Genomic DNA, 144,179 nt, shown 5'->3' with positions numbered 1-144,179 from the left:
CAACTCCCGATTCGGCGTGCACCCAAGAATCACGAACAGAATACAACACCTTGATGTAACGACATGAGGTAGTTTAATGGCAGAGCTCCGGGTTGAAACGTATCTCACACAGGAGACAGTGGATTCGACCGCGAGGCTTGGAAGCTAGGGGTTTTTATAGAAAAGGAGTGGGGCTAGGGGAGGAATTGGCTCTGTTTCACATGATTGGTCCATTTAAACATTAACAGCCTGTTAACATTTAACTTAGGTCAGAAGGGTGGGAGATAGGGAGGTGCTGAGCCAGTCTGGACATGTGACAACGGGCCTGCCCGGGCATGTCCTGGCCTGTTCTGCTATGTTCTCAGCCCCAGGTTTCAAAGCTCACAAACAACTCTTTGGGCTATTTGACATAAATTACATGAATCACAGGTCTCAAGTTTTATTTCCTTTTAGTCTCAAAATACATATTAATACCCACAGAGAACAAAGAAATTGCTGCTGTCACACTGTTAACTAAGGGTGCCTATTGATTATCATCAAGGATATGCTTTCAGCAGGACAGAGGAGATTTTAATGAAACCATTAGAAAAAAAAGATTCATAAATAACAAATATATGTCTATATCACAATCAGTAACTTAGTAGTTGTAATGCAAACTTTAAAGAAAATAACTAACATAGCCCATATGTGGCAAGTCTCCCAGGAACTTGGTAGAGAGGAAAATTAGAAGAATGGACAAAAACTCGATTCAGGGAGAAAAATCTCAGGGAAGATGGGATCCTTTTCTAGAAGTCAAGAAAAATACCTTGAGCTCCAGCAGAGAAGGGCCGAGTGCAGAAGTGAACTTGCGAAGGAGGTGGGCGGGTTCATTCCAGTAGAGGCTTCTGAAAGCATAGCTGCCAAACGTGGGGAGCAACATCACAGCAATACATTTGGGGTGATTTTTTTGCCAAGATCCCAAAGTAATTATTCATTAAGATAACAATGAAAACCCTTTCTAGTAATTTTGTCATGCAATTTTATGTCTGGTGGGGTTTATTCTCTTTATTTTTAGTGTCATCTCCTCTCCTAAACTGATAATTTGGAAAATCAAACTCTGGGCTAATAATATTCTTATTAATCTTTGTGTGACAGGCTATATAATAGCTTGCAAAGTTGTTTCGAGCTGAATGTCTGCAACCTGTGAACATTTTACCTTACCCCAAAAAATACAAGTTTGAAGATGATCTTAAAATGAGGAGAAAGCCTAGTTTATCCGGAGAAATCTATGTCATCAGAAGAAGCTGGTAAGACAGTCATGGGGATGGGAAATAGGAGGAGAAGAAAGGAATTCAGAGAATTAAACCAAAAAATGGGATCTATGACACAAGGAAGCAAGCCATGTGAGAAGCCTCTGAAAGGTAGGAATGGTGAAGATCATATTCTCTGCAGCCTCTAGAAAAGTCCATATCTGCCGACACCTTGATTTTATCCCTATAAAACTGACTTCAGACCTCTGAAGTCTAGAAATGTAACATTACACTCATGTTGTTTGAATCCACTAACCTTATGGTGAGTTGTTGCAACTGTAACACAAAGTGAGAGCACTAAGGGGGATCTATCTATTTATTCTTATATTACAATGAGTAACACTGTCCCTAGTAAACAGGACAGAGTTCTATCTGTGCTCAGGAAGTTAAAACGTAAACTCAGTTTTCACTCCAAGTTGTTCTCTTCATGTTAGGAGTCAAAAACCTTCTGTTTTGTTTTTTTGTTTTTTTTTTGTTTTGTTTTGTTTTGTTTTTTTTTCCATTTAAAAGCATAAGCGACTCTCAAAGAAGCAACCAATTTTACAGTGGGCCCAGTAGGTCAAAATGAGGTTAGAATAGCTTTGTAGTGCCAGAAAACAAAATAACCAAGAAATAAAGCATAGGGTATGCCAAACTGATAGGCAAGCCAACCTTAATATGTGCCTCACTAATCAAAACTGAACAACAAAATACAATATCTGATCATACCATTTCTTTGTTATTTTTGCATCCCTGTGAGCAGATTTCTGACAGAACCAATATAAGGGGCACATTACTTATTATAGATCCTAGTGTCAGGAAGCTCAATGCATGACCACTTGATTCCCTGCTTCTAAGTCCATGGAGAAGCAAAAAATCATATGAGTGGGAACATGTACCAGAGGCTGATTGTCTCACAGTAAACAAGAAATAGAGAGCTACAACAAAAAGAGGCTGAGGCAAGAAAATAGCCTCTCAGAATGTACACCAGGAGCCTACTCTTTTCAAGAGGTACCCCCCCACACACACCTCTAAAAGTTTCCACCACTTCTGAATAATGCCACCAAATGGATTAGTGCCACCCCTGGACAAAACATGGGTGAAGGCAGAGGATAAGCCAGTCATGTCTCCCAAATTCAACCATCTGTCAACCAAGTACATGATCTTGTGAGGGGTTTTCATATTTAAACTAAATCACAACTCAAAGTATAAGACATATGTATTGATCGTTATATAATATTTAGATTACCCCCTTCTCCAAAACTTGGAGCTTAATCTTCTCACCCAGCATGGACGAAGTTTATTGACTTGCTGTAATGAACAAAGTATGGTAAGAGAAAACTGGTAACTTTTCCATGGATAAACCTGGCAAACAGCACCTTTTTCTAGTTATTATGTGGATATCAGATGTCTCCTGGTGTGATGTGATTAAGGCATTTCACTTCATTGTGGTTTTATCCCTCCAAAACCTCCAAGTCTAAGAAAAAAATGAGAAAGTATAGGAAAAAGGAAATTAGGGGGCATTCTATATAATACATGGCCACTTGTCCTCAAAATATTTAAGATCAAGGAAAGTCTGAAAAAGTGTCAGAGATCACAGAGTCCAGGAGACACAGTGACTAATGGAGCAAGGTATACTGGCCTAGAAAGTGATATTATTGCAAAAACTGGTAGCAGGGTGTTATTGAATTGGGGCTTCATGACAACAGTGATGACTTAATGATTTTTTTTCCAGTTTTCTCTCAAACCATTTTCATACATCAGAACATCCCAAGTGGTAAAGTCACACTCATTTTATTCTCCTCATTATCTACTGGGCACAGTCCCATATAAATTGGATATAATGTCACATAGCTCAAAGAATCATCACAGCAACTCAGTCTAGTAATTACTTTTATGTCTACTTTCCAAGGGAGAACACCAAATCACAAGGTACTGTAACAGTTAATGAAGTAGCTTTGAGTCTGAGCACAGGTAGTTGGATCTAGTGCTTGTCTAGAACTACTAAGTTACAATGCCATAGAGGCTATGTGATTGGCTGAAAGTCATAGAGTTGACTGATTCCGACTAGTACTGAAGTTTGCTGCTTCCCATTTGGGGCTTTTCCCTCTCTTTCCTGGAATCACCACCACCACCACCACCCCACCCTGTCGCCTTTCTTTTTTCTTTTTTTTAAATTTTCCAATGTACAGTGACTTTCCTTTAATTTCAGTAGTCTGATCATTCATAATGGTTAAAATGGAAGCAATTAGAGTAACAAAATAAATAAAATAGGATTAAATTACAGCTCAAAACATTAGTAAATAGGCATAACCCATGCTGCTGAAACTAAGTGATTAAATAAATAACCAAACAGAAAAAAAGGCATCCCTGCGATTCCAGTCCCTGACCTGACTTAACAATCTCAAAATGGTGAAGAAATCTCCATGACATATGCTCTAGGTTCCAGGTTGAAAGATGAGCAGATTTCTTTTCTTTGAAACTGTCACTGGTCTAGTCTTCTGACAAGATTCTGATCCTAATAGGTTGTCTCAGGGACTGAGGACAATTCAAAAGTTATTCTGCTTTATGGAGATTGTTTTGACAGCTCCTGGCCTTTTTTAATCATTGAGAATTAGCTTTGTGTATAGTTGCTTTATATTTAATATCTTCTGGCACCCTTTGGAGTTTGACTTTTATTTATATGTTCTCCGCAGTTAGACAGTAGTGTTGACACCAGTTATTGTCCTTCTCCAAAACACTTCTCTCCCAAAGAGAAGAATAACACAAGAATTTTAGGATTGGTGAATGTGTTGATGAGTTTTTGAAGTCTTCAATCTCCCTTTTTCTATAAAGAGTATTCAAATTGATCACATTGTTTTTAGAATCATGTGTCAATAGCTTGGTGCTTGATGGGGTTTCATGGAGAGTGGATTGGGAACTCTTGAGCGAAAGCTTCGGAATTCAGATGAATGATTCAGTTGTGTGTGGTTCAAAAACAATAACAAGGAGAGAAGCATTTCCTAATTTAGTCACAACTGCAATAGCACACATGTAGCAGAAATGTAAAGGACATTTCTGCTTACAGTGACTCTTGGCCTGTTTTGTTTCCCCCAACTTCTCATGAAACCTAGTGAAATTGGAACTATTATCTCTTTTATAAACAGAGGTGTAAGTTAGACCAAAGTTTGCTAGGTTAATTGTGGAGCATCGTCATTTCATGTTGCCTTGACATCTTAAAAAGGAATTATTATAATAAGAAAAATTCTGCTACTATGCTAATAATCATCACTTGATAAGGACATCATATTGGCTCTTAGATATGCCATCAGAGACTGCCCCACCTGTGGATCCATCCCATATACAGTCACCAAACCCAGACACTGTTGTGGATGCCAAAAAGTGCTTGCTGATAGGAGCCTGATATAGCTGTCTCCTGAGAGGCACTGCCAGAGCCTGACATATGCAGAGGTGGATGCTCGCAGCTAACCATTGAACAGAGCACAGGGTCCCCAATGGAGGAGTTAAAGAATGAAGGAGCTGAAAGAGTTTGCAACCCTATAGGAAGGACAACAATATCAACTAACCAGAGCTCCCAGGGTCTAAATCACCAACCAAGGAGTACACATGGAGGGACCCATGGCTCCAGCCAGATATGTAACAGAGGATGTCCTTCTCAGGCATCAATGGGAGCAGAGGCCCTTGGTCCTGGGAAGGCTTGATATGTAGGGGAATGTGAGGGCAGGGAGATAGGAGTGAGTGGGTGGTTTGAGGTACACTTTCATAGAAGCAGGAAGAGGGGTGGGATGGGGGCTTCTGGGGGGAGGAATCAGGAAAGGGGATAATATTTGAAATGCAAATAAATAAAATATCCAATAAAAATTTCATCAAGACATATTTACTAGTTCATTAGGTATGATAGTAGATCAGGCAAAATCGAGGCTAACAGTAGCCATTCTTCTGGTTTCCACCTATATTTCACAAGAAAGAAAAAATCATGTGCAAATAGCTACTAAGGCATGGGAGATAACACATTAACTCAGTCTATGATTGTCTTAGTCAGGGTTTCTATTCCTGCACAAACATCATGACCAAAGAACAAGTTGGGGAGGAAAGGGTTTATTCAGCTTACACTTCCATGCTGCTGTTCATCACCAAAGGAAGTCAGGACTGGAACTCAAGCAGGTCAGGAAGCAGAGGCCATGGAGGGATGTTACTGGCTTGCTTCCCCTGGCTTGCTCAGCCTGCTCTCTTATAGAACCAAGACTACCAGCCCAGAGATGGTCTCACCCACAAGGGGCCTTTCCCCCTTGATCACTAATTGAGAAAATGCCTTACAGTTGGATCTCATGGAGGCATTTCCTCAACTGAAGCTCCTTTCTCTGTGATAACTCCAGCTGTGTCAAGTTGACACAAAACTAGCCAGTACAATGATAAACCTTTAAAAGAATGTCTGAGTGCCTTTAAAAGTAACAAAAATGTTAATTGGTAATTATTTTTAAAAGCAAGTAACAAGTGTTGCAACAGGGAGGATTTTAGACTTGGGTTTGGGACTCTGGCACTTAGTTGGGTTGTTTAATTGAGATGATAAAATCTTTATGAAGCTGTTGTATTGTAAGTGAAAAATTTATGTCTTTTGCATAATGTACTTACATTTAAGAGTTATTATAGTTGCTGTTTATGGTTTTATTAAAGACTGTCCAGTTGCCTGCTTTAGAGACTCTTCAGATAAATGCCTTCTTGTCCCCAGACTAGAATATGCCAGCCTTGAAATTTGTTCTTTCTTTGTACTCACTGCCACTGGATGCTTTAAAAATTAATGTAGTGAAGAATTACTTGTTTAATGCTCATAAAACCACTTCTTAGGCTATTTACTTGAAAATGAATTTCATGGGGAGGAAAACATCAAGCAGTAGGGCAGGAGAATTTCTTCTAAGTATGATATCAAGGCAGTTTACAAGTATTGAAGCAGCAGGTACTTCAGATGAAGAAGTACATGCCTTTCAAATAATGACGAAAGCCATCTGAAGCAGAACACTGAAGACAAGTCCAATTTGTTAAATGCTCTTAAGATGTAGAGGTATGAATAACACTTCAAACATGTTCAGCCCCTGCCTTCACACATGAAAGGAGTTTTATTTCAGTAACCATGGTTACCGTATGTTCTATAAATACTCGTTAAGTGGAAGAGAGCAATGAAAAGTAAAGTTAAACCCTATTGAGATGTATAATGCAGGCACTGGTCAAATAATAAAATTTCCTATTGCTTTAAAATTTTAGATTTACTTGGACAGTGATGTAGATATTTTCTATCAATGTATTTTTCCCATGTCAGGACATCACCTTGACTCAGGATGTAGTAATAGCTTATAATCTAAAATGGCAACTCCTCATATAAAAATATACTGACTGGCAGGAATTATAAGAGCAAAATGACCATTAATTGTACCACACAAAGCTTAAGAAGTAATACAAACCACAGTGTCTATGAGGTTACAAGATTATAACTAGAGATAAAAAAAATCAGAACAAGTACCACTCCTCAGAAGAAAATAATAAAAAGTATTCAACAGTTAACCCGTAGTTTTCTGTGGTTGATGAAACTCAATGTACGGCTGTGTAACTAATTGTTAACAGGTCTCAGGAGGCTGCTATGAGATCCAAATCCATATCCAGCATTTCTATGGTTCAACACTACACAGTGGCATATGTCTGCTCTATTTTAAATACAGATGGGACTACAACATAGGTGAACTCGATAGATACTTCTGATTCACTCTCTGTGAGATACCTCCCTCTTCATCAACCCCATAAAGAAAGGCTTGTTCTAGAGAATTGCCACGTCAAAAAGGGCACACCTGGGAAGAGGAGAAAAACTTGCCTGAGTGATGTCCTAAGTGCATCTGTGTACAAAGGATATAGTCACCATAGCCTCAGGCTCAGAGAAATGGCAAAGTCTTCCTGGGGAGGGAGGAGTGAAAAGATTGACAGCGTGTGCAGAGAGTGTCCACAATAACTTTCTTTGCCAGGGTACTCATGTCCTGAAGCCTGCCCTCCTACAGAGACTGCTCCTACTGAGATTAAGTAAACCTGTTTCCTTGCTTCAGCTGTGTGCCCTAAATCCCGCATCCTTTCTTACCTGTATGTTGTAACCATGCCTTCCTGTTCAACTGTATATATAAGACACACTCCATGCTTTCCAGAGTGCTGTGACTTCTCCACAAGGGATCCCAGTTCACCTTATTCCAGCTTTTCTGTGTAGCTGTCAGTCTGTTGTTTCTTTGTTTCCTGGAGAGCATCGTCAGGTTGTCAGGTCTGTTCTTAGAGCTGGACTGGGTATGGCTTGTATATCATTTACTACCACTCCCCATGGAAGAGTTCCCTCCTGCTCTTCTAGAAGAGAATTCTAGGTAAAAAAAAATGCTAATATTTGTTAGAGAATTAATTTTCATAATCTATACAATATCTACTCTTCATGTACGAATTACCCCCTCAATGACTTTTTTTTACTTGTAATTATGTGTCTAGATTTATGTTTCTGTGCGTGTATGTGCATGAGTGCAAATGTCTAAGGAAACAGGAAGAGGGAGCCTGCTAACCCTGGAGCTGGAGTTGCAGGCAGTGGTGAGCTCCTCAGTTGGAGTGCTGAGAAATGAACTCAGACCCTCTGCAAGCACATATGTACCCTTACCCTCTCAGCCATGGCTTAAGGATTAGTGAATGAATGAGTTTACATTGTAGGAAGGAAAGGAATACAAAAGGGTTTATGAATAAGAATAATCCTTTGTTTCACACCTCATAACCATCCAGTGTTACTCTATAGTTGAACACTGTTTGTATTTTAATGATGGCATTTACCGGTATGTGTATGTACAGCCTGGAATGTCTATGACTCTTTTGCCACCAAGAGAAAAATATGTTTGAGAGGGATGCTCATTCTTGGAGAAGGGGTTGTGGTGACAGAATGACAAAAGAAACAGAACCAGAGTCCTCCCTCAATCACACCTAAGGCCCCCTCTCTCTGCTACAAGCTCGCCAGATCATTTCTTCGTGAATTTCAAAGAAGCTAAAATGTTTACAAAGTTAAAATGTTTAAAAGGAAATTTCTTCTCTTCTAAGCCCCATGTTCTGAATACCAGGCCCCTTTCCACTAGTATTTAAACTTCCTTAAGCTCTACTCATTCATCTACGTTTTCAGTCAACTTGATGTCCACTTTTCTTCTCTCTATCATCACCCTGATTTTAAAAATGATGCTCAATAATGTCTGTCTCCTCACTTCACCCACTTCACAATATAGTTTGATTCCTTTCTTAGGATCAAAATTGTTTAGACCAGCCAGACGTAATGACGCATGCCTTTAATCCCAGCCCTCAGGAGGCAGAGGCAGGCAGAATTCTGAGTTCAAGGCCAGCCTGGTCTATAAAAGTGAGTTCCAGGACAGCCAGGACTACACAGAGAAACCCTGTCTCAAAAAAACCAAACCAAAACAAACAAACAAAAAATTCAAACAAGTCACCATCTACCTTCAAAATTGTTGTCTTCTCTTTCTGTAGGTATTCTTTGCCTCTATGGTATGTGTGTTTGTGTGTGTGTGTGTGTGTGTGTGTGTGTATGGCCAAAGAGTACATACATACATATACATATATAATTTATTTATGTATATTATTTATATTATATTATTTATTTAGTGTGTGGGTGGTAAAGGAGTACATATACCACAGTGCAACTGAAGTTGTCCAAGGACAACTTGAGGGGTTCAGTTCTCTCTCTTTATCCTGTAAATAAATAAAGGTTCTTAAAACTGATTCTTTTTTCTGTCTTTCAAAGAAGTTCTTTTGTGTCATGGTTATTTTAAACTAGTTCTAGCTAAGCTTGAGCTCACCAGACTGAGTTCCTAAGTAGGAGCTTCTTTCAGTATTTGCTACTTTAATAGTTGTCTTCCACAATCCCCTCAAATGTTGACGATGGAAATCTACATAGTAATGGGATTAAATCTCTCACCCATCTACCTTCTGCCAAGTCCTGTCACTGAAGAAAGGGGGTGAAAGACTCATTGCATAAGATGTTGTAGACTGATACAAGGTCATCAGAATCCAAATTGTAAAGGTAGAAAAGATAATACAAATGACACTGGATGCAAAGGGCACTAGAGTGAGAGAGTGAAGGCAACTAGGGACCTAACAGATGAAAAGCTACACATCTGTAACAGGAAAAGCTAAAGAACTTTATCTATGAATATTCAAACAATAAACATTTCTTCTTCTTAATCTTCCTTTTTTGCAAAAACTTTACAGGGAACAAGTGGACATATATCCCTAAATGATTTCCAGCATACAACCAAATCTTAAGACAAAGAGTAACATTTTATACCATTTGGTATCAAACTGCATTTTTTTTTCAATTAGGAACATATGATTATTTCCTTCTCACTTTGCCTTTGATAGTAGAACTAAGGTAAAGCTCTGGTTTCTAAACAACTATAGATGATCCATACATTTTGTGGGGATAGTTGGTATACATTTCTGAAACAATTTGAAGTTGCTATCTAAGCTCCAGAACATATTTTGAAAATGCACTTTAATATCATATATTCTAATAGAGAGAATTTTATTTCAGTACTCACAGACTTAATGACAATAGAAATCTAGTCAATATTTCTGGATTGCCCACTGTTATTTAGCTGTAATAGTAAAAGTAAGGTTTGCTTGATTTCATTCAAGGATCTACATTCTAACTTACCCTTCTTTGTTTTTCTCCATAACATTTTAGTGAATTGTAATTTGTTTAATGCTATATTCTATTAGGCACTATATTGGTTGATGTATAAACATGTCCTGCATAAGGACCTACTCTCCTGTTCAGGATTCCAGTTCTAAATTCATTAACCCAAGTAACCCTTACCAACAAAAACCTTGTCCCATACATGGTTATATATTTCAGTAGTAGAGAGCTGTCAAAAATGTCTCCAGTAAGTTGTTGGTAGGAAATTTAGTCTGGGCCAAATGGTTTTGTTTTGTTTTGTTTTTTCATTTTACCAGGTCAGGAATACAAATTCACGTAATTGCTTTCAACATACATCAGTGAGAGGAAGGTGAAAAGTTCTCAAGTTTGATTTTTGTGTTTACCCCGTAGGCTCCAAAACTTAGTCAGAGGCTTTCAAAATTATTGCATTTGATTTCTTTATATTCTTCCAAATAACAAATGTTATAAGTGCTTGGTCAGTAGTTTAAGAAAATTAATTGAAACATCTTACAGGCAATGTAGGAAAAAGCATAAAGGATGAGAAATAAAAGTCAAGCAATCTTCGAACAGGCTTGGGGACATATTTCAAACCTGAGAAAAGAATTCGTTCTCAAATACAGTTTCTGCAGATGTTAGAGGCATCTGGGACCCTTTCTAGCCCTGGGCTGTCTTGAGTCACATACTTTTTTCCTTCAACTTGAGCTAGAACATTTCCCAATCATACTCCATGTTGAGAACTAACTGAATAAATGAGGTGTAATTCTGATGGTTGGCTGTTGTAGTCATTGTCATGGTTGGTATTATTGTTGTTGCTCTCTTTTATCTTACTTGGGCTAAATAATGGAACATCTATAGCAGAGGCCCAGTATAATGGCTCATCTTCATATCCAACATGATAGGATTGAGAGTCACCTAGGAAAAACACCTCTAGGCATGTCAGTGTAGGTGTTTCCAGAGAGGAGGGAAGACCCTACCCTGAATGTGTCTAGCACCATCCTATGGACTGTTGTCTCAGACTGAATCAAAAGGAACAAAACAGCTGAGCGTGAGCATTCATTTCTCTCTGCTTCCTGACTATGGACACGATGTAATCAGCTGCCACACTCTTCCCATGAGGACAGCTTCCCTGATGTGAGAGGCTGGATCCTTTAAATTATGAGTCAAAACAAACCCTTCATTCCTTATGTTGCTTTTAAGGTGTTTTGTTTCTCTTTTTGTTTTCTTGGTTGCTTACTTTTCCAGAGGAATGAGGGAAAAGAAGTAATATACCCAGGAATGCTCTAGGTGCTCATTTGTGCTATAAATTCATATTTCTGAAACAGCACTACTAAGATCTAGTTCATTAATATATCATCTTGTGATGAAACACACAGACATACTGCATAACTATCTAATTTAACAGATTATGGGAAAACAGCATTGTGTCTTCCCACCTTGTGATGATAGAATGATAACTGGCCCCAAGAAGTCCTTCATCTGTGTTTTCCCTAGTGTAATCCTAAACCAACCCCTGCCTAAACTGACTATCTTGACATTGATGATGAATAACATCTACTTCATGGGACCTGTATTTGAAATTTGTATCACTCAGATAATTTGTTATATATCCTAGCTTGTTTAACTCAGTCTTCCATTTGTATTTAATATGAATCCGTGTTGTATGGAGGCTAACTTTATCCATTCTCTAGGTGAATGGCATGCTATCATATCTCTTGCCATTTGTTTATCATTGTAACTGCTGAATTGTTCCTGTTGAGAGGGTTGTAAAACATTGCTGTAGGAAATATGCTATGGTGTATTTCCTGGTTACAGATAAGCACGTATTTCTGTGGGACAAAGACCCAGAGATGGAATTGCTGTCTTACAGGCTGTACACATTTTCAGCTTAACTCTCAAATATTTTATGTATTCACCATTGCTGTCTTCAGACAAACTAGAAGAAGGCATCAGACCCCATTGCAGATGGTTGTGAGCCACCATGTGGTTTCTAGGAATTGAACTCCAGACCCCTGGAAGAGCATTCAGTGCTTTTTCCAGCTGAGCCATCTCTGCAGCCCCTTTACTCTCAAATATTATACAAATTGATTTTATAACGTATACTCCCACTTATGGTTCATGAGAATACTCATTGTTATACCTGCTCATTAAAGCTTAACAATTATATGTACATATATAATAAATTGCCATTCTGATATATATATATGTATATAATATATATATTTCATGCATTTTACTTTTCTGTGCTTATTTATTTATAGTGTGAGACTAGAACCATAGGCTTGTATATACTAGAAAACTGCTTTACCACTGAATCACATCTGCAGTCCAGATGTTTTATTTGAACATTCTAATCCATATGCACTGGTACCCCATTGTGCTTAGTAATTTGCAAAAGGCCTTTATATATGTACAGTAGAAATGCTGGTATTTTTCAACTAGTGTATCCTCACTAGCAGCTGTGAGGATCTATATTACCCCATGGTCTCAATTTCCTTAGTGACTCATAGTGATTGGCTTACCCGTAAAATTGAAAAGATTAAAGCAATTCACTAGAATCTATTTAATTTTCGGCATACCTGTAATTTTAATTTCTATGATGGTCTCCTTTGAACATTTTCTTCCCTTTTTCATTACTTGTAATGAAATTACTTAGCAACCATTTATTACTTGGAAGTCTCTGCCAATCAGTCCATCTTATCTCTCCCAAGTACAAGGACAAGCTAAATTATATTTTTCTCTGAAACCACGTGGAACATTAAATTAAAAAGGACAGCACACTAGATTAAGTAACACACCAGAATTGATTGATATTACTTATTAAGCCCTTTAAAAACCAGCATAATATTACTTCTTGCATCTTATTTTATATGTGTAGATAATCTATGTCTTGTTACAGTACAAAAACCTGAAACCTTCTTTAAACAAAGGATTTTACTTTGTGTAAAATATTGAATAACTGTACTCTTATTAAAAGTCTGGGAGAGAAAGGCAAAACCATGTGACGTAGGGGCTGGAGCGTGTGGGCCCCGTAATGATTGGAGCAGGAGCTGTCTCTGACTCTGTTGTCTGCCCTTAGATCCCCTCCCATTACCTGGACTGCCTGATTGGGCCTCAGTCAGGAAAAGGAGAGGCTTACTTCTGCTGCGACTTGATGTCCCAGAGTGAGGTGGCACCCAAGGGGGTCATCCCCTTCTCTGGGGAAAAGGGGAGGTGATAATTCAGGGGGGAGAGGAATTTGTAAAGGTGGGACTTAGGAGGAGAGGAGAGAGGGGGCTGCGATTAGAATGGAACATGAATACAAAATAAATTATTTTTAAAAAGTGATGTAGCCTTCTAGTGGAGCAAGGCCCCCAATTCCATTTTTAACACTGGTAAAAAGTCTCCACTGGGAGAAATACTTCCATAGTCTTTGATATTTGATGTATAAAAGGTCATTTTGATGCACTTTTCACTACTCTTTGTCTTTACAACCTTCTTATTTTTTCAAATTTTCTGTCTTGGGAATTCTATTAGAAGAGGGAGCATTTACCTGTACCATTGAAAGGATAAAGGATGACATAAACCCTATTTGTCTCCATTTAAGGGCCAGGCTAGATTTCAAAAAGGCCATAAGGCACCAGCTCCAGGAACAGATCATAAAATCCAGAAACAAGGTCATAAAACCCCCTCCCAAAGAACAGCCTGGGGCTAACCACAAAATGGGGAAATACCTTATCTCAGAATGGGCCATCTCTGCTGGGTGGCATTATTTCATCCTATGGTTAAACATTCATGACATAGGAATGCAGACCACTGACCACCTGTGAACCCCTAGCACTTACCAGTGAAATTTTAGATCACCTAGTCTGTTAAGAGAATTCACCTCATCCCTTTAAGAAGGCCTGCATGCCTTTTTCTGGTGTCACCATTTCAAAGAATGTTTGACCCTTGAATGCTGGTGTTTCTGCAGAATAAACACTCTTTATCTTTGCATAGTATCTGAGTCTGAGGCCTTCCTTCAGCAACTTTGGGATCCTTACACCAACAGTCCTCTAGAGGACTTGTTCTAATATGGAGTCCTGTCTCCTGTGACCACATACCAACTTCAAAAACATAATCATGTAAATGAAAACATAACTGAAATTTCAATAAGTTACACATCTTTCTGATCATTTGGTTGGGCTAAAACCTTTGAAACTAAATTAAAATACTAATATTTAGCCAGAGGAAACTATTTCTAACAACTATTTGCAAAGCTAAAAGATATGTAATAAGATTATTTCTTCTGGTCCTTCCTGGAGGGGGTCTGTTTACTTTCGAAAACACTTAAAACGAGGCACCAAGGATTACAATTAGTGATATATCAATAACATCACTTAAAACTGCAATGGAGGCAACTTCTAGATTCAAGAACCGCCTTCTGTAGTAATGATGGTCTTCATTCCCCTCTCAGCTATTTCACAAAATGTAAATGTTGGCTTTGATGTGCATCATTAGTCTTACAGCAGTACAGGATCCTTTCATCACAAATAGTCTTTGAAACTCAAAGGTTCACCATGTTCAATGAAAATGCCTGTGAGACTCACATGTGAAGGGCTTCAGTCACTTTTTCTAACTTAACACTGCGTAGCTCAAAGGCATCAGAAATTTCATTTCTCATTCTTTGCAGTGGGTAAACTTGGTAATGGATTGAAATGTTATGTCTTCATACAAATTTAGTATGACAAAAAGTATATAGAGACATGTAGAGAAGTGTAGAACCTAGTCGAATCTATTCATCAACCATGCAGAATTGGATGCTAGAAGTAAAATCTGTATTTCTGCTTGAAGCAGGAATATATATATATATATATATATATATATATATATATACACACACACACACACACACACACACACACACACACACATTCATCTAGGGAGGGAGAGAGGAGAAAAAAGGGAGAGGGAATTGGGGGGAGTGAGTAAAGATATGGATTGAGCAAATATTTCCTAAGACACAGGCAATCTCATCATCCAAGAGCTTCCTCCTGTAGCAGATAGGAATAAACACAACCCCCCCCCAGTCAGGCATTATACAGAGAGTAAGAGACCTTGGAGCATTTGGCCCAAAATGAGCTATCTCCATCAAATGCCACCTCTCACAGCTCAAGGAACTTCACAGGAGAGAAGGCAGGAAAAGTGTAGGAGCCAGAGGGAATGGAGGACACCAGGAGAACAAGGCCCTCTAAATCAACATGATCAAAGCTCATATGGACTCAGAGCCTGAAGCAGCATGGGGCTTGCACTGATCTGTACCAGGTCTTTGGCTTATATAGTATAGCTTCTAATTTAATGTTTTTATGGAATTCCTGAGTGTGTGAAGGAGTGAGTTTCTTATGCCTTCTCTTGGGCTCTTTTCTTTCTGTTTGTTTTGTACAACTACGATGTGTTAGTTTTCGTTTTATCTTATTATATTATATATAAAATCCCTTAGAGGCCTATTTGTTTCTTAATGATAGACATGATGGGATCAGGATGGAGGAGGAGGAAGAGAAGAACTGGGTGGGGAGAGAAGAGAAACTAATCAGGGTATATTATGTGATGAAAAAAATCTATTTTCAATAAAAGGGAAAAAAGACAGAGGCAATCTATTAAAAGTAACTGAATTGGAAGTGAGAAAAATAACTATGCTGAATTTACATTACTATTTTAAGTTTAGATATGGTAAGGTTTTTTTTTTTCATGAAAAGAAAATGCAATGACCCCAATACGTTCTATCAATAGCATTCATGAAGATGGTAATGGAATATCATAATATTACTAATTGAAGGCTCAGATTACAGCTGAGTTGAGTACTTGCCTAGCATGTAAAATGCCCTGGGTTCAAAGTCTACTATTAACTTAAATGGTACTGTTTTCTCTTTTAAAGGAAAACCACACAAAATTACATAATACTATGTAGCATGTTAACTCACATGTATTTGACCATGTAAAGGCACATACCTTTCACTAATGAGTTAAAACTTGCTGCTTGCAAAACCTGCCCAGAAGTGGGAATGCATCTTTTCACAAAAGGAGAGAGAATTACAATGATGTAATGCATACAAGTTATGACCCCTTAAAAGATAACCCAAGGTGTAATAAGATGCTAAATAATTTATGTGAACAAATGCCTACTCACAGCCCTTAACCAGAAGTGTTCCAGGGATGCATCAAGGGAACACAAGAGAAGGGCCTTAGAAGACAGGAAAGGCATTGCAAAGTGGCCTACCTAGAAAATGCCAGAATTAGAAGGCCAAGACAAGGAAAATTAGGAAAAACACTCCAATCTTCTTTAAAAATATATATATTAGACATTTTCTTTATTTACATTTCAAACGTTATCCCCTTTCCTAGTTTCCCCTCCGAAAATCCCCTATCCCCTCCCCACCTCCCCCTGCTGCCCAACCCACCCACTCCTGCTTCCTGGCCCTGGCATTCCTCTACACTGGGGCATAGATCCTTCACAGGACCAAGGGCCTCCCCTCCCATTGATGAGCGACTAGGCAACCGATCCATCCCATAAACAACCACCAAACCCAGACACTATTGCAGATGCCAACAAGAGCTTGCTGACAGGAGCCTGATATAGCTGTCTCCTGAGAGGCTCTGCCAGTGCCTAACATATACAGAAGTGGATTCTCACAGTCATCCATTGGACTGTACACTCCAATCTTGTAAGCAAGAAGAATCTCTCTCTCTCCCTCCTCCCTCTTTCCTTTTTTTGTTTCCTCTTGTCTTTATCCCATAATTCTTTTGTCCCTGTACTTCTATGCTTTCCATTTCCTCACCATTTCCCTTTTTATGATTGTGTTTACTCTAGTAGTATTTACATTCTTAGTGTAGTCTAAGTATTACTTGGAGGTTTTTTTTCTGATTGGTTCTTTAATGGGAATTCTCTCGTTGTTACCCAGATTATCATGAATTTTTCTATGCAGGCCAAGCTTCTCTGAAATCCCCAACAATCCTCATCCATCTTCCCAAGTGCTAGGATTATAGGCATGAGTCACCATACCAAGACTCAGTAGGTTATCCTTTCTAAGTTTTGTTCCTTTCTTTTCTAGCATCAGCATCATCATTACTATGTAAGTTGTTTTAATTTATTTACTATAGTTACACATTTAGTTTAGTTTTGTGCTATTGCTAATGTAGTAGCCTATTATGGAAACATTAGTGACGATAAGATGATAGAAAAAATGAAAGTAGAGGGGAAGGAAGAAAGCTCGGGACAGAAAATATTAAACAGAGATGGGATTTGGGAGTATCAGGATGAAGCAACAGAGAGGAAGGTTAAATGAAATAGGAGATCTATAAAGCAGGATTCCTGACTTAGTTGGGTTTCTATTGTTGTGCTAAACAGCATGACCAAAGGCAACTGGGAGAATCTTTCACTTTTAGATACAGTTTATCACTGAGTAAAGTCAAGGCAGAAACCTGGAGGCAGGAACTAAAGTAGGAACTATGACGTGATGCTGTTTACTAGCTTGCAAAACAAAGTCCCCAGTGCCAGGTTTTGGATAACTGCGTATGAATTGTGGATCAGGGAGGTTGAGAGGCCCCATAAACAATATGAGTTCTGGCCATTACTCTTTGTTGCTTGCCATAACTAGATGATAAGACCCTATTGCTGAAGGAGCCTCAGACTTCAGTTTCAAGATATAAAGCAAGTTGGAACTAAGTCAGAAATTTCATCATTGATGAATAACATTCAAAGTCCTTGAAGATATGATGGAGGTGTCTAAGGGGGAAAGGGCATTAATGGTCTTACTCAACTGGGTACCTCATGAACTACAAAATATACCTGCCAGACAAGATGCATCCATCTATGCAATAGTGACACAATTGTTTTGGTGGAAACCAAACACTTCCTAATGTGACTTGAGATCAACTTCACTATATTAAATGTATATCTGTTATAGTAAGCCTCATCAATAATTGATGTTTTGGGGGATCATAGATCCAAGGGGGAAAGTTACTACTGATATTTTACTAGACTGACATATCAAACAACCTCCTAAATATCTAGGTTTATACTCATAAGCAAAGGCTACTTTTAGCCTTATTAGAAAGTCTCTTTTGTTGCAAATGAAAGTAAATGCAGAGACGTGTGGCTGTCTAAAGTGCTGAGAACAAGTGTAAAAGGGCCCATACCCTGGGATATTTATTCCACCTTCTTTAAATGAACACTGCAGAAAGGTGGGAGGGAAGAATGTAAGAGGTGAATATAGGAAGCAGACTGTGAAATCTATCCTCTGGGCATGACACAACCATTGCAAAACCATGAATTCTCAGCAGCTGTGGCTATTTTCAGTGGCCTTGCACAAGACTGCTTCTGATAACAATCAGTTACAGATTAGGGAGGAGCTTAAATTCATCCTTCCCTGCTGAACTTCAAGCTACTGACACAGACAGATTCTTGGCAAGGGACAGTCAGTTGTCTTCAGCTCTCATGCACAGGTTAGCCTACCAGGTTCCAATGGATTTTTGTTTTTTAATTCATGACCATACAGATAACCCTGGTTAAATTCAGTGGTCACAAAACAAAATAAACAGACACGTGAAAAAGATTTGTGAGAAGGCAGTGTAGATAGAAGTGAGAAGAAATTAAGTTAGTAGGCACTGTGTGTATCTCAAAATTTCAAAGAAGAAATTTAATTACTTTTTAAAAGAGAAAATCCACAAACATTTAAAAAGAAAGAAAACATGAGTTTTTATAAAATATCAAAGCAGATGAGATGCTGGTATAGGGTATACTGGATCAAATAGAATAATGTCAGAAAAGAAAAATAAAGATAGAATATCAGGTCTTGATGGTAAAATTGAGGAATTATTACATTCAGAAAGCAATTTAAGAAAAGGAACTGATGAACACAACACTAAAGAGCCCTGTGGTGTGACTGAAAGAGCAAAGGTATGGATTTTGAATGTTGAAGAAGGTACCAAAATTTAGACTAATGGTTTAGAAAACAGGTGAAAATACAGCGAGTTTTTTTTTTTCAAAATCTAGGGAATGATACAGATATCCCAGTATAGTACTTAGAAACACAAGTAAACATTCGTAAAAGAACTTCTCTGCACACCCTAAGTTAGAATTGTAAAGAATATGAAACAAAGACAGATTATTGAAAAGTGTAAGAGAAAATTGTTGAAGTTGCTTATGAAGGAGAATACAGTGCAACTCCTAATGAAATCCTGAAGGTCTGGAGAATATGAAACGATATACTTCAAGTGCTAAATGAAAATAACTCACAGCCTATGACCATCTCTTAATAAAAACCTTTTCATCTTTTAAGTTGATTACCTCAAGTACTTTGTTATAGTTAATTGTGAAGCTGATTTACGCATGCACAGTTATCAGAAGTTGCAATTGGTTCATTGTGAGCACTTGTGTAAAGAACTATTGTAGTATTGTTTAATTGTATTCTAACCATGTCATCTCATCATATCATACTCATCTTTAACTAATAAAAAATATATTTGGGGTATTATGTGGACCTTGCTCAGCTAAATAGCACCAAATCATATCATGTTAGAACCTATTTTTTCCATAAAAGTCTTGGCCTTATAACAATAACACTACGTGTGTGTCCCTGAAGACATGGCACCATCATTACCTCCTAAGAGATTGGCACAGACATGGCTGGAATTAGGAGTTTCGAATGAGTTTATTTTTTTAAATCACTTCCCTTCTTAATTTTTAGAAATTCATATTTCAATGTTTAATTATATATAGCAATATTTAAATTTGAGCATTTCTTCTATATTACAAAATGCCCTGATAATACTGTTATTTGAGATGGTCTTGAGGTGGCCTATGATGAGATGTTCCAATTCTTCATGTCAAACACATGCTCTCAAGTTTAAGAAATGCTGGTTTATAGGTAAGAGCTCTCATCAAGGGAGAAAAATGACCATGTTCTGCCACGTTCATTCTCTGTGACTGTGTCATGAGCATTCCTTGTCAGAAACAAATATAGACATGTTTGTGTCCTTCCACAGTGTCAGAATTTATTGGATAGCAGTAAGTTCACAAGGTACAGAGGTTTCCACAATATCATTTTCCAAATATCTCCACTTCCTTTGATATCCCTGGCCAAAGAAAACACAGATTATTTTATGGCAATCTTAATCATTGATACTTAGATCAAACATTATATATTATCAGTGATTAAGATTGTCATAAAAGAATATGATATATTTATATAATATATATGTATATGTACATGATATATATATGATATATAATATATATTAGCATTGTATGAGTGTGTGTTTGTGTGTGTGTGTGTGTGTAGTATACAGAGTTATTACAAAGGTTTAAAGAGGCAAATTGTGTAAAGAAGTTGGAGTATCAAAAGCTGGGAAATAAATAAGGATGTGAGAGTGGCTTTGTTGAGAAGATAATGAACTCCAAGGGAATCAAGGACAAAGCTGCTGCTATGGGTCAGGGAGCTGTGGGTCACACATTTGAGAAGGGCTGAATGGTTGAGTGAAGCTGTGGAGGCAAAGGGAAAATGAACTCTAGATGAGGAAACATTATGGACAGCTGGTCCGTATGGGACATCATGAGGACAGAGAGTCATTGAGTAGACTATATCAACAACAAAATCAGATCTAACTAAAGCCCCAGAGTTGATAAGGGAGTTCAGTCTATGAGCCCTTTACTCACACAGCAGATGGTTAGATGGCAGGTAGGGGCCATTGCCAACACAGCCTTAGATATCTTCCTGTTTACCAGATCCAAGTAAAAGAGTTGCATCCTTGCCCAAACCTAGTCTGTTCAGCAAGTTCATGAACTTGGTTTCTCTGATTTGATTTTAATATACTCATGTGTTCTCACAGCCCCAGTTTACATTCATTAATTTGTGAGCTAGCACCCTTTTTACTCACAGGAACAAGTCTTTTATCACTCTGTCCCACGTGGCGTAATGCCAGACAGCTGGTGCTGGTTGCTTGTCTGTACAGGCACACAGTCATTCTCTAGCTTCAAAATGCAATCAAGAGGAGCTAAAATGAAATCTCTCAGGGTAGGACTCAGTCTGAAAACAAAAACCACTGTTTTTCACTACATGTTTTTCACTATTACTTAGAATAGGCTACTCCCTGGTTTTAACTGTAAGCAAGTACTACAGACTCAGTAGCTTAGTCTTTGAAGAGCAAGCAATGTCACCACTGAATATAGTGTTCTAATATCTTGATTATTTAACAACAAAAGCCCTTGAAGATCAGAAGATTCTAGGAGAACCTTACTCAAATGACTCCTTTTAATCTTAAGCCTTACTAAAGAGTTATTAGCAATTGTTTTCTGTTCCTCCCCTGAAGGTAGAATGTATCCACACCTGAGTAGACTTTGTCTCAAGATAACGTCTGTCCCTCTAGGCTCTTCTAAATTAGAAAGGGAGTAATTTACAAGGTAATTTCTCTCCTGGGTTCATTCATCTCCCCCCAGATCATCTACTGCACCTTAAAATTACGTTCCCCAATCTCCCTAGTCCCTATAAAGAAGCATCAGAACTTTACTGGGCTATTGAGTAATCATTCTCCTGTGATTTTCCCTATGCACATTAAAGTTAAATACATCTGAGTGCCTTTTCTCCCTGTTGTTTCAGCAGACTCTATTACTGAGCCTTCAGAGAGGAAGTTTAAACATCCTTCAGTTTCTTGCCTGTGTTCTATTGAGCACATCTCAGCTGTCAGTGGAACAGTCTTCCATGCTAGAGATGCAAACAAGGAATGGAAGTGGCAGTCAGGAAAAACAGGATTACTAACTGGGATCAAAATAAGTGTGTGGTTGACTTTCTCTTCAAGGATCCAAGTATTCTGAGGAATGGAGCAGGGAAAGCAACAGAGAACCTGACCATGCAGGATACAGGATGGTTCTGGAAGATAAGCTAGCTTCTGATTCTGGAAGTGGAAATGTCAAACCTAGGTCATCCCTACCCAACTGCAATGCCAAAAAGCACTTCATTCATCACATCAAAACTCTGGGTTCTTACCCAGAAGATGGAAAGATACACCAAGATAATTTCTAAGATACTTTCTGCTACAACCAACAACAGGAAAGGCGGGGGGGGGATCCCTGTTCTCCATTGTTCTCTGTTCTTTGGCTGGATTATGAATGAAAAGGTACGTAATAGATTAATAAGAAGAAACGTACTTATTATTTACATCTATTTTCATGGGAATGCAGTACAGATATGCAATTCATGAAAGGAGGCCAGGGGTATAGGCCAGAGGAGGATTCCATCCCTGCTATGTGTGAGGCAGCTCAACTCCCAGCCTCCTCCTCACCACACAGAGTGACAGAGGGTTCAGGAGTCTCATATAACAGTTTGAGCTACAGAAAGATATGGGGCTTGAGACTTCTAGAGGTTGAAAATGACAAGATCTAAAAGGCTGAGGGGGAATGTATGATGAATGTGTGGAATTGTATGGCCATCTTCTCTAGTAAGTGACTTACTTTATCCATCTCGCACCACCTCCTAAAGTCTTTCAAACTCCTCCAAATAGTGGGAACTACGGAGACATTACATCTTCAAATCAAAACTTTATGATACATGTGCCCAAAGGCTTATGGCTAGCTCATAATTTAAAAAATGCATTTAGTTCATCTCTGGAGTCCCTTAAGTCAACATTTCTACCACTGTTAAAAACTTAAAGTTTAGACTAAAGGGATGGCCTGTCAGGTAAAGGCACTGCACGTACCACCTTTGAAACCCATGAGGCAAAAGAAGAGAACAGATTCCTGTAAACTGTCCTCTGACTTCCACAAGTGCATTGTAGTACATGCATGTTATCTCCCATCATATATGTGTACATACAGACACACATTAAATATGCGTAAATAAATGTAAGAAATAGAATCCAAGTTCAAAATCTTCTATGAAAATTGAATCAAACTTTGAGGTAGGAATCAAAACAAAACAAAAAAACTTTAAGTTACCCACTTCCAACACAAGATGGTAAAAGAAGCATTTCTGTTACAAAGGGAATAATTAGAGCACATAAAGTTGTAATGGGACCCAAACAATACTGAAACTCTGTAAGGAAAATATTAAATGCTATAGTGCCATGTTTGGAATGTGACACATAAGTGGTGTGATGAGATCTCCAACAGGCTTAGGCAACTCTTCCCTTGTTGCCTTGTTATTTGCAGCCCATATGCTTCTTGTTAGCATTTTGTCTAAGCTCTGCCCCACAGTTACCTGGCAACAGCCTGGTATGCCTGACTCACTATCAAAGGGACTGCTTGTACCCTCTGCTCTCCCTTGCCCTTGCTCTTGCCTTCTTGCTCTATTCTGTCCCCTCGCCCCTTCCCACCTACCTCTCTCCACGTGCTCATGAGTGGCCTCTACTCCTCTACTCTTCTACTTCTCTACTCTCTCCTTCTCTGTCTTTCTCTGTGTCTACTACCCTCTTGACTCCCCTCTCCGTGTCCTGAATAAACTCTTTTCTATACTATACTGTTGTGTGGCTGGTCCCGCAGGGGGAAGGGATGCCTCAGCATGGGCCTGTGGAAGCACCCCCTTCCCCCATATCCACCAAAACATATCTTTATCTTTTTATAAACACACAACTTCCCTCTTTGGTGGGCTCTATTTATTATTATTACCACAGCCTTTCTTCAGCAAGTGAACTATGTTTCTGGTATTCTCAACATACTGGAATCTACACCAAATTTTGGTCAACACTGTTACATCTTCATACATTACCCAGTGGTTTGTCTATGGAAGAACCAGAACATTAAGAGTTCATATCAACGTGAAAAATTGATCAAGTTCTGCTATGTTCTTTCTCTGTGACTTTGTGTCATGAGCATACTGGGTCAGAAACAAGCATCAAACACAAACAGGTTCTTGTCTTTTGACAATGACAGAATATATTTGACTGTCAATCAATTCACAAGGTAGGACAGTTTCAATGGTAGCAATTTGCTAAATTGTCCCACTTTCTTTGATATCCTGGCCAAAGCAAACAGGTTCTTTTATGCCAGTATCAATCACTGATACTAACTCTCGAATCACACATTATACTTTACACAATAAATACATCCTCTGCCTGTCTATCTCCGTCTCTCTGTCCATCTGTCTCCTAGCTCATGTGTGTGTGTTAGAGAGAGAGAGGCAGACAGACAGACAGACAGACAGAGATGTGTATATGTATATGTATATGTATATGTATATGTATATGTATATGTATATGTATATGTATATGTATATGTATATGTATATGTATATGGGATATAGTGGCAAGGCCTCCAGCCAAAACTACTCCCTACTTCCAGGCTCTATCTACATGTGCCAGTGGGAGGCAATTCATCTTTAAACTATAATACTTTGTTATGCAGATGAGTATCTTTCAAGTGATGAAGGTGATCTAGTTTCTGGTTTTGAAACAGATATCTTTATTAATGAAAATTTACTTAATAGATGGAAATGTATTTTTATTAGTACACGATAATTGAACATATTAATGAGATAGAAATTTCTTTTAAAAAGAGCAGCTTTTTGTAGTTACACCTGTGTCATACAAATTCTCAAAATCAATATGCTAAAGGGAAGTAATTCCCCCTAAAGGGGGACTAATGTGTATTATGTCTCTATGTAACTAAGGAATCAAATATATTAAAAATCATGAAAATATATAGACATGCTTATAGATCAAGAGTATCAAAATGCAATACAGGTATGGAATCTAATCCTAGTAGTGGACAAGGAAATCACAAGTTCAAGATGAGCCTTAGCTATATATGTACACTCTACATACCCCTCATTTGACTTGTAATGATCATAAGTCTAATGCTTTTATGACATTTGTGCCTCTAGGGGTTATTCCAGTGCATTATAAAACCTGAGAAATTAATGGAAAATTCCTAAAGCTGTAATGTGAGTGAATGTAATAAGTTCACCTTTTGATGCATACAGAACCAATAACCCCAGTCAGGGGATGAAAATAGTGAAGAGAGATTTCTTACTTGCAGCTACTAAGGGCTATACTAGAGGTAATTCTCAAATCAGCAGAGTTTGTGTGTGTGTGTGTGTGTGTGTGTGTGTGTGTGTGCGTGCATGCGCACACGCACATGTGTGTGCAGGTTATGGGGTGAGAGACATCATGCCCATGACAGTCAGCGTGGTCCTCTGACCAAAGAAAGGAGAGAGAGACATCAGGCTCATGACAGTCAGCGTGGTCCTCTGACCAAAGAAAGGAGAGTCTATTGAGAAATTTATTTATATTTGTATAGGAAACACATTACAGGTAGCCTGAACACATTCCTGAGGATGCTCATGCATCTGAGTAAATAATTTAATATATAATTTTTAAAGAATGTATCAGTGCGACGTAGCAATGGGAGCCAGTTGGTTTTTGCTAGTCTTCTGAAGTCCTTTAGCACGAACAGAAACAAATAACTTTGAAGTCATACTACCATTCTTTTAAAGAGTCAGCAGCATTTCCTGTACACAGAGGAGCTGACCCTCAAAATGTGCCTGTCTATTACCAGAGTCTTAGTCCAGAGGCCTGACCTTAAAGGCCCCAATAAATCAGCTCCAATCACTCAACCAAATGAAAAATGAAAATAGCAATGTACAAAAACAGGAAAGGGACTTCAGTTAGTAGAGTTATAATACCAGGAAAACAAGAGGACAGATGGCCTTCACCCTGAGTTTGGAGGCACTGACATCATAGGGAGGAAACAGACATCATGGGACTGGGCAATAGTATGCATAGTTATCTTGGTCAAACTGGGATCTGCTGATCTCTATCTTTGTGATTGACAGTTGTGTTCTTATCCCTTGTGATTAGCAAACCGTTGCTGCCTGTGAGGTAAGTCCCACTCTTATCACAAGAGATTCTATTATCAGATCTATTGTGCTAGACAGTCGAGGGAAATGACTCAGCAAAGTAGGCAAGTGCAAAATTGAGGCAGAAATTAGACATTTGCATGCCAAATGAAGACTCAGCGATCCTAGCGAAAGTTATCTGTAAGTTCATGTTATATGCCTATAAATTAATAGTAGTAGCCCATCAGAATTCCATGTGTGCTGACGAATGTCACATTTGTATGTGGCTTATGTAGTTAAGGCCAGTTTTGATGTGTGAATGCCTTTAACCTGTGGAGTCTACATTAACTCAGATGGCTAGCATCAGAACTGCCTATGGGACTGTAGAAACAAAAGTAACTATATCCTCACTGGTGGAAGGAAGTGAATGAACCTCCAAGGGACACAATTTATGAGTCTATAGACAAGGATTGTTTTGCTGGGGCCAGAAAGATTGCTCAGTGGTTGAGAGCAACCATTGCTCTTATAGGAGATCTGGTTTTGGTTCCCAGCACCCACATGGTAGCTCACAACCATCCCCAATTCCAGTTCCAGGGATTTCAACTCACTCATCTGGCCTGAGGGTACCAGTTACACACAGGATGCGAATACATTCATGTGCATGAAACATTCATACACATAAAATCTCAAAGACAAACTTTCAAGAACGTTCTTGCTTATGCTTGTCAGCATTCAAAGTTGTGGAATAGCTTTTATAGACCCCAAATGGGATACTAGGTCAGAATAAACTGAAGATAGTTTCCCATGAAACTCAAATTTTTATGGATATATTTGCTTTACATAAAGAATAAATGGAACCTGAGAGGGCTTTAAATCCATCTTCCAGCACCTGAGGAGAATCTACCTGGAGCCAATACTGGCTGGCCAGGAAAATTTCACGCAAGTTCCAAACGTAAGTATTCAGAAAAGCTGACCTTCACCTCCACTGGCACATATCCTGCCATCACAGGCCTCCCAACTAGGAAATTCCTTCAGATGTGCAACTCAGCACAACCTCCCGCACCCTGTGGACATTAATAATCATGAAATTAGTAAATAAATAAACAAACCCTCCTGTTTGTTTTCTCAAGGCTGGCCTGTCTTCTATCTGAAACATGAACATCTCATCCACAAACTAGTATTTTCCTATCTTCCCAGTCTCCCCATTGACCTGCTCTGCTTTCTGTATTTTGGGTTTGATAGTTCCCTTATGGTCCTAGTTTTCATTTAGATGCTGCTTTGTGTCTAAAACCAAAAGCTCCTGTCACACAAGGCACATAAGGACTACCGAAAGGCAGTGAGCACTGACTTTAAATCCCACACTAACTTAACATATTAGACATCCAAACATCTACCAAAAAAAGTTACATGGGAATAAGTCCCCAGGATTATATGCAAAACTTTGTATAGATAAATATAAGGCACTCATAAATTAGCAGTATAATTTCTAAGGTATCCTCTCAGCAGTGGCTCTCTGAGGGTGATTCCCTGAACCATCAACTTCCACATCTTCTGGGAAGTTTTGGAGATCCAAATTCTCAAACCCTTCCCCCCTACTCCAGACTTCTAGAACCAGACACAGTGGGGTGTGTTTCTAAAGACTGTTGTATAAATTTTTAATTTTCCTTGCATCCAAGACCCAAATGGTCAGTAGAAGCCAGTATGCATAATGAAATGCAAGTGCTTTCTCATCTCTGTCTCTAGTCATGACCTGGTTATATATATATAAATCTCCAGAGCTTTGAAGGCAAGCCATCCTGCTGCTCTGTGCTAGTGACTTAGTTACCTCTTGTCATTCTCTTCCTTATAGAGGAAAAGAAGAATACAAATCCAATGGGAAGTTTAGAAATGTTAACATTCATCCTAATCCATGTTTATGTTCCAACTACACATCTTCATCTGCTTGTGGAGAAACTTTCCAATAGGCTCAGCTGTACAAACCCATCACTGAATCTTCCAAATGTTTAAACGTTTGCTTCCACAATACTTGGCCCAAGAAAATCTGGGGCAACAACATTTTGACAAATTTGTTTGCCTGAATTTTTAGCCAGAGTTCAGAGGACCTCTGTTACATGCCATTAATATCCCACTCTCCTTGCTAGTATGACTCATATTTTGGCATTTTTCTTTTTTGGCAAGAGATGAAATATTTAGTCATAGTGCAAAGCATGGGATTCTTTCTCATCCAATTCATTGCTGCCAGAGGTGCCAACTCTTCTCCAATGCTCATCTGAAGAGTCGTCTGAATGGAAGTTTGGGAGAATATCTTCCCACATTATAGAATCTGGAAGGGAAGGTAGACAAAAGTTTCCAAAATGGGGCTGTGGAATTATGCACTATGCACCTCAGATGAAAAGAGCAGTCTGCAGGTGGCAGACTTTGGAGGTGTGATCACAAACACAAGCCTCCTTGGGAAATGAGGTAAAGACAGTGCTTAAATTGGTTTATCTTTAATTTGCATTTGATGTTGGCCCACCAGGTGATGAGTTGAGAGTCTCTGTTTTGCAGAAGAGCTGCTCTCCCTTCAGCACATCTGGAAACTCAGTGTGCCTGTGAACTCTGCTTAGCTCACACAAGAGACTCTGATGCACAAGAGACAGACTCCTAATTGTACCAGACAAAACTTTGAATTTGGGATCTGGTGTCCCCAGTCATGACGCCTCTATAAACATTGTCTTCTGCACTTCCAAATGCTTCACTGTGTGCAGCAAGTACCTCATTTGAATATTATGCATATTTTATAGAATTATTTTTTTCTATTTGTTAACTTGTTAAGATTTTCATGCACTTAAGTCAGTTTGGATTCCAGCACCTGTGTCAGGAAGCTCAGAAATGCCTATCTGTAACTCTAATCTTGGTCCATCTGACACTGCCAGCTTCCAGGGGCTTTCTGACACTTGCCCTCACATGGTGATAATCATTCCCCTTCGTGCTCACGCGCGTGCGCACGTACACACACACACACACACACACTTACCCACACAGTTAAAATAAAATGAATCTTTTTAAAAAAGGAAGCATATACATTTCTGAATCTCATTCGGTTATTAGATACTCTCTTGTGATGTCTCCATGCACAGAAAACTTACACATATGCCCTTTCCCCTGTTAATCTGTCTATTGTCAGTTTGTCCTCATTTCACAAATAATGGACCTGAAGGAAGAAAAAGGAACATTCTTTCATACTTATACCTAGGGACTTACATCACAATAAGTAGGGGTGTGACAGAAGAAAGAATACTATATTTAAAAGACTTCCAAGCCATTCTAGTGTTCAAAAGAAAACAGTAGAAGAGAGAACTATTACTTGGACAATTATACGACAAGTAGTTAAGGGATACCAAGGGCACAGGATAGACATTGCTATTTGTTTTTTAAGGAAAATAAGACACTGTGCTATGCATCAGAAATGGGATAAGGAAAATGGGTTTCTAAGTATTATAACTATTAGAATAGTCAGTAAAATTACAGAAATAAGATACCTAACTCACTCTCAATTTTTCTAACTGTTAAAGCATTCAAGTTAGCATCTCTTGGGGCATCTGAGCTGGAGAGTAGTTAGCTCAGAACAAGCAAATCATTAGCAATGTGTATATGTTGCACTCTTACTACAGTATAAAATACAAATATGTATTTACAATACAGAATATCAAAGTACCTGTCCCCATATCCATCCCTCAGGCCCTTTATCATTTATGGGCCTTCAAAAACTCCCATAACTTGGCAACAAAGTCACAATTATTTGAGTTCTGCGTTGGATATTCGAAAAATAAAATAAAAACACACCCCCAGGTAGTTTCAACTTGCCAATAAGTTTGAGAGCCAGTGGTCTGAAACAGTGCTTCTCAAGTTTGGTTGCACATTAGAATTCCCCCCTTGGAAGTGGGGCATCTTTAAAAAAATCATTCCCTATCATTTACACAAGTGACCTGAGAATATTTAAGGCGTATCTCATTTCTATACATTTTACATCCTCTCCAGATAAGTTCCATGCGCAGACCGATCTGCAAACTCATCATCTGACAGATGAGATGGAAGCTAATGGAGAAAGAAAAGAGGATAAAGAGCAAGGCATCACTAGTAATTCTGTCTACTTGGTCAACTGCTCAAATTCTGTTCTTATATATGATTTTATTCCAGTGTTGGAGTAAATCCAGTGAATCCAAACAGCTTGCTCTCTGGCTCGACACTATGTTGAGGTATAATTCGTAACCAGAAAAGGCTACATCCATTCTCTTATTTTATATATTGAAGGTGAAAATCACCCTTACTCAGAAAGCCCCACATCAGCAGTTTCCCTCACCTGCCTTCAGGCTCTATTTTATAAATTCCTATTATAGGATACACTTTATCCAGGGAGAGGCATGCTTTAACCTGAGCTGCATGTTAAAATCACAAGTGTTCACTGCTCAGGTCTTCAGGTCAGTTAAAGCACAGTCTGGAGAAGGAGGAGAGAGGTGGAGTTCATAATAACAAATTGTGTGTGTGTGTGTGTGTGTGTGTGTGTGTGTGTGTGAGAGAGAGAGAGAGAGAGAGAGAGAGAGAGAGAGAGAGAGAGAGAGAACTTTGGTGCTGGGAACAGGGCCTATGGCCTACCTATATACTAAGTGAGTGCTCCTCCAATGAGTTTCACCACCACCCCCAGTGGTTTTTTTTAAACTGGAGAAAGTGAATTCAGATAAGTTTAGATTCTCATGCAGACGTTTTGATGTCTACTGAATGATATCCAGCATCTTCTCACATACTTATTTGCTGGCCACAAATCCTCTTTGGTGAGCTATTTTTTTGCATCTGTTTAGCCCATGTACTAATTAAATTCTTCATAGCTTTGCTGTTGAGCTTGAGGGTTCTGTAAATCTTCTTGATACTTTGTCAGATATTGTGTTGGTTATTATTGTCACCTTGACAGCATCTAGAATCACCATGGAAACAAGCTTCTGAGCATGTGTGTGAAGGATTTTTTACATTGGACTAACTGAAGTGGACAGACCTGCTCTAGATGTATGGTCTACCATTCTCTGGGCTGAGATCCCAAACTGCATACCATGTAAAGGAAAAGAGTATGTGACCACAGCATTCATTTCTCTCTGTGCACAAACATTAGTCTCTGCATCCTGCCTATGGAAAAATGGGACCGGATGTCTCTGCCCTTCCCCACTGTGATAGATGGGATCTTTGGCAATATGATCCCTAACATAAATAAATAAATAAATAAATAAATAAATCTACCTTCTTTAAGCTGCTTCGTACTGGGTTCTTTGTCATAGCAATGAGAAAAGTGAGACAAATATGTTTTCCCACACAGTGACTTGTCTTTTTACCCTTTGTACATGGGCTTCCACAGAACACCAGTTTTCACTCTTGCTGAAGGCAAGCTTACCAATATTTCTTTTAATGGATAATGCTATTGGTATAAGGTCTAAAAAAAATCAGCCTGTAATCCTGAAGCTCCTCTTGTCTGTTTGCCTTTCAGTAAGTGGCTCCATACCCATATGCATGTATACAGGCAGCAGTCATTGGAGTCAGGAAGCTATAAAGAGAAAAACAATAAAAGGAGGAAGTTGGTCAGGGGGGCATGGGAGTAGATATGATTGAAATTCATACTATACATGTATGAAATTCTAAAAAAAATATTTACAAGCTTTATAATTTACATATTTCTTTTTTGATAAAATAATGTACATTTAGAATTAGTCCACTGGCCTCAGTAGAGATAATCTCAGTTATGTTGAGATCCAAAGCATGACAAGCACTAGCCAGCTGAACAGATGTCTTCTCACCAGCAGACCACAGATCACAGTATTGACCTTGACTACATCCATTACAGGGTTTCCCAGCCTGTTCGTTCTGGTGTCTGATGGTGGTTGTTTTTGACATGCTCAGTGAACTCAGACTCAGGGATCACAGGGCACTGGTCAAACCTATTTCTCCTGGAGCAGCTCTCTTCCTAAGACATTTAGGTTGTGTCCAGACTTAGTAATGTTGACCAGAAGAAGATGAGAGACATTTGTTTTCTTGCTAGAGGTTAGGGGTAGCATGGCCATAACGGCTCTGAAAACCATGGCTTTGGCTTTCTTTAGAAACAGAACTTTTCTTCATTTTTAGTGTACCATCTTCCTAGCAAGAAACAGTCACATATAAGCATATCTGTTTTAAGCATATCTATTTCATATATATATATATATATATATATATATATATATATATATATATGTGTGTGTGTGTGTGTGTGTCTCTGTGTGTGTGTCTGTGTGTGTCTGTGTGTGTCTGTGGATGTCCACAAATTGCTATTTTTAAATTTATTTTCATTTTATGTGCATGAGTGTTTTATTTGCATGCATGGATGTATACTATACTTGCCTGGAGCCCAAGGAGGTCAAAAGAGGACTCAGATCCCCTGGAACTGAAGTTACAGATGATTGTGAACTATCATGTGGGTTCTGGAAACCAAACCTAGGTCCTCTGCAATAGCAACAGATGTTCTTAACCATTAAGTCATCTCTCTATCCTTGCATTAGTGTTTTTAAAGAAAGTTCTCCAGATATGGTGAGATGTCTCTCTAGATAAAGGCACATGCCACCACCAAACATGACAATTTGAGTTCAATCCCTTTGACCCACACAGTGGAAAGACTCAACTCCTGCAAAGTGTCCTCTGACCTGTGAACATTCACCATGTTGTACTTCTGTATGCATGTGTATACACATATACACTCACATACAATAAATAAATACATAGATAAATGAATGTTTGTTATTAATAAATAAAATCAAAGTTTTCTAACAGCATTGGTGTAGCCAAGGCTGAAGTACTGAAGTGCTGAATATAGTTTTCCATGAGAAAGTGCATCACAGTGATCTTTTTAAAATGATAGAGGAAGGGGGTTGGGGATTTAGCTCAGTGGTAGAGTACTTGCCTAGCAAGTGCAAGGCCCTGGGTGCAGTACTCAGCTCTGGAAAAAAAAAGAGAAAACAATAAAATGATAGAGAAGCTGGAGAGGTGGCTCAGCAATTAAAAGCAAATACTGTTCTTGCAAAGGACCTGCGAGCAGATCCTAGCATCCACAACAGGGGGCTCACAACTAATGCCAGTTCCAGGGGCATCTTAGCGACCCCTTTTAGCCTTCATGGGAATCTTACACTTACCCACAAACATATCCATATAATATTTTAAAAAAATGCATGTTTTCAAAATGACAAAAATTAAATCAGCATTAATCAAGAGAAGTGTAAATAAAGTAAAATATAAATTTTAACTATCTAGTAGGCTCATTAAGAAAAGATGAGGCTAGAGGGAAGACTCAGCAGATAAGAGCATTCATACCCATAAAATAAAAGCAAATAAAAATTTAACAAAAGATAGGGGTCTGCCCGGCCCGGGAGCGCTTTGCCTGAGCATCAGCAGCAGACATCTTGGTTCCAGGACCCCATGGAGTGTATTCTGCACAGGTGAGAGTACAGAATACAGAAGCTAAAAGCTTCTGGGACAGGCAGGAGCCACAGAGCTTCTAAGGCAGCCCCCTTTTCAGGCCCCAGACATCCGGCCACTTTCCTGGCCAGAGGATAGGGTCCGCCCGGGACAGGAGCACTTGGCCTGAGCAACAGCTGCAGACATCTTGGTTCCAGGACTCCTCCGAGAGTATTCTGCACAGGTGAGAGTGTAGAATACAGAAGCTAACAGCTTCTGGGACAGACCAAAGCAACTCAGCTTCGGGACAGGTCCTGTTTTGGGCCTTCGTCTTCAGCCAGGAGGGAGGTCCTAAGGCCAGATATCTGTGCACCTTTCCTGTAAGAGGAAAGCTTGCCAGCAGAGAGTGCTCTGACCACTGAAACTCAGAGGAGAGAGCTAGTCTCCCAGGTCTGCTGATAGAGGCTAACAGAATCACCTGAGGAACAAGCTCTAACCAGAGACAACTATAAAAAATAGCTCCAGAGATTACCAGATGGCAAAAGGCAAACGTAAGAATCCTACTAACAGAAATCAAGACCACTCACCATCATCAGAACGCAGCACTCCCACCCCACCTAGTCCTGGGCACCCCAACACAAACGAAAAGCTAGACCCGGATTTAAAAGCATATCTCATGATGATGAGATCATCAAGAAGGACTTTAATAACTCAAAGAAATACAGGAGAACACTGCTAAAGAGTTACAAGTCCTTAAAGAAAAACAGGAAAATACAACCAAACAGGTAGAAGTCCTTAAAGAAAAACAGGAAAACACATCCAAACAGGGGATGGAAATAAGCAAAACTATACTAGACCTAAAAAGGGAAGTAGACACAATGAAGAAAACCCAAAGTGAGGCAACGCTGGAGATAGAAACCCTAGGAAAGAAATCTGGAACCATAGATGTGAGCATCAGCAACAGAATACAAGAGATGGAAGAGAGAATCTGAGGTGCAGAAGATTCCATAGAGAACATCGGCACAACAATCAAAGAAAATACAAAATGCAAAAGGATCCTAACTCAAAACATCCAGGAAATACAGGACACAATGAGAAGACCAAACCAACAGCAATAGGAGTTGATGAGAATGAAGATTTTCAACTTAAAGGGCCAGCAAATATCTTCAACAAAATTATAGAAGAAAACTTCCCAAACCTAAAGAAACAGATGCCCATGAAAATACAAGAAGCATACAGAACTCCAAATTCACACATTATCTTTCCACGAATCCAGCCCTTCAAAGGATAATAACAAAAAAAAAAAAACCAATACAAGGACAGAAATCACGCTCTAGAAAAAGCAAGAAAGTAATCCCTCAACAAACCAAAAAGAAGACAGCCACAAGAACAGAATGCCAACTCTAACAACAAAAATAAAAGGAAAAAATTACTTTTCCTTAATATCTCTTAATATCAATGGACTCAATTCCCCAATAAAAAGACATAGACTAACAGACTGGCTACACAAACAGGACCCAACATTTTGCTGCTTACAGGAAACCCATCTCAGGGAAAAAGACAGACACTACCTCAGAGTGAAAGGCTGGAAAACAATCTTCCAAGCAAATGGTCTGAAGAAACAAGCTGGAGTAGCCATTCTAATATCGAAAAAAATCGACTTGCAACCCAAAGTTATCAAAAAGGGCAAGGAGGGACACTTCATACTCATCAAAGGTAAAATCCCCCAAGAGGAACTCTCAATTCTGAATATCTATGCTCTAAATGCAAGGGTAGCCACATTCATTAAAGACACTTTAGTAAAGCTCAAAGCACACATTGCACCTCACACAATAATAGTGGGAGACTTCAACACACCACTTTCATCAATGGACAGATTGTGGAAACAGAAACTAAACAGGGACACAGTGAAACTAACAGAAGTTATGAAACAAATGGGCTTAACAGATATCTACAGAACATTTTATCCTAAAACAAAAGGATATACCTTCTTCTCAGCACCTCACGGTTCCTTCTCCAAAACTGACCATATAATTGTTCACAAAACAGGCCTCAACAGATACAAAAATATTGAAATTGTCCCATGCATCCTATCAGACCACCATGGACTAAGGCTGATCTTCAATAACAACATAAATAATGGAAAGCCAACATTCACGTGGAAACTGAACAACACTCTTCTCAATGATACCTTGGTCAAGGAAGGAATAAAGAAAGAAATTAAAGACTTCTTAGAGTTTAATGAAAATGAAGCCACAACATACCCAAACCTATGGGACACAATGAAAGCATTTCTAAGAGGGAAACTCATAGCTCTGAGTGCCTCCAAGAAGAAACTGGAGAGAGCACACACTAGAAGTTTGACAACACATCTAAAAGCTCTAGAAAAAAAGAAGCAAATTCACCCAAGAGAAGTAGACGGCAGGAAATAATCAAACTCAGGGGTGAAATCAACCAAGTGGAAACAAGAAGAACTATTCAAAGAATTAACCAAACGATGAGTTGGTTCTTTGAGAAAATCAACAAGATAGATAAACCCTTAGCTAGACTCACTAGAGGGCACAGGGACAACATCCTAACTAACAAAATCAGAAATGAAAAGGGAGACATAACAACAGATCCTGAAGAAATCCAAAACACCATCAGATCCTTCTACAAAAGGCTATACTGAACAAAACTACAAAACCTGGAAGAAATGGACCAATTTCTAGACAGATACCAGGTAGCAAAGTTAAATCAGGATCAAGTTAACGAGCTAAACAGTCCCATATCCCCTAAAGAAATAGAAGCAGTCATTAATAGTCTCCCAGCCAAAAAAAGCCCAGGACCAGATGGGTTTAGTGCAGAGTTCTACCAGACCTTCAAAGAAGATCTAATTCCAGTTCTGCACAAACTATTCCACAAAATAGAAGTAGAGGGAACTCTACCCAACTCATTCTATGAAGCCACAATTACTCTGATACCTAAACCACAGAAAGATCCAACAAAGATAGAGAACTTCAGACCAATTTCCATTATGAATATAGATGCAAAAATCCTCAATAAAATTCTTGCTAACCTAATCCAAGAACACATTAAAGCAATCATCCATCCTGACCAAGTAGGTTTTATTCCAGGGATGCAGGGATGGTTTAATAGACAGAAATCCATCAATGTAATCCATTATATAAACAAACTCAAAGACAAAAACCACATGATCATCTCGTTAGATGCGGAAAAAGCATTCGACAAAATCCAACACCCATTCATGATAAAAGTCTTGGAAAGATCAGGAATTCCAGGCCCATACATAAACATGATAAAAGCAATCTACAGCAAACCAGTAGCCAACATCAAAGTAAATGGTGAGAAGCTTGAAGCAATCCCTCTAAAATCAGGAACTAGACGAGGCTTCCCACTTTCTCCCTACCTATTCAACATAGTACTTGAAGTCCTAGCCAGAGCAATTCGACAACAAAAGGAGATCAAGGGGATACAAATTGGAAAACATGAAGTCAAAATATCACTTTATGCAGATGATATGATAGTATATATAAGTGACCCTATAAATTCCACCAGAGAACTCCTAAACCTGATAAACAGCTTCGGTGAAGTAGCTGTATATAAAATTAACTCAAACAAGTCAATGGCCTTTCTCTGCACAAAGAATAAACAGGGTGAGAAAGAAATTAGGGAAGCAACACCCTTCTCAATAATCACAAATAATATAAAATATCTTGGCATGACTCTAACTAAGGAAGTGAAAGATCTGTATGATAAGAACTTCAAGTCTCTGAAGAAAGAAATTAAAGAAGATATTCGAAAATGGAAAGATCTCCCATGCTCATGGATTGGCAGGATCAACATTGTAAAAATGGCTGTCTTGCCAAAAGCAATCTACAGATTCAATGCAATCCCCATCAAAATTCCAACTCAATTCTTCAATGAAATAGAAAGAGCAATCTGCAAATTCATCTAGAATAACAAAAAACCTAGGATAGCAAAAACTCTTCTGAAGGATAAAAGTACCTCTGGTGGAATCACCTTGCCTGACCTAAAGCTGTACTACAGAGCAATTGTGATAAAAACTGCATGGTACTGGTATAATGACAGACAAGTAGACCAATGGAATAGAATTGAAGACCCAGAAATGAACCCACACACCTATGGTCACTTGATCTTCGACAAGGGAGCTAAAACCATCCAGTGGAAGAAAGACAGCATTTTCAACAAATGGTGCTGGCACAAGTGGTTGTTATCATGTAAAAGAATGCGAATCGATCCATTCCTATCTCCTTGTACTAAGGTCAAATCTAAGTGGATCAAGGAACTTCACATAAAACCAGAGACACTGAAACTTATAGAGGATAAAGTGGGGAAAACCCTCAAAGATATGGGTACAGGGGAAAAATTCCTGAATAGAACAGCAATGGCTTGTGCTGTAAGATCAAGGATTGACAAGTGGGACCTCATGAAACTTCAAAGCTTCTGCAAGGCAAAAGACACCATCAAAAAGACAAAAAGGCCACCAACAGATTGGGAAAGGATCTTTACCTATCTTAAATCAGATAGGGGACTAATATCCAATATATATAAAGAACTCAAGAGGGTGGACTCCAGAAAATCAAATAACCTCATTAAAAAATGGGGCTCAGAGGTAAACAAAGAATTCTCACCTGAGCAATACTGAATGGCTGAGAAGCACCTGAAAAAATGTTCAACATCCTTAATCATCAGAGAAATGTAAATCAAAACAACCCTGAGATTTCATCTCACACCAGTCAGAATGGCTAAGATCAAAAATTCAGGTGACAGCAGATGCTGGTGAGGATGTGGAGAAAAAGGAACACTCCTCCATTGTTGGTGGGATTGCAAGCTTGTTCAACCACTCTGGAAATCAGTCTGGCGGTTCCTCAGAAAATTGGACATAGTACTACCCGAGGATCCTGCAATACCTCTTCTGGGCATATATTCAGAAGATGTCCCAACTGGTAAGAAGGACACACGCTCCACTATGTTCATAGCAGCCTTATTTATAATAGCCAGAAGCTGGAAAGAACCCAGATGCCCCTTAAGGGAGGAATGTATACAAAAAATGTGGTACATTTACACAATGGAGTACTATTCAGCTATTAAAAAGAATAAATTTATGAAATTCCTAGGCAAATGTTTGGACCTGGAGGGCATCATCCTGAGTGAGGTAACCCAATCACCAAAGAACTCAAATGATATGTACTCACTGATAAGTGGGTATTAGCCCAGAAACTTAGTATACCCGAGATATAAGATGCAATATCAAAACACATGAAACTGAAGAAGAACGTAGACCAAAGTGTGGACATTTGCCCCTTCTTAGAATTGGAAACAATCACCCATTGGAGGAGTTACAGAGACAAAGTTTGGAGCTGAGACAAAAGGATGGACCATCTAGAGACTGCCATATCCAGGGATCCATCCCACAATTAGCCTCCAAATGATGACACCATTGCATACACTAGCAAACGTTGGCTGAAAGGACCCTGATAATTGTCACTTGTGAGACTAGGCCGAGGCCTAGCAAACACATAAGTGGATGCTCAGAGCCAGCTATTGGATGGATCACAGAGCCCCCAATAGAGGAGCTAGAGAAAGTATCCAAGGAGCTAAAGAGATCTGCAACCCTGTAGGTACAACATTATGAACTAACCAGTACCCCGGAGCTCTTTATTCCAGCTGCATATGTATCAAAAGATGGCCTAGTCGGCCATCACTGAAAAGAGAGGCCCATTGGACATGCAAACTTTATATGCCCCAGTACAGGGGAACGCCAGGGCCAAAAAGTGGGAGTGGGTGGATAGGGGAGTGGGAAGGGACTTTTGGGATAGCATTGGAAATGTAAATGAGGAAAATACCTAATAAAAAGTAAAAAAAAAAAAAATTAACAAAAGATATCAGGCATGGGGACACTCAGGAGGTGGAGGCAGGAAGATGAGCTTGAGAATAGCTTAGGCTGCATAGTAAAATCCTGCCTTTAAAAAAATTACAGCATCAGAGTTGAAATTAATTTTGACAATAAAGTTTGTTTAATCTAACATATCTAGATATTATCACTTCCATGGCAAACAACGTAGAAATATTAAGGCACTTTATATCCTTTTTTATTAGATATTTGCTTTATTTACATTTCAAATGCTATTCTTAAAGTTCCCTATACCCTCACCCCACCCTGCTCCCCTACCCACCCACTCCCACTTCTTGGCCCTGGCATTCCCCTGTACTGGAGCATATAAAGTTTGCAAGACCAAGGGCCCTCTCTTCCCAATGATGGCCGACTAGGCCATCTTCTGCTACATATGCAGCTAGAGACACAAGCTCTGGGGGGTACTGGTTATTCATATTGTTGTTCCACCTATAGGGTTGCAGACCCCTTCAGCTCTTTGGGTACTTTCTCTAGCTCCTCCATTAGGTGCCCTGTGTTCCATCCTATAGATGACTGTGAGCATCCACTTCTGTATTTGCCAGGCACTGGCAAACATCACTCAAGACAGGTATATCAGGGTCCTTTCAGCAAAATCCTTTCTTATGAAGTGTTTAAAACTCAGTTTGAGGCCAGTGAAATGGCCCAGTGGGCAAAGGCACTGGTCACCAAGTCTAACAACTTGATTTCAATTCCTGGAATCTTCGTTGTGGAAGGAGGGACTGACTCCTGTAAGTTGTCTTCTGACCTCCACACATGTATGTGCTTCTCCCCCAAATAATTAAAGTATAATAAAAATTAAAAACCTGTGTGTATTTGACATTTATTTCCTATCATAATTTGCACTACCATATTTCAAATGTTCATTAAACACAAGCGATTACCACCTAATGTTTCAGGAAATACAGTTTCAAGCAAGGAAAAACTCTTTTTCTTCATCCTTGTCTTTCTCATGTTGGTCAACTGAATATGAAAGTCTTGCACTGTTTCTACTAGAAACCAATGTAGGACCTACTCGCTTCAAAGAATAGTGGCTGTATTTAGAAAGCCTCGCTTCTGCTTGTAACAGCATGGCACAATCTTGTTCTAGACAAATGCATTTGTGGTGGAATGTGCTGCCATAAATATTTATATCAGACTGACAGTGATGGGCTCCACAGCCTTTGAGCTATGATGTCCTCTCCACATGCTCAGATCTTATCTTAGTTCCCCTCAACTAAGGTTATGAAATTCACATGAGTTTGCACAGTGTTCTAAATGCATGAGAGCCTTGTTTATAGATGGAGTGGCTCAGCAGTGAAGGTAGGACAAGGTAAATCTTCCCTGTCATCACTTACACTGTCTAAGGAACAAAATGCTGAGCCGAACTGATTTCCATGCTACAGATGAATGCACTCTAACTTCAATAAATGCATCCTTCCCCACCCAGCATGGACTAGGATGATTTCTCAGCCTCAGTGCTGCCAACATTTGTGATTTTTAATTACAACAATTTTTCCCTTGTTGTGAGGGGCTGACCTGCACACTGTTAGGACATGGGACATCATCTGTGATGTCCATGTCAAATATTATCTCCAGACATTGCTGAATGACCTCTAGAGATCACACTAAACCACTAAACAGAAACTCACTGCACCACATTGAAATGAATTTCTAATGTATGCACAGTTGCTTCTCCTTTACCACTTTCCCTTTTCTTACTTTCTCTCTCTCTTGTTTTTTAGACAGGACCTCCTGTTATTTCAGGCCCTAAGTTTTTGATCCTCTTACCTCTACCACCCAGTGCTAGGATTATAAACCTATGCACCATGCTGGGTTTATGTGTTCTGGGACATCAAACTTAGGGTTTCATTGCATGCTAGGCAAGCCCTTAATTAACTGAGCACTCTTCCTTCCTTCCTCCTTTGTTTTTGAATTCTTTGCAAAATTTGAAGCTTTACATGGCTAATAGAACTCCTTTAATATTTTGGACTCTCTGATTTATTTTTGTCTTTGGAGAGAAGTAGTGCCTTCTAAAAGTTCTTGTGAGATTTGTTAGTCATTGAGAAATTGTTATCTGATTTTCACGTCATAGTGCTATCAGCACATTAACATAGAGAAACAGGATAGAATTTTATACTGATGCAATATACAGCTCTTACCTCAAAAGAAACAAGAACATTTATTCTGAACCAAGCACTAGTGACCATGGCCTAGGAACACAGACTCAGGTGGCCCTAAATAACACTTTCCACTGTGGATCTTTTATAGTCACAGAACAAGAGAAAGTAATAAATTAAGGTATTTACCAACCTCAATGATGGATTCTGTAGATAGGCATTCCATAGCATTGTGAGGAATCTCTGACATGCATCTCAGATATTAGCAGATACCATTCTGAGCTTTGTAGTTGGTGACAACTAGTAAATACATTCCAAATGTTTTATCTGATTCAAAACAAACAAACAAACAAAAAGCATGTTAGGTAAGAGACCTAATGGTGAATGTCATTAAGAGGACCTAAAGATAGTCCAAAAGCCAGGCATAATAGATAACACCTGATATCTTAGAATTCTGGAAGCAGAGAAAGGAAGATTACCATAAGTTTGAGGCCAGCCTGGTCTACATAGTACATTCCAGGGCAGCTTGAGCTACAGTGTAAGTCTTTGTTTCAATGATAGCAACAACAATAAAAAATAATACTAATAAAGGTAGCTCTTAGTAATTTTGCTCTAGATTTGCAATATTCCCACTACCCTCCATCACAAAGTTCTTTGAGTGTGCATATGTGTATGATTATGTGTGGGTATGGATAAACTTATTTGGGTACATGGAGAGTATTGTTACTCAGGAGTCATCTACATTATTTTTAGACAGGGTTTCTCATTGACCTGGAGCTTGTCAATTAAGGTGAGCCTGGCAGGCCAATGAGCCACAGGAGTCTACCTGGAACTGTGTCCTCATCACTGAAATTACATATGCAGGCAGCTTGTCTCAGGCAAGCAATTGCCACCAGTGCCCCAATTGGGCTTGTTGACAGTTTGTAACCCCCCACAGAGGGGTGGGGAGTGTCAGAAGACCCTCACCTGAGTATCCAGCTGCTCCTTACTACTGATTGGATGCAACTCTGCCTTAATTGTACATGGTCCCCAAGGATGAGCTATGGGCTTGGGAAAAATCAGGGAAGTGGGAGTTCTCTATGTGGCCTTCAGCCCTTCTGGGTAAGGCTTTTCTGATGATACAGCCTGTTGCACTAACAGGCTTCACCTATGCTCTGTATTGAAGTCCAATAAATTCATTGCTTCCTCAGAATAAACATTGGCAGAATCATGACCCAGTTTGCTTTTGGTGGTTTGCCATTGGAAGTTTAGGAGAAGAGAAAGACCAGTAGACATTGCTTATGTCTTCCCCTGGGAAGGAGTTTAAGAAATGATTCATCATGCCTGATTTTTAAATGTAGGTTCTGAGGATCAAACTCAGATTTTTACCTATTGAGCCATCTCACCACCCTAGAGTTCTAAGCTTTCTGTAGACTCTTCAACATAGATGTGTGGGATATTTTTTTTTCTTGCCAATTTCAACATTATTCACTGCCCAATTATTTTTCTCCTCAACCTGGAAAGACAGCTTGAATTCCCACACATCTGGAAAGAGTTTGCCTGTTTCTCAAGGGAAGAAGATAACACTGGAATCAGAAGTCTTCCTCTTCTTTGGCAGAGCTCCCCAGAGAGAGTCTATTCATTATTTTGACTGTTCGGGCACAGTGCATGAATGAAGAAATACAGGATTGCAAGTGACATTACAGGTGGAAACTGGGGGTTGAGACAAAGGACTAAAGCAAGAAAGGTGAGGCTGGCAGGCCAATGAAATTACTGTCTACAAAGTCAATGGACAGAACAAAAAGGATCATTTTCAGACAGTATGCTTAGAGCAGAGCTTAAATCCATCAGAAACATTTAGAAATTAAGAAGGATCAACAGAATCAATGTTTTTAGTATACACCCCCATTTCTTCTGAAAGGGGTACCTGTGACTCCTCATCCTAGTGATGAACAGTAAGACAGATCCAGATTAGGGGATTTAATCTACCTTGAACTTTTACCCCACCCCGGCCAAGGAAATGGACTCCCTAAGGAAATGGAAATAGTAAAAGGTCCCATAGCACAGATGTGTGACATTGGCTTATGGGAGGCTATCAGGAGTTACAGACAAATGACAAACCACAACAATTTAGTTTAGCAATCTTAATTGACTTTTCTCACAAAACTGGGCCATCTTTCAGTCAGTGTGCTAGGATAAATGTTCTGATGGGCCAAGAAGCAGTGAGTTAATAGCTGTGGCAGAACAGAAGAAAGCAAGGTCGAGACAACCAAAGTAGAATGGCCGTTTCAAAGTTACTTTGCCTATAAGGTAGAAACAGCCAGTTACTGATGGGGTTGAGCGTGCAGCTCAATGGTGTATACCCTGAGATTGGGGCTCTGACATTTAAGTAAACTCGAATTAATGTGAAAGACTCACTTTTAGGGGTGGTTGTAGGGAGAGAAGAGAATTAAACACAGAGCCAAGTGCATGCTAATTATGACCTCTGTAACTGAGCTGCATCCCTAGGCACTATGTAATAGCAGCTTTTCTTGTCGTTCTGATGAAATACCTGCCTAAAGCAACTGGAAGAAGGACAGGTTTATTTTGGCTCACAGTTTAAGGGAACAGAGGCCATTAGGGTAGGGAAAATGTGGTAGCAGAAGCTGGGCAAATCACAAGATAGAGCAAGGTAATTCAGGAGCATTTCCTCTTTCACTTAAGGACATCAACTCATAGCATGGTGTCACACACCCTCAGGACAGAACTTCCCCTCTTAGCTAATCTGATCTGGAAACAAGTTCACAGAAACACCCAACGTGTACCTCATTAAGGTCATATTTTGGTTTTCTGTGTGTTCGGTATATGTGTATGCACATGGATACATTCACGTATGTGACTTTGGGAAACAGAGGTTGGTGTTGAAAATCTTTCTCAGTCATCTTATTCTTTAATCATGGAGCTCAGTGATTAGCTAGGCTGCCTGAACAATGAGCTCTGGGGATTTGTTTGTCTCTGTCTCCCTCCAACAGCAGCATGGCCATCAATTATATGCATCCTAGGGATGGGTTTCAGGTTTTCAGGATTGCATAGCAAGCACTTTACCCACGGGACCCGGTGTTTCTTAATCCAATCCTTTTGACCATGAAAACTATCCCATCCAACAAATATTTTGTTTAGCAGATCTAAACTTATTTTTTTTTTCAAATATCTTGAGTGCTAACCTCAAGATCAGCAAGAAAAGAGTTTTCACTCTATCCCGATGAAGATGGTTGAATGAATGCCCAGGGCAGAATAGTATTTGTAATGGGAATTCCTCAACATTGCTTCCAAATTCGTGCTGACCTCCCTTCTAAATATGAGCCTTGGAAATAAAAATAAAAGCTTCAGAGGACAGAGGAAGTGGATGACGGAGGAAAACAACGTGGAGTGGTGAAATCATCACCCTGGGCTCTCTTTCTGCTTCTTTGTGAAGAAACCAAGGGGGTCAGGAACAGAAAGGTCTTATCAGACCTAAGCATGAAAACATATCAGTGTGTGGCTTTATGTGTGTGGTTCTAATGGGAAGAAGCAACTTATCAGCTGAAGATAATCAAGGCAGGGAGGGTAGGAGGGAGGGAGGGAGGGAAGGGTTGGAGAGACTAGGGGAGCGGGGAGAGTTGGCTCCAAACTAGTTTTAACTTTCTGAGCTCAGATAAATCTCCCTCAGTCTTAGACTACTGACCTTTGACAGTGGACAGCCTTTGTTTGAGGAACTGCTCTGTTCATTGTGTGGTATCTCACAGTATCAGTGCCCTTTTCCAGACATGTGGCCCATACCTTCCCAGTTAAGAATATCAAAATGTCCCCAGCCATTGCCAACTGACTACCAGGTACAAGCAACTCCCCCTCAAAATACCAACTGACCACCGATGCTTCAGATGATCTGGTCCAGATTAGAAGATTTAGAACAAAATGTTTAAAATTATCAGTAGAGAAAACCAGCTTATGTGTGATTATGTAGGTGCTGTATGTTTGTATATGTTTCTGCATTTGAAAATGGGTAGAATGTTCTGGTTGTCCTATGGAAGTCAGAGGACAAGCTTAAGGGTCAGTCCTTGCTTTTATCTTATTTGAGATGTGCCTCTTTATTGTTGGCTGCTGGTTGGGTGAGGCTTCTGAGGAGCCTCTTATCTCTGCACCCCATCTCTTCATAAGAGCACTAGGTTTGCCTCTTCCGGTCAGAAAAGCACCTGGGCAGCTGGGGCGCAGGGTCCGCTGACACTCGCCAGCTACCCACAACACCCGCCACAGGATCTTAAGACTTCTGCTGAGTGGAACACAGCTTCTGCTCCAATCCAAGTGCTCGGGACCTGAGACTGCATTAGTTAGGGAAGCAGAAACCGGCCTGAGTAGGGCCACAGGCCTCATCCGGCTGGATCAGCGCCGGGATAGCGGGAGCACAGGGTTGCCTGACACCCGCCAGCTACCCACGACCCCCGCTGCAGGATTTTGGGACTGCTGGTGAGTGGAACACAGCTTCTGCTCCAGTCCAATCACGCGGGACCTGAGACTGCTCTGGTTGGGGAGAGAGAAATCCGGCCTACATAGGGCCACAACCCTCTTCCGGTCAGAAAAGCACCAGGGCAGCTGGGGCGCAGGGTCCGCTGACACTCACCAGCTACCCACAACACCCGCCACAGGATCTTAAGACTTCTGGTGAGTGGAGCACAGCTTCTGCTCCAATCCAATTGCCCGGGACCTGAGACTGCATTAGTTAGGGAAGAAGAAACCGGCCTGAGTAGGGCCACAGGCCTCATCCGGCCGGATCAGCGCCGGGGTAGCAGGAGAGCAGGGTTGCCTGACACCCGCCAGCTACCCACGACCCCCGCCGCAGGATTTTGAGACTGCTGGTGAGTGGAACACAGCTTCTGCTCCAATCTTTAAACAGTGACAACGATAACAACTAACCCCAGAGATTACCAGATGGCGAAAGGTAAACGTAATAATCTTACTAACAGAAACCAAGACCACTCACCATCATCAGAACCCAGCACCCCCACTTCGCCCAGTCCAGGGCACCCCAACACACCGGAAAAGCTAGACACGGATTTAAAAGCATATCTCCTGATGATGATAGAGGACTTCAAGAAGGACTTTAATAACACACTTAAAGAAATGCAGGAGAACACTGCTAAACAGGCAGAAGACAATAAAGAGGAAGCACAAAAATCCCTTAAAGAATTGCAGGAGAACACTGCTAAAGAGTTACAAATCCTTAAAGAAAAACAGGATAACATAATCAAACAGGTAGAAGTCCTTACAGAAAAACAGGAAAACACATCCAAACAGATGATGGAAATGAACAAAACCATACTAGACCTAAAAAGGGAAGTAGACACAATAAAGAAAACCCAAAAGGAGGCAACACTGGAGATAGAAACCCTAGGAAAGAAATCTGGAACCATAGATACGAGCATCAGCAACAGAATACAAGAGATGGAAGAGAGAATCTCAGGTGCAGAAGATTCCATAGAGAACATCGGCACAACAATCAAGGAAAATGTAAAATGCAAAAAGATCCTAACTCAAAACATCCAAGAAATACAGGACACAATGAGAAGACCAAACCTACGGATAATAGGAGTGGATGAGAATGAAGATTTTCAACTCAAAGGACCAGCAAACATCTTCAACAAAATTATAGAAGAAAACTTCCCAAATCTAAAGAAAGAGATGCCCATGAACATACAAGAAGCCTACAGAACTCCAAATAGACTGGACCAGAAAAGAAATACCTCCCGACACATTATAATCAGAACAACAAATGCTCTAAATAACGATAGAATACTAAAAGCAGTAAGAGAAAAAGGCCAAGTAACATATAAAGGCAAGCCTATCAGAATTACACAAGATTTTTCACCAGAGACTATGAAGGCCAGAAGATCCTGGACGGATGTTATACAGACACTAAAAGAACACAAATTCCAGCCCAGGCTACTATACCCAGCCAAACTCTCAATTAACATAGATGGAGAAACCAAAGTATTCCACGACAAAACCAAATTCACACATTATCTCTCCACGAATCCAGCCCTTCAAAGGATAATAACAGAAAAAAACCAATACAAGGACAGGAACCACGCCCTAGAAACAACAAGAAGGTAATCCCTCAACAAACCTAAAAGAAGACAGCCACAAGAACAAAATGCCAACTTTAACAACAAAAATAACAGGAAACAACAATTACTTTTCCTTAATATCTCTTAATATCAATGGACTCAACTCCCCGATAAAAAGACATAGACTAACAAACTGGCTACACAAACAAGACCCAACATTTTGCTGCTTACAGGAAACTCATCTCAGAGAAAAGGATAGACACTACCTCAGAATGAAAGGCTGGAAAACAATTTTCCAAGCAAATGGCATGAAGAAACAAGCTGGAGTAGCCATTCTAATATCTGATAAGATTGACTTCCAACCCAAAGTCATTAAAAAAGACAGGGAGGGACACTTCATACTCATCAAAGGTAAAATCCTCCAAGAGGAACTATCAATCCTGAATATCTATGCTCCAAATACAAAGGCAGCCACATTCATTAAAGAAACTTTAGTAAATCTCAAAGCACACATTGCACCTCATACAATAATAGTGGGAGACTTCAACACACCACTTTCACCAATGGACAGATCATGGAAACAGAAACTAAACAGGGACACAGTGAAACTAACAGAAATTATGAATCAAATGGATCTGGCAGATATCTACAGAACATTCTATCCTAAAACAAAAGGATATACCTTCTTCTCAGCACCTCATGGTACCTTCTCCAAAATTGATCACATAATTGGTCACAAAGCAGGCCTCAACAGATACAAAAATATTGAAATTGTCCCATGCATCCTATCAGATCACCATGGACTAAGGCTGATCTTCAATAACAAAATAAATAATAGAAAGCCAACCTTCACGTGGAAACTGAACAACACTCTTCTCAATGATACCTTGGTCAAGGAAGGAATAAAGAAAGAAATTAAGGACTTTTTAGAGTTCAATGAAAATGAAGCCACAACATACCCAAACTTATGGGACGCAATGAAAGCATTTCTAAGAGGAAAACTCATAGCTCTGAGTGCCTCCAAAAGGAAACTAGAGAGAGCACACATTAGCAGCTTGACAACTCACCTAAAAGCACTAGAACAAAAGGAAGCAAATTCACCCAAGAGGAGTAGACGGCAGGAAATAATCAAACTCAGGGGTGAAATCAACCAAGTGGAAACAAGAAAAACTATTCAAAGAATCAACCAATCAAGGAGCTGGTTCTTTGAGAAAATCAACAAGATAGATAAACCCTTAGCCAGACTCACTAGAGGGCACAGGGAAAGCATCCTAATTAACAAAATCAGAAATGAAAAAGGAGACATAACAACAGATCCTGAAGACATCCAAAACACCATCAGATCCTTCTACCAAAGGCTATACTCAACAAAACTGGAGAACCTGGATGAAATGGAGAAGTTCCTAGACAGATACCAGGTACCAAAGTTGAATCAAGATCAGGTTAATGATCTAAACAGCCCTATATCCCCCAAATAAATAGAAGCAGTCATTAATAGTCTCCCAACTAAAAAAAGCCCAGGACCAGATGGGTTTAGTGCAGAGTTCTATCAGACCTTCAAAGAAGATCTAATCCCAGTTCTTCACAAACTATTCCACAAAATAGAAACAGAAGGTACTCTACCCAACTCATTCTATGAAGCCACAATTACTCTGATACCTAAACCACAAAAAGACCCAACAAAGATAGAAAACTTCAGACCAATATCCCTTATGAATATTGATGCAAAAATCCTCAATAAAGTTCTTGCTAACCGAATCCAAGAACACATCAAAACAATCATCCATCCTGACCAAGTAGGTTTCATCCCAGGGATGCAGGGATGGTTCAATATACGGAAATCCATCAACGTAATCCAGTATATAAACAAACTCAAAGACAAAAACCACATGGTCATCTCGTTAGATGCGGAAAAAGCATTTGACAAGATCCAACACCCATTCATGATAAAAGTCTTGGAAAGATCAGGAATTCAAGGCCCATACCTAAACATGATAAAAGCAATCTACAGCAAACCAGTAGCCAACATCAAAGTAAATGGTGAGAAGCTTGAAGCAATCCCTCTAAAATCAGGGACTAAACAAGGCTGTCCACTTTCTCCATACCTATTCAACATTGTACTTGAAGTCCTAGCCAGAGCAATTCGACAACAAAAGGAGATCAAAGGGATACAAATTGGAAAAGATGAAGTCAAAATATCAGTCTTTGCAGATGATATGATAGTATATATAAGTGACCCTAAAAATTCCACCAGAGAACTCCTAAGCCTGATAAACAGCTTCGGTGAAGTAGCTGGATATAAAATTAACTCAAACAAATCAATGGCCTTTCTCTACACAAAGAATAAACAGGCTGAGAAAGAAATTAGGGAAACAACACCCTTCTCAATAGTCACAAATAATATAAAATATCTTGGCGTGACTCTAACTAAGGAAGTGAAAGATCTGTATAATAAAAACTTCAAGTCTCTGAAGAAAGAAATTCTAGAAGATCTCAGAAGATGGAAAGATCTCCCATGCTCATGGATTGGCAGGATCAACATTGTAAAAATGGCTATCTTGCCAAAAGCAATCTACAGATTCAATGCAATCCCCATCAAAATTCCAAATCAATTCTTCAACGAATTAGAAAGTGCAATCTGCAAATTCATCTGGAATAACAAAAAACCTAGGATAGGAAAAACTCTTCTCAAGGATAAAAGAACCTCTGGTGGAATCACCATGCCGGACCTAAAGCTCTACTACAGAGCAATTGTGATAAAAACTGCATGGTACTGGTATAGTGACAGACAAATAGACCAATGGAATAGAATTGAAGACCCAGAAATGAACCCACACACCTATGGTCACTTGATCTTCGACAAGGGAGCTAAAAACATCCAGTGGAAGAAAGACAGCATTTTCAACAAATGGTGCTGGCACAACTGGTTGTTAACATGTAGAAGAATGCGAATCGATCCATTCCTATCTCCTTGTACTAAGGTCAAGTCTAAGTGGATCAAGGAACTTCACATAAAACCAGAGACACTGAAACTTATAGAGGAGAAAGTGGGGAAAAGCCTTGAAGATATGGGCACAGGGGAAAAATTCCTGAATAGAACAGTAATGGCTTGTGCTGTAAGATCGAGAATTGACAAGTGGGACCTCATGAAACTACAAAGCTTCTGCAAGGCTAAAGACACCATCAATAAGACAAAAAAACCACCAACAGATTGGGAAAGGATCTTCACCTATCCTAAATCAGATAAGGGACTAATATCCAATATATATAAAGAACTCAAGAAGGTGGACTCCAGAAAGTCAAATAACCCCATTAAAAAATGGGGCTCAGAACTGAACAAAGAATTCTCACCTGAGGAATACCGAATGGCAGAGAAACACCTGAAAAAATGTTCAACATCCTTAATCATCAGGGAAATGCAAATCAAAACAACCCTGAGATTCCACCTCACACCAGTCAGAATGGCTAAGATCAAAAATTCAGGTGACAGCAGATGCTGGCGAGGATGTGGAGAAAGAGGAACACTCCTCCATTGTTGGTGGGATTGCAAGCTTGTACAACCACTCTGGAAATCAGTCTGGCGGTTCCTCAGAAAATTGGACATAGTACTACCGGAGGATCCAGCAATACCTCTCCTGGGCATATATCCAGAAGATGTCCCAACCGGTAAAAAGGACACATGCTCCACTATGTTCATAGCAGCCCTATTTATAATAGCCAGAAGCTGGAAAGAACCCAGATGTCCCTCAACAGAGGAATGGATACAGAAATTATGGTACATTTACACAATGGAGTACTACTCAGCTATTAAAAAGAATGAATTTATGAAATTCCTAGCCAAATGGATGGACCTGGAGGGCATCATCTTGAGTGAAGTAACACAATCACAAAAGAACTCACACAATATGTATTCACTGATAAGTGGATATTAGCCCAAAACTTAGGATACCCAAGATATAAGATACAATTTGCTAAACGGATGAAACTCAAGAAGAATGAAGACCAAAGTGTGGACACTGTGCACCTTCTTAGAATTGGGAACAAAACACCCAGGGAAGGAGTTACAGAGACAAAGTTCGTAGCTGTGATGAAAGGATGGACCATTTAGAGACTGCCGTATCCAGGGATCCATCCCATAATCAGCTTCTAAACGCTGACACCATTGCATACACTAGCAAGATTTTGCTGAAAGGACCCAAATATAGCTGTCTCTTGTGAGACGATGCCGGGGCCTAGCAAACACAGGAGTGGATGTTCACAGTCAGCTATTGGATGTATCACAGGGCTCCCAATGGAGAAGCTAGAGAAAGTACCCAAGGAGCTAAAGGGATCTGCAACCCTATTGTTGGAACAACATGATGTACTAACCAGAACCCCGGAGCTCTTGTCTCTAGCTGCATATGTATCGAAAGATGGCCTAGTTGGCCATCAATGGGAAGAGAGGCCCATTGGACTTGCAAACTTTATATGCCCCAATATAGGGGAATGCCAGGGCCAAAAGAATGGGAATGGGTGGGTAGGGAAGTGGGGGGCGCTATGGGGGACTTTTGGGATAGCATTGGAAATGTAATTGAGGAAAATATGTAATAAAAATATTAAAAATCAAAAAAAAAAAAAAAGAGCACTAGGTTTTCAGACACTCCTGCTTCGGCACCCAAGACTCTGGAGATTCTTGGTAGTCAAACTCAGTTTGCCCACCCACTGAGCCATCCCATCAGCCCTCAAAATCAATTTTGTAAAGATTTTCTAATCTACTATGAACCCGAGTATGCTTAAAACATAATAAAATTGTGTCAGTGTGTAATAAAATTCCTGCATAGTAAACTTGAACTTTAAATATACATTGTTATTTAAAAGTAGCATAAGTCAGGGGCCCAGTTGCTGCCCTAGTTGGAACAAGGCTTTGCAAGCTTGTACCTAGTAAATAGAGTTTGCTCAGTTGATGGTCCTGCATCTTCAGAGTTTATATATAAGTACATATTCCTTAAGTGTGTACAGCATAGGAACAGAAATTTTTCTCATTAGATAAAGTGCTAGAACTAACAGGAAAATGACAGCACAGTAGAGCAGTTCAGGAAAAATAATGGGGCATTGTCAGGTTATATCAACTGTGGCTATTTTGTCCCATTAAGATCTTTGGGTGGTGGTAACACACACCTTTAATCCTAGCACTCAGGAGACAGAGTTCCAGGCCAGCCTGGTTAACATAATGAGTTTCAGGACAGTCAGGGCTACACAAGGAAACCCTGTTGTGGTAAATCTCCAACCCAAATATACCCTGGCAATGAAAACACAATTAATATGAATACATGCTGTGTACCTAGATTGGACAGATCTACCGCTACACTATCATCTTCCACATCTATGAGGCTCCTTAGAACTTGCTGTTTCTCCAGGCCATGTGCTTCTGCTCTACTTTTCTCCCTCTTCCATTTTCTAGTTCTTCCCTCTCTCCACCTTCAGCTCTACCATCCCTTTTATCTGCCTAATCATCAGATCTCCTTTATTTTACAAATTAAGGTGGGAAGCAGGTTTACAGGAAATCACCTGAGTGCTGACTCCTTCCTTGTTCACAACCACTCACAGGAGAACAGGATTAACATCAAATGTAACTAGCCCCAGGGCTATCACAACAAAACCCTGTCTCAAAACACCAAAAAACCAAACCAAACCAAACAAAAAGATCTTCAGATATGACCCTGACATTCATAGTGTTGGTGATGAACTAGCACTGGATACAGGATGCTTATTTTCTTTATTATCACAGCATGTTTTTGTAACATGGTGATTGAGCGGAACACAATGGAAGCATGAGAGCAACTGACTTCCCCTTCTTCCTGGATGAGCAGGCTGCTGATTCGGAAGTCAGAATCCTTAAACACATCCACGTAAGCAATATTTGGTGACTACTTTTGCTCAAAACAATGTACTTTGCAGCTTTAAAGCCCCATTTGGCATGACCCCCCTTTTTTGGAGTAAGACAGACTCACTAAAATCCTATCTAGAGCGGGTCTTGCTGGCCCCCATTCGGTCACCTTTGTATGAAAGAGATGGTTGTGTTTTATTGTTACTGTTTGTTTTGGGGTCTGGTTGTCTGGTTGTTTGGTTGATTTTTGTTTTTTGTTTTTCCCCAGGAAGGTTTCTCTAGTTTGTTTTTGTATAAACAACTTCTTCCTGATATTCAAGTAGAGAGTGATGAACAGCTCCTCCCGTGAAAGGAAAGTCTGTTTAAGAAAGTGCATTTCTTTAAAGAGCTGTGTCATACTATCCTTTAGGTCCTATGCTGAAAAAGTAAATTGAGTCTCAAATGATCCCTTTAAATTATGTTCTTTAGTATCATAAAGGTGGTGAAAGACCCCCGGAGGGAGACCCTCACTCAAGCCTCGGGACAGCCGCGAACCCAAGAAGACACTGAGACCAAACTCAGAATATAGGAAGGAAGATTTAATAAAGCCACAACAAGAAAGCACATGGACCAGAGCTCTGGGGTCGAAACTCATATACCAAGCATGGTGTAGAGGAGGATCGACTATGGCTCAAAATTTTTACAGGCTTATATAGGAAAATACCAAGGGGGGAAGCAGGGCAGGGAAAGTACAAGTTTGCGTAACTGAGGGTTTTTGCCAAGGGAGTTTTACGTAACCATGGGGTCGTATCCTATATTTGGCAATGTACCCGATCTATTGGAACATTCTGAGGTTTGTTCCAGGAAACCCTTATCTCAAAAATGTTCCTGGCACAGTCCTCAGTTGGGAGGGGTTGGACTCTGGGTTGAAGAGTTCAGGTAGACTCTGGGGTGAAGAGTTCAGGTGGCCAGTAATTTTCCACTTTCATTCCCCACTCCTTTTAGTAAGTAGCTCTAATCTTAGAGCGAGTTTTCGGCCTCTTGGAGGACCCGATATTGTTGCCTTAGTATCATAACTTGTACTGCATTTATTCTTTCTCTAATAAAGGCTACTAACTTATTGAGGATGCAGGGGCCAAAAGTAAGCAAAAGCATAAGTGTAATTAAGGGTCCTGCTATGGTGGAGAGGAGAGTGGTGAGCCAAGGGGACTTATTAAACCAGCTTTCGAACCATCCTTGTTTGCTTTCTCTTTCTCTTTTACGTATATCTAGGCGTTCTCTAAGTTTGGCCATAGAATCTTTGATTACCCCTGAATGGTCAACATAAAAACAACATTCTTCTTTTAGGGCAGCACAGAGTCCTCCTTCTTTAAGGAATAATAAGTCTAATCCCCTCCTATTTTGCAGCACTACTTCAGACAGGGAAGTTAAAGATTCTTCTAATTTGGTTATAGACTGTTCTATAGTTTTAAGATCAACATCCATAGCTGCACGTAGTTCTTCATAGTATTGGGGGGTCTTAATTAAGGCAGCGGTTCCTGTACCTACTCCAGCCGCTACTCCCAATCCTAAAAGTACTGCCAAAGTTAAAGTAACGGGTTCTCTTTTCCAGCGGACCCGGTGATCAAATTTGTCTAAAAAAGGAGCTATCATCATGATACAGGAGTCTAGGAATAAGTTGAACCAAAATGCAGAAATCTTTGGAGCTATTAAAAACAGACATAGACACACAAGGAGTGAGACCTGTATTGCAAGCCCATACTGTGTCTATGGGGGGCACTAGATACTGACCACCTTTGTTAGACTGGATGTTCTGGGTCTGATTACAGAGGTGCTGTTTATCCTGAGGCGCCTGGCCTAAACAAAGCCCACTCCCTGAAACTGCTGCCAGAGTCAGCTTTCTGTTTTCTCCCCAAAGGCATTGAGAATGATCTGAAGTAGTATTATAAGTCCTGATCTGAGCAATTCCTTCATAATAAGGGGGCCTAGAGGCATAGCATAACCAACATGATTGAGTCATATTAGGATTAGTCCTATTTAAAACTAAAAAAGCTCCTTGGACTAGACTGACCAGACGGCTCTCTGTATCTAGGGGCGGTGGGGAAGCTAAGGTTGGCTTTATGAGGGGAGTATTAGTCCCTAGGGAGGGTCCCACTGTGTTGGGCTGTGGAGTTGGTGGAGCTGGTACGGCCGGGACTTTTGGGGGAGCCGGTGCGACTGGGGGGCCCTGTTCCATAAGGACTTTGTTGGGCCCTATGGGTGTTACCGTCAGGTCTTTCACTGTCAGTCTGATCGTAAAAATGAACCCAGGGTCTCTTGGTGGAATGTATACTCGCCAACCCCACCTATTTCCTTTAAGCCAACTCAAACGATTTTGTTTTCCTTTTTCGGTGAATTTTATAAGTAGGGGGTTGCAGTATTTACCTTTGCATGGTCCTGGGGGGCTGTTTTTAAGAGCGCACCCACTCTCTGGATATTTATAGGGGTTTCTTTCTCCTTGGTTTGACTTGTCATAACCACTACCTCGTTTTACCGTGATTAGGTCCCAGTCAGAGGAAGGCTTCCAGTAGGCTTCCCCTGTCGTTTCACATGTCCATTTACCACAAAAGTAATCTGATGCCCCTCCACATTCTTGTTGAAGCCTTCCGCTCCGACCCTGACCGGGGCAAACATAAAAATGTGCAGCTCTAAGATTAGCTCGGTAGAACTGCCCCGAACATCCATACGTGTTCCCTATTCCACTCGGAACACACCGCTGTTCAGGGGGTGGGTTACGAAGATCAGTATGATCGGGGAGGTCCCAATTAGGAGATCCTGCTGCTAACTTACAGATGTCAGGTGTGAGATCAGGCCACCAAGTCCAAGGGGGGTGGACTGCAGTGACTGCCCATACAATGTTTCCCTCTTCATTAAGTACTTCCCAAGACTGTTGAATTGGAGCATGAGGGTTGTGGTTCCCTAGGCTTAGGGTGACACCCGTGACACAAGCGAAGTTTAAGAGGATTTTCAGTAGCTGCCACCGTCCAGTTGTCTTCATGGTTGCCTCTACCCTGGCTAGGAGCCTTCTTGACGTGGGAGGCGTGGATCCAGGCGGCGATTCCGTCTACCTTTACTGCCGTGGGAGTTGTTAACAGCACCAGATATGGTCCTTTCCACCGAGGCTCAAGAGTGCCAGCGCGATGTCGTCTGACAAGGACCGAATCTCCAACCTGGAACCCGTGGGGCACTGCTGTAGTCCCCGGTGCATAAGCTTCTTTGATCTGGTTCCAGATCTGTGTTCTGACAACTTCTAAGGCCTTTAAATGGGTAAACAGAGCAGAGGGTGAGGAAGAGTCAACACAGGGATCCAATATCCCGCCAGACTCGGTCAAGGGGGGCGGTCCCCCATGTAGAATTTCATAAGGGGTAAGACCGAAACGTCCAGGTGTGTTTCGGACTCTAAGAAGCGCAAAGGGAAGGAGGGTCACCCAGTCTTTACCGCCGGTCTCAATAGCTAATTTAGTTAGGGTCTCTTTTAGAGTCCTGTTCATTCTTTCTACCTGCCCTGAGCTCTGGGGTCTATAAGCACAATGTAACTTCCAATCAGTCCCCAATTGTGAGGCTAATCCCTGACTTACCTGGGCAACAAATGCGGGCCCGTTGTCTGAGCCAATTACCTTGGGGATACCAAACCGGGGTAGGATTTCTTCAAGGATCTTCTTGGTTACCACCTGAGCAGTTTCAGACTTAGTGGGAAAAGCCTCTACCCATCCGGAAAAGGTGTCTATAAATACCAGCAGGTACTTGTTGCCATACATTCCTGGTTTAATTTCAGTGAAGTCCACTTCCCAGTAAACTCCGGGGCGATCTCCTCGTTGTCTCTTTCCTTGTTCTTTGTAAGGTCGGGCAGCATTGGTGAGAGCACAAGCCTGACAGGAGTCAATCACCTGTTGTACTACCGAGTTAAGTTTTAAAATATAATAATCGGAACTCTTGATCAGCTGTAGGAGTTTATCAGATCCCAGGTGAGTCAGTTGATGTAATTTTTGGACATAGTCTCTTCCTTCTTTTGTAGGTAAAATAATACGCCCATCTACAGTCCGTGCTAGCCCCCTAAAATTGAATTCCTGCGCCTGTTTGCAACAAACCATGGAATCTAATAGTTTAAAATCTTCATCAGAGTAAGTATAATTAGGACCAGTTGCCGGTGAGGGCTCTGGCAGGGGCCTGCCTTTTTCTACCATGATTGTTACCCCCTGAGCTGCCTGCTTTGCTGCTACATCAGCCATCTGGTTTCCTCGGGCCACAGGATCCTGTCCTTTTTGGTGGCCCGGACAGTGGATAATAGCCACTTTTTTTGGCATATGTATAGCCTCTAGGAGAGCCAGAATTTCTTCTTTGTTTTTAATGTCTTTACCTGCCGATGTAAGTAGCCCCCTCTGTTGGTAAATGGCCCCATGGATATGGGCTGTAGCGAAAGCATAGCGGCTATCAGTGTAAATGTTGACCGCCTTACCTTCAGCCAACTGCAGGGCTTGGGTTAGCGCCAGAAGTTCAGCCCTCTGAGCCGAAGTTCCTTCTGGAAGACTGCTCGCCCAAATTACCTGTTTTCCATCTACCACTGCCGCTCCTGCTCTCCTTCTTCCCTCCACCACAAAGCTGCTACCATCTGTGTACCAGGCAGGCACACCTGGCCAAGGCTGATCAGTCAGATCCCTCCTCGTTCCAGTCTCTTCAGCCAGGACATCAGCACATTGATGTACAGGAGTGGAGTCATCCGCCAAGGGGAGGAGGGTGGCAGGATTGAGGATGGCAGGTGGAGCAAAAGTTACTCGATCATTTAGCAACAAACTCTGGTAGTGGGTCATCCGGGCATTAGTCATCCACCGGTCAGGGGGCTGTCGTACAATACTCTCCAGAGCGTGGGGAGCGATTATAGTCACATGCTGACCCAGAGTAAGCTTGTCAGCGTCTTTAACAAGCAGGGCTACTGCAGCAATGGCTTTCAGGCAGGAGGGCCAACCGCTGGCGACTGGGTCGAGCTTTTTAGATAAGTAGGCCACTGGCCGCTTCCAGGGCCCCAGAGTCTGAGTCAAGACCCCGCGGGCTACTCCAGCCCGCTCATCAACATATAGGGTAAAAGGCTTAGTCAAATCTGGCAAGGCCAGAGCGGGGGCTGCAAGCAGGGCTGCCTTTATGCTGTCAAAGGCTTTTTGGTGTTCCTCAGTCCAGGTGAATGGGACTTTTTCTTTAGTAAGTGGATATAGAGGGGCCGCCAGTGTTGCGAACCCTGGTATCCAGAGTCTGCAAAAACCTGCCGTCCCCAGAAACTCACGTACTTGGCGCGGGGTGGTAGGGGTTGGGATCAGCATCACAGTCTTTTTTCTGGCCTCGGTGAGCCACCGCTTTCCTTCTCGGAGGGTGTATCCTAGGTAGGTCACCTCGGTACGACATAGCTGAGCTTTCTTGGCCGATACCCGGTACCCCAACTCACCCAGTTCATCCAGGAGCTTCTTGGTTCCTTCAAGGCACAGTTCCTGAGTTGAGGCTGCAACCAGTAAGTCATCTACATACTGTAAGAGAGAAATCTGAGGGTTTTGCGCTCTAAAAGGCGCAAGGTCACGGTGGAGCGCTTCGTCGAAAAGAGTAGGGGAGTTCTTGAATCCTTGGGGCAACCTCGTCCAGGTTAGCTGGCCCGTGTGTCCTCCTTCTGGGTCCCTCCACTCAAAAGCGAACAGTGGCTGGCTATTAGGGTGTAATCGAAGGCAGAAAAAGGCATCTTTTAAGTCTAGAACAGTGTACCAAGTCCGCTCTGGTGGGAGGGAACTTAGTAGGTTGTAAGGATTTGGAACGGTAGGGTGAATGTCCTGCACCCTCTTGTTAACTTCTCTCAAATCTTGCACTGGTTGATAATCATTAGTCCCAGTCTTCCGTACTGGCAGGAGAGGTGTGTTCCAAGGGGATTGGCAGGGCACTAGAATTCTTTGCTTTAACAGTCTCTGAATATGTGGTCGGATGCCTTCTTTAGCTTCCCTACTCATAGGGTATTGTCTGACTGAGACGGGGGAGGCACCAGCTTTTAATTCTACCACTACCGGTGGTACTTGTTTGGCTAATCCCATCCCTGCCTGCTCAGCCCAGACTCCAGAAAAAGCAGACAGCCATTCAGGGTCTGGCAATTGCTTGGGACCCTTCTCATGGAGGCGATACTCTTCTTCTAAATTTAGAACCAAACACGCTATAGGGGTCTCTCCCCAGGTAACTTCTGGTCCCTTTGAGGTGAACTGAACTTGAGCCTTAAGTTTGGTTAACAAGTCTCGTCCCAGAAGGGGCGCAGGGCACTCAGGAATTACAAGAAAAGAGTGAGTTACTTGACTTTTTCCTATTTCTAAAACTCGCTTAGTGGTCCAGGGGTAAAATTTACTGCCAGTGGCTCCCATCACCATAGTCTTCTTGTTTCCTAATCGTCCTAACGGTTTAGTCGAGACTGAATGCTCTGCTCCTGTGTCTATTAAAAAATTAACAGGAGTCCCCTCCACAGAAAGTGTTACCCTAGGCTCGGGGAGGGGGTCCGAGCCCCGACTCCCCTAGTCTTCTTCCATAGTCAACACCTTGGGTCCTCTTGGCTTCTTTTTGGGGCAATTTCTGGCCCAATGTCCTTTCTCTTTACAGTATGCACACTGGTCTTTTTCAAGTGGAAGTCTCTGTTCTCCTGGAGGTCTTCTTGCCCTGTTGCCCAGGTACCCTGACTGTCCTTTTTCTGACCTTTTTTCACCTACTACTGTGGCCAAAATTCTAGTTAAGTTTCTCTCCTGGCGGCGATCACGCCGATTCTCTCTCTCTTCGATCTCTTTCTTTTCTCTCTCTTGCTTCTCTTCCTCTGTCTCCCTCTTGTGATACACTTTCTCAGCTTCCTTCACTAAATCCTGTAAGGTATAATCTTGGAGCCCCTCTAGTCTCTGTAACCTTTTCTTGATATCAGGGGCGGACTGACCAATGAAAGCCATAGCCACGGCTGCTTTTTGACCCTCTGAGGAGGGATCAAACGGTGTATACCTCCTGTAAGCCTCCATTAGTCGTTCTAAGAAAACAGAGGGCGGCTCCACTGGACCCTGAAGGACTTCTCTTACCTTGGCCAAATTAGTAGGTCGCCGTGTGGCCCCTTTGAGCCCCGCCACTAGAGTCCGGCAGTAGACCGTGAGATGCTCCCTACCTTCCGCAGTGTTGTAGTCCCAATTAGGACGAGTCAAGGGGAAGGATTCATTTATAAGATTGGGGAGATTAGTGGGGGTCCCATCTTGTCCTAGGACATTCTTCCTGGCTTCCAGCAGGATCCTTTATCTCTCCTCCGTGGTGAAGAGGACCTGCAAGAGTTGCTGGCAATCATCCCAAGTGGGTTGATGGGAGAACATAAGTGATTCAAGGAGCCCAATAAGCCCAGAGGGGTTTTCTGAGAAAGGAGGGTGGTTAGTTTTCCAATTATATAAATCAGAAGAGGAAAAAGGCCAGTACTGTAAAGGAATGAGATCATTGGGTTCTGGCGCTGGCCCTCCCACATGTGCTCTAAGTGGCAAGGCGACTGTTGAATCCGGCCCCCCTTCCTCCCCAGGGCTTCGGCCTCGGCGGCTCCTAGTCCCCCCTGCCGGTCCCTGAGCCCCTCTCATTATTGGTCCCTGTGGCGGGGCGGCCGCAGGCGGCTGCTGGGGCAGGGGGTAAGGGGGAGGTTGGGAGTCCATCCAGAGGAGGTCGTCAACCTCTGGATAAATCTTGGGGGGTGCTGAGGGACCGGATTTTCTGGCTGCATTGGACTGGACAATCGCGACCGTCAGTTTCGAAGGATTTGGAATCCAAGGATTAACCCACGGAGGTGGGAACTGAACAAGATTCTGCCAAGTCACAATGTAGGGGATCTGATCAGGGTGACCTCCTTCTTCCTGGAAAACAATTTGCCTGACGGCGGCAATTAGTGACAAGTCAAAAGCACCTTCTGGTGGCCAGCCCACTCCAAATGTCGGCCACTCGGAGGTGCAGAAGGTCTGCCAAGGACCTTTTCTAACCTCCACCGACTGGTTGTGGGCTCTGACCCTCACCTCTCCCCAATGCTCCAGAGTTAGAGACAGGGGAGAGGAGGCAGATTGTCCCATTTCTAGAATAATAGCAGACACAACGAGAGTAGACACGAGACTGAGACAAAAAAGAAACGAAAAACGGCAGCGACTTCGCGTCGACCTCAGGCAACTCAAAGAATCAGATGGCCTCTCCAAGGCCGGCCGATTGAGACCTTCCACCAAGGTGATGGTCTCTTGGCCTTCAGAGGGGTCCACCAGGCATCCCTGGTCCTCCCCTGTTCCGCCTGGGACGTCTCCCAGGGTGAACGGACGGTGGACACCTGGACACGTCTATCCTTATCCACCCTGCGTTCCCTCTCGGAGCGCGGTCTCACTGAGCGTCTGCAAAACCGAAACTGCGATCGCACCAGATGTGGAAACAGAACACAGACACCAGACCAAAACAGAACAGAAAATCTTACCTTTTAATGGGTCTAGGACTTCTGGGTGGTCGCGCAAATCCCGGACGAGCCCCCAAATGAAAGACCCCCCGGAGGGAGACCCTCACTCAAGCCTCGGGACAGCAGCGAACCCAAGAAGACACTGAGACCAAACTCAGAATATAGGAAGGAAGATTTAATAAAGCCACAACAAGAAAGCACATGGACCAGAGCTCTGGGGTCGAAACTCATATACCAAGCATGGTGTAGAGGAGGATCGACTATGGCTCAAAATTTTTACAGGCTTATATAGGAAAATACCAAGGGGGGAAGCAGGGCAGGGAAAGTACAAGTTTGCGTAACTGAGGGTTTTTGCCAAGGGAGTTTTACGTAACCATGGGGTCGTATCCTATATTTGGCAATGTACCCGATCTATTGGAACATTCTGAGGTTTGTTCCAGGAAACCCTTATCTCAAAAATGTTCCTGGCACAGTCCTCAGTTGGGAGGCATTGGACTCTGGGTTGAAGAGTTCAGGTAGACTCTGGGGTGAAGAGTTCAGGTGGCCAGTAATTTTCCACTTTCAGTGGGGTAGCACCATGTCATAAGACTGCATATTTTCAACCTATGTTATGACTTGCAGAAGTAACCAGACTTAATCAGAGCTCATTTTTTGATACAGTGTCTCATGTAGCCCAGGCAAGCCCCAAACTCTCTATGTACATAATGTTGTAAGGTTGTGGTTGGCACTAATGTGGTCAAAGGACAACTTGGAGGGAGTTGTTCTCTTTCTACCATGTGAGACCCAGAAGATCAAACTTAGATCATCAGGCTTGGAGGAAAATGCCTTTACCCACTGAGACATCTCCTTAAGGGACTAAATTAGTTACATGAGAATGGGTTGCTCTAACTCAAGGCTGTCCTTTATATTTGACACCTTATATATACACCCACTTTTCTACTTTCCATCACATTATTACCTCTCAAGGGCCTTCTTCAAGTACAGCTTCCTGATTTTGGATTTCCAGTTCCCAGAACCCACGATCAGAATCAGCTTCCTTCCTTTATGAATTGCCCATTTGAGGTATCCTATTATAGTAATGAAAACATACTGGGGTAACCAACATAGTGCAGCATCAGCTCTATCTGGGTGCTTTTTGAAAGTACATAATCTTAAACCTCACTTCAGACACACTGAGTCATAATCTGCATTTTCACAAGAGCTCCAGGGAATTCATTGGTTTAGTAGGAGCTGAAAGCATTACTCCTAAGATAATAGAGAGATGGAATTCTTTATTATTTTTCCAGAATGATATTGTGATAATGACATTTCCTGTTACTGTTATCAAATGTGCTGACAAAATCAAGGAACATGGGATTCATTTGGGCTCAAAATTCAAGGGTACAGTCTATGATGAAGGAGAAGTCATAATAGAAGGAGTTTAAAGTGGCTGATTGTATTTTATCCACGGTCAGGAAGCACAAAATGATGAATACTGATGCTTAGCTCTCTCTCTCTCTCTCCTTTTTATTCAGTCTAGAACCTGAACCCATAGAATGGTAGTATGCATATTTAGGGTAGATCTTCTCACCTCAATTAAACCAGTGCATAGACTACCTCATAGACATGTACAGGTATGTTTCCATGGTAATTCTGAATCCACATTATGTTGACTATCAATCAATATAAACTATCACAGATATAGGTAACTGTTATAAGGTGTTCGAGCACTGAAAGTTGGCTAAACCATGAATGTCTCTACCTGATCTCATATGCTTTATAGACTAGGTGGTGTTGGATAAAATGGGAACTGTCCTAAGTCTTTGAGGGGGGAAAAAGGGATAAATTCCATCAAGTTGTGTGCATAAAGTGGGATGCATTGAAGACAGACACTAAGGCTGTAGACAGAGCAAACATCACACCTCTAAATTCCTAAGCAATTTCTAGGTTAGTGTCTCACAAAGCAAGTTGCCATGGTGCTGTTTTGGGGAGAACAAAGGCTATAATTATTCATGGCCCACCAGGCACACAAATTAAAAGAACTCTGGTTTTGAAATCTTGACTTTGAGGAATGAGCCTGGATATCTCCTTGAAAAGGGAAGAGAGCAGAGGCAGCGACATGGAATGTCTGACATGAAAGACACCATGAGAGAAAAAAGCTTTTTTTCCTGTTGCATTCAGTGACAGTGATTCATAACTTTGTTTTTGATACTGGTTTAAAACAATCTGGATGTACCAAAGGAAATTTGGTAACTGATATAAGTGATAATTCAATTTGTTTTTATAATTTAGTTTTAATGTCTTTCATCAAATTTTAATTATAAAAAGCAGAGGTATCATAAGCTCATTTAAAAAAATAAGGAAAGGGAAAAATGGATAAAACCATATTTTACCATGAAGACAATTGCTGTTAATTAAGTATGTTTTCAGAGTGTGGCATCACTCACAAAAGTTTAAACATTTTTTGAATTATATTTTCTGAGTAATTATGGATACACACACACACACACACTCACACACACACACACACACACACACACACACATATATATGTATATATATATATATATATATATATATATATATATATATATATACAATGTCTGATTTCTTCATATAAATTTTGTCACAAACTATTTTGAGATATTCTGAGATTTTGTTTTAGGGGCTGTAGAGATGAATTAGTAGTCAAAATCACTTGCTGCTTTTGCGGAGGGCTCAGGTTTGGGTCCCAGCACTCATATGACGGCTCACAATCACCTGTAATGCTAGTTTCATGAGATCCAATGTCCTCTTCTGACTTCTCTGAGCACTGTCTTCACATAGTAGACTCACATACATGTAGACAAATATTCACATAAGTGAAATAAAAATTTTAAAATGTAAAGATTTTGTTTTTATTTTTGTTCATTTTTCTGTGTGGTTATGAGCATACATGTGTGAGTGCCCATGGAGGTCAGAAAAGGCAGCAAAAGCTAGGAACTGGAGTTAAACATAGTGTTGGTGACTAGACTGATGAGGGAGCTGGGCACTGGATGTGGGTCCTCTGGAAGAGCACAGGGTGCTATTAACCACTAAGCAATCTCTCTAACCCATCTCCTAATAATTTTTGTCATTTTATGATTGTTGAATCTTTTGGATATAAAGTCATTTTAACGATTTGTGAAAGGGGGTTGAATTTGCAAATCTGTGAATTCGACAAGTCTCATATTTCATAATTGTTCAGGTAAATCCCTCCTAGAATGTTCTGAGGACACTACCACCTATTCAAAGATGTGTTCAATCCAAGAGCCCTCTCTTAGATAAGCCCACTTATCTCACTTGGGAGCCAAAAAAATCTAATCTCTCCATTGGCAACAAAGCCCAGAAGAGTTACTGATTTAATTCGGTGGCTATTTGTAGATGCAAACTTGCCCTTTTATTCTCACCTTAAGAGTGGCAGGCAAGATGCTGTGCCAAAGAAACAAACCAAAAAGCTCTCTGCTTTTCTCATCTGCATTTCAGTGACATTTCTTTGGAAACAATCATCATCTAGAAACATACCCTTCTCTCCTATCCCGAGGATGTTTGGTCCCTAGCCTTACTGGGGAGAATCATTTTCTCCATAAGATGAAAATAAATGGAGACAAGTTGGTAGATACATTATCTAGAGGAGCTAAGCAACAAATGGATTGATTTCACATGTCTACTAAAGCAAAATTGTGTGCTATTTAATGAGCACACAAATGAAATCTATTTGCTTAAAAATGGTGGTTTCCTGGAGAGATTTTTGGGAAGTATTTCTTCTTTCCAAGGACCATCTTATGTGTAGGGATAGAAACCACACTGTAATATTGTGATGGTTTGTATATCCTTGGACCAGGGAGTGGCACCATCTGAAGGTGTGGCCTTGTTGGAATAGGTGTGACCTGGTTGGAATGGGTGTGTCACTGTGGGTGTGGGTATAAGATCCTCACCCTATTTGCCTGGAAGTCAGTCTTCCACTAGCAGCCTTTGGATGAAGACATAGAACTCTCAGCTCCTCCTGCACCATGCCTGCCTGGATGCTGCCATGCTCCCACCTTGATGATAGTGGACTGAACATCTGAACCTGTAAGCCAGCCCCAATTAAATGTTGTTTTTTATAAGACTTGCCTTGGTCATCGTGTCTGTTCACAGCAGTAAAACCCTAAGACAAATATGTATAAAGAAATGGTGCATAATACCTTTTCAGGCCTCTCTGTCTCTGTCTCTCCCTGTGTCTCTGTCTTTGCCTCTCTTGTCTTTCTCTGACTCTCTCTCTGACTCTCTCTCTCTCTCTCTCTCTCTCTCTCTCTCTCTCTCTCTCTCTCTCTCTCTCTCTCTCTCTCTCTCTCTGGAGAAATTTCCAATATCAAATAATTGGTCTCTGGAATAATTTGTTTGGATCATGGGTATAAAAGATTAAATCATTCTACTGATTTGCATTAAACATCTGAATTAAGTTTTCAGAGCTGAATGCCAAAGTGTCATTTTCATTTTCTACTAGTGATTAGACACACAGTCCTAACAGCTAGACCCCACCAAATACAGGTCACTGTGTGCCCTCTTTTTTTTTTAAATGCTAAGTTAATGTGCTTAGTAGTATGTCTCCCAAACCACAACATGACACAACACAGAGTGTATTATGCATCAGCTAGTCTTCCAAATAATAAAGCTGAAACCATTGACATTTTCATTTGTGATGGTTAAATCTTCATTGCCAACTTGATGGGATTTAGATCCCATCGTGGGGAGAACCTATGGGTATATCTCTGAAGGATTTTTTTTTTTTTCCATTAAGTTAATGCAGGTAAGAAAACACAGATTAACTGTGGTTGACACCATTCTATGGCTTGAGGCCTTTGACTGAATAAAAAAAAGAGAAGGCTGGTTGAGTACTACCACTCTTTGATTCCTAATGGGAAGCTATGTGGCCTGCCACCTCCCTTTCCTACTTTCATGCTTCTACACGAGGATAGTTTCTATACCCTGGAACTATAAATTTCAGTCAACCCTGTCTTCCATAGTTGTCTTTGTCAGAACAACCAGACAAGTAATGGCTACATTATATAGTCCTCATCTACTGAGTTCCTTCCTACATTATTTTGGATTCTTCATTTACAGGACACATTTCTGAGACAAAGGTAAGCTATTTTCCACTCAGGTACCCTTTTCTTTTTTCCTACTCCCTTCTGGAGATCCATTTTTGAAACTGTGCATATCATCAGCTAGCCCCTCTGCAAGTAGAAAGGGAAGGTTGAAACCTGGTTTGTAGTAGGAGAAATGGCTCTATCAGCTCTTCTAGATTTGCTAATTGAGCTACCTGCTGGGATTTCCTCAATGGGAGTCCTTACCTACTAAATGCCCTTGTTATGATATACCAAGTATGATCCCTGTTGGTATACTGTCTGGACTCCACCCCCACAGTTACCTGGCAACACTCAGGTATGCTTCTCCCCACAGTTACCTGACAATAGCCAGGTAGGCCTGGCCCACTATGAAAGGGGCTGCTTGCCCCTTCCTCCCCCTCTTATTCTCTTACTCTTGCCTCTCTTCTCTTGCCTCTTGCCCTCTTGCTCCCCCTCTCTCCACGTTCCCTTCTCCCCTCTCTCCATGTAGCCATGGACAGCCTCTACTTCTCTCTCTCTCTCTCTCTCTCTCTCTCTCTCTCTCTCTCTCTCTCTCTCCCTATCTCTGCCTCTATTACTCTCTTACCTACCTTCCCCATGCCCTTCCCCATTGCCAGGTAACTGTGGGAGTGGAGTCCAGACAGAATACCAACAACCTCTATTAGGTATGTTAATCCCACCAGGAATCTGTACATTTCTGGAGCATGTGCAGCTGGAAAATACTACACTTCAGTTACCCAAATGTAAAATGAACAGGTTTCATGACAAAAAATAGTTTGTTTCTTGATATCCTTTCTACATATCCAAACAATAATTTGGTATTTTATATGTTAAATCTGGTCTAGAATCAATCACCCTACTTGAATTCAATGATTTCCTGAGAGTAGGGGCCATATCCCTGAGATCAATTGATTTTTTTCCCTTTATCTCTCCTTCCATCTGTGTGTGCATGTGTTGAGAGAGAGAGAGAGAGAGAGAGAGAGAGAGAGAGAGAGAGAGAGAGAGAGAGAGAGAGAAAACACACCCATGTGTGTGAATGTAGGCATATACCTTAATGCCCTTTTGGAACTGAAAGGACTACCTAACGTGTTGGTCCTTATTATTGATCTTGTTTACTGCTATGGATGCCAGAAATTCTCCTGGCTCCATCTTTCCTATGGCCACAGGAGTACTAGGATTACATCCCATCCATTACAATGTTCAGTTTTGTGTGGGCTCTGGGGACCCGGACTCAGATCTTCACGCTTGTTCAGCAAGTGCTTTCCTCATTGAGACCAGCCCAGCTGTTGCTTAGTCACCAGCTAGTCTTTTCCAGCATCTCTGCAGTCTTTGTCCTCAAAGGATAGCTCACGTACTCTGACATGAGCATGCCTGGTACCTTAAAAATTCAGAACCTTCAGCCCAGTCTCAACTCTTCTTAGTCACACTCTGGCTTCTAGTTCAATGAGTCCTTCTAACACACTCCTGGAATAGGTCTAAGGATTCCTTATTGATCTGTCTTCAAGGTCATCTGACCCTGCTTAAGAAGTGATTTTTTTTTGATGCTTCTATATCCCCATTATGATTGATTGGCTTTCTTGGGCTTATAGCTAAGAGAGGAAAACCCGGTTTTCTATCTCTCATAGTTTTCTGACCCTACAAAATGTCGAACTTTCAGTCCATTTGATTCAATCCCTGCTTGTTTAGGGACTGCCTTGCAAACAGTCTAATGCTATTATGCATGCTGTTTACTGTAGGGCAGGAAAATGCAATATTGAATAATGAGTCCCATGGGCAAGAAAAGAGATGTGGAAATTTCACCTATAATCGAGTTAAAGAACACTAGATTCAATAAGTAGCAAAAAGATGTGCCTGGGGTAAATAAAATGCATTTATATATAGCCAGTTGACAGAACCTTTTCTTTTCCCCGAGCCTTTAATAAAAATGTATATTGATTTTAAGCCATAAAATAGAAGGGTTAATAGGAACAATTAGCCAAAGATCAGTGTCAGAATCATTGAAATTTAAAATGTCAGTAGAATGTAGAAAAGAGCTCAGGGGAACATAAAATAGCAAGAAGGCTCCTAAAGAAATGTCACAAACACATGAAGAAGCAAGGTGTCCTGAAACTATGTGCAGTTTAATCTAGAGAACAGCACAAACTTGAAACAAGAGTTTTGTGAATACTTACTTGCATGCTGTATTTGTAATGAGGTCCCCTACGGTAAGGATTTGATAATGCCTCTGGGAGCTTTACCTGCTTTACCCTGAGTGACTTTTTGCTGCTAATAACTGCCCAACAGGCAGGGGTTTAGATCCCAAGCTCTGTGAGGGTTGGCCAGAGCCCCAAAGGTAGTAAGCAGACAATAGTGGCATTCATGATGACCTTGGATCCCTGTGAGCCTCAGATACCCTTTCTATATTCAACCAATCTACAGAGAGATAACGAACAAAAAGGTGATTGAGAAAGCACAGAATAGGAAGGGAGAGACACACAGATGTTACTCTGGCCATGACTAAACTATAGACGGCTTTAGGGAGGTAGGAATGAAAAACAGAAAGGAAATCCACTGAAAGGTCTTAGAGACTCCATGGGGATTTTGCTGTTGTCCTTGTTGGTAAAACCCATATTTTAGCACAACTTATTAATTTTCCCAATGACAGTCAGAAAGCAAGAAAAGATGAACTGTTTCTCCCCTCCTGTATTTACAAGTGCCATGGCATTTTGACTTTGACCTAGTTAAGTCTGAGTGAATGGGGTTGACTTTCCAGAGAAATGCTTGAATAAAGAAGAAACAAAAGAAAAACTTCCATGTATTTTGGTTTTGTCTGAGACTGAGTCTTGTTATGTTGCCAAGGCTAGCTTTCTCCAGCCTTACTGGCATGGTTACCTAGAACAACAGGTGTATAGTAGAGCCAGGAGGAATGATCATTTTGAATTTACTTTGCTGCTAAGGTGGGAAAAGGTGGCAGAACAGCAGGAGGCAACTGATCAGTTAACATCAAGCTATTTCATTTTTATTTTTTTATTTTATTATTATTATTATTTTTTTTTTTGGTTTTTTCGAGACAGGGTTTCTCTTTATAGCTCTGGCTGTCCTGGAGCTCACTTTGTAGACCAGGCTGGCCTCGAACTCAGAAATCCGCCTGCCTCTGCCTCCCGAGTGCTGGGATTAAAGGCGTGCGCCACCACACCCGGCTTCATTTTTATTTTTGTCTACAGTTCCAGGCAGAAGGAACATTATCTCTACATATGAAAGACCCCCGTGGGGAGTCCCTCCTCGGGAAGGCGTGCGCACCCAGTAGGACGCTGAGACCGAACTCGCTGTAACTACACAAGGCTTTAATGGCACACAAACACACAAACAACAAAGGGGCTCTCAAGCCAGCATGCTGGGGTCGAAACTCATGCACTACGCAGGGGGCAAGGGAGTTCGACCCCCAGCCCAAACATTTTACAGGCTTATAAAGGCAAAAACCACAAACCAAAACGGGGGTGGGGGGTGGGGGTGGGGGGTGGGGGGAGCGGAAAGAATTTGTGCAGTTACACATGATTGGCTTATTTAAATGTCGGTGGGGTGATTACAAATTAACAGGGCAGTACATGCCGGCTAAGGTGTAGGGAGGCACAAGGGCTTAGGACCTCTCGAGGTCAGCAGGACATCTGGTCAATGTATGATTTATGGTGGGCTATAGGGAGGCGCCGCCCGGGAGGCTCCATCCTGCCAGATGGCCATTTGCACTCTTTTTTTTTTTTTTTTAATCTTTTATGGCTGGACATTCTTAGCTACAGGGTGGGTCAGACTGTGCTTGGACCCGCTTGGGTCTATTCTTCAGCCCTGAATTTCTTGAACTTATATACCACAATGCTATGAGACCCAAAATTATAAGTTTTCGCTCTTCACATACAAGTAGTCTACTTGAGAATTTTCAGTGGCATATTTCTTTTTTTAACTTTTTAAATTTTACTTATTTACTTTACATCCCTCTCATTGCTTCTCTCCCGGTCACCCACTCCCACTATCCTTCCCCCATCCGACCTTCTCTTCTCCTCTCAGCATATGGGGTCCCCCTGACTATTGTCTCACCATGGTATTTCAAGTCTCTGCAAGACTAAGGACTTCCTCTCCCACTGAGACCAGACAAGGCATCCCAGCTTGAAGAACATATTCCATACACAGACAACAGCTTTTATAGCCCATTCCAGTTGTTTGGGATCCACATGAAGATCAAGCTGCACATCTGTTACATATGTGCGGGAAGGCTTAGGTCCAGCTATGTACACTCATTGGTTGGTTATTCAGACTCTAAGAGCTATAAGAGTCCTGGCTAGTTGACTCTGTTGATCTTCCCTCGGAGTCCCTATCCCTTTCTGTACCTTCAATCCTTTCTCCGGTTCTTCCCTAAGAATCCCCAAGCTCCATCCACTGGCTGTGGGTGTTTGTATCTGTCTGAGTCACATGTTGGGTGGAGCCTCTCAAAGGACAGCCATGCTAGACTCCTTTCTGAAAGCATAACAGAGTACCACTAATAATGTCAGGGACTTGTGCTTGCCCATGGGATGGGTTTCAAGTTGGGCCGATTATTGTTTAGCTATTCCCTCAGACTCTGCTCCATCCTCCATGCCTGCATTTCTTGTAGACAGGATAAATTTTGGATTGCAAGTTTTTGTAGCCAGAGAGGAACCCCAATGCAGCAACACAGACAGTGGTATATTTCTAATCCTTATTTCTCTTAGTGTCAGCTTGGTAAAATGTTATTTTAGCACAAATGATTCCATCTTTTTTTTTTTTTTTTTAGATTGGTCTATTGGGGTATAACATCAGAAATTAGTTCATTTGAGTTGTATTCATAGGGCAATTGACCAGCATGTAACAGGCCCTGGATTCCATCCCTAGCACCACACCAAAACAGAAAGAGATTCTGAGAAATCCTATGGAAGAGAGAATTGGTGTAACCATTGCCACAGTTCTTAACATTATATGAAATGGCAACTTTTTGTCCAAGTGTGAACTATGAAGTCATGTTGGGAGGGATCCACTTCAGAAAATGATGATCTGCAGAGCTAAGAAACAGCACATAGAGATGTAATCTGATGCTATATTACATGGGTCATAGTTTTCCCTGCTAAGATATGAGCAAGGTCGAAAAAGTTCCCTGCTCCCCAAAGATTTGGGGAAGCCCCAGCAGTGTTACACTCTATTGAAGCCATGATAGAAGAAACATTTTTGCATTTTCTAAAAATACAATGGTCCTATTTAACTCCACTTACCAGTCAGGCCCCTGACCAATTATTCTGGGTTCTATTAACACTATTATATGCTTTGCCTAAAGCTAAGCTAATGGGTGCAAAGTTATGTACATGGGGAGGAAATTCAGAAATGAATAGGAAGAATGCAAGTGCAGAACTTAAGGATGTTCTAGTTTTAAAATTCTAGCCATCGCCATGCTGGGGGCCCATACTGGACATCTTCACCTCCCTTGGGTAGTTTAGAATCCAATAGGGAGAGAGGTGTTAGTAAAAATATTATACAGATATTTTTAATACAAAGTATATTTTAATTACTGCTTTTGTTTCACTAGGTGTTATAAGTCTATTCAAATTGAAATGTAAGCACTAACCCAGACACAAATGCTTTGACCTACAATCTGTTCTGCCTGCAAGATATGCTAGGGCAATGGTGGCACAGAACTTGTGGGAGTAGCAAATGAATGTCTTATTTGACCTAAGGCCCACTCCAAAAGACAGACCCCAAGCTTGACACTGAGTGACCAAGAATCAGAGACTAGATAGCTCAGAGACCTAGGTAAAACCAAATACTACTGATACCCTGTTATACTCATAGAGCACTGCCTTATTCAGCTATCTTCAGAGAGGCTTCCTTCTGCAGCAGATGGGAACAAATATAGAGAACTAAAGACAGACATTTTATACACACACACACATACACACACACACAGAGCGAGCGAGAGAGACAGAGACAGACAGAGAGATTTTCTTAATTCACTTAATTGGGGTGGAGACTTTTGAGTGTGCTTAGCACCATTCCTTGGGCTGGTCCCTGTACTGATAAAAAGAAAAAAATGCAGCTGAACACTAATATGTATCTATTGCTCTCTTCTTTTGATAACGGTTGCAGTGTGGTCAGTTCTCTCCAGCTCCTTCAGCAGTGATTACCCTGGATGATGGATTATAATTTGGAATTCTGAACTAAAATAAAGCCCCTCCTTTCATGTTGCTTTTGTCAGTAACATGAAACAAAACTAAGACAAATGGCTAGTCTACCCCCTCATTTCCTTTGTGACTCTTAAAGCAAGAGACTCTTTCCAATATCTAGTTTTATTTATTTATTTACACGCCAGATTTTATTGCCCTGCCCGGTCCACCCTCTGACTGTTACACATCCCATACCTCCTCCCCACACCTTTGTCTACACTAGGATGTCCCCACCTCCAAACCCACCTGACCTCTAAACTCCCTGGGGCCTCCAGTCTCTTGAGAGTTAGGTGCATCATCTCTGAGTGAACACAGACCCAGCAGTCCTCTACTGTATGTGTGTTGGAGGCCTCATATCAGCTGGTATATGCTGCCTGTTTGGTGGTCCAGTGTTTGAGAGATTTCGGGGGTCCAGGTTAATTGAGACTGCTGGTCCTCCTACAGGGTTGCTCTTCTCCTCAGCTTCTCTCAGCCTTCCCTAATTGAACAACAGGGGTCAACTGCTTCTGTCCATTGGTTAGGTGCAAATAACTACATCTGACTCTTTCAGCTGTTTGTTTGGTCTTTGGGAGGGCAGTCATGATAGATCCCTTTTTGTGAGTGCTCCATAGCCTCAGTAATAGTGTCAGGCCTTGGGACCTCCCCTTGAGCTGGATCCCACTTTGGGCCTGTTGCTGGATCTTCTTTTCCTCAGGCTCCTTTCCATTTCCATCCCTGTAATTCTTTTAGACAGGAACATTTATGGGTCAGAGTTGTGACTGTGGGATGGCAACCCCTTCCCTCATTTGATGCCCTGTCTTCCTGCTGGAGGTGGGCTCTACAAGTTCCCTCTCCCTACTGTCAGGTATTTCATCTAAGGTCCCTCCCTTTGATTCCTGAGTCTCTTACCTCCCAGGTCTCTGGCATATGCTGGAGGGTCCCCCCAACCTCCTATCTCCTGAGGTTTCCTGTTTCCATTCTTTCTGCTGGCCCTCAGGACTTCAGTCCTTTTCCCTCACCCAATACCAGATCAGATTTCCCTTTCCCCCCTCCTGTACCCCCCCTCCACTTTCCCTCCCAGGTCCCTCTCTCCCTCCCAACTTGTGATAGCTTTCTTCTCCCTCCCAAATGGGACTGAGACATCCTCACTTGGGCACTTCAGCTTGTTGCTCTTTTTGAGTTCTGTGGACTATTTCTGTAGTTTTGTGTGTGTGTGTGTGTGTGTGTGTGTGTCTGTGTGTGTGTGTGTCTAATATCCACTTATTAGTGAGTACATACTATGCATGTACTTTTTGGGTCTGAGTTACCTCCCTCAGGATGATATTTTCTAGCTCCATCCATTTGCCTACAACACAGGATGTCCTTATTCTTAATAGCTGAGTAGTATTCCATTGTGTAAATGAACCACATTCCCTGTATCCATTCTTTTGTTGTGGGACATCTAGGTTGTTTCCAGCTTCTGGCTATCACAAATCAGGCTGTTATGAACATGGTGGAACACGTGCCCCTGTGGCATGGTGGGGCATCTTTTGGGTATATTCCCAAGAATGGTATTTTTGGATCTTCAGGTAGATCTATTTCCAATTTTCTGAGGAACCTCCAGGCTGATTTCCAGAATGGTTGTACCCCAGTTTGCAATCCCACCAGCAATGGAGGAGTGTTCTTTCTCCACATCCTCGCCAACATGTGCTGTAACCTGAGGTTTTGATCTTAGCCATTCTGATTGGTGTAAGGGGGAAACTAAGGGTTGTTTTGATTTGCATTTCTCTGATCACTAAGGAGTTTGAACATTTCTCTTTTTTTCAAAAACAATTTTTTATTATATATTTTCTTCATTTACGTTTTAAATGCTATCCCGAAAGTACCCTATACCCTCCCCCCACCCTGCCCCCAACCTGCCCACTCCCACATCCTGGCCCTGGCATTTCCCTGTACTGGAGCATATGATCTTTGCAAGACCAAGGGGCCTCTCTTCCCAATGATGGCAGACTAGGCCATCTTCTAATACATATGCAGCTAGAGACACGAGCTCCGGGGGTACTGGTTAGTTCATATTGTTGTTCCACCTATAGAGTTGCAGACCCCTTTAGCTCCTTGGGTACTTTCTCTAGCTCCTCCATTGGGGGCCCTGTGTGTCCATCCAATAGCTGACTGTGAGCATCCACTTCTGTGTTTGCCAGACCCTGGCATAGCCTCACAAGAGACAGCTATATCAGTGTCCTTTCAGCAAAATCTGACTTCTATTCCCTCGTGCAATATGGGCCTGTTTAGATAGTTTACCTGGTCTTGATTTAACTTTGGTATGTGGTATCTTTCTTGAAAAATCCATCCACTTCATCTAGATTTTCCAGTTTTATTGAAAATAGGCTTTTATAGTAGGATCTGATGATTTTTTTAAAAATTTCCTCCATTTCTGTTGTTATGTCTCCATTTTCATTTCTGATTTTGCTAATTTGGATATAGCCTCTGGGTCCTTTAGTTAGTTTGAGTAGGGGTTTATCTATCTTGATTCTCTCAAAGAAGCAGCTTTTGTTTTTTTGTTGTTGGTGGGTTTTGGTTTTTTGTTTGTTTGTTTGTTTTTGTTTTTGTTTTTTTTTTTGACCCTTTGTATTGTTCTCTTGGTTTGTGTTTGGTTGATTTTGGCCCTCAGTGTGACTATTTCCTGCCTTCTACTCCTCTTGGGTGAGTTTGCTTCTTTTTGCTCTTGAGCTCTCAGGTGTGCTGTTAAGTTGTTAGTGTAAGATCTCTCCAGTTTCTTTACCAGTGCACTATGAATTTTCCTCTTTGCATGGCTTTCATTGTGTCCCATAAGTTTGGGTATGATGTGTCAACATTTTCATTAAAGTACAGGAAGTCTTTAATTTCTACTTTTTTATTTCTTCCCTGACCAAGTTATCATTGAGTAGAGTGTTATTCAGTTTCCATGTATATGTGGCTTTTCTGTTATTTTTGCTGTTATTAAAGACCAGCCTTAGGCCATAGTGATCTGATAGAATGCATGGGATTATTTCAATCTTCTTGTATAGGTAGGGGGGTAGTTTTGTGACCAAATATGGTTGATTTTGGAGAAGGTACCATGAGGTGCTGAGAAGAAGGTGTATTCTTTTGTTTTAGGGTAAAATGTTCTGTAGATATCTGTTAAATCCATTTGGTTCATAACCTCTCTTAGTTTCATTGTGTCTTTGTTTAGTTTCTATTTCAATGACCTGTTCATTGGTGAAAGTGGAGTGTTGAAGTCTCCCACTATTATTCTGTGTGGTTCAATGTGTGCTTTGATCTTTAGTAAAGTTTCTTTTATGAATTTGGCTGCTCTTGCACTTGGGGCATAGATGTTCAGAATTGAAACTTTCTCTTTGTGGATTTTCCCCTTGATGAATATGAAGTGTCCTTTCTCATCACACTTGATAACTTTTGGTTGAAAGTCTATATTATTGGATATTAGGATGGCAACTCCAGCTTGTTTCCTGGGACCGTTTGCTTGAAAGACTTTTTCCATCATTTCCCTTCGAGTTAGTGACTGTCTTTGTTATTGAGGTGTCTTTCTTGTAAGCAGCAAAATGATGGATCTTGTTTACATATCCAGTCTGTTAGCTTATGTCTTTTTATAGGTGAGTTGAGTCCATAAATATTGAGAGATACTAAAGAGAGATGACTGTTGGTTTCTGATATGTTTGTTTTTGTAGGCAGCTTTATGTGCTTCTGGTTCTCTCTTTTGGCTTTGTTGTGCGATGCTTAATATCTTGTCCTTTCTTTGGTGCAGGTACCTTCCTTTTGTTGGAGTTTTCCTTCTAGGATCCTCTGTAGGGCTGTATTGGTAGATAGATACTGTTTGAATTTGGTTTTGTCCTGGAATATTTTGGTTTTTCCATCTATGTTGATTGAGAGTTTTGCTGGGTATAGTAACCTAGCCTGGCATTTGTGTTCTCTTAGCGTCTGCATGACCTCTGACCAGGCTCTTCTGGCTTTCATAGTCTCTGTTGAGAAGTCTGGTGAAATTCTGAAAGGCCTACCTTTGTATGTTACTTGGCCATTTTCCCTTGCAGCTTTTAATATTTTCTTTGTTCTGTGCATTTAGTGTTTTGATTATTATGGGACAAGAGGATTTTCTTTTCTGGTCCCATTTATTTGGAGTTCTGTAGGCTTCTTATACCTTTATGGCCATCTCTTTCTTTAGGTTGGGGAAGTTTTCTTCTATTATTTTGTTGAAGACAGTTTCGGGTCATTTGAGCTAGGAATCTTTGTTCTTCTCTATTCTTATTACTCTTAGTTTTGTTTTTTCCATTGTGTACTGAATTTCCTGGATGTTTTGGGTTAGGAGATTTTTATGTTTGGAATTTTCCTTGACAGTTGTGCCAATCTGTTCTATAGTATCTTCTACACCTGATAGTCTCTTTTATCTTTTGTATTCTGTTGGTGATACTTACATCTGTAATTCATGACCTCTTTCCTAGGTTTTCCATTTCCAGGTTTGCTCCATTTGTGTTTTCTTTATTGTTTTTACTTCCACTTTTAGGTCTTGGATCACTTTATTAAATTCCTTCAGCTGTTTACCTGTGTTTTCCTGTCTTTTTTTTTTTTTTTCAGTGAGTTATTGATATCCTCTTTAAAGGGCTCTATTATCCTCCTGAAATGGGATTTTAGGACAGACTCCTGATTTTTAGGTGGGTTGGTATATTCAGGGCTTGCTGCTGTAGGAGAACTGGGTTCTGATGATACCCACATATATTGGCTTATGTTGCTTATGGTCTTGCAATTGCTTTTCTCCATTTGGATATCTCTGGTGTTAGTTGGTCTGTCTGGAGCCTGCCTCTATTGTCCCTGGTTTGGTTTAGGTCTTCTGGTAGGCATGTGGCCCTGACTGTATCAGACCACCTGTGGGGCCTTCCAACTGTGGCCTCTTCAGAGGGGCAGAGAAGCTGCTGATTTGTCACCCTGGCTACAGTAAATCTCCTGGGAGGCCTTCAGACTGTTGGGTCTTCAGAGGAGCAGACAAGCTGTTGTCCTGTATGAAGATGTTCTTCAGGGGAGCCTACCGACTGTTGTTTCTATTTCCCTGTGGGCAGCAGAACTCCAGGAAGGCTTTTAGTCTGTCAGGTCAGTTGCCCTGCATGCCTTCAAGCTGTGGTGTCAACTGCTCTGAGTGGAGGAGGTCCTCTAGGATGGGTCAGGTTATGGCCTTCAAGGGAACAGACAAGCTAGGAGTTTGTCTCAGCAGAAAGGACTGGGCAGAAGTTGCAAAAGGGGGTTGGTATTCAAGAAGGCAGAAGTGGGGGGTGGGAGATGGGTCCCAAGTCCACTGGGCTTCCAGTGGTAGCCCTGGGACTTCCGGGGGCTGCCGGTATTCTTACCAACTGCTCTGAGTACAGTGGCTCCTCTAGGATGCGTCAGGATATGGTGTCTTCACGAGAGCAGACCGGCTAGGAGTCTTCCCCAGCACAAAGGACAAAGTAGAAGGCTTGGTTTTTTTTTTTTTTTAATTTAAAGATTTATTTATTTGTATTTATGTGTACTTTTTGCCTGCATGTATGTATATGTGTTCTAGTTAGATGCAGTGACCACAGAGGCCAGAAGAGGGGAGTCAGATCATCATGAACTGAAATTACAGACAGTTGGGAGTTGTTATGGAGGTGCTGGGAATCCTACTTGTGTCCTCTGGAAGAGCAACCAGTGCTATTAACTGCTGAGCCATCTCTCTAGGGCCCTGGCATGTTGTTTTAAGGATATACTAGTCTGCTAGAGGTGTCCTTATGGGTAGAGTGCTTGTGTAGCACACATGAAGCTGTGGGTTTTAATCTTGGCATGGAATAAATAAGAAAGAAATATATATTTATTATGATACATGACCTCTGTCTTTTCACTAAAACAGTAAAAATAAAATAAATGCTTTATTTGCTATTAAAGTGAAAGTTCACACTCATCATGTTGGAGTTTCTATGCCTGTCTCTGTCATGATAATTTCCTTACTGTTTAAGGAAGACTATAATAGATTCTGCCCTAAGCAGTGACTTAAAAATGTCACTTATGTGAAATGGACCTTTGCCTTTAATGCCTATGGTCTTAAGTGTTTTCAGAAATCTCAGAGAAGTTCTGGACTTGTAAAAAAAAGATTTGCTTTTTATATCTCCATTTCCTTCCAACTTTCTCTTTCAACTACCTATCAGGTCAGCCACATTAAAAAAAAAAGTACATTTTCCAGACTGTGCCGTACTATTTTTATGGCCTCCTAATAATAACCTCCTGTAGTCTGCAGCACCAGTGAAAGGAAGTAGCTGGAGTCACAGGATTCGAATAGTGAAAGCACTTTTGTTTTGACATTTAGTTGTCAGCTGTCAACAATCTTTGGATTTCTGACTCATGTTGCTCTATCTCATCTGCATGTTCCTGGTTTAGAGCATTTCAGTGCGAATTTAAGTGCAAGCAAGTTCTACTCAATGAATCTGTGTGGTAGTATGAGAGAGCCTGGTCCATAAGTGATTTCTGGTCTTATGTTAATCACATCCAGTTCTCCATCCCCAGCTGAACAGAATCACATATTCTTAATATAACATATCATACAAACCATTCCATGTCATAGTCCGATACATCACAAGTTACGCTTCCATTGTTTGTGTTGCTAGTACACCAGGGAAAGACAACTTATTTCATAGTTTGTTGTAACCCAGCTCCAGCTAGGAAAGGGACACTATCACATCTGGAAATTTTATCATAGTCAGAAAATTGCACACATACAAATTCTAGAATTATGAAATCAGTGTGATTTTAACATGCACACACAGCTTGAGAACTACTTGAAAATGCACAGAGGATTTGTGTGTGTGTGTGTGGGGGGGAGCTTTAAGGTATTAGAATTTGTTTCAAAAGAAATCGGATAGCTTTAACAATGTGAGAAATTGCATGCAGGTCCTGGGAAAGAGGCTATGTGCTCTCCTTTTCTTCCTTTTCTCCCCTTTTATAGTTTTAACAGTCATTTAGTTTTTTTCACAAATAATCCTTATATCTAAGAAAACTAACTTTAAAGAAACCTATTGAAGTGGACAGATATTTCTAAAAGGAAAGAAACATTTTTACAAGGTGAGTTGGTTTTACCAGCATGTCATTTAGCAAAGTATACAATTACTGGAAGTGCCTTTTGTCCTAGCAAAATAACTCATTATCAGAATCTATTTTTGGGGGGAGGGGAGTTGTTATGACAGAATTAATATTCAAGGTGGGGGCTGTGCTTTTTCTTAAGCTTTGTAGTCACGGAAAGTTCATGTGTGTGAACTGAAGCTAGGCCAGAGACAGACTATCCCAGAGCCTGCCACTTGATGATTATCTGTTGTTCTCTAGTTGATGTTCTTTCAAGTGGGGAACATCTGTGAACTCCAGCCATCACAGAAGGCAAGGTCGAGCTCTGATCCTATTTCCTATGGTACAGAATTGGGGAAAGTTTTAGGTCCCACCCTACACAGTCTTTTCTGAACTGTCTACTTGCCTGTGGGGGTGGAGCTTGAGAATGTAAAGTTACATCACTCTCCTAATTAAGTTAAGCTATATGACATAGTTTGCCGACTTAATTAAGGTTCCAAAAGAATTATTTTTGAGTTACTACTGAAGGAGATTGCCCTGGGTAGGTATGACCTAATTAGACAGACCTTTAAAAGGGAACTGGTTCATTTTGGGAGGAAGAGATTTCAAGAGAGGGCAACTCCACTGTGAATGGCTTGTGTTGGCCTATAGAACGAAGACCTGAGCAGAGTAACTTCTAGGGGCTGACAGTAAAGCCCTCTGCCACCAACAAATCAAACTAAAGCATTCTGGCACTCTCCTCTACACAGGCACTGATGAAGGGACGGCAGCCTGAAAAAATTTGACATCTTTAAAATATCACTCGTTTGGATCCCTCTTCCACTTTCGTGGGTTTTTCTATATTATAAGAAGAAATACCTTGAAAAGGAGCTTCAGTCCATCATAATAGAAGAGGATGCCACGTAGTTAAAAATATTTATATGAATCCCTTTAAAATTCACACTGCACAACCCACTGAGCAGCTCCCTGCCCTGGGGCAGCTCACTTGACTATCTCTTTGGAGTGTTTGCTTTGCTTAGCTTTATTAAATATATGCTTAAATTGTCTATGACTTTTGATTGAACTCAATAAGATAAGTCTGTCTGTACTTTAGACAACTAAAAACCTCACTGTGTGTGTGTGTGGTATATGTGCACAAGTGGAGTACGCTGGGAGATGTTGTGTGTTGTCCTCTGTTACTCTTGGCCTTACTCCTTGAAAGAGAGTTAACTAAGGGAATGTAAAGCTATACTGGTTGCCAGCAAGCCCCAGCAATCCTCCCACTGGTCCTCATAGTTACTCAGCAAGTGCTCTTACCCACAAAGTTCCTTCTCCAGTCTCACGAAACCAGTTTTTCAGCTATTCTATCACCTGATTTTCTTTGCGCCGTTTGTGTTCATTCTTTTTCTTCTCGCACTGTTTAGTGAAGGCAATGCTGTGTTGGAGTTACCCATTCATTGTACAGTTTAACCAGTTTCTCAGATGAGCCAGCCTTGGCTATGTTTGTTTGTTTGTTTTAATAGGAATTACAAGAGGGAAGGAGTCTCAACTTGGTTCTGAAGTTGCATAGTCATGTAATCTTGGGAGAAAAGAATGCCTTGTAAGATCTGCATTTTCCTTACCCATAAACCCCATGATTTTATGATATACTGAGGCAGGCTGTTAGGAGAAAGGAGCATGAAAATCCTGTTGAGTTTCAAGGGCCAAATTGTTGCCTTGTAATGTGCATATGCTTTGGTCAATTAAACTATCTTGTCATTTTGGGGGATTTGTATGTGTGTATGGGATCCAGAGGACAATCTCACATGCTTTTGTTCAAGCCCTAGCCATCATTTTTATTTTTTGAGCTTTGGCATTCTCTTATCTGCCTTCCCAGTGCCTGAATTACAAGTGTGTAGCCATATGCCCAGCCCCTCTCCTTTCTTTTGCCTCTTTCTTAATGTGTACTTTGGGGATGGATCAAATTCAGATCCTCACGTTTAAAAAGCAAGCAATTGTTCAGACTGAGCTAAGTTCCCAGTCCTATGACCTAGAGTGAGGTCAGGAAGGTAGATTTTGGACATTAAAAGCCAATACTGTTTATTCAAAGGAAGGAAACCATCAGTATGCAAATGGCAAAGATATGATTTGGTGATTTTATTGGGGTACCAGGGCAACGATACGAATACTGAATAGGGAAGTTTACAGGATTGACATTTGGTTTTCAGTGAGGTGCAATATTCAGGAAATTAAACTGTGGACAGTTCTCTACAAAGGTAAAGGGAGGCCAGCATCAGTAGACAGGTTAACTGTGTTACTTCTCACTCTCAAACCTATCAAGTGTAAGGTATCAATCACTCAATAGAGAAACGATATACCCGGGCTACTTTTCCCCAGATACAAAGAACAGGGAGGTGACAAGGACACAGGCAATCTGTGTACCCCCTGTCTTACTTGGAACAAACAGAAAGAATTCCAGCCAGTTTCTTTAGGCTCTTGATGGAGGAGATATCCTGTGTGTCTGGGATAGCTCATGGGACCAGTGACGTCAGGAACCCTCCAATACATAATGAAAATTGCAGGGAGAAAGGGCAGCTTTCTGTAACCAACCCTTCCCTAAGCAGAGATTTCCCCCAAGTAACTCGATGCCTATAAAAGCCTTCCTTTAGGAAAGATCACCTAGTCTCAGGTTGGCACTTTATTCTGTTAACGGTCTGCCATTGTGAGTGTCTTTTTTTCTTTTACCACATGTATTGGATTTGTTTCCTACTTGGTCTTGCTTGTATCTCTGTTTTTCAATGTAGGGGAACCAATTATTCATTTTATTTATTTATTTTTCTGAAGAGAGTGCTGCTTTGTTGGGCAGTTATGTCTTCTAATAGTGAAGGGACAAATGTTATCAGCTTCAAAGGCCTTTTCTGTCACCAGCATGATCTGCCTTTGTGCTCCTCCATCACCCATCGGTCTAAGGCTACACTTCACTGTGGAAACAATCGACATTGCACTGCTATCTTCCAAGTCCCCTGGATGTGGCAGTCCATCAGGTACAAAGGTGTGTGGATACAAAGACTCAAGGTACATGGGTACCATGTGGTTCCAGGCAGGGCTGAAGAGCCTCAAGCCACGGCAGCGAGTTTAATGCTAAGAACTGTATTGGTGTGCACTCTAAGCTAGACACAGGGACGAGAAGAAACAGAACAAACTGGAGGACAGGGTCTCTTGACATAGAGAAGTCTAAAGTGCTGTCCTTATAAAAATGCAAAGCAGATCCAAACAGAATTACAATGATCTTTAAAAGAGCAGAGTTGGTCTGAACACTGATTTAAAAAAATGCTTTATCAATTAGAGACAAAAGATTTTTTTCCTGATGATATTTATTTCATAAATGTAATTATTTTCTAAAACATATTAAAATAGAAAACATGTTCTTTTGATCAATTTATACAAAGAAAATACCAATATAGTAATAAAAATACTGAAAATATATGAAAAGCACCAGAACATTAGAGAAATTACACTGGCAACAATTCTAGGAATATATTTTTTATAATTGTACAATAAAGTGCTATTAAATCCAGTCAAAATTAGTGGCAAGATATAAAAGTTATGGTTTTATGAAATTTGAGAATAGGTTAACCAGCATTTGTATTTTAGGCTACTTGCAGATCAAGCTAATGATCTTTTATTAATGTTTTCATGGAAAATGTATTAATTTTCATTCCCAAGTGAAAATAAAAATCAAAATGAAAATCTCTGGTAATTTGATCATGAAAAAGCAATGACATGATTAAAGAGAAAATTATTGATCAGAATACTTAAAATAATCATGCACGTATGATTAGATTAAACCAAATAAAGACAGGATAAAATCAAATGTAACTCTATAGTTAATCAAGATTAGCAGAAGAGTTCAGTTACTGTTGACATTATGTTAATTTCCCAAAGTCCTTTTTAGTCACATTCACCACACAGAAATGTTAACAAGATGTTACTAAATTCAACTGACCAGACAACAAGCAAAGAAGGGTGTTTAGTGTGTCAACATGATTTCCTTATGAAACATTAAAGGGACACTGTTAGGACAATTATATTCCTCATCTTGGCTAATTAATTGCTTGTTTATCTGATGAGGAATGAAAAGCATAGACAGATACTTTGGGATGACATTATATTAAGGCCCCCAAATCTACCACTTGGGAAGTCACTGTGAACATACAGGGACATAGTACTTAGTGTGGACTGCAGTCTGTTTCACATCTGGAGGTGGCAAACTGAAACAGAAAAACCCAAATTAAGACAAAGCATCACACTAGTGTCCTTTTAAGGTTTTATTTCCTCAGCCGACTTTCTAAGGAGCTCCATTAATCACTCCTCAAAACTCGGTCTGGGAATCAATGTCTTCAAGATGAGAGCCCCCAACTCTACTCCTGAGGAGAACAACTGTCCAAACATGGCGAAATATTCATTTGCTAGGCAGAGTACTTTCTTCCTTAAAAAGGCAGCTATGGATTTGAATCGGAAGTGACAGAAACTGGTCATGTTAATGATTACACAAAGCTATTTCATTAGCCTCTGCTTCTGCAAGGTGTATCTCTATAGAACTTTAGGAGCCATATTAGTGAGGCAGAGTAGTCAGTAGGCCAGAGAAGCCACTGGGAGTGATAGTTCTTCCCATTCTCGAAGCCTTTCTGCTTTTCTTTTCTATTTGCACACATGAAGACTTTTAAAGTTTCCTTCTCATCCACAATTTTAACAAGAACCATTTGGAACCCAAGGTTATTTATAGTAATGGACAACTAGACTTTCAAACAATGCTACATCATGCCTTTCATTTAAAAATGAGGGTGAAGGTGGCATAATTTGTGGTCCACAGAGGAGATTCCTTTGCCCTGGAATGAAGATGAAGATGGAACAATGGAAAAGTAGGGCCTTATAATAAACCCAGGCAAACAGTTCAGTGTCTAAACATAGGGAAACTGCATAGAATTGACTAGAAAGGGGGGCTCTTTCAGAGATGTTCCTTCTGGGCACTAATAAGAGAAATCAAAGAAAACCCAACCACATGTAGCTTTCCATATTGTATCAAAAACAGAGTATTCATTAAAGAGCCCGGATTAATAAGAGGCAGGCTGCTCAGTGACACCGAGAAACAAAGGCTAAGGAGGTTTGGCATTAAATAGCTTTACATTCCAAAAGAATATCCACTATCATCTGGAAGTAGTTCTCCAAGTTACAAAGTCATGATTACATAAATTACTCTGTTTAAGTATGCTTCCTTTTTAATATACATATTTTACATACATAGTATAGAAAAACTAATAAGTCAGCTTGGCTAGTAATTCTGTAATTTTAAAAAAAGCAGACTACATTTTTTTTTTTTTGCTACAACAAACAAAGCGTATTACTTAGACTTTTCAGTTCAGCTAGTGTATTTACATGATAAAACTTTGCTTTGAAAGCATTCAAATCAAAAAGAAAAATAAATTACGTTTATGCTATTAATTTGTACAATGCACATACCTTTACTTAGTTTCCTAACTAGCTATAGTCTCTAATAATCAATGCCTCAAACATCTCTCTAGCCAAACAATTTATTTCCAGGATAGGCACCCTTCAGTGTGCTGCATTATTTCCTTGTAGGAAGCCCAGATGTATAGTAGTTCTGGTAGCTGTGTAGAAAAGTTTGGGTGGGATCTGTATACCTTCTCCAGATAATGCCTGAACGAGTTTTATGGTTTTGACCAGGTGCCACTTTTAATTGTATAATGAATAAAAGAAAGAAACAACAAAAGCAAGCAAGACCATTGTTAAGGCAAGCAGTAGCTGTTGGAACCAGATAGAGCGCTGTAGTTGGTCTTCCAGTTTCCTATTGCTTTCTAGTAAACGATTGAGCTGAATGGGGGGAAAAAAAGGATGAGAGATTGATATCAATAAAACAATCATGAGAATGCCAAAGTGGAATATCAGAACTCTAAACACTGAAGGGATGGGGCCCATCTACTCTGAAAGGTTGGGAACTAGAAATGCAAGGGAGGCATCCAATATGTTTGGTGGAGATGTATGTCCCTGATGCTCTATTCTAAAAGGTCCAATTTTCTAGTTGAGATGGGAAGAGAGTATTCACTTCCTGGAGGTCCAGGCACCTTTGAGATATTTATCTCTTTGGTTACTCTTTTCTTTTGGGGATCATACCCAGGCACTGTGTGCTAAGCAAGCATTTCACCACTGAGTTCTATACAAGAAGCCTCTTTGTGTCTTTCAAATTGAAATGCATTAGATGGTACTTTTTTGTACAAGAGGGTGTCTGTTGTACTCACCAAAGCACCGCGTGCTTTACTATTTGGCTCTGATTCCATAGTAAAATTGCCAGTCTTAAAACACGCAGAAACCTTCAGAAAGCAACCTGGCACTTACCATTTCTGATTGGCCTCCTCATAAAGAAGAGGGCACTTCCAAGCCAGGTGTGGTGGCTTATAGCTGTAACTCTAGCACTTGGAAGGCTGATGCAGAAGGAATACAAGGAGTTCTAAGCCATCGTGGATTCAAGGTGAGTCTTAGTCTCAAAAAGCAAGCTCCTCCCCCCAAAAACCCCTAAACAAACAAAAACAAATAAAAAAACAACAGCCCCCTAAACCAATACAAAACAAAAACAGAAACCCCAACAAACAAACTCTAAGCCCCACAAAGGAAACTAAACCAAAGCTAAAAGAGGAAGAAAGAGATGGACAAAGAGCAATCCCGAAACATTGGTAGTGTTTCTGCTAAAAGTTCCCATTAGGCTAGTGGAGCACAGACGGCCCTGTGGTGCTGATCAGCACTGGCAATTGTTCAGAGAGGGAGAAAGGGCACTTACTTGCAGGTACAGATCTTCACTGGTTTTATCTGACATGGTGGAAATGCTGTCCTTCAGCATGAGACTGTTCGGTTTGCTGCTCTCAACGGTGTGACATCTTAGCCTATGAAATTCAAAGGAAACATAACTTCTTCAAAACTTTAGCGTGTATATATGTGTGTGTGTGTATATATATATATATATATATATATATATATATATATATATATATATAATTTCTGAAAGCAAACTAGGAAATGCAGAGTTAAATGCAAGTGGTTGTGTATTGGGAGACGAAAGGTTCGACTCCTCTCCCTAGGCTCAACTCAGAAAGTAGCTCAGTCTATATTTATCTATTTCCTTCCAGGGTCTTTTTTCTCCACTGAAGAATCAAAGCTGGGGCTTCGTGCCTGTTTATAAACCACTGTGCTTAGCCCTCAGTCCCCTTTTAGCTACCTTATGTGTATAAAGAACAAGAGGCTGTGCATACTGCCTACCACCCCAGGGGATTCAACAGAAAGCCTTTTATAAGCTGTTCAGTAGAATTTACCCAGATTACCTTCCAATTTCTAGAATTGAGGAATAGTGCTTTACTTGAGCTTTTAGTACCAAACCACTGGGATCCCTCCCACCTTCCAGGTGGGAACAGTGATTTTTCTCTTGATAGCTCCACAGAAGGCAGCCATTAGGAACTGGTAAAACCCAAAGCAAAAAAAAAAAAAGGAAAGCAACTTCTATTTAACACAACCCCTCATTTTGAGTGTGTTTCATAAGCACTCTGAGTTAATATCGCATTCTTATTATGCAACTCATTCTTAATAGTTCCAAATTTCTCATGCTTTTCAGTAAAACCAAAAAAGGTCTTGAGGCTCAGTCACCATTGGAGTACATAGCGAAGCCCTGTTTCATGAACACAGCAGACTAAACTAAACCAAAACAAACAAAGGCATGACCTGATGCATTTTTGTGCCTATAATTTGAAATTTTATGCATGTTATTACCTCTCCTCAGAGCCCGACCTGCATAAAAGTTTTCCAGTGATGCTAGAAATACTTTTCTGTTCACTTTTTTCTTCTTTGAAGCGTGGTTTCCATATGTAGCCCATGTAGTCCTGTGTCTTGACCATCCTGCTGCAACCTCCTATGACTGTGTTTTGCGGTCATAGGTCTCTATTGCCATGTGCCTCTTTTTTTTTTTTTTTTTTCTATTTGCCAGTACAGGGGATGGAACCTAAGACCCTGCACATATGAGACTAGCACTCTAGCACTGACCTATCTCCCCAGCCTGTTTAAATAAACAGTGCTCAGACTTCTGACTCCCAAAACCCCAAGATAGGCTAGACATATGGGAGAGCACTTGTAAAGTGTTCAGAAGACTGAGCCACGAGAATTGTCTGTCACACATTTGAGGCTAACCTTGGCTACATAATGAGATCATGGATCATAAAACACATACACCCCCCAATGCCAACAAGATCGCCAATACAAAACAGAAAGAAAACCAATACCCCAAACAAGAAAAAAACAATAACAACAACAAAAGCCAAGAAGCCAAGACTCCTTCATCAACTCCACAGTTGCCCTGCAATCTGTAGCAGCTCTAGTTTAGCCCAGAGGTCTCCATCTGTCTCTTCAGCATGGGCTCTGGCTTCTGTGATTCCTGCCTCCTGAAAGGGCTCTTTAAGATCATCAAAACTGTGGTGGCACATGCCTTTAATCCCACCACTTGGGAGGCAGAGGCAGGCAGATTTCTGAGTTCGAGGCCAGCCTGGTCTACGAAGTGAGTTTCAGGACAGCCAGGGCTATACAGAGAAACCCTGTCTCGAAACTCCCCCCCCCAAAAAAAAAATCATCAAAACCATCAGTGATGTGACCATCAAGTGGGCAGCAGCAATACTTCGTCTTTCTTTTTCTGAATGGCAGTGCTTGGTATCATGGTTCGCTCCAAGACACGTTTTCTTCCCTGACAAGAGCAGTCCTTTGACCACAGAATGCTCCTCTAGGTCAGGCCCTTCTGAGAGAATTCCTCCTAAGCAATGACCCAGCACTCGCTCTCCCAACTGTCTCTTGGCCACCCCACCCAGTTAAGGAAAATGGAGCAGCCCCTTGCTGGTTTTCGAGTAAGCCAAGTACATTTCTTTTTTTCTTGCAACTTGCTTTGCTTGCTACCAGAAAGCTCTTTGTGCAGTCACAGTCACAATGTGACTTCCTCTTTCATTTCCTTCAGGTCCTAGTCATGGCCAGCAGAGAGATTATCCTTAACTACTTTATAAACCAGTGCTACTAGGTTTTTTTGGGGGGGGGGTATCATAATTTTGAGGGAGTGGTGTTCATCAAATGCACTGTAGGAGGTGGAAGAGCATTTGCTAGATGCCCACTGCCCCCACCCCCGCCCCAACTGCTGAGTTGTGAAAAAAACTGGCAAATGTCCTTGGGCAGGGAGGAGGGGGGACAAAACCGATGTCACTTGAAGAAATTGTTATCCCATTTTTAAAAGGTGTGAAAGGAAAGCAAACTAGGAAGAAGTCTTCCCTTGTGGTCCTCAGGGCTGACATACAGGGACCTGCAAGGATAGAACTGTGCATCCAGAGCCGGGCGTGGTGGCGCGCGCCTTTAATACGAGCACAGGGAGGCAGAGGCAGGCGGATTTCTGAGTTTGAGCCAGCCTGGTCAACAAAGTGAATTCCAGGACAGCCAGGGCAACACAGAGAAACCTTGTCTCGAACCCCCACCCCCAAAAAAGAACTGTGCACCCACCTCCTTTTAAATAGGATACTGTTTCTCTGAGCAGCTTTTGTAACTGTTATCTACGCTGTCTCTTCCCGTGGGAACAGAGTGACTCGATTCTTGGAGTGGCTCCAGGGCCACTGTGGCATGGGACTGTTCCAATAGATCTCACTAGGATTTGCCAGTGTCCCCTTTGCTTTGTCTTTTCCCTGACACAGACAATAGTGCGGTATGTCTCTGAAAGCAGGTGAGCATTCTGACAAGGGAGGCTTGAAGGTCTGAGATATGCACCTGCCCACTGGTTAGGCCTGGAACAGCTCCCCTTTTTTAATCGGGGTACCCCAGGAATCTAACCGTTGCAAGGAATGGGCAGTGTTGGCCTCGGTCCCCCTGTGAGGGCGGTCTGACTCTGGGTCTTCCATCACAGCGGAGAGGCTGCTAGCAGACACACTTACCTGTGCTCCATCACTTTGTTTCTTGGAACCTCTTTCCAGAACTGACTCAGTTCTGCAGGTCCAGTGCCAGATGACTGCTCCATTTCGGCGGCCATGATCAGGAACCGGTCTTGAGCGGAGACAGTTAAGCCTGCATTTCAAAAGAGTAATCTGACCTATGAACTCGAACTGCCACGGGGGTGGGGGGGGGGTAGGGGAATGGATTTGTGGCTTAAAGCGTTATTACTATTTAAAATATATTTTATTATAGAAAAACATTTTAAGTTGAAATATATTTTGACCATACTCTTCCCCTCCCCCAAGTCCTTCCAGGTCCTCTCCCATCCCTACCCTGCCAAACTTTAAGTTCTTTCTCAAAAATCAAACAAAACTCCAATATAACAACACTCCCCGCAAACAAGAAAACAAAATAAACCACCACCCAGAAAACAAACACCCCCCCCCACCCCCAAACTGTAACCAAATAAAAGCACTCAAAATATCCTCTGGAGTCCATTATTTGGTGGTCAACTACTTCTGAATATATATGAGAGAGAGAGAGAGAGACAGAGACAGACAGAGAGACAGAGACAGCAGACAGGGAGACAGAGACAGAGAAAGAGAGACAAAGAGAGAGAGGGAGAGAGAGAGTGCAGACAGGGAGACAGAGAGAGAGAGAGAGAGAGAGGGAGAGGGAGAGGGAGAGGGAGAGGGAGAGGGAGAGGGAGAGGGAGAGGGAGAGGGAGAGGGAGAGGGAGAGGGAGAGGGAGAGGGAGAGAGAGAGAGAGAGAGAGAGAGAGAGAGAGAGAGAGAGAGAGAGAGAGAGAAAACAACAGCTCACCTCCATGTGGAGAAACGATGATGTCAATGGAAGCTCCGGGATCGCAGCTGCTGTTGCTAGGCTTGACCCTGTATTTTTCTGGAGCTGTGGTTCTTACCTATTTAGAAACATAGTTACCATCTAAGCACACGCTGTTCTGGGGGCAAGGCTTAAGAATGGCTTTAAAAAAAAAAGAGCAGCTAATAAACAAGCAGACAAATTCTGTGTAGATTGTTATTTGCCAAAAAGATAAAAGTACCTACTTTTAAGCCCTGTCTGCCCTTAGCTTTTCCCCACCTTTTTGAGACAGGTCTTTGTAGCCATTGCTGGTCCCAAGCTGGCTATGTAGACTAGGCTGGCCTCCAACTCATACTGACACACCTGCCTCTACCTCTCATGAACTGGGAATAAGGATATGCACTATATCACACTTGGCCCTAGTTTTCCTCTTGTTGTACGATGCACATGTGTGTGCAGGCCAGAGGACAATCTTTATTAGATAAAACATCTAATTTACCACAACACTGAAGGATAAAACAATCCAATCAAATGTGCCTTTTCCCTCACATGCGATATAACTTGGAGCGTAGTTTCTACTGAATACTACTGTGTCACCAAATAGGAAGCGTAGGACACTAAGCTCACTATCAGCTCTTCTACTAGGAGGGAGTACAGGATGAGGGTGGCGGACAGGACACACAACACATGCTAAATCTTTTACACACAGCCGTTCATTGTTTAACTATAACGGTCTCCTTTAGGAATGCCCCAAATCATCTGCCATTGACCCACCCTCATCATTTACTATGACGTTAAGATTTTCTTTTTTACCTTAAAGGCCACAATATTTTTTGTGACATTTGTCAACACTATCAGAGTTTTCTTCTCTCCAGATTCAATGCTTCCGAAATATAATTCCTCTGCTGGGCTAGGAGGAAAACAAAGAAGGCATTTGCAGTACTCAGACCAAACAGCACTGCATTCATGAGTCTAAAACCATGTTTGGCCGGTAGTTTATGCTCAAGAGACTTCAAGAGACTTTGGTGGCCAAAACAGTTACCTAATACCATTTTATATATTAAACTTCCTGATGCTATGCATGCTAGGAAGTCCCATGGTTTTTCCTAAGGTCAGAAGAAAAATAGAAAAGGGAAAGAAGAGAATTACGAAGCTGCTGAATTAATCCTACAATCAACACAATCTAAGGTGGCTCTGTTTAAACTCCTTGGGAGGTTACAGATTGTTATCAAAACCACAGACAGCACTGCTGTTTCAGTGCTCCCTAATTACAAACAGCTTAGCCACGAGCATCCTTTCTATACGGACAGAGAAGAATATAAGCTCAGAGAAAGATTATTAGGGATACATTTAAGTAACAGAATAATTTCTTACTACAGAATGGCTTTTCTGAGAATGGAGAAGAAACAAAAAATAGACATGGAAAAAAATTTAGAGTAGTTCCAGAGGGCAGTTAAACTAGTAAAACTATTAAAGACTCAAGCTTCCAAGTTTGCCATTAGTGGCTACTGGATGATCTACAACCTAAAATGGAAAGACTCAACTCTCTGGAAAAATTGTGTAGTTTAATAGCATTAGCCAAACAGATCAAGTGCCTCAATACAACCAGAAGGACATCTGGGCTGGTGATTTTGCTTTAAGTGGTGGACACCACACACTCACACACACACACACACACACACACACACACACACACACACACACACACTTCCAACAGGAAGGTTTTCAGACTCTTTAGGTAGCCTAGACTAGCCTTCAAGTGTGAGCCTCTTGCCTCTTAAGACTGCTGGAATTGAAACCTTGCATTGGTAATCCTAGCTGCAGGTATGTTTCTGTCTGTTATGTTACATTAGACATGTCATACACATCAAGGATATTCATTACTCTAAAGAAGACATGTTTAAGGATGACCTTGCCCACCTTTGGGCAAGACATTAAAAGTGTAGAATTGCCTAGTCCTTTTTGGAGCTCAAAGAACAGGAGACATGAAGGCACAGCAATGTTATAGATGTCAGAGCACCTCCCAGGAAACGGTAGAAATATCACAGGCAGCATGGGGAGACGACACTGGTGAGGTCCGTGTGCATGTGAAGGAGACGTTCTGTGACTCTGATGGGGCACAGGTATTAGAGTCATGTTTACAGTGCAATCCTGGAAGTTGTCCTATTCTAACCTGCCTTTTCGGCTTCTGTCACCATTAACCCTCAAGAGTTGCAGGTAAGGATTTATGCTTTGGATGGGTCTTCTGAGAGGCATGGAACACTGACTTCCAAAGTAGCAGACAAAAAAGTGCAAACATACAAACTCCAAAGGAGGAAAATGGCAAAGAAACAACATGGGAGACAAAATTTATGTTATGTGTCTCTCCTTACTCAGATATCTACACAGACAATGGCAATACATCCCACCCCAACAGTACTCAACCCATATGTAGACAAAACAGTTTTGTCAATTAGAGACTTTCAGATTAAATTCTGTACCAGTCTGGCTGGATTGTTGAGGGATGATATATATACTTGAAACATATTTACATATGAAAAGTTTAAAGGAAAGGGACAAAAAGGTCACATTAGGTCATCACTGACTAGTGTTGCTATAGCAATACTGACCATAATAATATAGGAAATAGCTCTGGGCTTCTTTTATTTTTCAATGTTAGGGATCAAATTCAGGGCTTCACATAATGCAGGGAAGCAGTCTAACTCTGAGCTATATCCTCAGCTCCCTATCTGACTCCTCTGGATTAATAAATTGGAACAGAGAGAAACATGCCTTCCTTTAGGGTTTAAAGCCTCATTCTTCTAGAGCAAGCTGGTCTTTCAGAAGGTCAGATCAACAAACTCATCCCCTTATTTTTATTTCTCCAAGCATCATTAAGATTTATTCAATATTCAATACTCCTATCCAAAGTGTGACGAGGGCTATGAGACACACTCTGCAATAATAAAAAAAAAAACCCGATAGTTAGAAATGGTCACTAAGTCTGGAAAACAAAGCACATTGTACTCTGCACAAATTGTACTCTACTCTTAATGCCAGGGTAGAAGTTTTCTTAATTTTGTTAATTGTCCAGTACCCTAGCCTTGGCCAAGATGAGCAAGACCTGTTACAAGAAGGCAGACAATACAAGCTTTGTTACCTGATGTGTAATAAGGGTCCTTTAAAAACACTCAGTGGCTTTTTACAAGTTTTCGTCTTTGAATCAACTTTTTCATTTTCATCTTTTTTGGAAACAGACTCAGTTGGGTTACTCTATACATCAAAAAAAAAAAAAAAAGAAACAGAAACAAGATAGAAAAGTTGAAGATGTTTTAGTTCTAGTTAAACAAGCCACTGGGAAAACAAATAAACATCTGGATTCAAAGCAAAACACAGTTTTTTAAAAACCTGTTTGCATGTCTGAATGACATGTTTAATGTATACTGACATGACTGACCGTGGGGAAATACTTAAACGGTTCCCTTATAAACAGGACAGACTTGATGGTAGTTTCTGGTCTAAATTATAATGTACTTATCAAGCAAGCTCTTGCTAAGTTTTGTGAAGAACAACAATCAACAAGTCCTTCAAAATGAAATTCAGAAGAACTGGATCTGGTGAAATTTCAAATTAATCATTTTTATTTTTAATCTTAAATACATTTTTGACAAAGATTCCTTCCAGATGTACTTCACCGTGTTTTGTACAAAGCACAGAGTTAGCTCTTTATAAATATGCGGTAATTCAGTTCCCCTCATCCCATTTTTTTTTTCAAGAAAAATGTAGAGGCGAGGTAACTGGATTGGCTCAAGGACTCACTCATGGCAGAGCTTGGAAGACAGCACAGCACTTTCCCCCTGTGCTGGGGACTGAACCTAGGGCATCATATATGCTGGGCAAGCACTGTACCAATGAGCTATGTCCCAAGCTTTAGATGACAACTTTTGATTCCATTATAAAAAATTCCTAAAATTACCTTTTCAGACAGAGCTGGTTGCTCCTCATTAGAAATCGTTTCCAAGGTTTCCTTACCATCACCTTCTATATCTTCCTTACTTGAGGTTTCATCCTCACTGGCAATTGGCCCATTTTCACAAAGTGGTGTCTGGAAGTCATCATCTACCAGTGGTGGGTAGCTATACTTGAATGGATCCTACATGAGACAACATTCATTATCAGTCTGCTATTAATGTGGAGAGAAATAATTCTCTTATGGCATACTGAAAACTGGACTACTTTGGCCAAGAAAATAAGCATAATTATAAAGAAAAAATGGGATTCATTTCAAACTAGAAAAGGGAAAGAGCAGTAAATAAAGACTAAACCATGTAAGAAACAACTCGAGTTATATCTTTAGCTTACTCCACACAAAAAAGAAGGTCAGATGACTAAACATATGAAGTGTACTGTATATATCTTGTGCGATTTTTAAACCATAAAAACAGAAGAGGAATGAAATGAATAAATATCTAAGTAGGGCAGACTCGTCCACACACAGCACAGAACACAGACAGTGCAATAATATTGATAATTGGTTCTCGATGTGGTTCAAGGGTAGAATAATTCCCTAGCATGTTTGAGATCTTGGCTTCAATTCCTAGCACCACAAAGCAGAACAAACCCAAACCAACTAACCAAGTTAAAAAAATCCAAAAACCCAAACAAAATATATATTAAAAAATATGGCTCAGTGGGCATGTGATTGTTGAGCTAGCATGAAGAACTGAACTTAGATCCCATGTGAAAAGCCATGTGTGGTTGGTTATACTTGCTTTTAATTCTAGTACTGGGAGGTACAGACAGGAGGACCCTAGGGGATCAAATGCTAGCCAGTTTATCTAATCTGTAAGTTATAGATGCAGTGAGAGACCCTGTCTCAAAAAATAAGGTGGAAAGCAATAGAGGAAGACATCTACTGTTGATCTGTAGCCTCCATATGTAAACACATGCACTTACAAATGTGCACACAGCCTTATACACCATACAGAATCAAGCAAAAAGAAAGCCAAAGGATAGAGATGTGGTTCGGTGGTAGAGTGCTTACTGCTTTATCAGAGACCAGAGTTCAGATCCCTGCACCAACATCAGGCAGCTCACAGAAAATTGCACTCATGACTCCAGCTTGAAGGTATTTTTTAAAGTGTCTTTTGGCCCCCATGGATACCTGCACATATATGTACAAAAGTGCATACACAGACACACACACACACACACACACACACATTTTAAAAAACAAAACTCATGTGGACAAACAAAACTCATGTGTTTAACAGGAGAAGTGAGTATGACAGCTATATGCTTATAATCTGAGTACTTTAGAGGTTGAAGAATTGGAAGTTTGAGGCAAGCTTGGGCTACAACAGACTGTGCCTCAAAAATAAAACATAAAAAGGGGAAAATTGCAACAATGGTTTTGCTTTAATTACAAGTGTAATATAGTATCCGACTCAGCATACAGTTTTCCTAGGTTCAAATACAAAGTGTAAAGTTTCCGAATAAGAAAGGTTTAGACTTCAAATTAAATTTATTGGTTCAAGTCTCTTCTAATTAATGAAAACTAACAGGGACACCAAAAGCTAATGCTGTTAATCCTTGCTTCTCTTTAAATCCAATTTTGTCAGGCAGGCAAAATATACTTAAGGTTTCACACTTTAGGAATATTCACTTTCACATTCATTTTTACAGCTATGTAAATTCTAAAACAACAACAACCAAACCAAAAAACAAAACAAAACAAAACAAAAACAAAAACAAAAAAAACCCCAAACTTAATTGAAACAAAGAATCACCATGCAGTCCAGACTGGCCCAGAACTTTTGATCTTATTTTTGCCTCTTGAGTGCTGGGTACAGGTGTGCACTACCACACCTGGTCACAACATTAATATTTCTAAACACACCCACTCGTTTCTGACCTATGTTTTAAGAAATAAAAGTCAGTTCAAAAAGAAAAAAAGTCTGAGGGCTGGGCAATAGCATTTGCCTAGCATGAATCTGACTCAGGGTTTGATCCTTAGAGCGCAAGTCAAACAACCGTTCCAAACTTTGGCAGCACGTTTTTAAGGTGACATTACATTAAAAGGACCACTGGGTAGGAAAGGCAGGGAAGAAAACCAAGGGCACACATCAAAATCAAATTCAGTAACTTATAGTTCATGAAACTGGAGGACTGCAGCCTTACACTGACTTAGAATGATCTCTAAACGATGTTGCGAAGGGAAGCCGGAGAGGTACAGTGCTATCCCGATACACTACCTACTTAAAAGAGATGAGTAGGGAGGGAAAGTGGGAAAATAAAAGGGAGGTGGAGGAGAGGGGAACCTGATCTGGTATTGGGTAAGGGAAAAGGACTGAAGCCCTGAGGGCCAACAGAAAGAATGGAGACAGGTAGGTAACCTTAGGAAATAGGAGGTTGGGGGGGCCCTCCAGCATATACCAGAGACCTGGGAGGTGAGAGACTCAGGAATCAAAGGGAGGGACCTTAGATGAAATGCCTGACAGTAGGGAGAGGGAACTTGTAGAGCCCACCTCCAGCAGGAAGACAGGACAGCAAGTGAGGGATGGGGTTGCCATCCCACAGTCACATCTCTGACCCATAATTGTTCCTGTCTGAAAGAATTACAGGGATGGAAATGGAGAGGAGCCTGAGAAAAAGAAGGTCCAGTGACAGGCCCAAAGTGGGATCCAGCTCAAGGGGAGGTCCCAAGGCCTGACACTATTACTGAGGCTATAGAAAGCTCACAAAAAGGGATCTATCATGACTGCCCTCCAAAAGACCCAATAAACATCTGAAAGAGTCAGATGCAGATATTTGCACCCAACCAATGGACAGAAGCAGCTGATCCCTGTTGTTGAATTAGGGAAGGTTGAAAGAAGCTCAGGAGAAGGGCGACCCTGTAGGAGGACCAGCAGTCTCAATTAATTGCTCCCCCAAGATTTATCAACACTGGACCGCCAAACAGGCAGCATACACCAGCTGATATGAGGCCCCCAACACACATACAGCAGAGGACTTCCAGGTCTGTGTTCATTCAGAGATGATGCACCTAACCCTCAAGAGACTGGAGGCCCCAGGGAGTTTAGAGGTCAGGTGGGGTGGGGGGTGAGGAAATCAACATGGAGACAGGGTGGGGTGGAGAGGAGGTGTGGGATGTGAAACAGTGGAAGGGTGGATGGGGGTGGGGTGGATAAAATATGGAGTGTAAAAATAAATTAATAAAAATGATATTATATAAAAAAAGAGATGAGTAGGAGGAAGGCTTCTGTGCCCTTGCCTACACCTGTCTGCACATGCTAGGCCCATCTCTAGAAATTAATCTAAGAAACGCAACCATAGAAGGCAATAGGGTGCTTGAGACATGTGGAGGAGACATTTTATGAAGAATTGCTTCTAAATATACTTTTGAATATTGAATGCACCCCCCCCCCAGTTTAGAATCATATGTACACATAACCTATTCAAAAAGACAACTTTAAAACATGAAAAATATCCACATCACTGCATCTTATTTTAGGGGTATCACTAATCATTCTTTTTGCATTAAGATAGGGCCTACATCTCCCTGGGTAGGGGAAATTGAATCGTGATTGAGATGTATGGTATGGGAGAAGAATAAAAATTAAACAAAGATTTGCCTTTTTCCTTTTGAATACATAGTATAGAACCCTAGTATTGTTCGGTGTTCTACCTTAACAAGTTTCAAGGATGGTACTTACTGTCCCACCCATGTGGGGAGGCAGGTATTCCATACTGACATACTCCTGGATTTCATTCTTACTTGTAAACTTCAACAAGCTTACTGCTTCAGGGCCAAGCCAGCTTTTCACAATTTTGAAAGCAGCTGAGGAAAAACAAGCAAGTAAGTCACCACACTGGCTTTGTCAAGCACTTTACTGTATGCACTAACCCAGACCTTCTGAAAGCAGTTAGAACTTGGAGCTGTTCTGCCTTTCTTCTGAGGTCGGACTCTTACTGTTCTTTAAGTCCAGCAGGTTTTGTGGTATGCATGTCCCTCACAACGCTTCAACTGCTCCATGGAGATCCAGGAAGCCTAAATTACCCTGATGCTCACTGAAAAGCTTCTCAGGGTCCTGACCTGTGACCACATCCATCAGTGGCCTCAACAACTATGACTTTTAGACAATGAACTAAACGGCTCTGTGACTCAGGAAGGAACTGCACGATGTTGTGAAGAATCCTTTACGTTGTGGTTCTTCTGATAAACCCTCAATATAAAATCCCTCCTCAAAGGGAAAGGCAGAAACGGGAGGAAGGGGCCCTGCTCATTATGGGTGTGAGCCAGAACCAGCTTCCTTCCTGACTCAAAACTCTGACTTTTTCCCAGGCTGCACAGTTTATATAACCACGAGAAAGACTCTACAAGAATAAACTGCTACCAAACGTAGCTATTTGACAGCTATAATTCTGTCCTATGTCATGTTATTAGTTTTAGACTTAATTAAAATATTATTTCTAATGGGACATTTTTAACCTATTTTGAAAAATAAAACCTAAAAGTATAATGTGGCAGTAAATATGCAAAAGTGGCAGTAGACAAGACAGCAGAAATCAGAATAATAGAACCCTTAAAGTGTGGTTTAGAAAATCATGTTTTTTCTTTATTCTGGCTCCCTATGATTTAGGCTTTTGTTCAAGTACTATTTAAACTTTCCCTTTTAATTTAAAACAGCCTGTGCCTTGACAGGATTGAAGTTATGTTATTGGAATTAAATGAAGTGTTAAGTCTATTTTTTTTTATGCCAGCTTTATTGAAATAATTCACAACTGTTTCTAGCTGTGGGTTACCATAAAAGCCCTTTGTCAGGCCAAAGAGCTCTGCCAGATGCAGTTAAAAAAATTACCCTTACCTAAAGAGAGGTCTGGCTTTTGCTCCCAGTTTCTGGGAGGAAGCCTTCCTGTTTGGTAGGATTGTCTCTTTTTGTTGGCCTGGGAGTTTTGGTGTAGTTGGGAACAACATGACCTCGGATTAGAATAGGACTTGGCTATGAGAGGAAAACCAAATGTGATTTAAGGCAGGGCAGTAGGCCATGGAGCACCAGTTGGGACTAGGCACAGGCAAAATCACTCATGCCTACATAATGAAGCCCCAAGACAATTTCTGATAACCAAGGCATGCAGCCTTCACTTCAGTATTTCCTTGGTTGGCAATATTCCCTGTGTGCTGAGAGTGATCTGTTTCACATTTGGAACTTCTTTCTAAATCTTTTTCTTGCAATAAATAACAATGATGAGCATCAGTTGTTTTCAGTGAGCTCTAGTGAGTGATCAAACATTTGAAAGCCATTTAGGGAACTTCTTGAATTTGTTGATGGCAGTCCTATAGATTGATCAGATCCCTTTAAAATCGACTTGTTTCAACAGTACTTTCTGTTGCTACTTTTAAAAGACTTTTATCATGAAAGGGTATTAGATTTTTGGTGCTCGTGTGTGTGTGTGTGTGTGTGTGTGTGTGTGTGTGTGTGTGTGTGTGTGTTTTCCTCTACTAAGATGATTCTGTAGTTTGGACTCTTCATTTTATTAATATGATATATTACACCGAATTTTTTATTTTTACTTTGAACCAAATTTGCATCACTAAGACAAGTCCTATTTTGTCATGGCTTATAATGCTTTTTGGTGTGTGGTGGTGGTGGTGGTGGTGGTGGTGTGTGTGTGTTGTGCTTACATGTATATGCATGTATGTAGAAGCCAGAAGACAACCTTAGGTGTCACAGCTCAATAGTTATCCTCCTTGTCTTTTTGGGACAGGGTCTCGCTGTCCTAAGATCATTGATTACGTTAGAATAGCTGGCCAGAGAGCTCCAGAGTTCCGCTTATTCCTTCTCCCAACCCTCACTTCTCAGTGCTGAGGGATATAAGCGCGTGTTGCTACTATGACTGGCTTCTTTGTATAGATTCTTAGGGAATAAACTCAGTTCTCAAGTAGTCTGCCACCTGTAATGCTTTTTATATTTCTTTGGCTATGGTTTGATAGTTTTGTCCTTTGCAGTGTGGAACTCAGGGCTCCACACAGGCCAGGCCAGTGCTGTATCTTCAGCATGTACATCAGACCATTGGTGCATCTGTAGTTGGAAGGGGTTGCCATCTCCAGTTTTCCTGTTGTCTAATGTTTGGTAGCAGGATGGTATTTACTTATAAATGAGTTAAAGTTCTTCTTTGGGGCCTAATTTTAGAACTATTTACAAAGGGTCAGGGTAAATTCTTTAACTATTTCATAGAATTTGCCAGAAAATTCACCAGGGCCTGAATGTTTCTTTGTGGGATTTAAAATTTTATTTTTATTTTTACTTTTTAAAATCAATTAATTAATTGATTAATTTACTTTTGGCTAATACTTCTGATTCGAGTCAGCTTTGGCAGTCTAGGTCTTTCTAATAATTTATCAATTTTATCTAGTTTTTGAAGTTCATTGCTATAACTATTTTTTTATTCCCATGAGTCAGTAGTGACCTGGGCTTTTTTTTTTTTTTTTTTGATCTAACATTTTAATAATATAAGTGTTGTATTTGGTTTTTACCAGTTTTTTTTTTAAGTCTTTGCCAGGATTAAAAGGCTTGGCAATAAAGACCTTTTGAAAGCACCCAATTTCAGTTTCCAGTTTCCCTATTGTTGGCTGTGTATGGAACAGTAGCCTTATGGAACACCAACAAAATCAATCTGAAGAAAAGAATTGCCTTTCAAATTACTAGGGAATTTTTTTTTCAGTAGCCACTTCAAAAGACTCTTAGCAAAATTATGGCTGTCAAAAAGGGCCATGTGACTTCAGTGATCTGGAGTGACTTTCAGATTTTTCCCACTTTGTCCCTCAACTTTTGAACTAAGAGAAAACCTAGCCAATGCATGTTTTGTAATTCACCTCATGTGGGTTCCTTATCATTGTTTTACCCAGGTGTTGGAATAGCTTCCTGCTGATTTTAGAAAAGCCAAGCAGAAGAACTCCCAACTCTGAGGCGAGAATGGCAGCCCTGTATGTTTACAAAACCACCTTTGAGGACTTTGGCTCCAGCCTTTTAAGAGTCCACAAGGATAGTATGAACATGTTCCTAAACAGCATTAGACACATAGTTGAGTTGGCCAAGTAAGACAAACGAAAATCAAAAAACATAATAACATACTCACCATTCATTATCCAAGGCATATCAAAGATCACTATTTTTGCTGAAAGACAAAAATAAAAAAAATCACTTCATGTGACTTAGTCCCTCTACAATAGTCTATCAGTTTGACCTGACCTAGAAAAGGACTAGCATATGAGAAATATGAAGCTGGCTGGCTAGGGTATAATTCAGGAATGTGTGAGTGGGGCTGGAACTGAACTGCACTGTCACTGTTCTTTGGAAAACAACCCATCCCTCTGTTCACTTGCTAGTTTAACAAAGGTACAAAAGGAAATAGGTAAGGGGTCATGGGTATGATGTGCTAGATCAGTGCTGAAAGCAACTGCACTTTAAAAACAAGATTTCCATGTCTAATGTATGGCTTCACTTACATATTTCCTTGAGATTACACTATTGACTAGTCATACTGCTGTCCCTTCCCTCTGACTCTGAGACACAGAAATTGTTTCTTTTCTTAATTGTTAATGAATTCTAGGAAGCCAAAAATTCTGAAGTATACACAACTGTTATTTACATACAGAGCTGAGAATGTTAAGTAGCCCTATAAGCAAATGTGAGAAAGAAATCAGAAACCACAAAGGGGATTTGTGATAGCCGATTCTTTCTTCTATTGCAGATGAATCAATACGCAATTTCACTCTTGTCCAAAATGAGAATCCCCTAGAATATTATGTAAAACTAGCACAAAGTAAAATAAACAAAAAGAACTCGGTATCAGTAAGAGGTAGCTCAGTGCTTAGTATTTCTGCTTTGGAGCAGGGATATAAGTAAGGTCTAATAGTTGGAGTTCATGACAGCTTTTGAAGAACAGTAAGTTTACGACCCTATAAAACCCTATGTCTGCAAAACCACACAATTTCGATAGAACAGAGACATCATTTGCAATTAACTAGATGAGCGATATTTCTATGTACCATTATATGAATCCATGAATTAATGAATAGTTCTTTCAAAATAATCCTGGACATATTTTATAGATAACAAATAATTACACTTTTTCCCCTCAGAGGCTCATCACAAACGTAATTTAGAAGGCTGAATGTATTTTATAAAGTAATATTCTACTGTTATTAGTACTATTTCTACATGGCTTATCCTTTAGATCGTTCAATATTTCAGTTTTGTTTTGTCCATAAAAGAAGCAAGTTGATATCTTGAAGTAGTATTTCTTTAGTATCCATTCATGGGTACCGCTTAGCAAGATGTAATGAATCAGCGCATGTGCCAGATATATAAGGAATTGTAGAATATTCAAGTTTCCCAACCGGAATACTGTGATTTTCTTTATCTAAAAACATTCAACAATAGCCTCTGAAGGGTTTTCAATATAAGGCTGCAAGTGGCGTTGACTCTAGACTTCCATTATGCTTTTGCTCCCCAAGAGACCATAACTGTGGTATCTGCCAGGAATACATGCAGGTAGCTCTGTGAATTTCCATTTTTGATAGCCCTTTGCCTCTTCTGCCTTTTTGGCTTTTACCACACTGGGGCGAAATAAAATCAACTGTTTGCATGCGTTGGTCACTTACTTTCCCAATGGGTAATCTATTACATAAATCCAACAAATGAAAAATGAGCTTCTAAGGCTTAGAAAGAGTCCATAATTTGAACTCCCATCATTAAAGGGAGAGTTAAATTAAAAACAAACCAAACAATGCTGTGGATGTTAGTTCAGTGGTAGAACCAACACTTGCCTGGCAAGGACAAAGGCCCTGTGTTCAATCCCTAGCACCATAAGAAAACAGAACACCAAGAAACCCTCTAACTACCAGAGTTGAATGTGGTGTATTCTGGTTCAGTATTTTCTTACTGCTAGTTCTAAAGCAGCAATTAGTAACACACTGTGGTTTATTTGCCTTGCAATGTACTTTATTAGTACCGCTTATCTGTTCTTGCATGCAGCAAGTTCCATATAATAAATATAATTTTAGACAAAGATCAGGCCACATGGGCTCATGTTGCAAATACATATATATAATTGCAGACAGCTGGGTGATCAGTGTTGCAGGCTCTTTTGGAGTCTAGCACTTCACTCATAACAACAGCCCTGAAGGAAAACTACTTCAGAAAAGTATGTACCTACTGAGATAAGGTTTGTGTCTACCTAGGAATACACTTAAAGGACTTCATCAGAACCCAGTGTTTCAGGTATGAGAGTCTATAACATAAAGCTACCAGTTTTGGAGACCACCCACAATCTCAATATATTATATTTTCATAAAGGAGTAAGTTACTTACAGAGGTATTTGGGGTAATACACCTTAAAGCAGTTGATGATAAATCGTACAAAGTCCATGTCCTAAAATAAATATTTAAGTTTTAAGACTGTCCATATCAGACAACATTAAATTATACAGTTTGAACAGTGATAAATTATTAAATGTAACGGAGACAACTATTTTTCTTAAAAGATAAGCTAATATAAGTATCTATAGCCCTAAGGGTTATGGTTTTAGGTTATTAAGCTAAGAATTGGCCCTAAAATTGAGTTGAAGATGTCATATACTCATGGGTATTTAAAAATTTATTTGGATTACGTCAAATTAGTTATATGCTTCAAGCTATAAAAGCCATGGGACATGTAATGGATATAAAAGCAATCCCCACAGAGAGACTATAACATTTCGATTGAACAATTAAAGAACTATTGAAAAGGATATACAGTTTACAACAGAACTAACTTAAATAATATATATGCACACACACAAACACACCCATTATTGTACAGTAGTTACTTTCTAAATCTAGTTTTAACCTTATACAAATTTCAATAAAATATGCTGTATTATTTTTCTATACAAGGATCCCAGTGATCTGACCTGCCAATTTACTTCTTATTTAAGACGCCCTGCATTAATTTGTTGTTGTTGTTTTTTAGTTTATGATCAAGAGCTGTTTATTCATTCCAATTTTTAGGAGACTGTATTAAACAGCTGCCTGGTTAGTTTTCTTGCTTGATACACAACAACAGGAAATGAGGCCATTAGGGATATTAGTCATGTTCCATCCCCTATATTAATCAGTCATCCTGTTCAGCAGCCTTATAAACACTTGTAGTTTGAAGTGCTAAGCAGACAAGCTGCAATCCAGCACAGCTATTGAAAGGCTGGTAATTCTAGACAGGAGAGGTTATAAAGTCTTTCCTAGCACATGAGTTGCAGTGCCTTTAATTGCAGTAAACTAAAAGCAAGCATCCTTAACTCTAACTATTCACTCTGGGAGAAGTTCTAGTATGTAGTATTGCCTTTATAACTAGTCTTTATATGCAGTAGGCATAGTTTCAAAAATCTACAGTTAATTAAAAGTCAGATAAAAGGACTTAAAAACTTGCTGTATAAAATACTGGTTACCTAATTTAACCTGTGACTACTCTCAGCTATTACTAGTCTTTATCTAGTAGTCATTACCATCATTTATTCAGTAGGCTGTCCTTGTTCATAAAAGGTCATTTTGGGAGATTTCATGTCAGTGGTGTGTGTCTACACTGGGTATTACATAACACACCTCCATGAAATAGACCATTGTATAATCTCTAAGGATGCTTTTCAGAATGATCTCTGTGTCATTTACAGTGTCCATCCTCTGATGACAAATGCAAGGTTTTTCTTTCCAGTTCAACTGCTGAGAATGCATTTTCCTAAATTATTAAAATTCAGCTATTTGTATAATATTAAATAATTCCATTCTTTTTAGCTAGGAATCCAAAAGGTTACAGGCAACATGGTAGTCCAATTCTTACTAAAGCATTTTATGTCCCTTATGTGCATCATTTTTTTTCTTTTTAAAAATGTTTTTTATTAGATATTTTCTTCATTTGCAGTTTAAATGCTATCCCTGTTCCTGTTTCCCCCTCCAAAACCCCCCTTTCCTCCCCAGTCCCCCGGCTCCCCAACCCACCCACTCCCGCTTCCTGGCCCTGGCATTCCCCTACACTGGGGCATAGAACCTTCACAGGACCAAGGGCCTCTCCTTTCATTGATTTCCAAGTAGGCCATCCTCTGCTACATATGCAGCTAGAGCCATGAATCCCACCATATGTTTTCTTTGATTGGTGGTTTAGTCCCAGGGAGCTCTGGGGGTACTGGTTAGTTCATATTGTTATTCCTCTTATGGGGCTGCCAACCCCTTTCAGCTATATGCATCTTTATAAGCTGACTTTGCAAATCATGAGTGTTATATAATAAACCAAATTATCCAATAAAGATTCAGGTGCTTTATAACATTGATAAAGAATGAGATATCCAATAGTACCAATAGACTTTCTTTACAAATTAGAAATGACAACATGAGAGTCTGTTGAAAACTCATCAGATAGCTCTTGTCAATCCCTCTCCCTATATTAGGGATCAGAAATCATTAGCATACATTATTTGTAGTCACAAGGTAATAAATAGGTGACTGTGGTGCCTAAAGGACAATAGAATCATAGTCTAACTCTATTGAGTATAGTCTTATTTAAATAATTTGAGTTTAATTTATGATATAAAACATTTTACTTTATAACTCAAAATCCACTCAACGGAAACTACATTTAAAAAATACGGGGTATTAGATTCTTCACTTGATCTTAGCCAAAATGCTGAGTAGCGATGGGTATTAGATTCTTAATGTGAAAAAATATGCTTCCATCTCCCTCTCCTAAAGCTCTTTTGAATTGTTCTCTGTAACTGGTTTTGCTGTTTAAATCTAAGACATCCCCATTTTGGGTTACACAGCAATATACTATAGTAATGCAGTTCTTTTCCTCTTAAAAATGTATTCTCCAATATTATTACAAGTTCTTCACAAACACCAACATATATGGCTAGCAATTAGGTATAATATAATTTACCATTTTGTCATGTTGGATATTGAGACTTTTTCTAATCTTCCATTATTTTTTCAGACATTCTCACTCTGCTGTCTGGGCTATCCCTGAACTCCTAAGTTCAACTGATCTTTAGAGCTCAGCTCCATGAGGTGCTGGGGCTATCCGTGGGTATGTAAAAAAAGTATTGATACTGCAACTCCTAATTAAACTATGTTTTCAAGCTGCCAAAAGTCATCTGAAGAAAACTGGTTTCCCAACCTTACCAAATAAAATAAACAAATTTTAAAAATATCCAAGAAGAGTACACAAGTGTCCAACTAAAGCACAGAGAGTGATACTGGGTAAACTCACATGCAACTTCAAAACAAGGTAAAAATACAAGGTCACAGCGATCATGCATGTGCTTCTTCAATATTTAGTGAGTGTGTTACTCTGTGCTGGTCATGGAGGTTGGTATGGGGGGACTTTAACATGGCAAAAAAATAAAGTTCAGCATCCATCACAATGACATGTACCTTGCCATCCTTCAAGTCTTACTTCTCCATGTTATACACTAGACAGGGAATGTTGCCAAGTACAGAAGCAAATGTCATTCTCTGCAAACCCTAGTCCATGTCAGACTTCACACGCAATGCAAGGGGAAAATTAATCCTTTTGCATTCTGCTTGCTTCATTTTACAATATTTGGTTGGCAAAAAGACAGCAAGGATGGAGGGAATGGGAACAAAGAACGACTTAGAATTAATGCAGAATACTTACTATGCTATTGAGTCCAGTTTCGGACATGTCAAACATCACTGTGATAGGCTTCCCGTTTTCTCTCTTGGCATATCGTTCCAACCAGAATGCTATGAGCTTCTTCTTGTCCATTATGGTTTTCTGATCTTTTATGTGATACTTCACTCTGATCCAGACTTATGCAGAAAAAGATAAAAAATAAGCATATAATTTATGGCATTTTCACACACACACACATATATGAAATATATATTTATATATATGAAATATATGCATATATATATATTCTTTCCTTTGACATATTCCTTCAGTTATAATTCAAATTGTTTTGAATAAAAACACCTCTCCCCCCTTTAAAATAAAAAAACAGTTGTACTTGGTAGCATTAAATGCAAGCAGAAGAGAGGCAAACTATTTCTCTCTCCTTTAGGAAATACACAGACTTCACAGTTAAGTGACATTCTCTCTGAAAAGAGAACTGCAGGGGAACAAACATGTAATAACGGAGAAGTGTTCTTCACTATGCTCAAGAGGAAAGCCAATGCTTTGATAAATTGCTAGAAAACACATTCCACACAGAGAAGAGACACAGGCAAGTGTGCAGGAGGCCTGGGAGAGTGTGGTGCAGGGGAGTGGACCATGCAAATGCTCCAGGTGGTGGCAGCTAAGACTAAAATGGGATGGGTGGCAAGAAAAGAAGTAGAAAAGAGACAGGGAATAGACTAGCTAAATGATTCCGAAGTCCTCCCTTCCATTTGATCTTCCCATTTCAAAGCCTAGCTTGGGCAGTGCCATAGAGGTTGGAGTGGAAGAGGTGAGGGAGGAACGAACCTATCTGGTCACAACCAGGGAAGGAGCTGACATCAGGGGAACAGGACAGGCAGGACTGAACTGTAGGAGTGGCTGCTGAAGAGAAACGGGGCCACAATGAAAGCTAAATTGCAGGGAGAGCCAACACATGGGCCAGAGCTGAGCAATAGGGAAGGAGGATGAGTAGTAGGTGTGAGCTGTAGATCATGAAGAAGACAGATCACAGTCAAGAGACACCAGCTGGGCATGTGCGAGCTGTTTGGAAATCGCATAGGATCTGCCCTGTGAATTGGGAAGTTGGCAAGGCTGGTGTGTTTTGAGATGACCCAACGGGGACATTATCAGCTAGAGCAGGCTTTGGGAAAGATGTTTCAGGAGCAAACCACAGAAGAGGTATGAGAAAAAGAAACTAAGAAAGAAGAGGCAGAGAAATAAGAAGACTGTGTAGTGTGCTGTCAAAATACAGTGAGGTTAACAAGCTAAGGAAAAAGCAAGCAGGATGCCCATAAGCTCCGATACCACAGTACAAACTCAACCGAGATGTGCACAAGTGGAAGAGGGGATAAAAAAAAAGGCATCTGAACAACCGACAACTTAATGCCCACTACTACACATATTTCAGAAAAAGCTAAGAGGAGACCAGGAGACACTTAAATGTCTGTTTTGGCTATTTAGCAATGGTCAAAAGAGTCTCCGTAAAAAAGAAATACTAGGTGGAGCACTAGCAACAAGGGAGAAGAAGATAATGACTAACTAAAATGCCTATGCCTGAGTATCTACTGCTTCAGTGCCATGCCTGCATGCCTATTACCATACTCCTGGCCATCATGGTGGTGAATGCTAACCCCCTGAAACCCTAAGTCCCCCCAAAACCTCTTCTATACATTTCCTTGGTCATGGTTTCTTATCATAGAAATAGTCAAGAAACTAAAGCACAGCATTTGTGTTTACTGCTTAATTTATAATAATGCAAACTATGCCTTGATAGTATTTGACAGGAATAAAGATGGCCACCTATCTCCAGTTGCAGAGAGCTTGTTATATATGCATATGGAAAGTATATATACAGATGTATATTGTAAGGTCTTGAAAGTCTAGAGTATGAATCACATATACTTACATAATTTGTTACCTTCTTTGTCATAACCGTGGAGATAAATACCACCAAGTTCTAATAACCATCTTGGAATAGAGGATTCACTAAGGTCTAGAAAGTGATAAACTTGGATCAGTCATGGTAGTAATTCATGGTTCTAAAAAGAAAACTCACACTGTAAAGGAAATGTCACATAGTAGGTTCTTCTCACTCAGACTTGAACAAGATACAATTTACTTAAGTCTTGAATAAAATATAACTTATGACTGAATCCTCCAGAGACTTGAAGCCCCAGGGAGGGCGGAGGCCTGGTGGTGGGAGAGCATCCTCTCGGGGAATAGGGGGAAGAAGGAATGGGATGAGGAACTTTGTGGGGTGGACTGGGAACAGGGCGGCGGGGGTGGGGTGGGGTGGGGCAACGGCTGGATTGTAAATTAAAAAACAAAACAAAACAAACCAAAAAACTAGAAAGAGTTGCTTCTGAGAAAACAATGGGCAAAGGATTTCCAGAGAAAACAAGTAACAAAAGATTTACAGATGATAGAAAGAGCAGGAAAGACTCTTATTTTTATGGCTGCCTCTGTAGATTCTGGGTGGGTTTCAAATACCGACTTGACGTGTCAAGCCGTGTTAACAACACTAAGAAACTATTCAATTTAATTCTGTGCACAGTCTGAGTTTAGGCCAGTGGTAGGGTACAAGGTCAGCACACACAGGTCCTGGATTCTATTCCCCAGTCTCCCCCAAACAAACAAAATCCACATGAAGAAATGTCACATAACCTCATCCTCTCTAGTCCCCTGCATTCTCTCTCTCTCTGTCTCTCTCTCTGTCTCTCTCTGTGTCTCTCTCTGTGTCTCTGTCTCTCTCTCTGAGTGTGTGTGTGTTTCTGTGTACAGATAAGGCATTGATGTTGGCTGTCTTCCTCTATAACTCTCACCTTACTTGTGGGACAGAGTCTTGCACTGAATTCAGAGCTGGCTGAGTTGATGTGGCTATTGTATTATACTAGCTGGACAGCAAAGTGCCCTGGGATCCTATCTCCACCCTCCCCCACCTAGCCCCAGCACCCACATTACAAGTCCATGTTGCCTGACATCCCTAGCTTTTGAATTGAGTGCCTGTCAATCATGCTTGTACAGTAAGCATTCTGCCTACTGTTCCAATCTCCCTACCCACAAGATGGTATTTTCCTGCCAGGTCTTATATACACGAAACTCTATTATTTTAGAAAAGGTAGAAAATAATTCAAGAAAAACATAAAATGCTTTACCAGGAAAAACAACAGACCTATCTGGTCTCTAAGAGAGGCTGAGAACCAATGACAAGGCAGCACACAGCAGGCTTGTGTTTCATTCACCTGTACTTCCCAGAGAACTCTCAAGGTTTCTCTCCCATTCCCTCTGCCTATCTCATATCTTGGTGTGTGTCACCAGCAACCAGCAGCATGTGCAAGAATACATATTGTTGAATTTAGTATTAGATTCTCAGTAAGCTAAACACACATATACCCCCTAAAACTTTACTCTGAATAAAAGTTTATTTTGTATATGATTTAAAAATGGCAGGTGTGAATTTTTTTGCTTGACTAATACATGTTCCTTTGTTTAAACTGCCTATTGTTTTTCTTCTTAAGATTTTAGACATGCCCTTTCTTGTCGACTCTAGCATTAAAAATGGGGAGAAAATTAGCTCTAGATTTGTTGACTATTTTGTATTTGAGTCTTTAGACACAGTCACTCTTGAGTTCATGGTCTTCTATGACAAGTAGTGCTTTATAGGGCTGGGTAGTTGTGCCTGCTTCTTTCTGTTAACTTTTTAGAGGGAGACAATAGGTTACCCTTCCTGCAGAGTTCTTTACATATGTGAAAACCACTGTAAAACTCCCTCTAAGATTTCAAAAAACAATTTTGATGACAAATTTCAGTCTAGGAGTGGCTTTGAAAAGTTTCAAGAAGGCTGCCATGGGTACCCTTGGGGATAAACTTTCTTTCTGAGGGTTCCCGTTTAATTTTAGAATAATCAATAGGCATGAAGTACTCTGGAGATATAGAAGCATATGAGAAACAACTGGAAAAAAAAACAGCAGAGCAATGAGTTTTTCTTTTTAGGCCTGAGGTGGAAGGCTATCTTACTGTTTGTTGTTTAATAGAATCAAACCAAACACAGACTAGGTAACCATGCTTTTAGTGACAATGTGTGACTCAGTTCCTTGTCATCGGATTTTCTTATGAGTGATTCTCCTCCTAAGAATTTGTCATAAACTGTCCCTTTGACAGTATGATTAGGCTTCTAAAGGTAATCGTGTAGTGTTTATGCTGACTGCTAGGACTGTGTGCAAGGGCAGACAAACATCTAACAGTAACAGTTATACAGATGCTATTGCCTTGTCAAGGTTAAGTCGGCCAGCTTACCATTGACAGAGAATTCCTTCCTCCACTGAAAGCTCTCATCAAGCATCTTCAGGGTTTCATCCACAACGTTGTGTCTCCAATGCAAGTAACTTTCAACCCAGTTATCATCTTGCTGAAGCCTTTCAACATCACGTGGATCGTACTTTTCTGACTTTTCTAGGGGAAACGAGGAAAGAACATCTAAATCAGGTTAATTACGCTGGCCAAAAAAAAAAAAAGTAACATATTGGCAAAGGAGAAGAAAGATCTGGAAGACCAATCCAAGCTTCTCCAAGGCACACATATGGATGTTTTCAGGTGAAAATGCACTCGGAAGAATTGACTGGATTTCTAAGTGAGATCAGACTAAAGTTATCGAAAGGCTACAGAATTTGAGAAAATGTTTAACTGTGCTGTCCAGGATGTCTTGCAATTCTTGGAGGCTCAACTGATCTTCCTGCCTCAGTCTAAGTAGCTGGACGCACAGTCATATACTTCTATACATTCCACAGAGTATCACTTTAAAGAAAATTCAAATGGAGAACTGTCCAAATCTAGAGTGAATTAGCTAATACTATGTTGCTGTGACAAAATTAACCAAGGAAGGAAAGATTTTTTTTTTCTAACTTGTCATCCTTCATCCTCAATTAAGTCCTAGGATCACAGGTGTGCACCAATAAGACCAGCTGAGGAAGCACTGATGTGGCTCACAGTTTCTGAGGTCTTAGTCTGTGCCAACTGTCTCTATTACTCTTCCTCCTGTGATGAGGTAGTATGCTATAGCAGAATGGTACTAGGGAAGAGAACTGATCATATCATGGCAGACAAGAAGCAGAGGCAGCCATCAAGGGACCAGGGAATGGGTATAGTAATTTCTTTCAGCAGGGCCATGTCTCCTAACAGACCATTCAGCTACTCATCAATGGATTTGTGCCCTAATGAAGTAAGTGCTCCCATGAACTAGTCACTTCTCAACTGTCACCGGCAGGGGACCAAGCCTTCAACATACTAGGTTTTTCAGGAACTACTTCACATCTAAACCATAGCATGCAACATTATCACATTGCCAGATTCTGGGGGAAATTTTCCAACAATTTAGTGGAGTAATTATATTCAGTTGTAATTGTGTATCATTTTTCATACATCCGTCATATTCTCCACTAGCCTCTATACCAGATATTCCTCCCTATATACTACTCTCCCTAGTTTACTGTGGTGAATTTTTCTTGTTTCCATGTAATCACCTTTACATACCCAAATTCTACCATTTGGCAACACTCTTTTCAGATACTTCCTCTTTACACAAACATTTCCTGCGACCAAAAGTCAGTGAGCAAGCAACAAAACTTCATTTAAGGTTTTGTTTTGTTTTGTTTTTGTGTTTTCTTTTGTTTTGGGCACGGAACAATTTTTATCATGAGTTAGTGTTGTAGTAAATAGCTAATCTCAATCAGAGGTTTCTATCCCACCTTTGATCATTCAGTTCCCAGATAAAAGATGTAAAACTTAAGCCTTTAAAGCACTAGAGCTGGCAGTTGTTTCCTGTCTAAAAGAACTGCAGGGACAAAATTGGAGAAGAGACTGAAGGAAAGGCGGTCCAATGGCTGGTCCAACTTGGGATCTATCTTATTGGTGGGGGGGGGGGGAGGTATCAAGGGCTGACACTATTACTGATGCTATGATTTGTTTACTGACAGGAGCCTGGCATGGCTGTCCTCTGAGAGTCCCAACCAGCAGATGATTGAGACAGACACAGATATTTACACCCAACCATTGGATTGAGGTCAGGAACCCATATGGTTGAATTAAGGAAAGACTGAAGAAGCTGAAGGGGAGGGCGGCCCCATAGGAAGACCAACAGTCTCAACTAACTCAGACCCCAGGGAGCTACCAGAGACTATGCCACCTACCAGGCAGCATACATGGGCTGGGCTGGTCTCAGAGGGAGAAGATGCACCTAATCCTTGGGAGACTAGAGGCCCCATGGAAGGAAGTGGGCTGGCGGGGGAGCACCCTTTCCAAGGCAAGGGGAAGGAGGAATGGGATGAGAAACTGTAGGAGGGGGTACAAAGAGGGGAGTAACAACTAGAATGTAAATAAAATAATAATAATAAAACTATAATTTAATGTGAAAAAGCACTAGAGTTGGGCAGATGTCTAACTTCTATGCTATATGTCTACTTCCTGCCAATAACCCGGAGATATAACTTGCCATGGTCTCCCTGGGATGTTCTTACTCTGTCCAACTGGCTAGCCCTCATGGCCAGTTCTCAGGATCCATTACCCCATGGTGTCTTCTCTTCTCTCCATCTTCTCCCTCCTGGTCCTGCTTTAGACTCCAAGCTCAGGAACCAAAGCCTTGCCCACCTCTCTTCTGCACAGGCTGTAGGTTTCTTTATTTAACCAATAGTTTTAAAATAAGGAGCTAGGTTAAGTAGTACGGATCTCCTCCTCCTTGGGGTTAAGTAGACCATGGGGGCCAGTATCTAATACATAGTAACAGATCAAACCTCAACAAGTTTGAGTTACTGGTATACATGCTATCTCTCCCCCCAAAACACTAAAGGCTCAGAGTCTGTACCTCGAAGAATTCTCCAAACTCTATTCTGTTTTTTATTGTCAGTTTCTCAAGAGTTTTCCCCTCCAAGTGCTACAGCAGTTTCAGGAATTTCCCTGGCTTCTCCATTTCCTTGTCCTTCACAAATATTTAGTTGCTAAGTTGTACAATGTCTCCTCTACATTTGCACTGCCTTTAGTTCAGGGCCTTGAGCTAAGAGAAGAAAGGGCAGGAAGTAGAAAGTGCTTTTGAGCCGATTAACCTCTTTGAGTCTCCACTTTCTTAATCTTTAGACTGTTTTATATACTCCGAGGCCTGTGTGAGGGTCAGATAAAAAAGAATGCATGAAAGTGCCTGGAAATTTAAACCACCATAAAATAGGACTCTATAAATCATATATTTGTGAAATGTCATCTGGGGTAAAGTTTTCAATATATGGGCTCTATTTTTCTAATTTATAAAATGAGAGGGCCCATACTTCATCAACCTTGGAAGACTGTTTAAGCTCTGTAATTTGAAAATTCATTTGTACTCCAAGCACATTTTCCCTTTAATTATAAATGACATTTGCGAGAATAAGATGACTTTAAAAGAGTTAACATGACCTTCTGTCTCATTAAGGAGGGATCATTTAGTTTGGCCATTGTACCTGTAGGATATGTTCCTTAAAATTACAGTTGCCTTCATCCTCTTACAGGAAAATGTCTGTCAAGTACCCAAGTTTGCATAAGCAGAGTTTACTAGTTCTTCTTCCCAATAAAAGTGGTATTCAGTGAAAAAGGAGACTAAGTAAGTTCCCAAGTCAAACACACTAAGCATGTAGAAATATTCTATAGCTTCATCCCCATGGTTTCATAGGAGACATTAAATGGACATGTGTTCAAAGGTCAAGGTTTAAAATTTGCTCCATTGTTAGAAACTTTCAAAAACAAATCTGTCTTTTTCTGTCCCCTTTTGTTCATGATTCAGACAAACACTACAGTGATGCCTTGCCCTGGCTCGGGTCATAGCGTCAGCAGTCTTACCTCCCATTGCTTTTGTATAACCAGTACAAATGTCAGCACAATGAAAGAAGCAAATGATATTTAGGATGATGATGAGAATTTTGACCTCACTGGCTCCCACAAGAACCTTGGATATCCACTAGGGTCCCAGTGTACACTGAAATATACTTTCTTAGAATGATACTTGGCAAGTGATACAAGCTCAGTTAAAATGAACTACAATTAAAAAATAAAAGGAAATCATTATTGTTAACATGACTGCTACTGGTAGCCCCATCATTAACAAGACACAGACTACTACTAGAAATTTAAAGTCTGCTTCCTTCTGTAGTTGTCATGTACACCAGTCTCTGAAATCAAAGATCTCCATTGAACATGATTATTATTAATAGGAACATATTTACATAGGAAATTCTGTTGTTGCTGTTTTAACCCTTTAATCCTGGGCATGCAAAAATGAAATCAGAGAAGGGGAAAGAAATGAGAAGAGATAGCTGGAGAGGGCAAGAGTTTGGCAGAGAGAGGCAGGAGAAAAGTATCGACAAAAGGAAAGAGGGAAAAGGCCAAGGGAGGAAGGTGGGAGAGAACACAAGAGAGCAGCAGAGGAAAGAGACCAGGGATACAAGGCAGACAGAAGGAGAAGAATGAGAACAGAGAAGAAAGCGAAAGGTCAGGATCCCATGGCTTACGACGGACAGCATGAACAAGGGACATTGTTAGCTATATTTAGTACAACAAAATCCACCTTTCTTTTTTTTAAAATTTATTACAAATTCTTATTTATTTGAATACCTGCCCTTCAGTTCTGTGGGCTCTACAGCACAGTCAAACTCCTTAGTCCACCTCGCCCAGTGGCCCTAGCCCCCAAGCGGACACGGGACCCTATTTTTGCCCCACAATTGGGCAAAAAGCAAACCAAACCAAGCCACTCCCTTAGCACTTGGCCACAATCTACTCCAAATTTCTCAGTATCTGTCAAGCTATCTGGAAGACTGAGTGAAAAGTGATCTTCTATGACAGAATATGTATCAGAGTCACAAGAGGATGCTAACACAGGCATTCTTGGGTTCTGTGTCTAGATCATGATTTTTTTTTTTTGTGGGGGGGGAGGGTATCCAAGAATCAACAATCTAAATTAGGAATTGATTTAGTGAACCTCTGTCCTACTGCAGGACCTGGCAATTCTCATCACCCTACCCCATGTCAAGTTAGATTAAAAAATAACTCATACCTTGAGGGAAATAGATAAACTCTGCTGCTGATACACTGTATGCTTATTTAAAATCCCTTTAAAACATAAACTGAAAAAAAAAAATTCTCAGGCAAGGGCTGTATAGAAATAGGCCTTAAATGATCACCAGTCAGGTGCATGGAAGGTGAAACTTTCTATTTCACACAAGGGCTAAATTTTCACCAGTCACCAGCTAATTAATACCCAGGCTAAACAGACTTAATGGATTTTGGCCATTCCTGCATTATTATGGACTGTGTCCAGGCCTCCTTGTGGGCTCATTGTGTACAATCTTGTGTTTGTTCTTCTTAGCCCAAGTCAAATGGGAGAGTGTGGGGCCCATTTCATTAAAAATCCAGGCCTGGCAACACAAGCCTGTAATTCCAGTTACTCAGGAAGCCAAGGTAGGAAGATCACAAGGCCAAGACCTACACCACTGACACAGTGAATTCAATGACAGCCAGGAAACTTAACGAGATACTTTTTCAAACTAAGAACTGAGAAAAGAAAGGCTGAGCTATACAACTCAATAGCAGTGTGCCAGCCTAGCATGTGTGAAGCCCTGCATTCCATCTCCAGCATACACACACACACACACACACACACACACACACACACACCATATGGAAATATTGTTCATGAAAACTGAGCAGGAACAGCTCCTTAAGTGACACCTGCAGAGTCCCTGTGTAATGAGGGAGCAAGCACAAGATGAGTAGGGCTACCACTGACCTCCACCGCTGAGCTCCAAGAGGTCAGGGAGCTTGGAATGCCACTTCCCCACCTTCCTAATCCTTACCAAAAATAGATGCCCATTACATTTTTGATATAGAATGATTATCTCCATGAAAGTCTGGCTCCCACCACCCCTGATGTTCCTCATAGCCCAGATCTTTAATAATACATTACATTGTTCTTGCCCTTTATAAGTTAAAAATTTACAGAAAATAAACTTATCAAATACCTAGCCAACAAAGATCGCAAAGTACAACAACAACAACAACAAACAACAACCAAAAACCTATCCAAAAAAACCAACCAAGCAAAACCTAGCTTAATGACTTCAGCTAAAATTACCCTTGATCTTTCCATATTAGTTTTCTATTAGTTTTGACATGTAATTGGTAATTTCCATTGTGATACCCTCATTAAAAATATGGGCTATTTAGTAGAAGTAAGAATCACACACATTGCCACAACGTTAGTAATCCAGAGAGATATGTTGGTTGTTTCGGCTTCCTAAAATTTAATTTACTTTTAAGTACCTGTTTATTATGACTTCAAATATAATTACCTAATGGTGTGAGAACCTGGCCTTTATGATCTAGCTGCTTTAGATTTTCTGAGACTTTTATTATTGATCACATGATAAGTTTTGTAAGCATGCCAAAAGTAGAAAGATATATTTTAAAATACTTGTTTTCTATTTGTTTGGTACAAAACTTACATACATACACACACACACACACACACACACACACACACACACACACCCCTCTATACATACATATGCATATCTACCTACAATCAAGTTAGTTCACTGTGGTGTTAAAATCTAAAATCTTAAGTGTGCTGTGTTCTAGTAGTGAAAGAAATGTACTGGAATAGATTCTTTCACAGGTGCATGGATTTCTCAAGTTTCCTTTATAATTCCTGGAACTTAGCATTTTTAAGGCTACATAAGTAGCTTTTGAGTTGTTAAATGACTTGTTCACTGAGAATATACAGCAGTACAACAAAAAAAAGAACCGATTCTAATTAGAAAAAGTAATATAAATAACAAGTCCTACAAAGAACATAAATGTTGTAACATTGTTTACTGAAATGTAACAAATTTATATTCTTTGAAAAAATGGTGAAAGAAGAGGAAAAGTCCTTTGGGGATTCTTATTATTCTATTTAATCATGTAGGGATCTTCTGTTGTTGTTGTTTCTTTTTTTTTTTTTAATTTATTTTGAGACAGGGATCCATCCCAACATGGCCTCATATATATTATGAAGCTGAGGCTGGCTTTCAACGCTCGATCTTCACCTCAAGTGCAGGGATAATAGACATAAACTATCACACTCGGTTCTTTTGGACACTTTATTATGATGATCAGCTTTAATTGTCATCTTGATACAAACTGGAATCATCTAGGATGAGTCTCGATGAGCGACTCTCTACATGGGGTTGGACTGTGGCATGTTTGTGGAGGGCTGTTTTAATTAAGTTAATGAATGTGGCAATGTCTAACCCACTGTAGGCAGCACTATTCCCTTGGCAAGGAGTTTAGAACTTTGTAAGAGTAGAGGAATTGAGCAAATGGAAGGAAGCAAATAAGCCTGTATGCATACATTGTTCTCTTCTCTTGTTTGTAAATGGAATGTGACTTGCAATTTGAGGTTCCTGTCTCCCTTTACCCATAATATTGGATTTTAAGTAAAATAAAGTGGTTTTTTTTCCTTCTATTGTCTTTTCTTCAGGGTGTTTTAGTATAGTAATTAAAAGAAACTAAAACACTTAGCAAATCAGACTTATTAGTTAAGAGATTAAATTTTCAGAAATGAAAAAAATCTCTCCTATACCCTATTGTCAAGAGCACATGTTAAGTTTGGAGATGTGGGTTACTGGTACTGTCCTTGTCTAGCCCAAGTAAGGGTCTGGGCTCCCTAGTACCACACAATAAATGAAGACTATACTGTTAATTAGATAAGCATACTGTACTCTTTTTGTCCAAGCTTCTCAAATAACTGTGACTCAAACAAAAAATCACCATCCTAGAAGTGACACCTTTTCATTATTATATGGTTTAAAAGTGAAAATGTCACTAAACACTGAAAATTGAATAGGGATAAATAAAATGCACATATGAATTTTTAAAAGCCCACAGAAACCCACATGAAGTGTGAGCTGCACATCTGGTACATATGTGCTCATGTATGCTCTTTGGTTGGTGGTTCCATCGCTGAGAGTCCCAAGGGTCCAGGTTAGTTGAATCTCTTGGTATTTCTATGCAGTTACTATCCCCTGTGGGGCCCACAATCCTTCCCCAAACTCTTCTATAAGAATCCCCAAGCTCCATGCACTGTTTGGCTGGGCTATAGGTGTCTGTATCTGTCTGAGTCCACTGCTGGGTGGAGCCACTCAGAGGACAGTGCCAGGGTAGGGGGATACTTAGGGGAGCCTTTGCCCACTGAAAGAAGGGTAGGGGTAGGGGTAGGGGGTCATTACTGACATTGATGATTAAAATGTAAGCTCGTCTACCAATTCTTTATTCTCATCTAAGTTTATAACTCAAGCTTGGTAATTTTAGATCTATCATAAGGATAAAACTTGATCCTTTTAAAAAACTGACTTTAGCCTCTATATAAAGGTAAAAAAAAGAAAGAGAAGGACAAACATCTAATAAAGTGTTGGTGGAGGAAACTTCATAGGTCTAATACAAAGCAAGAGAATGAGCAAGACCAAAGTGCAGGAAAAGTGTCTCTCAAATGTCACAGTACATAGAAAGCATTGAAGACTGTGGATCTAGACCTTTGGCTGAGTAGTAAACACATGGCTGCTTACTCTTTCATGCTTCAGACATTATGTCCATTAAAAACATCCGCATTCAATTAAAACAAAATAAAAATTAAAAGCGCAGAATTGTACCTGGGTGAGAGCAATCAAATAGCAACTGAAGAAACCACAATACCATGGGTAATTCTGAATACATTAAAATTCTGCCCAAATCAGTAATAGTGGCATAAACTAAAAACACTATATAACTGAATATAAGCATATGAAAAGAAGTTTAGGCAAACTAGCAATCAAATGTAAACTAAAAAACTACCAGTCAAGGAATTATGACAATAAATGTGGAGAAGGTAGGGTTAAACAAACATTATTCTACAGGGCCAGTAGCAATGAACTCTTGCAGCTTATATGACTTATATGATGGGAGTTTGGTATAGATTATCAAATGAGTCCCAAGTGTTTATTTGTGGACATAATAATCTGATTTCAAGACATGTGTCTTAGGGTTTCTATTCCTGCACAAACATCATGACCAAGAAGCAAGTTGGGGAGGAAAGGGTTTATTCAGCTTACACTTCCACACTGCTGTTCATCACCAAGGAAGTCAGGACTGGAACTCAAGCAGGTCAGGAAGCAGGAGCTGATGCAGAGGCCATTGGAGGGATGTTCTTTACTGGCTTGCTTCCCCTGGTTTGCTCAGCCTGCTCTCTTATAGAACCAAGACTACCAGCCCAGAGATGGTCCCACCCACAAGGGGCCTTTCCCCCTTGATCACTAATTGAGAAAATGCCTTACAGTTGTATCTCATGGAGGCATTTCCTCAACTGAAGCTCCTTTCTCTGTGATAACTCAGCTGTGTCAAGTTGACACACAAAACTAGCCAGTAGAACATATATCCAAAGGAAGTCATTTTAACTGCTTCATAAACTGCCTCTCAACATGTCCTGAGGATAAACACTGACATCCAAGGTCCCAGCACATTTCTTCTGTTTCCATCCCTGTGCTCACTTCTTGTCGAGGCTCACCACAGCAAGCTTCTACTTCTTCCTTACGGAGCTGCATATCTTTTCACCTCAGTGCCTTTCCTCAGACTCTCTGACCCTAGGTGATCACCTTCTCTACCGGGCGATGTTCTGCCTACGTTCCAAAAAATACCACCTGGGTTAGTCAGCTTCCTGGCATGGCAAGTCTCTGAGATGAAGAAAGTAAAGGTTTATTTTGTGTCAGAGGGTTAGCAGTTCCATTTGTGATCAGTTGGCCTAGATGCCATCGGACCTGGAATGAAGAGGGACATAAGGAAGTGGGCATGTAGCAGGCCCAAACAGGGGAGCAATAGGAAAAGGAAGGAATCAGGGTATTATAAGCACCTTTAAAGGCATCACTCCCAATAATCTAAGACTCCCTTACTTGGTAAACAGCTCTTAAAGATTCTGCCATTTCCCAATAGCACCATGTTTTAGAGCAAGTTTTTTTTTTTTTGTTTTACAGTGGGGGAGCTGCCAAGCTTTGCATGAAGTTGCTTCTAACTCAGTCCTAACCTGATCACCAAGAGGTATCTCTCCTTAGCACTTCTCACTCAAAGAAGTTCTTTGAGAAGAGGTTTCATGGGTCTTAGGCTGGAGTGCACATCACCAGGTAGTCAAAGAGAATTAGCTTCTTTGAATTCCACATCCTCCCACTTTCTAGGATTACAGGTGCATACTGCCTCGCCAAGGGACTTCTTCAGTTCACATTTCTCAGAATTGAATTCACCTTCTTTAGCAGATTGTCTTTGTTCGAATACTTTCACTAGATTGTACAAGTTAGAAAAATGGCTCTATCATTGCACTTTCTCTAATACTGACAAACTGCTTTATAGAATTAAGCGGATAATGAGTACTGTCAGGACTGAATAAATTATTGTCACAAAGTGGAAATATAAAGAATAAAACATGTTTCTCATTTGAGACTCAGCATGGAATTTCTCACAGTAACAATGAAGGAGAAAAGTAATTATGAACCTGTATTTTCTGCTTTTTTGTCTGCTCAAAAAAAAAATCTATCCATATTTGGTAATATTTTCCGCAGGCATGAACAAAATGAGCTTGGGACTCCCAAGAACCTGTTTTCAACTGACTGTCTGAAAGGAAAGTCCTTGAGGAAAATAAATAGTTTTATTTAGGAAAAACATCATTATGGCTTGTTTGCTTTAAACCTTCTATGAAACAAAATATTACTAATGAAAATAGAGACTGCAAAGCAAGTGAATGTTCTAAATACAAAGTTACTTTGTCTTATTTTATCTATCTATCTGTCTATTTATATGTTTATATATTTCTATGTTTTAAATCAGGATTTCCCTTTTAGCTCATGCCTACCCGGAACTCACTATAACAGACCATGTTACTTTGGAAGTTAAATGTCGTCCTCCTTCAGCCTCTTCAATTCTAGGATTACATGCGCAAATGAAGCCCATCAGCTTTACCAAACTTCATTTCTATAAGCCAAACTTAGAAGGGAGAATGCCTATGAACTAAAGAGCCGTATCATATTTCAGAGTACCGGTGCAACTTTCAGGTGAGGAAGGCCTCTCATGGTTTCTACTTTCCTTACTTCTGTGGAGCTAACTCACATACCAGTTCACCTATACCTCATTGTGTATATTTAAGGGTAAAACCACCCCAATACTTAATACCATACACAGTGCCTGATTCTGGGGAAAAGAAAGCTTGTCCTTATAATATACACGATGAAGGCCGTTTTCTTGTTTTTGTTTTTGTTTTGTTTGCCAGACTTTTGGTAGGTAAGGGGAGCTGGTTAGAGATAGTTCTTAATTTAAAATGTTAATTCTTCCAATGGTTTTCTAATGCATATCTTTAAGTAGTGCTATATGCACTTAAAGAGTAGGTACTGAGCACTGTGCAAGGTACTGAGGAGTGAGATAAATAAAAGGCTTCTGCCTCCAACTTCTCTAGGTTGCTACTAACCAAACCCATCCATTATCTACTGGAGGAAATGAACAATAAACAAATCAGACAATTACAGGCTAGGAGGGAAAGTAAGCAGGGCAGGAAGCTACTTAATAACCAGTGAAGGCCTCCCAGATACATTTAAAAGCCTCACAGATACATTTAAATTCTAAAAAGACAAAAGGAAACAAAAAAAATCCTAGCCTTACATATGAACTGGGGAAAAGTATCCCAGAGGAAGCAAAATGGAAATGTCCCAAGATACAAACAGACTCATTCTGTCTGAAGCACACAAATGAGGCAGTGTGTTTATATTTTTCAAACTGTGGGTCATGTTTTGGATTGTGATGTCAACTTTGTAGGTCATTGCATTTTTTTTTAAAGGAAGTCAAATAGAAAATACATCAGCTACATTGTTTTAGACTAAGTATTCAAGTTTGGTTTTGTGTGTGTGTGTGTGTGTGTGTGGTGTGTGTGTATGCATCTGTGTGTATATTGGGTTACTATTTGTATCTTCCTTAATGCAGGGAGTGGTCAAATCTGTACTAAGCAAAGAGAGAAATAACAGGAAAGGAAGTAGCAGGTAGCTAGGAGGTATAAAACATATGGCTTCCCAATTGTAGGCCACTGAGACGAATGGGGACTTTATTCTAAATGCATACAGTGGGAAGACAGTGAAGGGTTTCAAGCTGGGGAGTGACATGATCTAATTTGACATCACAACGTTGCTGAAACATTACTAAAGTTGAAATCCAAAAGGCTTGAATAGCAAGCCAAGCTAAGACTCTAACCCCAGAGATTCTGAGCAAATTGCTTAATCGGACTACACATCACTTCCCCCATTTAAAGATGAGACAGTGGAATCACGGTGACCTTTTAAGACCTTGGAGATTGCATAATTCATCTATTTTCTGCTTGTTCCCTTGAGCATAAGTAAATGATGACTGTAGAATGGCCAATTCATTAGTTATATCTCAACTTACTATAAACCACATAGCGATGAAGTATACTCCTATAGAAAGTTATTTTAGAAGTACTTCTTTACTGTCACCAGAGATGATAATAGACATGAACAAGATCTCTGTGCTAAAAGTTAATAGAGTACTTTTGCAACTCTCTGGTACAAAGTTTGGTACATGAAGAAAATTGGCCAGGAGGCATGAAAAGATTTACTGGCAGGGCTACTTGGAATGGACTTAGTTATTTGTTCTAGGTCACGAACTGATATGTAGCACAGAACAGTATAAAGGTGTATGAATCTTCTGCCAAGCACTACAATCAAAATACACCAGTTTAGTTCTTTCCATGGTAACCAATGACTGAGGCAAAATCTAAATTGACCACCTACTGGATTTAGTTCTACACTTGATGGTCTGATACATGTTTCTTCACTTAATTCTTAACCTTACTTGCATTTCATAGATATGGAAACAGGAACTCAGAACATGGAAGCAAGCTATTTTGTGGAAGGGGGCTACATTAGTATCAATCAAGGCAAATGACAAGCAACCCCAGTGTTTCAAATTCCATATTTATAACTTATTCTAAATGTTTAAAAACAAGGTACAAGCACTAAGTCATCAGATTAAATACTTGACAAGATTCTATGACAGTGACCAGAATATTCAACCAATAAACCAGTTCTGCACTTACAGAAACTTTTGAGTACAGAATGTGAAGAGAGAACTTGTGCGTAGCACTTTTGGTTTTAAGAAGCGGAATTAAGCAAAATAAAAGGAACTGGATTACCAAATTATGTACAAACTATATGGCAACAGTACAATGGCAGTTTCCAGGTTCGTTTTCTGGTGAAAGGCCAGCGAAGGAGCCATGAACTGAACAGTGTCACCTATGTCATTGGCCAATATGTTCATAGCCTGTGAGGCCCATGAAAATAAGGAGATGCTGGACATTTTGATTTCTAACTTTCACTAACAGTTTAAAGGAAGCACACCATCTGCCCAAGTGAAGCAGCGCACATCGTATGGCAAAACCTTTGAAACATGTACAGCATCTTTCCAGTGAAGGTTGGAAAGGTCTCTTAACATCTCCCGTCAAAACACCCACAAACACACCAGTAAAAGTTGGATATGCTCACTGCACACTCCACTTTAAGTCACAGAAAGCATGCTTACCTGTCACATACTCAGCTTCAAATCTCCGCCGGGTCTCTGAGATTAGCTTGGCTTTATTCTGAGCGTTATTCTGTATAGGAGACACAACAAAACCTTAAGATGCTCGTGGTCCTTACCCAGATCACTCCCAACACAGCTCACCTGCACCGGAGCGCACGGGCCCTGGGCCTGGAAGCTGTCTTCCAGGCTCACGGCCCAGGCAGCGATGAGGTGCTGCTCACCTCGGCCATGGTCACAGTCGCGGAACCGATTGTGGTTGTACCCGTCGCTCGTTCCACAGCCAGCAGCCAAGTGTCTCATCACCAGCCAGCCCAGCCCAAAGGTAGATCAAGAAGGGAGGGAGGGAGGGGGGGTCGCGTGACACCGGAACGTAGAAGGAAGTGCCTCCACACTGTCCAATCCCATAGTGTTGTCCGGGGTAGAGGCGGGAATAAGTGCTCTGCTGGGCTCCCACTTGCTTCTCTAAAGGAGAAACCCCGCCTTTCGACGACCTCCTGGCACTGCTGTCCCGCCCCAAGTAGCCTGGAGCACTCTGATGCTTTTCCCTGAAGCTCAGCCCCTACAGCTCAGCTGGCCATTTGCTTCCACCACTCGGAGGCTCCGCCCCTCTCAGGTCCCCTCTGGCTACCACCTCCTGCAGGCTTTGCCGCCTGAGTTGTTCAGGCAACTATTGGGCCGGTTGTCCCAGCGTGCAATGCGCGGGCGGGAGGTTTGGAGTCACTTGGTGCAACTGGAACGTGGCAATTTGGTAGCCTTGGAGAACTGGTTTTGTTTTGGTTTGGTTTTCTCCTGACTGCTCGCAGATAACTTGCATTGTGAGTATTCGCTATATTTGGCGATTATTTCTGTTAAGGTTCTTTTGGCTGTGGTGTCTGGCTTTATAGTGCTGGCAACTTTGTCTGTAGCCCAGGTTGGCCTCCCCTCTCAGGTATGAGTTTTCTGTGTCTGTCTCTCTGATCCAGATTACAGGTATAACCACCACAGTTGTGGACTGGGAGACGCTCACAAGGCAACCGTCTTTGAACTCTGAGTTAAGTGGTTATAGAAAGTTAAAAGGAAAGATGTTATTTTGAGTTACTTGTTCTTAACGAGGTGGGGGTAGACTCTTGTTCCTGCCATGTAAGTGACATTTGTGGGTGTCACAGCTCTAGAATGGGACTGTATCGGATTTTTAATGGGGAAAAGCCAACGATGCTGCCAAGCTTGCAGGACAGGTCGCAATACTTATCCAGGGTGAAATGCAAACATTGCCAAGACTGGTAAAAGCTTAGATTTATAAAGTACTACAAGAAACTACTAGCTTTGGTGGTTTAGTTGAACATAACAATGCTGCCTTTCTTAAAAATTGACCAATACTGAAGACCACTTGTACTGTAAATTAGAGAAAACGTTTTCCCAGGCACTGGGGATGTAGATCACAGGTAATAGGTTGGAGATGCAGTTGCCAAAGAAACACATTTCAGTTCATTGCTGGGTTAAAATCTGTACTCATCTGTTTCATAAATTAGTTGTTCATTGTACCCACATTGCGGGGCGGGGGGGGGGGGTGCGCGAATGTGTGTGCCCTCTCGAGTGCATGGTACACAGATGAATGTCACAGGATAGTTTTCTGGAGTTGTTCTTACCTTCTACTCTGCTGAGGCAGAGTCTTTCTAATTTCTGCTGCTGCTTTGCATATTGCAGCTTTATAATTCCTGTGGGCTTTTAGGAGGGGGTGTCTCTGTCTCCCATCTCAGGAAAGGAATACACTGATCGCAGGGCACATCACTGTATCAGGGTTGTTTTTTGTTTGTTTGTTTGTTTTTTTCCCTAGTGAACTCTGCTCCTCCCACTTATTCAGACATGCACAGCTAAGCACCTTTACCCATTTCTCTGACAGAAGGTACTTTAAAGAGAACATCTAAGATCTATTAGCTAGCATGTGATCAGTAAGTTTCTAACAACATTTGTTTCATTCTGTATCTGTTCTATTTAGTCTCTCTCTCTCTCTCTCTTTTTTTTTTCTTTAGGATTAAAGGCCTCAACTGGAATCCACTTGCATTTGGAACTGGATCAACACAGAGACTTGATGCATTAGCGTAGCTGGCAAACAAGCAATGCCATTTAATGAGCAAGCAAAGTTCTTGTGCTATCATGGGGAAATCCTTGTCTTTCAGTTGTCCCGAGGAGAGCTTGCAGATTTAGAAACGCCTACAGACCCATTGGTCTTAGGTGTCAAAAGGATGATGTTTGACAGAGAGACTAGTACATTCCTTCTAATATCCACTGTTTGTTTAAACATCAACGAGAAAGAGTCTCATTTAAAAATTCTGTCTTGTAACTGTGTGTCAGATTTCAGAACTAGAATTAACCTTCCTTGCATTTTGATACAATGTAGAAAGTACAATAGTAAAGCTTTCAAATATTATATAGTGTTTCTTCACAATCTCAACAGATTGGAGAGACTTTTGAGTTTTGAACTAAACCATGCATTGGATGAGAACACAAAGATCTTTGACGGCCCTATAGTGTTTTGGCAGTATCTCAACCAGTTCTTCTATATCTCTTCCGAAATTGGGAAAGTTACTAATATATCCGTTATGCTTTCCTCTATTGAGTGGATCGGTGAGATTGAAAATTTTGGCCTAGGTTTCTTGGGGCTAGCAGAACCATCTGAGGATAAATGTACCCAAAAGCTTTCAGAATCAGATTATGAATTTTCCAATTCCAGCCTTTGTGCATATGCTCTTAAAAGTCAAGAAATGTTAAGCAATGGTTACCTGATCCCTCTTGCTTACAGTACTATGGTAACTCACGTGCATGTCTGTGCGGCTGAGATGGTTGACCACCAGTTAAGAACATCTCTGATTGCCCTGACTCGAAAGAATCAGCTCATTTTGTTTCAAAATGGCATTCCTGTAAGAGCATGTCAGCTTCCATTTCCAGGTCCCCATTCAGTTCAGATTCTAGATGCAGGGAAAAGAAACCGATTTTTCATCGTGTCATTCCCATCCAAGGCTTGTGCTGTTTCAGAAAAGAAATTTAAGGTATGGGGCTTAATCTCACTCTTCTAATAGTTCTGTTTGTAATCTTGGGCTTTTCTTATATTTTGCTTTATTTTGTTTTTGTTTTGTTTTGTTTTGTTTGAAACAACTGGATCTGTAAATTTTCCAGTCCGCATTCTTGGCCTCCTGAGTCTTAGTTTTACAGCTTTGTGCTACCATCATGCTCAACGGTTTCTAGACTTTCTAAGCATTTCCATTTTGTTAGTCAGTTTTTAATCATTAGTCTTTGTAGATGATTCTTCTTTTTATGTTTTTCATTGTTTTTCAATGTATAGGAGTACATTGTAGCTGTCTTTAGACACACTAGAAGAGGGTATAGATCCCATTATAGAAGGTTGTGAGCCACCATGTGATTACTGGAAATTGAACTCAGGACTTCTGGAAGAGCAGTCAGTGCTCTTAACCACTGAGCCATCTCTCCAGCCCATTTTGTTTTGTTTGTTTTTTTTCTTAAAGTTGTCTGTATTCTACCTGATAGTGGTTTGGGGCCTTGGTGTTTGAAGTCATAAAGGCTTTGAGTTTGGATGCATAAATGTATAACTTTAATTATATTTATTTGTCCTTTTATTATAACTATAATTTTTATTAGTATAACCATATTGGAATGCCTAAGTTAGAGGAAGTACAGTAATTATATTTGAACTATTATACTTAGCAATTAAGGCAAAACAATACATATGGTGGAATTAAAAATGGAATGGAACATTTGCTAATATTGAACTCTGAGCCTATACTATTTATGGCCATGTGTGAGAGGTTTTTGATTAATAGAATGAATACTTTATTAAATTATAAAATTATCCTTTTAATAGCAGTTTTGTCCCCATATAGACTTTTTCCTTGTGTTAGCCCTGAATTTGTTCAGTCTACATTATTCCAGGAAGGAATTGAGTAGCTTACAAAAATACAAATGAGCATCAACTCAAGTGAATAATGAAAATCTAAGTCATTCAATACTGCATTTGCTCCCAGACAAGCCCTTCATAAAAGCCCCAGGGGTATTTAATTCAGTGATAGGACTACATTTTCTCTTAGGCTTTCTCTCAAGTGGAAACTGTACCTGTAAGTTTTGACAAGAATCTGTTTAGTGAACATTTCAAATTTGAGCCCATTGTCAGGTATGCACAGATATTTGTATTTTTCAATAGAAGATTCATATGTTTTGTAGTTGTACTGTCTAATATAGCCACCAGCCCTATGGAGTTATTGAGTATTTGAGATGTGAGTGCTCAGAATTAAAATGTATTAATAATATGAATTCAATCTGAGATTTCAGACTTAGTAAAGGACTGGGTATGGTGCCACATCTCAACAGTGGGGAAACCAAGGCTGAACTAATACAATCCTGTCTTTGAAAGAAAGGATGTAGTAAAAATGCAGGAAAATATTGTGATTCCTAATTGATTATATTGACTTGAAATGGTAATGTTCTGAATATTCTAGGTTAGATAACCAGCCTTCCATATCTAAGTGTTCTACATACATTGATTCTGCCAACTGCAGATTTAAAACATTTGACACAAACTGGGGTTTTATGGAATATATATAAACTCTTTCCTTGTCCCTATTCCCTATCTAGTTCAGTATAACCACTGTAATGTTGAATTTTCATTGTATTTGACATCTTAAATAATCTAGATGTTTTATAGTATGTGGCAGAATGTGGGTATTATTATTGTTGTTGTTCTTGTTATTGATTTTTTTGAGGCAGAGTTTCTCTGTGTAGCCCTGGCTATCCTGGAATACACTTTGTAGACTAGGATGGTCTTGAATTCTGATATCCATCTGCCTCTGTCTCCTGAGTGCTGGAACTTAAGCCATGCACCACCATGCTTGGCTGATTATATACAAATTCTATACCAATAAAAATCAACAGATTTTTTTTAATCTAGAGAGGGTTTAGGAGTGAATCTTCCACTTACACTGAAAGGTGACTATATTAAAATTATCTTTACCTTTTTACTGAAAGTTTAAAATTATATATGTGCTTCCCATTTTTGGTTCAGTTCTACTTGTATTAAATAGCAGTGCTTGAAAGAGTCATTGCAAATATGCTTGTACATTCATGGATAAGTTCTTTGGTGTTTAAATGCCCTAGGAACCCTAGGAAAGTTAGGATCTACAGCCATAAAATCTCCCCAGCATGACTGCTACACATGAGCTGAACACATGAAACGGATTTTGATTGTCAGTGTCTTCTTTCTGTAGTTCATTATGCCCCGGAATTGTGGGAAGGCGTGTGGGTTTTCAGATATGCCACCTCCCTATACAAGTGGAGAATCACAGCTTTAGAACGCAGTACTGTAGGATCAGGGTTGGTACTTTATTATGTAGATTGAAGTGCCCTATTTACACTCTTCTGAGGCATAATCCACCTTCCCCGGTCATCTAGGTAACAGGTCTATGTTCCTTGGATTCTAAGTGGGAAGTTGAGCTATTATGCCTAAGGGAGGTGATCTGATACTTGTGTTAAAAGCCTTTAGCTCTACGGACCTTTAAGAAATCTATTTTAAACTCCTCGTCTGCTATTCTATTTTAAATGTAACAGATCATTCTATTTAGGTAGAATGCTTCTAGGTGTCCTGCTGTTTATCCCTGATAATAACAGTGCCTCTTCCACCACCACTGGGGTAAAGCTGTTAAGTTCATCACCTTTCAATTATCAGGGATACTGACTTCCTCAGGAAATTGGTCTGATTGTAAACAGCATATCAACGGAGGCTTATGGGAAATAGGTCGTCCTTAAATTAACCATGCTGTAGAAAAGACTCTTTACTACAGTTTTACTCATGCTAAATGCTAGGCTTCCCAAAGTGTTAGTTATGGGAAGTGATTGAATTTGTACACAGATCATAAGATTTTAAATATAGAAATTGAGATGATAAAAGCCTTTAGATAAGCTCTGACAAAATATGACGTTAATATCTCAGTATTTGGTTTTGGATCTATAGTAGCTTTATCTTTAGCGTTTATAGTGCTACTTTCATTGGTCATTTGTAAGAATGAAGTTAACAGTTTAAAACTGTGTGGAACAAAAAGACTTACCAGTTGGTTTACATTTCTTTTTTTTTTTTTTTTTCTGTATTCTTCCTGTAATGCTGCCTTTCTTTCAGGTTGTTGCTAAGTGGGAACAACTTAGCTTAGTACTGGTGAATGACTTTGCTGGAGTTGGAACTGAACAAGTACTGGTCGTTTTTGAGGACTCTCTGGATGCAGATCAGCTGACCTCATTTACAGTAACAGATTTTGTCAAAATATGGTATTCAGTAAGTTCTGTTTATGTAGTATGGTTGTTAGTATATGTATATAGATATATGATATATGTTTTATATTGTTTATTTTAATATACTAAGTATGTTATATACTTAATATGAGATACATATAGAGAGATATAATATATATAAATTATAGTCATTTTAGTACTTAAATGCTTACTCCTCTATTGAAATAGTACTCTATTGAAATAGTTATGATTTCATACTTTAAAGTTCTAAAATTATATCAGTGAATCTTTTATATGTTATCCTTCTCAACAAATGTTATATAAATTGATCATGTTTTTTTATATAAACTTGTTTACATATGGCATACCTAATGGTCACTCAAATGTCAGTAGTGCTGTATTTTGCTTCTGAAATACCATTTTGTACCAGTAAGCAGTATTGCCTTGGTGAAGGAATAAAAGAGCATGGAGCTCCTTCTGAAAAGAGGAAAGGGGTGATGTGAGATGGCTTAGTGATGAGGGCCTGATGACCAGAGTTGTATGCCTGGAACCTACGTGGCAGGAGAAAGCTGACGGCCACAGGTTGTCCTCTGACCTCCACATACACGCCAGGACACGTGCTGTGAAATAAACAAATGGAATGAATGCCATAAATGCTTTAAAGTACAAGGAAGAGGTGAAGCAACCTTGAAACTTTTATCACAAGGTGGATTATTCTCCCCGAAGTTTCAGCTCTAAGCAGAATGGGAATCTCTGCCAATGGTTTTCTGTCTGTCTTTCTGTCTGTTTGTTTGTACAGTGAAGATACTTGTTCTTTGCTCTAGGGTTTCTGGAAAGTAATGAGCTGATACTTTGTGATACAGTATACAAATTTGAGGTGGTAACAGTAGGGCCCACAGTGATACTTGCCTAATTTCCAGATGTTGAAAACACATTATTTCTTTTTTCATGAGGAACTGTCCTTTGGGTAAATCTGGTTTGCTTTTTTTTATTTTTTTATCCTCTGAATTTTCAATTTATTTCACAATTTGTGTTGCTGTTTTCTGTCATTAGACCAAACCACTGGATTGCTGTGAAGACCCTTTGGCTGAAGAGGAGCACGAAAATTATTATTTGGTGCTTCCAGCACTGGAAGGCCAATTATACGTTAGTGTCTCTGTTCCCTGGTTACCTCTGAGTTTGTTTTTGTTTTGTTTTGTTTTTTTTCATTAACGAGCTCTAACTGAAGCACATAGCATTGAAAGAAACATGCTTGTGGGATTAAGCAGCTCTGTGTTTAGACAAAAGGGGTATTTTAGAGAACTCTATGTTTGGGGCACAGATGTAAAAAACCAATTAATACCATGAAGGTAGATTGTGGTGTTTTAGGCCTGTGATTTTGCACTTGAAAAGGTGAGGCAGGGTAATTGTTATTTTGAGTCCACCTTTGTCTATACACAGTCCCAGGACAGCTGAGTCAATACAAGACCTGTCTCAAAAATAATAGCACAAACTATTGTGATGCTACATATAAGTATGTTGTCTAGAAACGATAACATTTTGTTCTAGGATTTAGTAGGGTTGACAAGCTCTATGAACAAAAATCAAAGAAGCCCAGTTTTGGAAGCATTGTGGTGTAAAAGATCAGTAGTATGTTTTAGTGTGTCTCTTAGAGGAGCAATGAATATAGTGACTTAGAGCACATTAAACAAGTAGCAGTCTACTCTCATCTTCTTCCTAATGACATTCTCTACAAAAGCCAGGCATAGTAGCACATGCCTGTATCCACAGCACTTGAGAGAAATAAGAGTTTAAGGTCAGTATATACCAACTTCCACGCCAGCATAGATGAGACTAAGTCAGACCAACCATCAAAGTCCCTGTAAAAGAATTACTGCTTTTAGCTAAATGTACCAGCCATATAGCACTCTGTTAGTTTTCATTACTGACAACATTCCTAACATAATGTCCAAGGCAACAGTTCTCAACCTGTGGGTTAAAATGCCTTTGAGAGTCACATATCAGATAACCCTGCATATCTGAATTTTTTTTTCATTACAGTTCCTAACAGTAGCGAAATTACAGTTAGGAAATTAGAACAAAATAATTTTATGGTTGGGAGTCACCAACAACACGAGGAACTGTTTTAGAGGGACGAAGCATTAAGAAGGCTGAGAACCACTGCTCTAAGGAAGGGATTTCTTTGGATACCAGTTTCAGAGAATTCAGTCCCTGCCTGGCCAGCAGCAGTTGCTTAGGGCTTCAGATGAAGCAGCATATTGGGACAGGAGGGGCATGGTGGAACACAGCCACCCATCTCATGGTAGCCATGAACCAGAGTATACCTGGGTTAATGTGCATCTTTCTTTTTCCTCTTTTGGCCTATAGGGTGATGCTCTGTCACATCCAGAGTTTCCCATGCCCCCTTTAGTTATTATTCTTGGAAATACCCTCACAGATCATGTGTTCATTAATCTTTTTGTCAACTTGACAAAAGAAGCCGGGTTATCTGGAAAGTGGAAATTCTTTTAGTGACTGTTCTTCCCCTACTTCTCATTTTACACGGGATGAAATCTACAGACCCAGAAAGATTAAATGCCTCAGAGTTAAAAAACTATAGAGTCCATTGCATCAACTTAGTTGTTAGCAGGGAAGAACATGGAGGACCCACACCAGGAAGAGACGATTGCGTATGTAGCAAATGTTGATGTCATTGTTCATGATGTCCCACAAGTAGACACAACACAAATGCTAGTCACCAGAAGTTCAGTGTAATCATAGGCTGGAATGGTGTCAAACACTAAAAAGGAACATCGACAGCTGTTAGGGACAGCATGAGCAACCTTAAAAGCTGATGGACACACAATTGTCCAATTGAGGCAATGGTCAGAAACAATATAAGCCTAAAAACTCTCCTCAGGAACATGGAGAAAATGTGCTAAAATTCAGAGGCAAAGCAAAGTTCCGGTAAGACTCCAGGGTAGTGTTGACTCCTAGAAAGAAAAAAAAAATGTTCAGGCCTCTCCTGCAGCTCCTAGAATCTATACATTTACTTGGATGAAATTTTGTGGGTGCTGACTGCATTTTTAGACTTCACACTTTTCCAAATTGTGCCATTTGGGGACTGTGTAGTAGAGTTCACAATAAGGAATTTTAAAGCAGGGCTCAGTGTCAAGTAGGGCAGTCTGTTCCTATGTCAGGGTTTGGTTTGGATTTCTGGTTGAAAGGAGATAAAAGAAAACAGTTCTTACCATATGTGGGAAAATTCTGGAAAGGTAAGCAATCTATTGGTTCCAGGATTATTTGTCTACAAAAAGACGACTAGGAACCCTTTGATATTGATTATATTTCATACAGTGAGCTTGGTTTAGTTTTATGGTTTAATAACCAAGCTTCACAATATTTGAAACTAGAGATTTGCTATTTTTGTCCTGGAACACAGGGGACAGGATGAGAAAACCAGATAGAGGCCAGTGTTAGTTTCAGGTGGTTCATTTTCAGTCAGCCCACCTTGAATAGGTACATCTCCTCCCACCTAAATTATAAGTACCCAAGTATATGAGTGATAGAGTATGAGCAGTCTGAAGCCAGGAGAGCTAGGCCAACCTGAGATGCTTCAAAATATTAACTAGACACATTACACACTTTGTAATGAGGTAAAAGCTAAAAAGTTTTTGAAATATGGTAGAACATTTTATTGGAAACTGTATTAATATTTAAACAGTCTCACATGTCTATCTAAATGAAACAACTTAAGTCAATCCAAATGACAAAACTGCTTTAGTAGCAAAGCATAGTCCACGATTATTTTCATCCTTAGAGCTAAAATCTAAGAATCTTGTACAGTAAAAGATATATCGCTCTATGCCCTGTTCTGAGCCAAAGTTAGTTTCTTCAGTAGTTCTTAGCAGAGTTTTCTTTTTGTTTTTGTTTTTTTGTTTGTTTGTTTTTGTCAGTAGAGGGTTGTGTTTATAAAAAAGAGGAGAGTATGTTCTATGGGGGTGTGGTAAGGTATGGGGGAAGGCGGTGCCTTAGCAGGCCCATGCCAAGGCATCCCTTCCCCTTGAGGGACCAGCCACAATTTCAGTATACTATAGAACAGAGTTTATTCAGGGCATAGGGAAAGGAGTTAAGAGGGTAGCAGAGCAGAGAGGAGAGAGTAAAGGCCGGCCATGAGTGAAGAGGGGGGAAGGGAATGGGGAGAGAAATGGGAAGGCAAGCAGGAAAAGAGCAAGGGAGGAGCAAGAGACCAAGAGAGGGAGGAGGGGGCAAGCAGCCCCTCTAATAGTGGGTCAGGCCTACCTGGCTGTTGCCAGGTAACTGTGGGGAGGAGCTTACCTGGCTGTTGCCAGGTAGCTGTAGAGCAGAGCTTAGAATGCTAACATAGAGTATAGCAGGACAAAACAAAATAAGGCAAATTATGAATATCACTATATCTTACCTTTACATTTTTGTTGTAAAAAGTATATGAACAGACTTTCAAACTTCAGGTTAACTTTTCTATTCAGGATGTTTTTACTCATCTAAACACTGTTTTGAAACAAGTTCTTTCAAAAAGAAAAAGAGGTTTTGTTGTTTTGTTTTATAAATGTAACAATGTTGTGAGGCCTCGGTTTTATTCAGAGTGGTATGTGTTACTAGCTCCGCAATAAAATGGATACTACTGTATGGAGATTCTCAACTTAGTGACTAAACTCCATAGCAGTTACTTCTAGAATCCTGCTGTGAACACAAAGTAACTCTCTTGTTAAGAGTAACAGTCTATAAACAAAAGAGCTTTTCTCTGCAAGGGTTCTCTGTAGAGGTTATCTGGAGGAAGGACTTCCTGGACTTACAATACGTCCTGTTGAAATTGTGAGTGACTTTTTTTTCTTTTTGTTTTACAGAATTCTTTTATTTTTCTTAACAAAATCCAGGAGCATATCTCTTTAAAGGATAAATTTATTGCCAAGTCTTGGAAGGCTCTTTTAAACGCAGTTTATGGGAAAGGTGACAGTATGCCAAGTGACGAAGAGGTTATGTTAGAACAGGTAAACTTAATCATGTGATTTCTTTTTTTTTTTTAAATTTAATTGTCATTTAATCAATTGACAATGTACGATTATTGAAGGAATTTATTTAAATTAGAATAAAGTAGAAAATATTGCTTATTGGATTGGAAAGAAGAGTAACCAAGCAATGTTCATAATATTAAAAAACACTGGTTTCAGGAGCTCAATATTTTATTGGTCTATTTCAGTTCAAAGCCAGCTCTACCACTTTGTAGCTGTGTGACTTCAAACAAGTTACTCAACCTCTCTAGCTCATTTGTCTTAGGTGTAAAATGTAGAGACTACTACAACTGGCAAAGGCTACTCTGCTTATTATGAGGGTTTAATGTATTGACGCACAGATGGTACTTAGACATCAAAGTAATCGATTCAATGAGTAAGAGTTATTTCTCCTAACCCTGTGCATTCTATTCAAATTGTAATCCTGTGTTTATGGAAATGACTTGAGAATGGTCAGGAGAGTAATGATAAAACTTCAGCAGAATTCTATAAACTACCCATAAAAGGATAATTTAGTTAGTTTTATTAATGCAGAAGTTCAGATCTTGAGCTCAGTGCAAGTCACATACTGGATTGTTTTCACCATACTTGCGGTGTATATTGTCAAACTTTATTAAAGTCCAGTTTTATGTCCCTACTGGCTCTATATTGGATAAGTCTTCTTCCACTCAGGCTGGGATTCTTGACCTGAGTATACAATTGCTTCATGAATTTTATTTTAGTAAGTTATATGTAACCTCTAACTTTTAAGTTATTTTATTATGTTCATTATTTATTATTATGCCCTATTATAATTTATTTTAAAAAGCTTCTGTGGTGTCTAGCCTATTGACATTGCAATATGGTGCAATCATCTACAAACATATTGGGCTGTATTCATGGCTATCTTCGGAAGGATGTGGTCTATGGTTCCCAAGGCCAGCATGTTTTATCAAGCCATAAAGCTACAAAGCACATGTGCCTTATATACATTTCAGTGAGTCAGTGTATTTTTTTTCTTTTTTAGTCATCTATTTTAACATTTTTCTTTAAGGACAGTCTTGTTCCTTTCTGTGATGAAGGTGAAGACAGTGTCCTTACCCCTGAGGAAAACTTACCAGACAATATTCCAGAGCCAGAACATATTGTAGAGCAGACCTGGTGCCATGTACTCGATGATGACTTAGTTGTGGGCGCAAAAGTCACATCTTTGAAGGAGTAAGTACATTTTCATGTAATAATGCCACAGGGATGCTGGATACCAGCACTGCCTAGTAGACATCCGCTCAAGGCACGTGCAATTTTAATTGTTCCAGTAGCCTTATTAAAAATTGAAAGAAAGCAAGTGGAATTAATTTCAATATTTGATTGGCTCCCTTCTGCCCAAAGTTTCATTTCAACATAATACTCAGGACAAAAAAAATATTAATGATCTATTTGTTTTCATTTTGAGCTTTTGAAATTTGGTTTGTATGAGACATTGCAATTCACACTTGCTATCTTTCTCGTTAAATAACAGTCTCTAATAATAGTGGATTTTTCTCCTTTGGGCTAGAATCCATAGAGAGGAAAATAATATCTGCTGTTTCCACCATACTGGGGATCCACAAATGTGCATGCAGAGAAAGAAAAGGTTGGAATGATTCTGCTAGTATGTAGATTCAACTGTCCTAACAGTAATGGAGTCCAAGCAACTTACTTAGTGATTGGCTTCCACTTAATCTTGTTTCAGTGAGTCTCTTTTGGTTTCCCGAGACAAGATCTTCCTCTGTAGCCTAAGTTGATCTAGATCCCTGTTTTGCCCACCCTGGCTTCAAACTCTTGATTCTCATGTCCCAGCTATTGCAGCTACAGGGTTCCAAGTGTGTGTTACTATGCCTGCTTGTTGACTGACTTCTAAGATGTTTAGGCGATGGACCATATAGGGTTTGGGCTTTTTGTTTCACGTGGTGACTTAGGTGCATCTATTTTCTAGGATACAAGTTTTGCAAACCTGAATATGTGTGCTGTTTCTTCATGTAATGTATATTTTGAAACTCTGCCTTTCCCCCTGTAAAGTCCTATGGGCTGACTTTACTGATTTCATGCTGTGCTAATCCCCTTACGTGTTTCCCTGTCACCTTTATTTTTTTTCAAAATCAGAAGTGTGATCGAAAGGCTGAGCCAGAGTGACATTGGAATTTATGCTAAGGGTTTGTACTTCATAGATGGTGCCTTCTTTCATCAGGAAGCATGTAAAAGTGCTTTGGGATTTAGCAGCCAGAATAACCGTATAAAGCAACGCCCCTCGCTCCTCAGTAGTTACATACTTACATTACAGCCTTAAATATTGTGCTTTGTGGTTAGCCATAGAAGCCTGGACTTAACGTGGAGCTTGCTGGGACCTGGGTAGATTGTTGTTTCTGCGTATTTCTTTATGTGTGGAGATGAGAGCTATCTTTGGTTCATCACTTGACTGTGGAGTATTGTTCTTAATAATAAAACCCAACAGAAATCCATGCTGATACTTTCAATTCGGACTAAAAACTCAATATTCATAGTCTTATCACTACCAGTCTTGTATCTCCATTTCTCCCTGAGTTCTCCGCTATGCCAACAAAATTGCTGTTTTCTTCATTGTGTAATCTATGTATGATATTCAGAGAATCATAATATCAACAGTATGACTATTATAAGTTGTTTCTTTAAAGTTCTTTGAGTAATTTTTAGTATAGTTCAGTAAGTCATGCAGCTTCCTCTTTGGGTGTGTCACCATTCCTTGATAATGTTGATAGAATTGGAATGTGCCTAAATAAACGTACATCAGAGAAGAATTTCTGAAAGATAAGAAATAATCTATATTTATGTTGGATTTTCAATTACTCAGGAGAGTGTAAGACAGAAGTATTTTCATATTTTATGTTAAAGGTTTTTTACTCTAAATTATTACTATAGAACTTAAAAGTGACTAGTTTCTTCTCATTTATTTTTAATATTATTTTATTTATTCCTTGATAATTTCATACAATGTATTGTCATCATATTAACCCTCCTCCCTCAACTCTTCCCCATCAGCTTCCACTTCCCTCCCTACCCAACTTGATGTTATCTCTGCTCCCATTTTTAAAAACAAAAAACCAGCAAGCCTAGTTTATTCTGGCCAGCTCCTCTTGGGTGTGGGGTTGGGCCTACCCAGGAGAGGTCACTGGATTCTTCAAATTTCTGAGGCTTTTCCTCCCAATACTTGAAATATTTTGCCTTGAAATGATTATTCCAAGGAAGGAGGGAATGACTGTTTTGTTGTTTTTGTAAACATTTAATCATCTATTTGATTAAAAAAAAACCATGTACAATAAACCAAATTCTTTTTTTCCCCCACAGATCTAATGAGATGACTTTATCACTGATCATGAGTCAAGGCAACAGGTGCAGTTTTCATCTTGTGAAGTGTCAAAGTCAGGTGGTTAGTTTGAGTATGAATTCTTTTCCAGAAGCATACTTGCTGTCAAAGGAAGCAGGACCAGCCATCAAAAGGATGAAGCTGATCTCTAGTAGCGTGGAAGAGGAAAGCTCTTTTTGCGGCCAGTCATCCAAGGGAGCATCTACACGCATAATCACTGCTGTAACGTCTCTTTCACCCCTTCTAGTATTCAACCAATTGTGTTGCACTGTGCTGCTAAACATTAGTGACAGAGATAATCCTAAAACTACTGTGCATGATTATATTGTCTGTGGCAACCTTGATTTTAATCTACAAGATCTTTTTAGTAAGAACCACCTCCTGGCATTCCCGAAGAAGCAATCAGTAGGTAATTTGAGGGGTCATTTTTGTTGTTGTGTACTTAATTGAATCAGAAGAAATTTAAAAAATGGTTGCTCATAGACAGAATTTAAGGCTCGAACTTGGGCTGTGTTTTTCTTGTAGAACATACAGAGGATCTTTTTTCACTTCTTGGAGTATTGCCCAAGTACCCCTTCTCTGTCACATCACCTACCCATGCCCCGGATTTTATGAAGGTATGGCTCTTGAAACACATGAAATGTGAAAGAATTCAAGAATGTACAGAAATATACCTTTATAAAAAGCTACGAAATTGTGGAGCACTCTTATCCTGGGAGCAGAGAACAGCATCTGACGGAATTTTAACAATATATTGCAGGTAATGCACATCCAGTTCAAACCAGTTCAGAGAAATTTGTGTGTCTGAGTGGTCTAATAACAGTCTCTCAAAGCCAGGTGGGGGCGGTGTATGTCTTTATTCTAGCACTTGGGAGGCAGATGCAAGCAGACTTCTGGAAGTTTAAGGCTAGCCTGCTCTATTGGAAGTTTAAGGCTAGCCTGGTCTATAGAGTGAGTTCCAGGACAGCCATGGCAACACAAGAGAGACCCCATGTTGAAAACAAACAAACAAAAAACAAACATTAGCTCTGTGTAGAACTCTGTGCCGGGACAGGTTGCAGTCATGGCTTGGTATTGTTTGAATGCATAGAAAATTAATGTCTGTTTTAGTCTTTTGTTTTTGTTTTATTTGTTTTTTGAACCTAGTAATTATTTTAGAATTTACCCCATGTCTATAGGGAATATTCAGTAAATACTAAGCTGCTGTTGTTACCAAACAAGTGATACATAATCTGGCCCGTAGGTTGATTGCTACTAGTTAATTGGCATAGGACACGTGTATTGCTATAACGAATATAATATCAATCAAAGCATGCATTTTGATTCTATTGATCTTTGTGTTTATGAATAAATATTAATTGATTGCTAGAGCATTTTGCATGTGGCTGTTTTATGTTGTCACAGTCATGTCATACACACTTGTTTTTTATTTCAGGAGCCAAGGAGTTTTGTTCCAGTGTCTCGACCATCTCATCAAAGTTCTCCCTGAAATATGTTCCTTCAAATATGTGAAGTTCGAAAATGAGGATTTCTTAGTTGATCATTTGTCATCCACTTTGGAGGCAGAACTGGTTACCTTTTGTTCAGTTTCTACCTCTGCCTTTGAGTATGTTAGCGGTGGATATAGCTGTAGAACAAGGAGAACAGATAATAGGGCCATGACGTTTTTAGGGAGAAGGGCCAAAATCCGTCAGACCAAGCGCAAAGTTCAGAGAGAAAGGATACTGAAGCACCTTAATATGACAGTAAATGGCAGCAGCTATGCGGAGATGACTTTGGCATTAGCTGAGATTCAGTTGAAATCAGACCTCATTGTAAAGACACTGGCCAATTTTGTAATTGCACTTTAAAACTCATGATTTAAAATATTCCATAATTATTTGCCTCACTTGTTAGGTTTTGTTAATATAAAGATTAAAGCTTATTATAATTCCTAGTCTTGTTTTGTTTTACTGGGGGTTTTTGTAGTGTGCGTGTGTTTAATGTAGGGTTTCATTTCTCTAATCTAAGCTGTCCTAGAACTAATTACGGAGCCTGAACTTGTCTTATTTACGATTGAAGAAATCCTCCATTCTTAGCCTCTTGAGTTCCGAAATTGCAGGTATGTGCCACTATCTCAGCTCAATTATGAGCTCTGATGACACAATATAGTATTTCTAGTAGAGGAGCAGTTCTTATGTTGTCATTTTGCCTCCCCCTGCTTCTACTAAAGCAAGGGACATTTGTCTATATCCGGAGGCTTTTCTTTTTGTGTGTTAGAATTTGTCAGGCAGCATGTTATGTTTATATAATCAGATAAACAGAGAGAGGGTAACAACCTGTGTTAGTGACACTTTGGACTGGGTGGTTATCTATTGTGGAGCTTTGTTTTGTGCTTAATTGGAGCTTTGGTAGCATCTTTGGCCTCCTCTACCTACTCGATGCCTGAAATATCCCCAGTGTACCTCTGAAGGATTGTTATAGCCAGGATCCTTTGAAATCTTCTGCTATGCAAGGACAGCCCACACAGCAAATAACTAAATCCAATAATCCAAAGAACTGAAATGTAAAGAATTTAGGTTGAGAAATCTTTTCTTAAACTTACCACTTAAGTAAAAAATATTTTGTTCTATTAAAAAAAAAAACCACACAGACTTGCTTCTTTTGTGTATTTTGATGCTTAGTGGAACACGGGGAGTAAAAACAAGCTTCAAGTGGATGAAAATTCAATAAGATTGCCATAAGGCACAGTTTCTTTAAATACCTAGCTCTTCTGGAAAATTAAATGTAGTGACAAGTGAGACTAGCGAGCGAGGCCCTGTTATATTGTATTAATCAGCTGCTCTGAAATTATATAGCTCTAGGAATGTAAAGAACTCGGGACATTTTTCTTAGAAGTACATCTCTCTCAAAGGGCTAAGTGTACCTCATAAGCTGCTCTATTAAAAATAAAACTGTGGGGCTAGGCAGAGAGTTTAGTGGGTTAAAAACCTTTGCCATGCATGGTTGGGGACAGTTCTGATGCTGACATACTACAGAGGCTGGATGCAGAAGCATGCGCCTACTGTGAGAAGAGTAGAGACAGGAGAATTCCCATAAATTCACAGAGACTAGCTTGAGACATTAGTGACAAACTAGAAGAGACTCCATCTCAAACAAGATGGAAGGCGCACTAAACATGTCCCTGTGCTCACATATATTGTACATGCAAAAGAAAATTGAAAATGCTTTTGGATGCCTTCTGAAATCCCAACTACAGGCCAAAACTGAAATATTAAATTCTAACTAAACAGAAGACTGTGGTTCTCAGTAGAGAGAAATTTTCAAGTGAAAAGTCATTAGAGAACTGATATGTAAGATCTAGTGAAAGACATCTGAAAGAGGAAAATTCCACCTACTTTCTCTTTCTAAAAATAATTGTAAGAAAATTTAGCATATGTGTGTTTCTCTGTGTGTCTGTGTGTAATTGCCATGGTATGCATGTGGACTTCAGTGAATGCTTTTGGGAGTCACTCTCTTTTGACCATGTGGGTCCCCGACCCTGGACTCAGGTGCCTAGTGTTTTTACCCAATGAGCCATACTTCTAACCCTGAAAAAGAATTCTTAATAACAAGAGTGTCTGGAAAAGAAAGGAAAGGGGGTGGGTTATAAGCCCGAAAGAAATCTTCTTGGTCCTTTTTGTTCTATTATCCTTGAATAAGATGCTGATTTCCTTCCTAGTTGAAAGAGATAAAGATTATAGAAAACTGGTACTGTATGTTTCATGCATGAGTGCTAATTGCTCTTTCCTTTAGAATTCTCAATACCTAATGATCTGGGTATGTAAATGTTTTGAAAAGAATATAGGTTATTTTCTTGACAACTGTCAGTTTGCCCAAATTCTTTAGAGAAAAAATTCCAAAATACCTTAGTCAGGGTCCAGGTTGAGTAAAGGGTCAAAAAATGTAATATTTATTCACAGATAGCTGTATGCCTATCAGTAATTTTGAAGTACATATAAATATATTCATGTGCATATTTGTACATACATATGATTGTTTTAGTATTAGGGATTAAGCCTTGATTCCCATACCAGCTAAGCAAATACTCTTATCACTCAGCTGTATATACCCAGCTCTTTTACTTTAAAAATTTAATAAATTTTTTAATTAAAATACAATTACATCACTTACACCTCTCTTTCCTCCTTCCCACCACTCCCATGTCTCCACCCCATCTCCCTCTCAAACTAATGGCCTTTTTAAAATTAATATTGTTGTACATATGCAACAAAGATATAGGCAGAGCCTGCTGAGTCTTTTTGTTGTTTGCATGGAAAATGCTGGGCTGACTAGTTGATATTATATAACAAACTAGGGAACTAATCATGGAAGTGGCTACTTGCCTGTAGTTCTTTGTCAAAGGATGAGCCACTTTGAGATTTTCCCATCCTGCATTAGTATATCT

The 144,179-nt window shown here is 40.2% G+C and overlaps 2 protein-coding genes across 3 annotated transcripts; one reads left to right on the top strand and one right to left on the bottom strand.

Moving 5' to 3' along the window:
- Positions 1-83,457: 83,457 nt before the first annotated feature.
- Positions 83,458-125,527, bottom strand: Mospd2 (motile sperm domain containing 2). Of its 2 annotated transcripts, none has more exons than XM_021153605.3 (15): positions 125,320-125,527; positions 125,099-125,168; positions 111,746-111,901; positions 109,356-109,442; positions 107,447-107,601; positions 104,116-104,176; positions 101,879-101,917; positions 98,455-98,579; positions 94,716-94,892; positions 93,900-94,012; positions 91,574-91,670; positions 90,764-90,860; positions 89,944-90,073; positions 86,784-86,886; positions 83,458-85,822 (listed from the first exon to the last, which is right to left on the bottom strand). In XM_021153605.3, exons 1-15 carry the CDS (start codon positions 125,326-125,328, stop codon positions 85,685-85,687), a joined length of 1,557 nt encoding a protein of 518 aa, XP_021009264.1. In that variant the 5' UTR covers positions 125,329-125,527; the 3' UTR covers positions 83,458-85,684. The 2 variants fall into 2 exon arrangements, with proteins under 2 accessions (XP_021009264.1, XP_021009265.1); XM_021153606.3 differs by having other exon boundaries at positions 83,458-84,201; positions 125,320-125,526.
- Positions 125,528-125,671: 144 nt separating this feature from the next.
- Fancb (FA complementation group B) lies at positions 125,672-142,249 on the top strand. The gene is made up of 9 exons (XM_021153675.2): positions 125,672-125,913; positions 127,108-128,124; positions 131,256-131,408; positions 132,419-132,511; positions 136,231-136,374; positions 137,429-137,592; positions 139,735-140,162; positions 140,279-140,513; positions 141,189-142,249. Exons 2-9 carry the CDS (start codon positions 127,195-127,197, stop codon positions 141,601-141,603), a joined length of 2,562 nt encoding a protein of 853 aa, XP_021009334.1. The 5' UTR covers positions 125,672-125,913; positions 127,108-127,194; the 3' UTR covers positions 141,604-142,249.
- The last annotated feature ends 1,930 nt before the right edge of the window (positions 142,250-144,179 follow it).

Source organism: Mus caroli, unplaced genomic scaffold (genome assembly GCF_978045245.1).
Source record: "Mus caroli unplaced genomic scaffold, Mus_caroli_1 scaffold_5, whole genome shotgun sequence".
Classification (NCBI taxonomy): domain Eukaryota; kingdom Metazoa; phylum Chordata; class Mammalia; order Rodentia; family Muridae; genus Mus; species Mus caroli.
This window is presented reverse-complemented; position numbering and strand designations above follow the sequence as displayed.

Excerpts from the sequence above, each read along its gene's own strand:
- Mospd2 (XM_021153605.3), bottom strand. Across the intron at positions 109,443-111,745 it reads GAAGGAATTCTCTGTCAATG|ACCTTAGTGAATCCTCTATT; the intron begins GTAAGCTGGCCG and ends ATCACTTTCTAG. Across the intron at positions 94,893-98,454 it reads CTCCCCACATGGGTGGGACA|GATCCATTCAAGTATAGCTA; the intron begins GTAAGTACCATC and ends TGTCTCATGTAG.
- Fancb (XM_021153675.2), top strand. The coding sequence starts at position 127,195 with ATGCCATTTAATGAGCAAGCAAAGTTCTTGTGCTATCATGGGGAAATC. Across the intron at positions 128,125-131,255 it reads TTTCAGAAAAGAAATTTAAG|GTTGTTGCTAAGTGGGAACA; the intron begins GTATGGGGCTTA and ends CCTTTCTTTCAG. Across the intron at positions 140,514-141,188 it reads ATTTTAACAATATATTGCAG|GAGCCAAGGAGTTTTGTTCC; the intron begins GTAATGCACATC and ends TTTTTATTTCAG.